The sequence below is a fragment of the Erigeron canadensis genome, chromosome 2 (genome assembly GCF_010389155.1).
Source record: "Erigeron canadensis isolate Cc75 chromosome 2, C_canadensis_v1, whole genome shotgun sequence".
Classification (NCBI taxonomy): Eukaryota; Viridiplantae; Streptophyta; class Magnoliopsida; order Asterales; family Asteraceae; genus Erigeron; species Erigeron canadensis.
In genome coordinates this window covers 9,491,218-9,635,396 of record NC_057762.1, presented here as the reverse complement: position 1 = coordinate 9,635,396, position 144,179 = coordinate 9,491,218, and the positions used below count along the sequence as shown (strand labels likewise).

At 36.0% G+C, this 144,179-nt stretch overlaps 6 protein-coding genes and 1 long non-coding RNA gene across 9 annotated transcripts; 4 read left to right on the top strand and 3 right to left on the bottom strand.

Moving 5' to 3' along the window:
• Window positions 1–44,772: 44,772 nt before the first annotated feature.
• On the top strand, window positions 44,773–45,741 carry LOC122587672 (protein FAR1-RELATED SEQUENCE 5-like). The gene has a single exon (XM_043759841.1). The coding sequence runs from the start codon at window positions 44,773–44,775 to the stop codon at window positions 45,739–45,741; it is 969 nt and encodes a 322-aa protein (XP_043615776.1).
• A 15-nt stretch (window positions 45,742–45,756) lies between these two features.
• On the top strand, window positions 45,757–47,121 carry LOC122587671 (protein FAR1-RELATED SEQUENCE 5-like). The gene is made up of 3 exons (XM_043759840.1): window positions 45,757–46,430; window positions 46,587–46,679; window positions 47,022–47,121. Exons 1-3 carry the CDS (start codon window positions 45,757–45,759, stop codon window positions 47,119–47,121), a joined length of 867 nt encoding a protein of 288 aa, XP_043615775.1.
• A 1,966-nt stretch (window positions 47,122–49,087) lies between these two features.
• LOC122587670 (chloroplastic import inner membrane translocase subunit HP30-2-like) lies at window positions 49,088–50,967 on the top strand. The gene is made up of 6 exons (XM_043759839.1): window positions 49,088–49,467; window positions 49,607–49,728; window positions 49,938–50,052; window positions 50,258–50,430; window positions 50,526–50,588; window positions 50,691–50,967. Exons 1-6 carry the CDS (start codon window positions 49,138–49,140, stop codon window positions 50,731–50,733), a joined length of 846 nt encoding a protein of 281 aa, XP_043615774.1. The 5' UTR covers window positions 49,088–49,137; the 3' UTR covers window positions 50,734–50,967.
• A 6,720-nt stretch (window positions 50,968–57,687) lies between these two features.
• Window positions 57,688–64,141, top strand: LOC122589738 (protein NLP3-like). The gene is made up of 5 exons (XM_043762064.1): window positions 57,688–57,868; window positions 58,951–59,419; window positions 62,112–62,163; window positions 62,248–63,138; window positions 63,232–64,141. Exons 1-5 carry the CDS (start codon window positions 57,693–57,695, stop codon window positions 63,996–63,998), a joined length of 2,355 nt encoding a protein of 784 aa, XP_043617999.1. The 5' UTR covers window positions 57,688–57,692; the 3' UTR covers window positions 63,999–64,141.
• Window positions 64,142–64,972: 831 nt separating this feature from the next.
• Window positions 64,973–71,041, bottom strand: LOC122588539 (protein NLP6-like). Its single transcript, XM_043760673.1, has 8 exons — window positions 71,008–71,041; window positions 69,963–70,130; window positions 68,943–69,059; window positions 68,831–68,870; window positions 68,199–68,420; window positions 67,568–68,019; window positions 66,542–66,589; window positions 64,973–66,400 (listed from the first exon to the last, which is right to left on the bottom strand). Exons 2-8 carry the CDS (start codon window positions 70,074–70,076, stop codon window positions 65,282–65,284), a joined length of 2,112 nt encoding a protein of 703 aa, XP_043616608.1. The 5' UTR covers window positions 70,077–70,130; window positions 71,008–71,041; the 3' UTR covers window positions 64,973–65,281.
• Window positions 71,042–77,584: 6,543 nt separating this feature from the next.
• On the bottom strand, window positions 77,585–90,743 carry LOC122586873 (protein NLP7-like). 3 transcript variants are annotated; one of them, XM_043758887.1, is made up of 5 exons: window positions 90,558–90,743; window positions 89,511–89,740; window positions 79,834–80,339; window positions 79,321–79,368; window positions 77,585–79,146 (listed from the first exon to the last, which is right to left on the bottom strand). In XM_043758887.1, exons 2-5 carry the CDS (start codon window positions 89,719–89,721, stop codon window positions 77,788–77,790), a joined length of 2,124 nt encoding a protein of 707 aa, XP_043614822.1. In that variant the 5' UTR covers window positions 89,722–89,740; window positions 90,558–90,743; the 3' UTR covers window positions 77,585–77,787. The 3 variants fall into 3 exon arrangements, with proteins under 3 accessions (XP_043614822.1, XP_043614821.1, XP_043614823.1); XM_043758886.1 differs by having other exon boundaries at window positions 90,577–90,743; XM_043758888.1 differs by lacking the exon at window positions 90,558–90,743 and adding an exon at window positions 89,021–89,103 and having other exon boundaries at window positions 89,511–89,598.
• Window positions 90,744–95,002: 4,259 nt separating this feature from the next.
• LOC122586468 lies at window positions 95,003–95,751 on the bottom strand. Its single transcript, XR_006322005.1, has 3 exons — window positions 95,451–95,751; window positions 95,296–95,381; window positions 95,003–95,208 (listed from the first exon to the last, which is right to left on the bottom strand). It is a non-coding gene; the product is annotated as an uncharacterized LOC122586468 (long non-coding RNA).
• Between the last annotated feature and the right edge of the window lie 48,428 nt (window positions 95,752–144,179).

Sequence of the window (144,179 nt, the reverse complement as noted above, 5' to 3'; positions counted from 1 at the left end):
GGAGAGTAGTGAAGAATCAAGCTTGGTTGCTGAAGTCAAAGCCCTCACAAAGCAGATGAACGAGAGGTTTGACAACCAAGATGTGAGATTCAAAAGCATTGAAAGGGATGTTAAGGTGATTGCTGATGGTTGTGACTACTGTGGGGACATGCATTATTCAGAAGATTGTCCGGATAAGCCAGCTCAGGAAGTTAACTATGTCTAGAATCAGCAAGGGAACTTCAGTCAGGGTACCGGTTATCAAAATCGGTCATCAGGTACTTCTTATCCTTCGTCTAATTTTAATGCTAATAATTCTGGTTTTAGTGGAAGCAGGTTTAGCAGGTTCAACAGTCAGCAAAATGCGAATTCGGAATTGAGAGACATCATGAAGGATTTGGTAGGCGCTCAGAAAGCTACCAGTGAGAAGATGGCCTCTCAATGGGATGCTATGACTACTAGGTTGGATGGATTGGCAAATAAGCTTGAGCAAAGTTTGAAGAGTACTCAAGCAACGTTTCAGGATATCGAGGCTAAGCTTGAAAGGCTAGGAACATCAAATAGGCAGCCCGGTACATTACCGAGCAATACCCAGCAGAATCCTAAGCCTCAGCAAAATAGCCAAGGATCAGGAGCCAAGTATAGCCACCCGAACGCTCGAAACGAGCAAGTCAACGCAATCACAACAAGAGCAGGTAACATTTACAATTCTGCAAACCCATGGCCTAATGATGTTACTCCTCTTGTGCAGGTTGATACCGATGGAACCGTTGATGATGAGATTGAGATAGAACCGGAACCCGCCGTGAAGACACCGGTCGTTCCATCCAAGACTGCTGAGAAGACTCCTGTTGAGAAACCACCAGTTAAACCGTATCAGCCAAAGATACCTTTTCCTCAATGATTGAGGAAAGCGAAGATAAAGGAAAATTTTAAAAAGTTTGTTGATTTAATTCAAAATGTTAACATAACTGTTCCTTTAGTTGATCTTCTTGCAGGTATGCCAAATTACGCAAAGTTTCTCAAAGATCTTGTTTCGGACAGGAAGAAGTTAGAAGAGACACAGACAACTGTACTGAGTGCCGAGGTGTCAGCTATCATCAAGAATGAGATTCCTCCTAAGCTTGAAGACCCAGGGAGTTTTCTTATCTCTTGTGCTTTTGGTGCTGTCTTGTATAAGGCATTAGCCGATTTAAGGGCTAGCATAAATCTAATGCCTTATTCTGTGTACAAAAGATTGTCTTTAGGTGATTTGACCCCTACCCGCATGAGCATTAGGCTAGCGGATCGTTCATTCCAATATCCCATGGGGATAGCGGAAAATTTGCAAATTAGGGTAGGTCATATGATATTCCTAGTAGATTTCGTTGTTCTTGAAATGGAGGCAGATATTAATGTCCCTCTAATTCTTGGTCGACCGTTCCTCATGACCGCGGATGCTATCATCCGTGTTAAAGCTAAGGAGATTTCCTTAGGGGTTGGCGATGACCGGGTTGTTTTTAATATTGATAGGGCTCTTAAGCATCCTTACTCATGTGATTAATCTTGTTTCAGGATCGATGTAGTCGAGGAAGAAGATGTTTTGGAAAAGGAGCTCATGGACTTTCTGGATATGGAGGGAGATGAAGCATTTCTAGCTTGTAGTGAAGAAGAACAAGAAATGGTTGGTGAAATGGTGCAAGAGATCATGGCGTCGAGTGTTGATGAAACGCCACCGGAAGATGACACTTTTGAAGAGATCACCGTTAATGATAGAAGACGAGTGCTAACTTCGGTGGAGAATCCTCCTACCGATTTGGAACTCAAACCACTTCCGGACCATTTAGAGTATGCTTATCTCGAAGGTACGTCTTTCTTGCCAGTTGTCATTTCCTCTTCACTTTTGGAGGATGAAAAGTCTAGACTTATGACCGTCCTAAAGGCCCATAAAAAGGCTTTTGCATGGAAAATTTTCGATATCCCGGGTATAAGTCCAGAATTTTAGATTGAACCGGAACATGAAAGATGTGGTAAAAAAGGAGATAATAAAATTACTTGATGCGGGAATCATATTCCCCATTTCGGATAGTTCATGGGTAAGTCCGGTGCATTGTGTGCCAAAAAAGGGTGGGATGACCGTAGTTTTGAATGAAAAGAACGAATTGATTCCTACTAGAACTGTCACGGGGTGGAGGGTATGCATTGATTATCGGAAATTGAATGATGCAACCCGCAAAGATCACTTTCCTTTACCCTTTATTGATCAAATGCTCGAACGGTTAGCCGGAAACGAGTATTTTTGCTTTTTGGATGGGTTCTCCGGGTACTTCCAAATACCCATTGACCCCAAGGACCAAGAAAAGACCACGTTTACTTGTCCCTATGGCACGTACGCTTATAGGAGGATGCCATTCGGTCTTTGCAATGCTCCCGGAACTTTTCAAAGATGTATGATTGCCATTTTTCAAGACATGATCGAAACCTCCATGGAAGTTTTCATGGATGATTTTTCTGTTTTTGGTAGTTCGTTTGAGAGTTGTCTAGAGAGTCTTGACAAAATGCTTGAAAGATGTGAAAAGGCACATTTGGTATTAAATTGGGAGAAATGCCATTTTATGGTAAAGGAGGGGATTGTGTTGGGACATAAGGTTTCTAAAGTAGGTCTAGAGGTTGATAAAGCAAAAATTGATGTTATCGCCAAGCTACCTCCACCCACTAATGTCAAGTCAATTAGAAGCTTTTTGGGTCATGCCGGTTTTTATCGTAGGTTCATAAAAGATTTCTCAAAAATAACCCGGCCAATGACCAAGTTGTTGGAAAAAGATGTCCCTTTTGTGTTTGATGATGATTGTCTTAACGCATTTAACTTGTTAAAGAAGGAGTTGATTAATGCACCAATTATGATTTCACCCGATTGGTCATTACCTTTTGAGTTAATGTGTGATGCTAGTGATTTTGCCTTAGGGGCCGTTTTAGGCCAAAGGGAGGATAAACATTTCCGTCCCATTTCTTATGCTAGCAAGACTTTGAATCCGGCCCAACAAAATTACACCATGACCGAGAAAGAATTGTTGGCCGTTGTGTATGCTTTTGACAAATTTCGTCCCTACTTGGTTTTGAATAAGACTATTGTTTACACCGACCATTCCGCATTGAGGTACTTGTTTTCCAAACAAGATGCCAAACCCCGTCTCATTCGTTGGGTTTTGCTTTTGCAAGAATTCGACATTGAGATCAAGGATAAAAAGGGGGCGGAAAATGTGGCGGCGGACCATTTGAGTAGGCTCGAAAACCCTCGCCTTGAGGAGTTGCAAGAGCATGAGATTAATGATTATTTTCCTGATGAGGATTTGATGCAGGTGCAAGGAGAAGAAGAACCATGGTTTGCAGACATTGCTAATTATCTTTGTGCTAACATTCTTCCCGAAGAAATGACATCTCAACAAAAGAAGAAATTCTTTTCTGAGATTAAGCATTATTTTTGGGAGGAACCGTATTTGTTTAGAATGTATGCAAATGGGATGATCAGGAGATGTGTTGTCGGTGCTGAAACCCGTGTGATTTTGGATGCATGCCACCATGGTCCTACCAGTGGTCACTACGGGCCATCTGTGACGGGTAAGAAGGTATATGATGTAGGGTTCTATTGGCCCACCATTTTCAGGGAAGCAAAAACGTTGGTGGAAGTTTGTGATGCATGTCAACGTCAAGGTAATATCACTAAGAAAGATGAAATGCCTCAACAAATGATACAGGTATGTGAGGTTTTTGATGTATGGGGGATTGACTTTATGGGTCCTTTTCCTCCGTCACATAAGTTTCTTTATATTTTGGTAGCCGTTGATTATGTGTCCAAGTGGGCCGAGGCTAAAGCCCTCCCGACTAATGATGCTAAAGTTGTAATTGAATTCTTGAAAAAGTTGTTTAGTCGTTTTGGTGTACCAAAGGCCTTAATTAGTGATCGCGGGTCCCATTTCGCGAATCACCAGCTTGCTAAGGTTTTAAAGAGGTATGGGGTCACCCATAGGTTCTCCACCTCTTATCACCCTCAAACAAGCGGCCAAGTGGAAAACACGAACAGGGCTTTGAAAAGGATCCTTGAAAAGTCCGTGCAAGATAACCCAAAAATTTGGGCCAAGAGGCTTGATGATGCCTTGTGGGCGTTTCGAACCGCCTACAAGACTCCAATTGGTACTACTCCGTATAAGCTTCTTTATGGAAAAACTTGTCATCTCCCGATTGAGATTGAACACAAAGCCTATTGGGCTTTGCAAAATTGTAATATGGATCTAATCTTGGCTGGTGAGAAAAGGTTTTTGCAGTTGCACGAGTTGGATGAAATGAGGTTGCAAGCTTATGACAACTCCATGTTATACAAAGAGCGTACAAAAGCTTGGCATGATAAGAAGATCAAGAGGAAGGAATTTAAAGCCGGTGACAAGGTACTTTTGTTTCAATCAAAGTACAAAATCAAAGCACCGAAGCTCAAGTCGAGATGGATTGGACCGTATGTGGTGAAAAGAAGTTATTCGTCCGGATATGTGGAGTTGTATGGCAATGATGAGAGCTTTATTGTAAATGGACAACGCTTGAAGCATTATCATGAAGAAGATGAAGAGAATGCGGAGGTGTTCGAAATTGGTTTTTATGCCATCAACAAGTGAAAGTATCAGGTGATCGAGTCAAGCTAAAGACTCGTTAATAAATTGAGCGCTTCTCGGGAGGCAACCCGAGTTTGTTTCATTTTATGTTTCATTTTTATCTTGTCATTTTCTTTTCCTAAAATCGAAAAATCCATAAAAATGTAAAAATTATAAAAAGCCAAAAAGATTTTGTTTATTTCCTTTAGTTTAAATCATTTTTCAGTTTTTTAATGTTTTCTGTATCAAGAATTGCAGGTCCGAAGGTCATCGGGGGCGTCGAGGTAAGTCAGGTGCTAAAGGTAAGTAGAAGTGCCGTTAGTAAGCTGTCACTTCAGGTCCTGTCGTCCGTTAAGTGTCACATGTTCATTAGATTTTGACTTTGCTGGACGCGTGTAACGCCCGTTACCCCTCTAACGGCCGTTAGAGGGGGATTTTGTTTTCCTACTGTAACGTCCAGTTAGGGCCCAAACGGCCATTAGTCTCTAGTTCATGTGTAACGCCCGTTATCCAGTTAATGGCCGTTATACTCCACGTTGTTTTGTAACGCCCGTTACTCCAGTAACAGCCGTTACACGCGAATGGATGGGTTAGATAAGGTCGTCCATTGTCAGGAAAATCTAATAGAAATCAATATCTTATCTTACACACACACGAGCAGCAGGTAGAAAAAAAAAGGGGGTATTCTTGCTTTTGAGTCTGTCTTTTTTTTCTTTCTTCACCTTAATCTCCAATCTCTTTGTTCATTCGTCAAATTCTTCAGGTATGATTCTTCAATCTTTTCTTTTAATTTTCGTTTTTATTATCGAAGATGATTAGTGTTCTTGGAGATATTATGTGTGCAAGGGTTCAAATCAATTGGGTATGGCTATTGTTATTCATGCTAGATTTCGAAACCATAGTCCTAAGCTTCATAATGCTAGTTGTTTCTTCCCCATTGTTTAGTTTAAGTGTGGGGGGGGGGGGGGGGGAAGATTAAAGTTTGTTGAACTAAAAGTCATAGATGATGTTTGAGTTTTGAACAAATATGAGTTTTGAGAATTGGAAAGGATAATGATGGTGGAATTAGTTGTATAAAAAATCACTTAAATTGATTTTGTCTAAATTAAGGTTTTTGTTCTATTATTTAGAGAAAGATTTTAATTAGATGATTTCCGTGATTTAATTTTTGGTTTAAGTTTTTGTAGACTTGGAGTCATCACATTGTTTTGTTGCCTTATATATGTGTGTGCTTGATTTTGTAGATGGCTACCAAGAGACAGCGTGACATGCAAAGGGCTGCCGCTTCAGCTAAAGCTTCCGCCTCAAGAGCTAGACAACCTGTAGCTCGAGCCCCCGTCATCCATACTCCCGAGGAGGTACCCGCAAAGTACCAACCTAAGATTACTTTAGATGCTGTGAGGCGTAAGCCTATTATTGCTAATCGTAGGTTAGATTTCGATAACCTGGGGGAGTTAGGGGTAAATGTTGAGGAGTTGAACGGATTGTTGACACCCCCTTGGAGGTCCTTGTTCTCCATTAACACCAACATCTGGAGACACTTGTGCAATGAATTCTTTTGTTCGTTTAGGTTGAATACGGACGAGGGAAGTTGTAAGAAAACAGTTATGACATTCCACCTAGGAGGTCAAATTCATTGTATGTCCTACCAAAAGTTCGAGGTTCATTTAGGTTTTTATAGTGAGGATGATGTTCAGAGGGTGTCTTTTACAAAGGGGATTGTTCAATGGCCCGCATCCATGACTGCAGCTAGGTTTTGGGAGGAGGAGAATTTGAGTGACCAAGAATTCCACTATAATGTCAAACAATCTGCTGTTCGGAACCCGGTTTACAAGCTGCTTTTAAGAATGATAGCCGAGACCATTTCCAATAGGCATAGTAGTTCAAATAATGCTACTAGCACTGATCTATTTTTCTTGTATTGCATGGTTCGGAAGGTCTCTTGCAATTTAGCTAGGGCTGTGGCTTTATATTTGTATGAAAAGAGGCATGGTAAAGCCAAGGGTCATGTAGCCGGTGGTTTCTTTGTTTGTCATTTGGCAAGGAGGATGGGTTTGGTCTAGACGGATCAATTTGGTCTTTTACCGGGTTTTCAAGCTTATTGTCGCAGTGGGGTACTTGATAGGGCGACAATGATTAGAATGGGTATGGTTAGCCAGAATGAGGACTCGGAGGATGAAGGAGACGATATGGACGCTGAGGATGATGAGGATGAGATGGATGAAAAGCCGGATACTGGTGTTGGTGTTTCTGCGCCAACTAGAGGTGCCACCTCTAGCTCACATTCTTTTGATTTTTCAGGTTTAGGGCAGCGTGTGGACGAGATCTTTCATGGGCTCACTGGGATTCACGAGCGATTGGACTGCCAGGATGATTGGTCGCGTTTTGTCGGTAGTCAGGTTAACCGAATGGCGTATCAGCAGGAGTACTTCCAGCCTTACATGCAGAGTTGGATTGCTTCAGGGTCTCCTCCACAGGTTCCTTCTGTGCCATCACAGGTACCTCCCCAGCAGTTCCCTCCTCAGCAGCCGTTTATGCCACCGTCGATTTATCCCATCAGCCAGAACGCTTTTGATCACTACTATCCCCAGTACGGTCAGGCGGCCCCATCGGATGCAGGTACCTGTAGTTCTCAACCGCCTCCCTATAGTGGTGATAGGTACATTTTTACATTTTCAGTTTATCTTTAGATGTGTATTTAATTGTGTATATCCACCTTTCAGAGGTGATGAGACTATTTTCTTTCTCTTGCATGTTGGTTTGATTGCATGGAATTTTACATTGCAGGTTGTTTTCTCTTTACATATACATTAACGTTTTATTGTGTGTTCGTGGTGATAGCACGTTGATTGTCATATGCATATGCTGGCAGTAAGTTCAGCGCTCATATTTCTTGTTGGCATCATTCACGCATGGAACACCTTTCATACCCGGCAAGTTTTTCTTATTCCTTATTTTTGCTTCTTAGTTTACTTTCCCTATTTCCCTTAGATTGGCTTAGTTTATTGGACATTGAGGACAGTGTCCAACTTAAGTGTGGGGAGGGGGTGGTAAATAGGAAAAGTCGGGTATTTTAGAGGAATTGTGAAACTTTTGCTTGCTTGTCCTTGTAGTTAATTGCTTTTGTCACCTAATTATACATATAATTGAGCAATGTAACTACACCCTTGGCAAAAATTTTAATGTATGGAATGTGTTTTGACTGATTAACGTGGCACTCCTTCTGGATTAATAACATTACTAGCATGCTTATAGCACCAAAACACCAAAATTGTGAGATATTATTGATTCATTGCTAGATATGATAGGTGTTACGGTTTTGGAACCTTTAGCCTTGTAAATTTGTCCCTCTCTTAGGCTTTTGGATTTATCTGGAAGTAAGGGTCTTTTTTGAGCTCTGAACTAAGATGTGCAAGTTTGAGGTTGATTTTCCATTTCCGAATTATTTCATTTGCTATGAGTGTGCCGGTGATTGCGTTGATTCTAGAACTTGTCCTTGTTGATCGTTCCGTTATCTTGCTAGATGATAAAGAGGCAAATTTAGGATAAAACCTTTGTTCTTTGTTCATTCACCTTTTGTTTCGTAAAAATTTGTTATGTGCATGTTGTGTAATGTGCTTAGTAGCTAACTACACTGGTTAGTGAACCACCCGTTGAAAACCCGTATGTTGCACTCACTTTTAGTGCAAGAAACAATAGAAAACTTGTTGTCACTAGCCTGTTCTTTGTTATCAAATCTACCTAAAAATAAACCTTCCTCGCCATACCGATAGTCGAAGTCCTGGTGGGTCATTGGTTGCCTTTGCTAGATTGGATGGTTTGGGTTTTGCCCTATTATGTCGGGTCGGGATATTCTCATTTTATGGGGGTAGTTTGATTTAGTCATGGTTCATGGATAAAGTCTAGATTGTTCATCTTAGCATTATATTAAATAATTTGTCACTGTTTCTTTGCTATGTAAGAGAATACCAATTAGTCAGAGTAAAAGTAGCTCACAACAAAAAAATGAATAAAAAGAATAAAAGAATTGAAAAACAGAAGAAAAAAAAAAAAAAAAAAAACCGAAAAGAATGAGCTTGATCTGTCAGTTGATATTTCTCCTTTTTGTCAAATCATTTGGTGAAAGTTGGTTCGTCATTATAACCAACAAAGTGTGCTGAAGTTTAATATATATATATATATATATATATATATATATATATATATATATATATATATTTGGTTAGAGTGTTTGGAGTTGGCAAGTTTGTTTGAAGTCAACATTGGTTAGATATGGTTGATAAGTTGTTTGATTGTCATACACCACAATGGTGTCGGTTTTTGGATCGTTCTATTGGGGGTAGAGTCGGGAGAACTTCTTGGGATGTGGACCGTTGGCAACTAATGACATGGGTTTGTATGGACTAGACTATATGTGAAAAATTTGTTAAATGTTGTGTTAGTTCTTTGTTTAACACTACTTGTTACCAACATTTCCATACCTAGTTCAAATACCTTGTTTAGCTTTAAAATGTTACAACCCTTAAAGTCCTCTTTTGATAGACGTTATAGGGCGCATGCGCCTTGGCGACTTAGGAACGATCCTTGTACAAGCCTATGGTTAAAAGATTATGCATCACGACTTGGCTATTGAGTGATTATTGGAATATTCAACCCTAAATGAATGTTAGTTGGAGTAGGATAGGCGAGATATCACTTGTTCGTTACATTTGTGCTTAGTCGTGTTATTGAGGCTTGTATATCAGTCGAATATTGTCAAACGTTCCGGTTTTCATTTAAGATTAAAACTGCATAACCATTTATTCTCATTCTTGATTGTGGTTGCGCTTCTTTTTGATTACTGAAATGTGGTTCCATGATATGCCAAGGAATTTTATGATTTTCAGTTTGGATTTGCTTGAGGACAAGCAAAGTTTAAGTGTGGGGGGATTTGATGTGTCATATTTTATACCATTTCCCACGTGACTTTAGAACCAATTATTCATCATTTTGATAGTTTTATATCCAACTTTCGATGCTTTGAAGGTGTATTGAGTGTTTTCAGGTTGAAAATTGATTAGACGAATGAATTGGTCGATTTTGATGAGTTAAGGAAGAAACGGGAGAAAGATTCGGGTGAAATAAAGCAAAGATGAAGAAAACGAAATCTGGAAGTTGTAACTGCCGTTAGCCCAGTAACGGCCGTTACATAGGTGGTTTGTGGTTTCTCCTGTAACTGGCAGTTAGAGAACTAACGGCCGTTAGAAATCAACTGAAGAGTAACGGCCGTTAACCCAGTAACTCCCGTTAGACCTCAAGTATAAGAGTAACGGCCGTTATCCCAGTAACGGCCGTTACACGCATGTTTTGTACATAGGATTAGTTAGGGTTCTGCACTTTTGGACGAATTCATAACATAATTTCATTAGTTTTTCTCATACTGAGGAATATTTTGGAGCAAACAAGTGATTAGGGTTTTCACCTATTTTCAGCTTGGGATTGTAATCATCATTGCTACCGGATTATCGTCATTCATTTGGTATAATATGATTTCCTCTCTATTTGTTTGTTCTTGTGTTTTTAATATGAATAGCTAAATCTTTAACACCCGCTTGGGTAGTAAGCATGTCATAGGGTTGAATTGAGGTTGCTTGTGAATGTTGAACAAGGTTTATATGTTTAATCGAAGATCCACATTTATTTGGATTTAAATATTGTTTTCAACTTTTATATTAATTGGTTGATAATTGTAATTAGAAGTTCGGGAGGAATCTATGTCATTGTCAATTGATTTATGAAATGGTTAATTGGTCTATAATTAGCCTGAAATTGTTGGAGTTCGGGAGAAATCAACGATAAAGATTAAAAACAATTAAATTCATTTCGAATGTGTAAACGTCTATGATAGAGGGATCTGATTAGGCGAATAAGCAGTTCGGGAGAAAGCTTTCAAAAGATTAAATCATAAAATCAACTCAGGAATTTAATGCTTAACTGTTTAGAGGAGAAATTAAGTACGGGAGCAATAATTATGTTTTGAGCAGTTGAAGTTTCAAGTATAACGGGAGTTCATCTTGTCTACTTTTTGAGTCGTTCAACAAATGCAAGTAATATTTAGACCCGATGATTGGCATGTGAGCTGATCCAAGTAGGTGTTCATTTTTAAATCTGTGTTACGATTCAACCAATCAAATACTCTTTGCGATTAATCCTACGGGATTACTGACTTTCTTCACTAACTTTGCAACGTGACAACTCGGTCACAAAACCCCCTTTTAATCTGAATCACTTTACTGTAACAATTGCTTATTAAGTCCTTGTGTTCGACCTCGGTTTACCAAGTCAACTATACTGCATACGAACGGGTTCACTGCCCGCAAGTGTGTAGTAGTCAGTAGCTAGGTATTTCGTGTTCATAAATTTAAGACTAGAAAATACACATCAAGTTAATTGACAAAGACAAACTTTGTTACATAATGTCTATACACTGTTATGAGCTCAAAGTGTAACTAATAGACAAACAAAATCTGAATATGGAAGAAAATTTTATTAAGATATTAATAATGACCAATAAGTACAACATATTGTTATAATAGGTCCTTTAATAAGCCTCATCTTCAACACGTGTCGTATGAAGATTTTAGGAGGAAGACCTTCGGTCATTGGATCCACTAGCATATTATGTGTACTTATGTACTCAATACAAAGAACATTTTCTTCAATCCATTCACGTACAACAGATACTTTGTATCGAGATAAATCTCAGCGCCAATTGAACTGTTACTGTTATAAAAAGTTACGGTAGCTGAGTTATCACAGTAAAGCTTCAATGGTCTGGTAATAAAGTTGACGATTTGAGTCCACTGACCTAGTTCTTTAACAACATCCATGGCAAGTGTCATTGTAAACAACATGTATTTAGCCATCATGGTGGACGTTGCCACTTATGTTTACGACTCCGTCAAGAGATAAGTCTACCAGCTAATCATATAAATTTAGAAGTAAATTTCTTATGGGAATTAGCTTAACCTATTACTTCTAAGTTGTCACTTCTTCTATAAGTTAATTGTAGTCTGTGGTCCTATGCAGATATCATAGAAATTTTTAGCCGCTTTCCAATATGCTAATCCGGGATTAGATAGTCAACTCCCAAGCATATCGGCAATATAAGCGATATCTGGACGAATACAGACCTGAGCGTACATAATGTTCTTAACTACTTATAAGTAAGGTATCATCCTCATTTGCTCCTTTTTAATCTCAATGTTTGGACTTCAGAAACAATTACTTACGTCTCCATTTATTACTAGATCTATAGTGGGTGTGTAGTGTTGCATGTTATGACATTCTAAGATGTGTTCAATATAAGCCTTTAGAGAAACACTCTGAACATCATTACGCTTATCTCGATGTATTTCGATACCTATGACATAAGAGGTGTCACCGAGCCAATGGGGTTGGTGGCCCATTGGTATGGTCTTTGACCTTGGGGGGGTCCACCTGGGTTCGAGTCTCATTTCTCACATTTGTGGGGGTGGATTAATAGGAATTTTTCAAGAGTCCTGGGTTTCATCCCAGGCATGCATTTAATTTAGGAGTAAGAGTAGATTAGAATATCATTCTAAAAAAAAATAAGAGGTATCACCGAGATATTTCATGTCGACATTCTGCGAAAGTAAACGCTTCGACTCATGCAACATATCCAAGTTCTTACTTGCAAGTATAATATCATCCGCATGCAAAACAAGGATTGTAAATTTACTCCCACTGATCTTGAGATAGGTGCATTAATCCACTTGATTCTTTAGGAAGTCTTGTCCTTTTATGACTTTATCAAATTTAAGGTACCTTTTTGGTGATGCTTGCTTCAACCTATATATGGACTAATTCAACTTGCAGACCATGTGCTCTTTACCTTCTGGAATAAATCCTTCAAGTTACCGCATGTATACGTCTTAATGCAAGTTTTCATTCAGGAAAGTGGTCTTGACATCCATCTGATGTAACCCAAAATCATAATGAGCTACAAATGCCATGACGATCCTTAAGGAATCTTTATGAGAGACAAGAGAAAAGGTCTCTTCATAATCGATTCCTTCCTTTTGATTAAAGCCTTTCGCCACTAGTTTTGGCCTTATAGCATTTGACGTTTCCATTCAGGTCTAATTTGGTTTTGAAGATTCATTATGCTACATGGAATTAAACTGTTAAATCATGGCAACTAGTTTTGGCCTTATAGCATTTGACGTTTCCTTACAGCCTACAGGTTTGGATGCTTCGGGAAATTCAACCAACTGCCAAATGTCATTATGCTACATGGAATTAAGTTGTTAAATCATGGCTTCATTCCACTAAGTAGCCTGATCGCTATTAATGGCTTCTCAATAGAGGTAGGATCAATAAGCTTTCCAATGTCCTCAATTTCAGTGTAATAAGTTTTGAAATCATCAAAGTTTGTAGCCCTGCATAACCTAGATGATCTCCTAAGTTGATTTTTAGGTTAATGAAAATGCTTCAGTATTAATACTATCCTAATTAGGAGAATTTTGAGTAGGCGATAGTGGATTAGTGATATTAGGAGCAGTGTTGGGTACAAAAGGAATTATTGGAAGAGTAATTATAACCGACGAGTGGTTCCCCCCGCTTCTTGTACTTCTTGAAACTCTTAAGTTATGATATGTCGTGCTCCCACTGATCTCTTAGTTCTCAAGAAACGTGACATGTTGTGCGTCAATAATGCTAGTAGTGTGGGAAGGACAGTAAAATTGATAACCGATAAAGAAACATGTAAGAGTTTTGGGATACAGTTTCTTTAAATTAGGGTTATAGACTTATGCTTTGGCAGGACAACCTCATACTTTCATATATTTTAGACTCAGTTTCCTACCTGTCCAGATTACGGACAGATTTTGATGAAACCCTATTGAGTATATGAACGGTTGTTTTTAAGGCCTCGGTCCAAAGGAAAGTAGGTAAGTTAGTGTTGGCCAGCATACTTCACACCATGTCCATTAAGGTTCTATTTCTCCTTTTAGCAACACAATTTTATTGAGGAGAACCAGGCATGGTGTATTGGATAATTATGCCATGTTCCTTTCAAATGTTATGGAAAGGACCAGGAGCTTGACCAATATCAGTATGTCTACCATAATACTTACGTCCTAAATCTGATTTCACAACTTTTATTTTACGAACGAATTGATTTTAAACCAAAGTTTTAAAGATCAGTAAAAGTTTGTAAGGATTAAGATCATATATAGATGCATATAACGAGAATAACTGTCAATGAATGTAATAAATGATGTATATCCTGTGATGGATGCGAGATATGAACCACTAAAATGAATTATTTGCAACAAGTTGGAAATTCTTGTGGCTCATTTCTTATTCCCTTTAGCCATTTTGCCTTTAAGGCATTGAATACATGTTTCAAAATCACGAAAGTCAAGAGAAGGTATAATTCCATCCTTTACAAGCAGTATCATGCACACTCGTGAGATGTAGCCAATACATTTATGCCACAACATGGAGGAATTCTCTAGTTGCTTAGATGATTTTGTCTTTGTTTTAGTTATGTCATCAATATTAGGAGACAACAAAGACTGTGAGAAATTATGACCGAGAGTCATCACACCATGTATTAATTAATTTGAACATCAATAATTCAAATATTACATTAAGCCTTTTGAACTTTATGTGCAGTCTTATTACTGTTATTACCCTTCTTCTTATTGGAATTAGCAGTGATAGTTAAGTGAACAACTTTATGGTTGGCCCAACTTGAGGCTACCCTTTTCTTCCACACACATTGCAATTCGTTCACTCATCGTCTGCTTATCCTTCATAGATTTATAGTTAATTTTGAAGGTGATGAAACAAGTAAGCAATGAGGTCATTTTAAAGTGCACAAGAAAACTGTCAGAGACTTCCATTTTTAGGACTCTTAAGCTTATGAGTCATGTCGGTCATATTCATTATGTGTTCATGAACACTGCTATTTCCTCTTAGACGTTTACTAGAAGTGATAGCTTCTCGAATACTGAGATTAATGGAGTTCATGACCATCGTTAGTGACAAGCGATTCGCCCTATCCCACATTTAAAAATTCGCTTTCTGAGCTGCAGAAGTGTTTGCAGTAATAGCAGTGGGCTCATTATGGCGAATGACATAGTCAAGGTCTAGCATCTCTATAGTTAGAGGTAATTAATCTTTTCATAAAGCAAAGTTTGCACCTGTAATGGCTCAATGCCTGAGTTAGGTACTAGAGTCGAGATAAGGAGGATATAAATTTATGATAAAGCAATAGAAAATTATTATAGTAAAGCCTAAAATAAGTAAGCCTAATAGTAGTGTTCTTATAATGACATGATTAGCTATCTAAGGCAGACTAAGTAATGTCTCTTAATAGTAATGAAACTAAAGTAATGGCTAAAATAAGTAGGCTTAATAGTAATGTTCCTTAGAATAATGAGACTATGACCATTATTATAGTAATGAAGCTAGTGATAGGTAAACTTATTGTAAACACCAAAACAATAAGCTAAAGTAAGGCTCTACTTAGATGTTACATCACATTTGGGCAGAAATAACTAATATCTAAGTATAAATGAGCATTAGGGTCATGCAACACAACGCTTATCTTTTGACCTTTGGACACAAAATTAAGAATTGTATATATTATGCATGCAAATAATCCTTTTGGCACACAAAGCATTTTAAATCACCTTTGGGCAGAATTAATATACTTAGTGTTCATTATGAAAAAGAAAAAAAGAGCGCAACATGAGAATCACATTTGACCTTTGGGCACAAATGATGAGACCATGTACATTAGTGTGAAGCCCCTAAGTTACAAGGTCCAGGGTAATGCCCTTGAAAGCAGGGTCCAAGGGGCGGCAACCCGTGGCGACTAAATCAAATTTCATTATTGAATTATTTATTTATTTATTTTAATTTCCCTTTATGTGTTATGGCAAAAATGTCATAGAAAGAAATTATTTTCGAAATTTGAGTGACAAATTTTGCCATAAAACTTTTAGGTGATATTGTTTTCGACAATTAATGAGAACTCAAAAAGTAATTGTCGATTTTGACAAGATTAGGTCTAACTTGACTTCGACTTTGAAACATTAAGGTTGAACTTGATAAGATGTTAAGTTGAATTCGACATTAGTTTAGGTCAAACTCAACTTAGAAAAAATTAAGTTGAACTCGATAGATCAGTTGACCTTTATTATATTTAGGTCGAACTCAACCTTTAGATAAGAAGTATGGTTGAGATCGACATGTAATAAAGAAAAATGTCATGGTTTATATGACATTTATATGTAATATTCACATAAGTGGTCGAGTAATTTAGTTCAACATATTTTACATAATGACATTATATGTAATGAAGTAATGTCGAATTTAATAAAAACTAAATCAAAATCTTAAAATATGGTCGAATTCAATAAAGAAATAAGATCGAATTCAATAAAATCTAAATCAAAATCAACTTAAAATAAGGTTGAATTCAATAAAGACTAAATCAAAATTGACTACTAAGGTCAGATACAATAATGAAATAAAGTCGAATTCAATAAAGACTAAATCAAAATTGACTTAAAATAATGTCGAATTCAATAAAGACTAAATCAAACTCGACTTAAAATAAGATCGAATTCAATAAAGTCTAAATCAAAATCGACTTAAAATAATGTCGAATTCAATAAAGACTAAATCAAAATCAACTTAAAATAAGGTCGAGTTTAGTAAAGACTAAATCAAAATCGACTTAAAATAAGTTCGAATTCAATAAAAACTAAATCAAAATCGACTTAAAATAATGTCAAATTCAATAAAAAATAAATCAAAATCAAGATAAATCATTAAGATCCAGATCCGATTTGAGGTCGACATATATGTTATTTCGTGAACAAGATATTGAACCAAAATTACGATTCTCTTCTTTTGCTTTTAGAGGTGTACCTTGGATAGAACACGTGGTAACCGCATAAATTAAAATTGAATTTGCCGACATTGTATTCAAAAAGAATGATTGATTTGTTAGATTAATGTTGCATTAGGATTAAAACAAATCAAGTTTTTAGTGGTTAGGCTTTACGGCGGCTAGATAAGAAAAGAACCAAAACCATTATTTATTTATTTATTTCAAGATTTATCCGCAGTAGCAACAAACAAACAAAAAACCAATTTTTTTATTTTTCTTTATTATTATTTTTTTTAATGTGAGATCTCAGTCCACACACAACTACAAATCGAATCATGTGAGACCATTTTTAAACCATATTTTTTATTTTTAATGTTCCCAATATTTATGGAACAATCAAGATACAAACACGTCGAATATGAACAATTGACTCATGTTACCACATGTTGGAAATAATTATAATTCGTATTGAAAATATAATTAAAATATGATAATAAATATGTGTACCTGACGATCTAGAAGACCTTGTAAGTGCAATAATGTTTGCCATTGATGTCGGATTCCCAAAACAAGATGATTGTTCTTAGATTGGGATTAGAATTTGGGAGAGCACACACAAAAGACTATGTGAAAGATTAGAAAGTTAAAATGTAACCCATGAGTCTCTATTTATAATAAGAGAACTTACAGTTTTAACCCCGGTGTTTATTGTGTGCTACATTAGTTCATGAAGTTCCAATCATCTAATGGGAAACCCTATAGTATGTCTTTAAGAGTAAATACGTTCATCGTATATCTACTAGACATAGGGATTTCAGTTATCGTCAATTATCATATCACGAATGATAAACGATCAGTGACGGTCACATTTAACGTGGTTCTAACATCTTAAACAGTGGCTTGACCTGGTTAAATATATTTTACTTGTATTTTCTAAGTATAAATTATAAAACATAGAAAATGACCCAAAGTTTTGCCTTGGTCATGGTACCAGCTAGATATAGTATTTTAGGGCAAATGCTGGGGTGTTGTACGTTGGAGCAGTTGAAGTATTTTTGTAACCATACTGGGAATCATCGAACCGGGGCTAAAGATCGGGTTTTGTTCTTGACATACATTGAGTTGTGCAAGCAAGTTAATTCGGGTGGATCAGTAGTTTGAGGTCTTTAATTATTTTATGCATAAGGTTGATGATTTTAATTTGATATGTAGAATTGAAGTGAACATATCAATTATGTTTGGTTATTTTTATAAACTTTTTTAAACAGTATGTATAGGTGACTAAGTTAGGATTTAAATATGTTAATTAAGTTCATGCATTATTGATCGTGGTTAACTATATATTATCTGTACGTACGTGCATTGACTTTTTTTTACAAATTAAGAACTAGTTAGGTAGGGTTTGAACCGTCAATATGCCAATATGTTTATGATAATAAGAGATTTTACATTACTTGTTATTCTCTTTTCACGGCACAAATCCGTACATACAAATGTACGTATTGATTAGATATATATTTTGAATTTCAGCTGATACTAAAATAGTTTGAAAAGTGTGTATATTTTTACTTAATTAATCACCACGATATTGATTTGAACTTGCAAATATTATCAGGTCTCATGCAAGTTGCAAGTTAATTAATTTCAAGGTAAAGTGCATTTTTGTAATACACCTTGATCGACTACATCTTTCTTTAACATTTTTCTAATATTTAAAGTGTATTTCAATTTCACTTCTCAAAAACAAATGTTAACTTGTATTTTTAGTAATATGGAATCCTATCATATATCATAGTATAATATCCAAACGAATAGTTACAATCCCATATTCTTTATCCCTTTTTATTTTTGAAGAATTTCACTTTGATGTTCAATCATATGTTAGATGTTTCTGATCTTTTTATAGAGTACTAGAATACATAGGCATATGGGCCATGGGGGAAACAAAGGAGTCCAATACAATATAAATGTTACTCTCTACTTTCTAATACATATAGTATATCACAAAAATGCAACACTAAATCATTCTTGTATTCTATAAACTAATACACATTATGATATGTTTATCGATTCATATAAAAAGTAGCTAGAAGCATGAAGTTATAAAGGTAAAGAATATGGTCGTCTAAATGCCAAAAATTAGCATGATAAGAGCCAATCAAATAATGTCATTTCACCATATAAAAAAAATTGATCCATGTCAAAAGCAAAAGAATGGTGTGTAAGTCCCAACTTAAAAGATGGTACTAACTGAAGACACCTTTATATCAATGGTGAGAGTTCTTTGTAATATAAACATTGAACTGGAGACGACCAGTTACAGTAATTGTATACCAAGTCCTTGGATAGATTACTTAGCAGGTGACAAGAGGAAAGACAATGCAATAAGTAAATATAACAAAGTAAAATGGTGAGACCAAGTTGTAATTTTCAAATGTATTTTATTTATTGATTCTAAATATAATACAAGGTTATTGCGGAACCAAGATAATACATAAATGTAAATATCCTTACAACCTATGAAATACAAACAAACTATACTCGGAAATTCTCTTTAACAATCAAAACACTTAAAGTTGTGAAGTGTTCCCTTTTACGATTGAGTGAATATTGCACAAGTACACCAAGAATATTGCAAAAGTCTGAATATGCAAAGTTACATTCTTGTTGTGCAAAGACCTCTATTTATAGACAAAGTTGGCATTTGGAATCCAACTTTGTCGTATAGATATGGTAAGTCAAGACATTACTTTATCTAACCCGCTTTATGTACTTTTGTACTTTAATCATAGACAAATGATATTGTCTGTATAAAGCTGCATAAAGCAAAAAATGTCTTCCTCGTAAACAGTGTAAAGCATTGTAAAGGCTTTAAACTGATATTCTCCAGTTTCAATCTGTGTAGAATGCCAACTGGGCTTCGTTGCCATTGTCATTCTCTATCTTCCATTTGTTGTCTTCGACGTCAATTGGAATGTCTTCAGTTCTGATCAGATTTCAATTGGAGGAAGTCTTCAGTTGTATTGACTGTTCATTGCAATTAGACTTCAATATATTTCTGGACAAATCTTCTGGTCTCCAGGTGCAACTGGAGACTGACCAGTTTGGACAAAACTGGTTCTAACAAATTCCCCCTATTTGTCCTGAAATATCGCCAAGTTTGTTCAAGTTTTTGTAACTATACAAGTATGAACTTGAAAGATTTGTATGACTAAATCTAATCTAAGTTTCCAACGCATTTTTATAGATCATCAAATGCCTTGATTTTTTTTTGTTTGTTAGATTTAATCTGTTATCTATCTTGTGGTTACAATTTGGCAACTTGTATATACATGATAAAATTACAAAAGTTACAAGACAATAAGTAAAATTACAAAATAGATAACTGAAGAAGATCTTAAACTGATGGCCCTTCACCAGTTCTTCTTCTCTTTGCAACTGAAAAGATGGGTTGTCTATCTTTTGGATCAAAGTTCAATCTTTTCTCAACATCTTCCTTGAACTTGATCAGACTTTGAATTACATAAACCCAACCCTTTTCAATCTTGTTCTTGTGCTGCCTTGCCTCCAGCAGATTTAGCATTTCAACATGCTCAGAATGTCCATACTGATGAACATTTGGATTCTCAGTTGTGAGTTGTGGTCCATTGAAGTATTGAATGGTTAACACAAATTGCCTTCCTCCAGGTTTGATTGTAACTTTGATTTCATTGATTTTTCCTGGATGATATCTTCGCTGAAGAACTTCATTTAAGTATGCACGTGCGTCAGACTCATTGACCAGTTTGATCTGGGCAGTGCTCAGTTTTTGTACAGCAGCTCAGACATCTTCAGTGGATGGCTCATTGGGTTCCACCCAAGTCCTTAAGTTTGCATCCCTTGACAAGGGTTTAGGCTTTGACTTACTCTTAGACTTGTGGGTTCAATACTTGTTTGACCTTCTTCGTTATTTGCTCAATTCTTTTATGAATCCCTTCAATTCTAGCTTCCTTGGCCTTCTCTACTGATATTTTTAAATTTCTGGCATCATGCTCAGCTTCATCATCAGGATAGTCTTTGTCCAGATGGACTTCAATCATATCATTTACGAGTCCCACTATCCTTGGGTCACTCTTGACCTTCCTGTATTGCTCCAGTGAGATGCCCAACAGATTAGCATCATTAACATCAAGTATGTCTAATCCTTGCAGTTGAACCCTTAAGACCAGTAAAGTGGCTTTCTTTTGTTTCTTTCTTTCATTTATTGCATTGCTAATTCTAGCCAATCTCTTGCTGTCAGATTCAGTCACTGGAGGAAGCTGATCAGGATTTTCAGTTTCTAATAAGGGTATATCAGTGGCCGGCTGGCCAAATTCATCAGTTGCAAGTGCCTTGCCCTTATTCTTCTTCCCCTATCACCAACATCCTAAAATTCTTCAATTACTTGCATACCAGCATCAGTACTGGCAGCGACAACCAACTCTTTCCCAACACTTGAACTTGGAGTTTCAATGTGAGTGCTAGGGATATTTACAAATCTTTCCCCCTTGGCAGCTTCTAGTCCTTTTCTAATAGCATCAAAATCTGAAGGACTGGAGGGTAAGCGATCTAGAGGCTGCCATGACCCCATATTCTTGCACTCCTTGAAAACTCCACAAATCATTCGAACTGTCCTCCAAAGATGATTGACCTCTTGTGACTGGACCAACACATTGCCATTTGTTTCAGTTTGGCCAGCCTGAATTGCTTTTAAGTATTGTCAACTCATCTGGGGAGAGCCCAGTTGTACCAACATCCTTCACCACTTCCTTATCTTTTGTTTTGCCAACTTCAGTTGTCAGATTATGTATTGCAGTGGAGTGTTCAGATACCTTGCTGGCCAGAGTATCTAGACTGCACCTCAACTGATTGATCTCAGATGTAATGGGAGTAAGATCAACCTGGGGCGTTGCAGTCTTGGTGATCTCAGATATCACCCTTTCCATAAATTGTTGTTCTCTGGCAGCCAAGGTTTCTTCTATCTTTTGACCAACTGAAGTGGCCAACTGGTTGCCAAGCTCAATCACATCCAGACCAGGTTTTTCAATAAGCAACTTAACCTGTCTTTCAAGTTCTTGCAAATCAACCTCTGAAGATCTGACAGTTGTGTCCAGCAGGTTGGTAATGGAGGATGTGACCCCAGTTTGAGTAAGTGCAAAAGCCTCCCTTAAAGATGTTGCAAGTAGATTGGAGGAATTGACCAACTCATTGAGCTTGTTGAATACCAAGTCCTCATTTGCAGAGAATTTATTGATCCCCAGGTACCTGGAGAGGGACTTGGTATTCTTGTCGAGTACCTTTTGAATATCCTCCACCCTTGTAAGAAGGTTTTGGATATCAGATTGAAAGGATACAAACTGGCTATCCAGTGACGGATGGGAAGGTGTCACTGGACCAGTTCGAAAAGCTACAGGTACAACTGGAGGAGGTGTTACAAGTGTTGATTCTCCAGATGTAGTAACACCAGTTGAGACAAAAGGAGTTGTTGAAGAAAGAAGGGGAAGAGATTCAAGTTTACATACAGGCTGAGAATGCTCAGGTATGTACGCCGGCGATGGTAGGGCTAGAATGTGTCTATTTCTAGGCACATTCATAAAAGAAAGGAGTTGTCTAGAGGCGAATTGAGGAATTTCTTGTAGTGTGGAGAAGTCAGAAGGTGAAACTGAAACTGGTAGATCTAGGGGATGACCAGAAAAGGAAGGAAGCTGATCATGTGTAGATGCATCAGCCATTTCCTGATCAGAATGTCCTTCATCTAAATCCGAGGATTCAAGCTAAAACTCACCCACACTCATGCCTAGATACAGGCTGTTCAGACTCCTAGTGACCAGTTCCAGTTGCCTAGATGGTTTCACCAGTTTGGGGATCCATTGCCGAAGCATCTTCTCCCTGGAAAGAGGTCACTGGTGCCTCAACCACAACTGCTCGATCCTCAGCTGTAGTATCATGGGTCGTAGAGTCTGGAACCTCGATCTATGGCTGTGACTGACTAGAAACTTCGTCAGTTCGTGCTTCAAGAGTGTCAGAAGTATGGCTCTGCAAGTTAAGTGCTGACACGGACTCTAAGTTGGGCTGGGCTGACCCAATAACTTCTTCACCACTTCCTCCTACAGCAGGTTCGGAAGTGGTTGCATGCGGTTCACCCCTTTGACTATCTCCAGCATCTTGTTGGGAAGAGGCTGGAGGGCTGGCAATGGTACTAACGTCAGTGGCAAGATCTGACTGTCTCCTAAGGCGCCTTTTCATTGAACGTTTTGCCTTTGGAACTACCTGGACAACTGTTGGGAGGTCTCCAGGGTGAGATGGTGGAGGAACTGACAAGCTGGAGCTGGTGGGAAAAGACTGTTGCCCAAGTTCAGCAACCGTCACAGTACCAGCAGACGAACTGGTGGGTCCCTCATTATTTTGAGGCCTACCCAGTAGTCTTTCTGACTCACCTTGGACTGGTGCATCAGTTTTTGAGAATGCCAACTGCATTCTACTTGGCATCTGGACCTCTCCAGGTGAGGAGCAAAGAGAGTCCAAATTCCTCAGCATCTTTAGGACAGTGTAAAGTGACTGAGTGTTATGATAAGCATCACTGCCTAGGATCTGAAGGAAACACAAAGACAAGAATCTGGAGAAGGGTATGCACAATCCCCTGTTAACCTTCAACTTTTGCACAAAACTTCTAAAAGTAATCTCAGCAAAATCCACTCTAAGGCCATTTCACAAGCAGTAAGCCATCTCTGCTTGGGTAGAGTTAATCTGGTCAAGGCCACCAGAACTTCCTCCCATACTCTCCACTAGATGTATGAAAAAGTATCACCATGAGGGTGTGAGTCCCTTCAATGTCATGGCACCTTTGGTTTTCAACACCCCATTCTCTAAACATTCCTTGTTTCCCATGTCAAGGAGTACCTGGCGATAGTTTATATCTTGGGAAATGACTACTGGAGTCTCACCTTCTCTCCAGTAGTTGAGATTTAGAGCATCTCTCACAGTGTCCGCTGTGATGGTACACGCAACTGTTCCATCCTTGAGAGAAAAAGAAATGGATGAACAGTCATCAGCGAGTTGTGCAGTGTACCAGAATTCACACAAGTAGTCATGGTACAACTTGTGTGGATTGAGAGAAAAAGTCACACCAATGGGAGAATCCAGAAGGAAAAGTTGGATTCTTCCGATGAGAGAATCGGTGGCTTAAACCCCTTTCAAACTAGCCATGGGATTATTAGGGTTCAATTTTATTAATTTTGCCTCAGGGGCACCATGTGCACGATTGACTTGATAAGATGGATTGTATGCAACAGTGAGCAAATTAATATCTCTGCTGCGAGAAGATTTGGGAGCCATTTGATTATAGATAAATAAAGAGATTGAAATTTTGATAATTAGGGTTTTGATAATAAGCAGAGAGAAAGGAGTAATTGTTGATGATTGGAATTAAATGAAGGAATGTGAAACGAAAGTGAATAAGTGAAAGAGATTGATTATAGATAAAGAAAGAGATTGAAATTTTGATAATTAGGGTTTTGATAATAAGCAGAGAGAAAAGAGTAATTGTTGATGATTGGAATTGAATGAAGGAATGTGAAACGAAAGTGAATAAGTGAAAGTAAATACAGGGTATTTATAAGCTGGATTCACAATCCCAAAGAATAAACAAGAGTATTTTATTATCAAAAATCAAAACTTTTAAATATTTTGTTAAAAATGAGTTTGAATTTTGAGCCAAAACATTCAACTCCTAATGTCAGCATTAAATGCTACGACAGCTTATATACTAACTCGCCCACTAACTTTTCACAATCCCAATAAAAGTGCATCTTTTTACAACATGGTCATGACACGTCATGTGACAGTTGTAAGTGGGTTAAAACACTCGAGTATTATCACGTGTCACACAATTGACCAAGTATTCTTACCATTATGAAAATCTGGTGGACAAGGAACAAGTTCCCACACATTGTTCCTTTCAAACTAGATAAGCTCTTCTTGCATTGCTTCTACCCAGCTTGGGTCTTCCAAAGCCTCCTCAATCTTCTTTGGTTCAATTAGAGATAAGAAGGTGACGTTCAAGCATTGTTCACTTGTGGCTCTTCTAGTCTGAACCCCACTACTTGGATCTCCAATTATCTGCTCAATTGGATGCGCTTGTGTCCATTTAGTGTATTGACTAGGTTGGTGTACAACAATATCAGTGCAAGTAACTTGAGGAACCTCCACAGTTGTTGAAACAGGAGGAGGATCAGTCCAGACTTCTTCAACATCATCATCAGAGTCAATGAGATCACAATTTGCATCGTGGAATTCTTCAGTTGAAGGCACATCTTGAACAACTGGAGAACTTAGAGTCTGAACTGGTTCTGATATTGGAGTGGCATGAACATCAGATCCTATCACTAGTTTTTGTGGTAAATTAAAACTGATGGGGGGATAGAATGAAGTGTCACTAAAGCTTTTCTTCTATGCAACTGGTTCCAAGTCTTGGTGACTGGAAATATCTTCTGGTGTAGAAACTGATTGATGAACTTGATCAGATACACCAAAATCAACTGGAATAACTGGAGATAAATCAAGGCTTGGTCGTTTATTGATTGTTTCATTTGATTCATCGAATGTGACATGAATTGTCTCATGTACCTTTTCGAGTCTATAATTATAAACTCTATAGGCCTTTCTGATATCTGAATAACCCACAAACACACCTTCGTCAGCCTTTGCATCAAACTTACCCAACTGACTGAAATCGTTAAGAATATAAACTGGACAACCAAATACATGGAAATAACCAATATTTGGTTTACGATTCCTTAGGACTTCATAGGCAGTCTTCCTATGTCTCTTGACATAAACTGACCGATTCTGGATGTGACAAGCAGTTGCTACTGCTTCAGCCCAAAAACTAGTTGGAAGACCTGATTCAGATAACATACTTCTTGCAGCTTCAATCAATGTGCGATTCTTTCTTTCAACCACACCATTTTGCTCTAGAGAACAAGCTGAAGAGAAGTTTTGGGAAATGCCAGTGTCATTGCAAAATGATTCCAATTCTTTATTTATAAATTTTGTACCATTATCACTTCGCAACTGACACACTTTCTTGGTATACTTGAGCTCAATTCTTTTGATGAGAGAGATGATTTCACCAAGTACATCACTTTTTGATCTAATGAACACCACCCAACAGTATCTAGTGTATTCATCAACCACCACTAAAGTGTATCTCTTACCAGCTTTAGTTTGAACATTCACTGGACCAAAGAGGTCCATATGTAACATGTGAAGAGGTTCAGTGATGCTGAAGTTTTGCCTGGTCTTGAAACTGGCTCTTTTCTTCTTGCCCATATCACACCCTGGACATGGCCTCTCCTTTTTAAAGGAGATTAAAGGTATCCCATCCACCAGTTGCTTTCTTGATAACTTATTGATGTTTTTGAAATTAAAGTGGGATAACCTCTTATGCCATAGCCAGTTGGTATGCTCATTAGCTTTTGCATAGAAGCAATGCTCTTTTGGAGCTGGTTCCATGTCCATAATGTACACATTTCCCTTTCTTGGAGCAATCATTACCACTTGCCAATCCTTGTTAAAAATGGTGCCTTGTGCAACATCGAACAAAACTCTGAAGCCATCATCACACAGTTGACTTACGCTGATCAGGTTATATTTTAAACCATTTATAAATGCAATTTTAGTGAATTTGACTTGTCCATTGTTAAGCACACCATATCCTTCAGTTTTTCCACTAACATCATTACCGAAAGTCACTGTCGGTCCATCTTGGACAGTGAACTCTTCCAGCAGGGGCTTACATCCTGTCATAGTCCGTCCAGCTGTCCATATACCAGATATGCTTCTTTCGATCGACCTGCATACCCACAAAATCATTAGTTATTTTTGTGAACCCATCTTTTCTTGATGGGTTCACTGGACTTCACTTGAGAAGTCACAATTGATTGTTGAGAGGTCGAACTAGAGGCTGAATCTGGAGCTTGTTCAATTACTTCAGATCCATGAGTAAAAACAATTGGTACTTGGTATTTGCTTCCCTTTTTATTTTCAGTTTTGGTTCCAGATGGAACCTTTTGTTTTTGTTTAGACTTAGAAAGGGTTTTGACATTCAGCTTTTCAACTGAAGGAGAAGAGGCTCCTTCCAGATTTTTTATTCTGGCAGTACAACTCTGAACCTGCCTAGACAAAAGTTGGAGTTAACTGTCCAGTTTCAGTAAAATGTCATTTTCACCAGACACCTGACCCTTGGACTTAAGTTCAGTTTGATTCTTGGTCTTAGGATTATTGGGCTCCTTTGACTTTTGAGGTTAAGGCTTTTCACAACCAACCTTTTTAACTGGAGCTTTAGCCTGATTAGCTCCAGTTTTAACCTCAACAGGGGTGATTTCAACAGATTCAGTTTTGAAAGTCTTAGGTTGATCATAAGGTATTTCAACCTGAAGAGATGAAGGCAATGCATGGAGATCTGGTATGGCAGCTGCCATTTGAAGATCTCCAGATTTCCATGCATTCTTTTGGGCATCAATTGTTCTTGAAAAAGCATCATAATTTTTCTCAGATGCATTAACCCAGGACTTGATAATCTTTTTTTCTTTCTCAAGATCAGATTTTAAACTTTGATTTTCAAGTTTTAAAGCTTCAATTCTCAGAACTGGTTCTTTTAGAGCCAACTGGACACTCTGCGAATCATTCAATTGGGGTTTCACATTGTTTAATTCAGTTAAGATTGTTTCCAGATATCTTTCACTATCAGTTCTTACAGTTTCAACAAACAATAAATCACCATTGAGTGATTCAACAATGTCCAGTTTCAATTAAGGGTCATCCTGCTTATCATAATCACATACCTTTTTCAGAATGATGTCCACCCATCTTCCTGCAATGACATCATCTTTCACCAGATGTTGTTGTTGATCTTCTACTGCCATAAAACACATATACCTAATCTCTTCTTCATCATCAGATGAATCATCAGAAAGTTTCCACTTCCCTTCAGTGTTTGCCATCATGCATTTATTCTTTTCTTTTTCTTTTTCAAGGGACAAGAGGGCAATTTGAGCCTTAAGCTTCTTATATTTAGCTTTATATTTATCATCAGGCACATTATAAGTTGGGATAAGGGGACCAGATTGTTTGTTCATATGACTAGATCTGCATTCCTTCATAAAGTGACCTTTCTTACCATACTTATAGCAGGTAAGATTGGTCTTGTCCAGAGAGTTGGAGCTGGAAGTATTGTTGGAACCATTAAATCGATTAGATTTGTGCTTAAACCTATTAAAGGTTTTGGCAATCATGGCTACCAGATCATCATCGTCAGTTTCATCACAACCAACACTGGTCTTAGTAGTTAACCCAGAGTTCAGTAAATTGCTTAACATCTCCTTCATAGAATGTAACTAGACATTCTCAGCAGAAATCAAGGCAGCACAAGGTTGTCCAGTGAAACTGGTTCCCTTGGAACTTTGGGCATGGTTTATGGCATCCTGTTCAGCCACAAGTCTTGCAGCATTGTTATCCTCTGTGAACCTAAAAGCTCCATAGAGAGATGTAAGAGTGTGACTGTGCAGGGTTTTACCTTGTCTTAGGACAAGAATCATATTTTCCCATTTGGATGGAAGAACATCACAGAATTTCTCGAGAAGAATGTCCTTGTCTTTTTCAATACCCAACCCTCTTAACTGATTAATAAGGCTAGTAAATCTGGTATAAGTACCAATTAGACTTTCATTAGGTAGAGCAAAGAAGGATTCATACTTCTTGTTTAAAGCAACCTTTCTAGTGACAATGGTGTTATCACCTCCTTTAAACTGAATGACCAATTCATCCCACATAGCCTTGGCACTGGGAAACAATTTGGAGTTAAGTCTTCAGGGACAACAGCAAGGATCATTTTTTTCAGTCTGGTATCCAAGTCTACCAGTCTGCGATCCTCATTTGACCAGTGATCTTCTGGTTTTTCTCTAGACCTTCTTCTTCCAGTTGGATCAAGAAGAGGACTTACCCCGAGAGACATGGGTATATAGGGTCCATCCATATGGATCTTCAACATATACCTTTCTATCCCACCAAAATGCAGCAGCATTCTGGCCTTCCATGTCCTAAATATTTCACCATTCCCATCAAATTTGGAAACAGGAGTATTTGAATAATGGACATGGACATGGTTTGGGGCATTAGGAGGAGGTGGAGGAGGATTGTTATTAGCAGTTTGATTAACATTTTGATTAGGTATAGTATTGTTAACATTAATGTTTTCATCATGACCATGACCATTCTCACCTTCAGTAGTAGACATCTTAGTAGATGTAGGAAATTATGTTAGCCTTCTGCTCTGATACCACTTGTAAGTCCCAACTTAAGAGATGGTACTAACTGAAGACACCTCTATGTCAACGGTGAGAGTTCTTTGCAATATAAACACTGAACTGGAGACGACCAGTTACAGTGATTGTATACCAAGTCCTTGGATAGATTACTTAGCAGGTTACAAGAGGAAAGACAATGCAATAAGTAAATCTAACAAAGTAAAATGGTGAGACCAAGTTGTAATTTTCAAATGTATTTTATTTATTGATTCTAAATATAATACAAGGTTATTGCGGAACCAAGATAATACATAAATGTAAATATCCTAACAACCTATGAAATATAAATGATCTATACTCGGAATTTCTCTTTAACAATCGAAACACTTAAAGTTGTGAAATGTTCCCTTTTACGATTGAGAGAATATTGCACAAGTACACCAAGAATATTGCAAAAGTCTGAATATGCAAACTTACATTCTTGTTGTGCAAAGACCTCTATTTATAGACAAAGTTGGCATTGGGAATCCAACTTTGTCGTATAGATATGGTTGACAGCATTTAAGGAAACTAGATGAGTTCCTTTGAAATGCTTGATAAGGTAAGTTAAGACATTACTTTATCTAACCTGCTTTATGCACTTTTGTACTTTAATCATAGACAAATGATATTGTCTGTATAAAGGTGCATAAAGCAAAAAAGGTCTTCCTCGTAAACAGTGTAAAGCATTGTAAAGGCTTTAAACTGATATTCTCCAGTTTCAATCTATGTAGAATGCTAACTGGACTTCGCTACCATTGTCATTCTCTATCTTCCATTTGTTGTCTTCGACGTCAATTGGAATGTCTTCAGTTCTGATCAGATTTCAACTGGAGGAAGTCTTCAGTTACATTAACTGTTCATTGCAACTAGACTTCAATATATTTTTGGACAAATCTTCTGGTCTCCAGGTGCAACTGGAGACTGGCCAGTTTAGACGAAACTGGTTCTAACATGGTGTTTTACCATGCCATAAGTTGTTTAACATTGTCTCAATTAGGGCATCTTCTATAATGGTTGATGAAAAAAAAATGTAAGGAAAAAATTTTTTACAATAGGTTTATACCATTGAATTAAAAGACTGATTTAGACAATGGGGTTGGTGGTCCATTGGTAAGGTCTTTTGTCACACCCCGGCTAAGGCGGAAAACTCAGGATGCGACGCATAGTACACGCGTCATGGATGTTACGTAGAGTGTCTAAATGAATGCTCAAATTAACTCACATTTCATAAATCCAAACATAAACTTGCAACATAGAATTAACATCCAACTGAACATAGATAAACTCCCGCGCAGGGGAAAGATTTACTTAGGCATAAGGCCATAGTCTAAACATAAAGCAACAAGCAGGCACATAGATATGCAGCTCCAAATCCTAGTCTGAGTCTGCTAAAGGCCACCATGCTATCCTCCTTAGCCACTTCTAACTTGATTAACTTGCACACCTGAAAGGATACTAAAAAGCGTCAACACAAAGGTTGGTGAGTTCATAAGTTTGTATGCTTGTTTACTTGAAAACGTTTGTTTGAACTAGTTTGTGCCGTTAAGTATGAACACAAGAGTGACGATGTATGAATACGTATAAGCGTGCCCTTACAGTCATAAACATGACATGGCTAGTATGTATCAATCGTGCACTTACAGTCATAAACATGACATGGCTAGTATGTATCAATCATGCACTTACAGTCATAAACATGTCATGGCTAGTATGTATCAATCGTGCACTTACAGTCATAAACATGACATGGCTAGTATGTATCAATCGTGCATTTATAGTCATAAACATGACATGGCTAATGAATACCAATATGTAGCCGCTTAAGGTCATAGACCTGGCTGAGCACACACAGACAGTGGTAGCACACACAGGGATAGGCACAGGGCACTATCGACCACTTAAAGCACACAGAGAGAGTGGTAGAACACACAGGGATAGGCACATGGCACTATCGACCACTTTAAGCACACACGGACAGTGGTAGAACACACAGGGATAGGCACAAGGCACTATCAACCACTTAAAGCACACACAGACAGTGGTAGCACACACAGGGATAGGCACAGAGCACTATCGACCACTTTAAGCACACAGAGATAGTGGTAGAACACACAGGGATAGGCACATAGGCACATGGCACTATCGACCACTTAAAGTACACACAAATGATAGTAGCACACAGGGTATCATATAGTACAGTCTATAATCGAGAGAACACTAAAGTATCCATAGTATAAGCGAATATGTAATCAAATGTATACCAAGATATGAAATCGATTATGTATCCAAAATATGTAATAATAAGCGTTTCCAAAATATGTAATCATAAGTGTATCCAAAATATGAAATTATAGGTGTATCCAAAATATGAAATCATAAGCGTTTCCAAAATATGTAATCATAAGTGTATCCAAAATATGAGATTATAAGTGTATCCAAAATATGAAATCATAAGCGTTTCCAAAATACGTAATCATAAGTGTATCCAAAATAGTTTGTACAAAGTCATATCATATAGTACCAAAGTATATACGTTTTACTATAAAAATGATTCGTATCCTTTCAGCCCCATGAAAACATGTGAAAAGGGGATTACTAAACTCACTAGAGTGCTAGCATCAAGATTAAGTTACGCAAAATATCAGAAGAAAGTAACCGGCATGCAACAATCTGTTTCAAGTTATCATAATTAAGTATGTGTTCATTATAGGTAAACGTGTTCATAACGTGCAGCCAAGTGTTGACTAAGTTGTCCAAAAACGTACTAGTTTAACTTTGACCATATTTTACAAGTTTGATCAAAGTTGATCAAATTACAAGTTTGACTAAGTTGATCAAATCGACTAAAGTTTACCAAGGTTGACTAAACCGACCAAAGTTGACTAAACCGAGGTAGTAATCGAAATCCGAGGTCTCAGTTGAAAGTTGGGGTCTTAAATTAAATTCGAGGTCTTATCTGAGATTTGAGGTCTTATTTCACTAAAGGGCAAAATTGAAATTGAGAGGCTAAAATAAAAGGCTAAATTGAGAGGCTAAAATAAGAGGCTAGTAATCTGGGGTAGTATTTTGAAATACGAGGTCACAAATGAAATACGAGGTCACATTTGAAATACGAGGTCGCAAATCGAAATACGAGGTCACATTTGAAATACGAGGTCGCAAATCGAAATACGAGGTCACATTTGAAATAAGAGGTCGCAAATCGAAATACGAGGTCACATTTGAAATACAAGGTCACAATTGAAATACGAGGTCGTAAATGGAAATACGAGGTCACATTTGAAATACGAGGTCGTAAATGGAAATACAAGGTCACAAATCGACGGGGTCGCAAACTGGGTTGTTCTTCCCCAAAATTCATTCTAGAAAACCCTAATCGTGTCTTTCGATCTGGAAGGTGTTTTTAACATCAGATAGTACTTTTGACTCCCTAATATGATGGGAAAACAATCCTAAAGTCAGAAACTCAAAAACGGGCTTAAAATCTTAAAGACCCATTTGAACAAAGTTTATAAAAAGTGTACAAAAATCCTTAAATCTCAAGATTTTGTTTATGAAGTTAAACGAAACTTTGACAAAAGTTTTAATATATGTTTCTAAGACTTCTGGACATAAAAACCTCAATACTTGGTGGGTGTAGGGTGTGAATTCAAAGAAAAAGCCGAAAAATACCAAAAGAAGAGCATAAAAATAGGTTTTGATTTTATACCTTAAATCTGTAAAATAGATGTTTGTAGAGATATTTGGAAGATAAAATTACAACTCTTGAAACTAAATCTAAACAAAATAAGGTTGGACTTCGATAATATTTGATGTTTATGAAGTAATAAAATGGGGTAGTAATATGAGGTAGTAAGAAAAAATGGGGTAGCAAGGTGTGTATGTTTTTGCTATGTGGCTAAAGTGATGAGAATGTGAGAAGAATAAGACTATTTATATGTAGGGTAAGATGAAGGTTCCATGCTTGTTCCTAAATACGATGCCAGACACGAATACGAGGCCACTACCAAAATACGATGCCGAAGTTGAATTACGAAGTCGTTTATGAAATACGAGGCTAGACCCAATTACGAGGTCAATTTTCAAACTTAAATTTCTATTTTGACTGCAAAAGTTTTCGTGGTCAACTCACGGGGGTTACATCTTTGACCGTGGATCAACCTAGGTTCGAGTCTCACTTCTCACATTTGTGACGGTGGATTAATAAGGGTTTTTCGAGAGTCTTGGTTTCCAAACATATGTGTAATTAAGGACTAGGAGTAGAAGTAGAATAGAATACCATAAGACTGATTTAAATTAATGAATAGGTTGAGGTTCATCAACCTTTGACAAAAGTTTTCTCCAAATACGTACGATTTTGATAAAATAAAATAAAAACTTCGTATAAAGCTTCTCATTCAATGTAATGATTTTTTCATAGGTTGTAGTTAATGGAATAATAAGGTGTCAAAATAAAAAGACTTTAAAAGACTTTTTTATTGCTATGAATGCTCTTATAGTCTTATATTGTACAACCTTCGAAACCTTTCTACTTTTGCCGATTTCTCTTTCCGTCCGTATCGGTTATCACCATGACAAATTTCCATGCCAAAAGTTACCAATTTCCCATGCCAAAACACCCTTCACTCATATATCTATACTTAATTACTCATAACGTATAGGGATTATGACCTGGGAATGTAACTAACTATGCCAAAATGTTTATGTTATGTAACTAACTACAAAAAAGTTTATGTAATGTAACAAACTACCTGTTTTCGTCTATAGTATGTATAGGATTACCGGTTGAACACGTAGCCAGTCACCATTATGACCTACGAATGTAACTAACTATGCCAAAATGTTTATGTTATGTAACTAACTACAAAAACGTTTATGTAATGTAACAAACTACTTGTTTTCGTCTATAGTATGTAAATTACCGGTTACCATTGAAAAGTATGAGGCTTCTCTTAGAACAACTATTAGAGATAAGGTTATAGAAAACGACCAGGTGGTGATGAAATTGGGACCAAAGCCGCAGAATATGTGGGTAATCATTTTGTTAATCTATTTATAGCTGATCTGATCTCAATGGTTACTGAGGTCCAAGATGAGTACATCCTTAAAAGGACATCGACCCGTCGTTAAGTATGTGGTAAAGCTGTTATTTTTCAAAAAAGAATCTTGTTCAGTAGTTAGGAGCTACTTATGTGTTCTTTAGTAATATTAGTTGTTACTTATGGTGTTTCTGATGAAGGAATATTTTGTTTCCTACTTATTTGGTAAGCTGAAAACCTGAATTTCAGTTTTTTGTTGTGAAAACAAATTGGTTATTATATATTTGTTGCCTAGTTTGTTTATTATTCATAACCTAACAAGTCATTAGTTTAAGATTGTTTTAAGCAAGTTTTTTAGAATGATATACGGAGCATCATTTAGAGTTTTAGACCATTTACAAAGGCTCACACCAGTCTCAAACTAGACTTAAACTACAAGTCCAATAAAGAGGCCGACTTTATTGACCTAATAAACAAACTAGGCTACAAATATATAATAACCAATATGTTTTCACAACAAAAAACTGAAATTCAAGTTTTCAAATAAGTAGGAAACAAAATATTCATTCATCAAAAACCCATAAGTAACAACTAATATTCCTAAATAAAACATAAGTAGCATTCCTAACTACTGAACAAGATTCTCTTTTAAAAAATAACAGTTTTACCACATACTTAACGACGGGTAGATGTCCTTTTAAGGATGTACTCATCATGGACCACAATAACCATTGGGATCACATCAGCTGTAAATACATTAACGAAACGATTACCCACATATTCTGCGGCTTTTGGTCCCAATTTAATCGATAACAATATCAACACGATATTAGGTGACATGGAATGTCAAATATGTCAAAAAGTTTACAAAGTTGAGTATAAATGTACAATCTTGAAGAGAAGTTTAAGGAGGTTTTCGAGTACGTGGAGAATAACAAGCATACGTTTTATGACCGAGCACCAGAACTGTGGACGCATCCAGTATTACCAAAGTGTGAATTCTGTCATCAAGAAAATAGTATGAAGCCGGTTACAAATAAAAAGAAATCGATCAATTGGTTGTTTTTGTTTTTAGGGCAAATGCTGGGGTGTTGTGCGTTGGAGTAGTTGAAGTATTTTTGTAATCATACTGAGAATCTATAACAATCGTCAAATTTCGAGGCCAAATTTTTATGTTATTACTTTTGTAAAACCACATATATTTGTAATTTAATTTAAGGCCAACTATTATTATTATTATTATTATTATTATTATTATTATTATTATTATTATTATTATTATTATTATTATTATTATTATTATTATATTTCTAAATTTAATTGCACTTAAATAATTAACTTGTTATAACCGCGGCATACATGACAAACTTGATAAATAACAATAAATACAAAAGTTAATATGATAATATCTCCCAAGTCTAACACCATCAAAAATGGAGTTCACCTAGTATAAATAATCATCTGTCAAACTTGTGGTAAGTTGGTAACCACCTTACATATACAACAAATTGAGGGACAAACATTCACCATTCTTCCTTCCTAGTCGACAATCATGAGGGACAAACTATCCAAATTGAGGAAACTTCCATATGAGCTTTCAATCCTAGTCAACTAGAACCTTACCAACTTTGTGCTAACATGTATGAGGCTAGCATATACTAATTAATGTGGGAGGACAAAAGGAAAACAACAAAGTTCTTTCAATCCTCCGGCCTATCGATTCCATAAGACATTTTGAGCTAGTTTTCATCAAGCTCCTCCACCTTTTGAAGTAAGATTCTTCTATTTTGATGTATATGTGCTACTCTCCCTAAACCTAGCATGGAAAAGAATATAGTAACTTGGTGATTATTATGGCAACAAGTTAAAGGCAAAAAGGACAAATGTTACTCTTTCATTCTTTTAAGCCATGGTGTACATACATCCACCACATGATCAGCTAGCTAGTATCCAACATAACCTTCCTTCAATAGAGCTTCTAGGTGCAAACAACCATGGAATATGTAAATAATGATTAGAGGACAAACAAGAAGTGACAAACCTTTACTTCTTGATCGATCACTATGCCCAGCCATTGCCATAGTTTTACTTCTATACATAGCTTATGCAATCTTCACCTTTCATGCACCAAAAGCACAACCTATTCTCTTACCATTTGAACACTCTTAAAAGCCCCTTATAACTCCTGCTCTCTATTGTTTTAGAACCAGCAAAAATACTACTAAATCATTATTATGATGGCCACAAAAATTAGCTAGCATAAGATTGCTTTCTTTGATCGCATAGTTACGGTTTAAGGCATAGTAAAGTTCAAGGTTGCAGGTCATTGTATAGACTTTTTCCAGGCTTAGTTAACTCTCGTAAGTTTATAGAAACTGTTCTCAATCAAATTTTCTCATGTCTTTAAGTGTATCACTAAACTCGAACCCTTTTCCCTTGATCACTAGAGGCGCAGTTCTGATCATTTCAGGAGTTCTTCAATCCTAACAAATTAACGAGTCTTTTCTCGCTCTCTGTTGCTGTAAGTACCACAAATACTTGATAACTAGACCCGCAAAATTGTGCCATGATAATGTTTCCCCAACGTTTTAAAACGAGTTATAGAAAACTAAGTGAAAAAAAAATGTCTAAGTACATATAATCGGTAACTAGACGGAGTGATACTCTTGAAAACCTTCTGATGGATTTTCTCACATATAATAATAACATAACTCTACTACCTCGATCAATTATAGTTAAGATTCTAAATGAACAAATATATGATTGTAGTATGTACATTGTAATATCTAATGTCATGGAAAACCTCTAAGCATGTGTATTTTTATACAAATATCACGTGGCAACTATATATATAAATATATAGTTTGTCGTAAACTTGTATATATAAACATCATCCAGTTTAACATAAAAGGTGTATCGAAGGTATGGTGTAGACAAAGTGGCAGTCGACCTAGAAATTCTATGAATCTTAAATGATTTTATAACTGATAATAATCTCATGATTTGTTTAGGACATTTGTAACTCAGATATCATCATAACCTCGTTGTCACTATAAGGTGAGTTTCATAGTCCTTTATTTTTAAAAATATTTCATATTTGGGGTGAGAATACATGTACATTTTTTTATTTTTTTTTACGTTTGGACACAAGTACTTTGTTACTATATATATTGTCTGAGTTGTTTATTCATTCCACTAAATCCCCTATTTCAATATCGTCAGTTATGGACTTAAGCGCGAATATTTGTGAATAGATCTATTGGGTTTGACACCCCACCCGGGTCGGTAGCGCTAACTTGATCGACATGATCAAACGGGTGCATGATATTTGATCCATAGTATTTGGGAATGAAAGTACTACGCATGGGATAAAGTAACATCGTTAAGCTTCGGTATCGGGAGCTCGGAACTATAGTATTATGTAGTATGTATTATGTATATATAAACCTTGTGATCCATAAACTATGTTGATATAATAAACCTATGAACTCACCAACTTTATGTTGACATTTTAACATGTATATCTCAGGTAATTAGTGTTATGGAATATCATGGAGCGGAGTATGGATCTCTAATGAAGTATTCAAGAGTCTTGCACTATATATTAAATAAAAACTCTCATGTACTTTATATTAACTTTCTTGTAAGGTTGTATCATAAAAACACTGGTATTTTAATGAATAAAAATGACATGTTTAGTGGTCGTTCTCTGTACAATTTGTGTTATTTATTCCGTTATAGTCATAACCCGTCAAAGTGATTTGGTGAGGTGTCACAGAATCATTGAACCGGGGCTAAAGATGGGGTTTTGTTCTTGACGTGCACTGAGTTGTGCAAGCAAGTTACTTCGGGTGGATCAGTTTGAAGTCTTCTTGTACATGCAGGTTTATGATTTGAGTTTTAATTAATTTAATGTGTACGTACGTAGAAGTGAAGCGAACATATCAATTCTGTTTGGTTAATTCTATCTGAATTTTATAAACTTTTTAAAACTGTATGTATAGGTGAATAAGTTAGGATTTAAATATGTTAATTAAGTTCATGCATTATTGATCGTGGTTAACTATAATTATCTGTACGTAAGTACATTGACTTATTTTTTTTTTACAAAGAACTGATTAATTAGCTAGGGTTTCAACCGTCAATATGACAATCCTAAACGGGTTTTTCTAACTACAGCCCTTTAATAAGAATTGGTGAGTCTGTTCTTTTCTTTTTCCTAAACAAAGTCAACAGAAGGTAATTCTTTTTTTATATTTTGTGTCTAATTTGTCTCAAAAATCAAAACTTTTCTATAACTTTTATTTATCAAAATTAAAACCCACTTACCCAGTTCCACTATCGGTTTGTTTTTTATGATCTCTGTCTTCGTATGAATTTATACAGTATCCTGAAAAGTATTTTTTATTTATTTTCCAATTACAGTATTATTTCATTATGATTGTTAACTTTGCTTGTTTGTATGTATATCCATATGATTTATTCGTAACTGCTTGTTTTTAATTGTTCGCTTATTATATATATTCATTCATATCATATAATGTGTTTAGATATATATGATGGATGTTGACTTTGACAATAACAAAAAGAAACGAACTCATCTTTAACTTAGGGGAGTAATTAACATTTATGTTAAATTACTATGTTATACCCGGGTATTGCTCTGAGCTATTTTAGTTCTCATTGATTTCTCATAAATAATATACAATAAAAACGATTATAGAATTTAGTGATAGATCTACACGGAGGACAAAAGTGGTTGTAGCAACCATATATTGTGTATAAAATTCTATATTTTCAGCACTGTTTTTTAATATTAGTGTAATTAAAAGCTAATTGACCTCCCACCAAAGCATACATTTAGAATCTCCTATGTTCATCTTGACTCAATTTAAGATTACTGGTATATTTTATACACTAAAAAGTATATTTGGCAAAGGTAGTTTTAGATTTTAGATGAAGCTGTAAGCTGTAGCATTTAAGCAAAGTGGTTACCTAAAGCTTTTATCTTCTAGATATGTTTTATATGGTTGCTGTAGCAAAGTGGCTACTTCAAATAGTGTTTCACTTTGGATTTTTTTTTCAAATAAAAGTTAAAGCTAGTTACATTTAAACAAAGTTTTAATACTATATAAGCTTTTAGTTTAAAACTAAAGTTAAAGCTCTTGAAAATATCTTAAAAGGCTTGTGACAAACATAGCTTAATTGAGCCTAAATTATGTCTTTGCAACTAATAGAACAAGAGTAAATGGAAATATAATTATTTATATATACCCAACATAATTATATATACACATATGTTGTGAACGGATTATTTATAAATAGTTGATGATGAAATCGATATATTGATCTATACTACTTTATATATTAAAAAAACATTAAATTTATTATTATAAATTGTAAGTTCAAATTACAAATAAGATTTCTATATAAAAAGATAACAAACTTTGTAATTATTAATTCGATCATTCATGTGATGGAAACCATTTGAACTATGTTTATAAATAGTTTTACCATTCGCAAGCATTCATGTGTACTTTATTACTTTGTTAAAAAGATTTCTAATAGATAGAAAATATATTATACAAAGCTATAATATATGATTATGAGAACAAAAAGGATAGGGTAGATAGCATGCATAAACTAATAATCGGATACTTTTAGTGACGAAATGCCAAATATGATAGACGACATTGAAATATATACGGCTAAATGTAAATGAGAAATATTTAGTAAAATGCAATTTGTTATTAAAAATGTCATATATTAAAATGAAATGTCATATTAAATGTAGTTGGGAAATAATATCAGAAATGAAAATCTAGTCCACTGGCAATGCGTGCATATGTTGTTCTGCATTCATAGGTTCGAAACCCATTTGTAACATTTAACATTCACTTGAATGGCCACTATGAAGGCTGACTAAGTAAAGTAGGTGTTGACGTGTATTTGATATCAATCTGGTGATGACACAAAAAAAAATGCTAACGTGGGGACCCAGAGAGTGTCATGCGAGCGTTTTCTAATAGGCTCATATATATAAAGAGAGATTGATAAATTAAAAATAAATAAAAATTAATGTGAATAATATATTAAAATGATTGTACTATTATTGTTTTTTGTAGTTTTTTTAGACACTTATAAATAAATACGGTATGTAAAAATATCGTATTTTTAGAAAACATATATAACATTGTTATATTCTAACGGGGAAAATACATAAAAAGGTAATCATTTTACTCAAAATTCCTAATTAAGGGAACCTATTTAGGTTTTGACTATTAAAAGGACTTGGTTTTAAAAAAGTTTTCAATAAAGGTAATATTGTTAGTTTTTAACGCTAAATTTCCGTTAACTATTAATGTGACATGCCACGTCGTTAAAATGTCTACATGGACTTCTGAGTTAGCGTATATAGTGTCACAAATATCAAAATATATTTTTTCATTCTTCGGGCCAAAAACCTTAAAGATCTGAATCAAAAACATTTATATCGAAACAAATAAAAATCAAGAATCTCATATGTACTTAAAGATCTATATAACTATGTCTTGTCTACCTAAAACCTATTTACATCCAAATAAAAATGGTGGTGGTCAAAGGTGGTAATGGTGGTGGTCGGTGCCGGCGGTCCTGACCGTGAGGGGATTCGTTGATGGCAAAACACAAATATAAGATGATTCAAGCTCTTTGTCCCATTTTCCCAATCTCCAATTTGATAATTACTATAAACATTTATAGAGATTGATATTTATTACTTGCTGAAGCATTATTACTTCTAGTTTGATAATTATGATTAACATTCATAGAGATCGAAAATGAAGTTTTGGTTCAGGCAGCCATGTACCTTAGGTTTCTTTATCACGATCTCATTGTTGGATGTGTTTTTCTATTGTTTAAAATTTGCAATATTCTTGTTTTTCTTGTTTAATAGTTTGGTAATTGTGGTTGAAGCAGCCATATAGGTTCGGTGTATTATGTATGTGTGTTTATCGTTAATAAGACAATGATAATTATCGACATGAAGCTCAAATATTGAAGCAATCATGTATCTAAATCAGAAATGTAGAAGACGGTTGCCGGAATTCATGCCGCAGATATATTGGTGAAGATGAAGATGGCGTGTAAAACCATGTCAGTCCACGTGGAAATTTTAACGACATGGCATGTCACGTTAACAATTAACGAAGATCTAGCCTTAAACACTAACGATATTACCTTTATTTAAAATTTTTTCAAACTAAATCCTTTTAATAGTCAAAATCTAAATAGGTTCCTTTAATTATGAATTTTAAGTAAAAATGTTACCTTTTTATTTATTTTTCCCTATTCTAATTGAAATATTTAAGATATATTTCATCTATTAATAAGAGTATATTTCTAATAGTTTAAAAAAGAATATGATACACTATGTGTAATAATAAAACAAATAAAATGATAATGATCTATTTTGATTTTTTAATATTCAAATATTGTTAACTATGTCAGAGTTTACAACTTCAATGAACATATTATGATTTTCGTATATTAAAATATCTCTAAGTGTGTCAGGGTAAAAAATATCGATGGGCATATTTTAAAAAATATTTAAATATAAAAGTCAAAGTTTTAATATATATATATTAAAATGTTACTAAAAAAACATAGTATACTAAATTTGAAACCATAATAAAATAACATCTAATACTGAAAATGACGTAACTCTCGTGTAACCACGGACCTAAATTCTAATGTTTAATCTAAAATATAAGAATTTGTCACTTTGTAATAATTTTTTTCTTTGATATTATATAAATATATGTATATTCCCTTATTTCTATTATTATAAAAATATAACATAAAAACTATTATCATTTGAGAAAATATTTTTAAAATGTAATCATTATTTGATTTATTGGGAAAGACGGATAAACAACATTGAATTTGATGTTTGTTTTTATATTAAAACTCACAATTTTACATATAGGAATTTGTAAAGTACATATAGCATTGAATAGAAAACAAAACACCAAGTTCCCGTTAGATGAGTTGGAAAAGACATGTGCCTCCTTGCTATAAGGCCTAGGTTCAATTCCTGGCACAAACATTTATTTTTAAAAAAATACATGACACTCTTAGATACCTGTGTGGAGGTCTACTAAGCAAAGTAGGCGCATACGTGGTTGTTGACGTGTCTCCTGGATCGATATGGTGACGACACGTAGGGAAATGCTGATGTGGCGGACTTAGGGACCGCCACGTGAGCACTTTGAGATAGACTTTTATATATATATATATATATATAGATATTTAGAAGGTAATTAAGTGTTAAAAACAACCTAAAGGGCTATAGTTAAAAAAAACCCATATGTTTATGATAAGAACTAAGACGGGAACAAGGCACAAATCCGTGCATACAAATGTACGGATTGGTTAGATATATATTTTGAATTCCAGCTGATACATTTTAGAAAATAATATGAAAAGTGTGTATATTTTTACTTAATTAATCATCGTGATATTGATTTGAACTTGCAAATATTATCAGGGCTCTTGCAATTTGAAGTTCAAGGTAGGTTATGTAAATTACATGTTTGTAATACACATAATTTACATCTTACTTTAGCATTTTCCTAATATTAACAGTGTATTTCTATTTCCCTTCTTAAAAACAAATGTTAACTTGTATTTTTTTTGTAATATGGAGTCCTATCACATATCATAGTATAATATCCAAACGAATAGTTACAATCCTATATTCCTATCACTTTTTACTTTTGAAGAATTTCACTAGCTTCAATCATATCGTGTCGATCTCATTATCAATTAAGTATTGTACTAGACTCTATGGGCCATTGGGCCATGGTCAATGTTTCTAATCTTTTTATAGAGTGCTAGACCAGATAGACAAATGGGCCAGTGGCCGAAACAATGGAGCCCAATGATATTGGATTTTGCATCACTTATATTAAATCTCAACTTAACAGAGGTGAAATCCTCAAATCCATACCTCTTACTTTTAATCAATGGTTTAATGACTTATTGTTAAAGTTTTTAATCTTAAGAATATTCATTTGGATTTGAGTCTTATTTTTTATACTTGTGGGGTGAATTAATAGGAATATTTTAAATATAACAATAGAACAATATGATAAAAAACATGACAAATGGTTATTTCACCTTGACTCCTTTCAATGACAATATATTCCCGTCAAAAATAGAGTGACTAAAAGACAATATGGTCCCTAAATATTTCTCTCTCTGCCTCTCCTTTCATTTTTCTCTATTTTTACAGATTTCAGTTTGTCAGAATTATAACACTCGCTAGAATTAATCAGAAATTTCAAACTTCAGAGTCAAAAACATAAATAAAAACGAGCATGATACCCGCGTAATGTGGCGGCGAGCCGACGATGACGGTGGTGGTGACATCTATTGGTGTAGGTAAAAGTATTTGATTTAAAGAGGTTAGTAGAGATATCTTCATATATATTAGAAGAAAACTGACCTAATCTCAACTAACTAATCATAATCTTTAATTTTTCAAAATTAATTAAATCAACACATTTCTAAATTAAATTACACTTTTTGGTTTTCCATCACCAGTTTACACTTTAACCCTATTTAGAAATAATCAATTTACACTTATTGGTTTTCGATTAGTAGTTTACACTTTTACCCTATTTAAAAATAATCAATTTATACTTTTTGGTTTTTCATCACGAATTTACACTTTCCAATTTAAATATAATTAATACTTTACTGCATAGTGTCTATCTAATAAAAAAAAATCTAAAGGTTAGAGAGGTTATTACATTTAAATTAATCCGAATTAATAATTATATCGTTATTTTATACTTTACTTAATAATGTCAATCTAATAAAAAAGATATATCTAAAAGTTAGAGAGGTAACAACATTTAAATTAATCCGAATTAATAGTTTTATCATTATTTTATTTTATATTATTTTTATGTAATTCAAAACTTTCATGAAATATAAATACCACAACATAACTATAAGCAATTTATTTAAATGTATTGTTAAGAAAACAAATACAACACCAAGTTTTGACATGATATTGATAAACGAATAAGTTAAACGTTTTGTCAATGTTCTTGATTATATTTTGGTACTTTGATTTTCATTACATTATTTATATTTGAATTACCGATTTGTTTTTTTTTATAATTTTAATTACACTCTTTATATTTAAATTTACTGGTTTCTTTTTTTTATATCTTATTTCGAATTACATATATTTAATTTATATTTGATATGTCTTAAACAATCCGTGTATTTGACACGAGTCTAAAATCAAGTTTTATAGTATAATGAACTAATGGTATAATTTAATATTAAGAGTTGATAATAATTTAATTTATTAAGGGTACTTTGGTCAATTCGCATGTCTTATTTTTGTAAACTTTTCTTATAATCTTTATATATATAATGGGCAATGGGAATATGAGGTTGTCCCCCACCTAACCTTAGGTGTGGAACAGCCCAAAACGACGTCGTTTGGCTTAAATACATAAAAGTCATGCCTCTTTTTCATTTTTTTAACAAAAGATCAAAATCACACTTTACCTTTTTCTTTCATCTTCCTGATCTAAACCCTCATCTAAATCAATGTGCGATCTTCCTTTTCAATCTCCAAAATCAATATTTCTATTTTTCTTATAATCCTAATCAAAAGATTGTTACAGGTATGCTTTTTATTAATTTATTCTTTTAGTTTTATTCTTTTAACTTCTTGATTTTAATTCTACATATTGTAAAGACATAATTATATTCGTAGTGTCAATAAGATAATAACTTTACATTTTAATGCTCATTTTAGTTTCTTTAATATAAGCATATCTCATTTTATACAGAACATGGATAAATCAATGGATTTGGGAATTACTGTTGTAGAGGATGAACCTTGCAAAACACTTTTAATAAATGATATTAATGCAAATGGGTATTTAGTTGGTTCTGACTTTGAAAGTGAAGTAAGGGATGATGTCGATGATAATGGTGTAATGGGAATGGTTTTTGATTCACCTGAAGATGCATATGCATTCTATAATCAGTATGCCCTGTTACATGGATTTGGTATACGCATTTATGATTCTTATAAAAATAGGGTTACAAACGAGATGTATCGAAGGATTTATGTGTGCAACAAAGAAGGCTTTAAAAAGACAAAAGGTGAAACTTCTAAAGGGAATTTTAAGTCTCGTAGGGATACAAGAACCGGTTGTGATACAAAATTTCGGATATCAAAGCGCAAAGATGGAAAATGGTTTGTAGATATTTTTAGTGATGAACACAATCACGAACTCACCATGTCCTCGAACAAAGTAATGCAACACCGCTCTCATGGGAAGCTTCATCGCACCTTGGCTTGTAAAACTCTTATGACAGAACTTAGCCAATCTGGATTGAGACCTTGCAATATCAGAAGGGTCATAAATACCATGAAAAGTCCACATGAAAATGAGGTTACTTCAAAACAGTGTATTGATGTCTTAGCCGAGAGTCGAAAACAATACATAGGTAAGGAGTTTTATGGGGTTATAAAATTTTTTCAAGAAAAAAGTGCAAAAGATCCGAATCTACATTTTATTGTTGACTTATGTGAGGACGGGTCTCCTAGAAATCTTTTCTCGTTTGATGGAAGGTCTAGGGATTCATATATAAACTTTCGAGATGTTGTCGTGTTTGATGTGACATACATGACTAACAGATTTAAGTTGCCGTTTGCTCCATTTATCGGAGTGAATCATCATGGTCAATCTATTATTTTTGGCGGTGCATTATTGGAGAATGAAAAACAAGAAACTTTTGAATGGTTATTTTAGCAGTTCTCAAAATGCATGTTTGACAAGCATCCGTTTGCAATAATTACGGATCAAGATAAAGCTATTGTGAATGCCATCAAAAAAGAATTTCCAAACACTCGACATCGTTATTGTTCATGGCACATCAACAAACATGAGCTTGAACATCTTCCATCCCTTAAAGCCCGTTATCCCGGTATTGAAGAATTTTATAGAGAATGGGTAAAGAATGACACTGTTGAAGAGTTTGAAACTAGGTGGAAAGTTATGAGTTGTCAATATAAGTTTGAAAGTAGAAGTTGGATAATGGATATGTATACACAACGTCATCATTGGGCCGAAGTCTTTTTAAAAGATTGTTTTTTTGCTGGTATGACAACTAGTGGGAGAAGCGACAGTATTCATTCTTTTTTTGATGGATATGTTACTTCAAATACCATGTTGAATGAGTTTGTAGTCCAGTATGACAACGCTGTTAAGAGTCGAAGAAAGGCCGAAGAAGATGAAGATTTCAGGACCATAAACTCTAGGCCAGTTCTGTCATCTCTAAATCCAATAGAAGCAAAAGCAGGCACACGCTATACTAGTAATATATTTGAAGATTTTCAAAAAGAATGGATACAAGCGACTAACAATTTAACTCATGAAACTTTGACTAAAAATGTTGAAGAGATCATATATAAGGTTGGCCAACTGGATATTGAGAAAAGGTATTAGAGGACGGTTACTTTTCGTCTTTCAAGTAAAGTAGATGTCACATGTTTATGTGCCAAGTTTGAAACTTATGGAATGTTGTGTAAGCATATCTTATATGTGTTAAAGAAGAAACATATTGAAACACTTCCGGATCATTATATTTTGCCTAGGTGGACACTTGATACCAGGTACAAGGAGGATAGTTGTAGCATCAGAATGGAAGATATAGATGGGGAAAGTGCAGTTAGCGCCTTAACGTTATGGTGTGTTAAATCAAACTCTATGTGAAAGCAACTGAACAAGCAAAAGACTCTCTATCTGAGATAAAGAAACTAAATACTTTGTTGCTGAATTTTCTGGAAGCACAAACAAAGCGAAAAGTGTCCAAAGAGACTGATAACCGACCCCAAGATTCTAATGTGGAGATTTCAGTAGTAGACATGATGCCTCAAATATCTATTCAGGATACCTCTCTTCCGGCTGTTACTAAAGGCCGTCCTAGAAAAGCATGTAGAATCAAATCATCTTTGGAAGCACCTAAAAAGAAAACTTGTTACTTTTGTGTTGATGATATTTGTATTCTAACACTATTTTATTTGTATCAGGCGGATGATGCATTGCTACAAAAAAAGGGAAGGATGGCATGCTAATGAGCTTGGAGCAGTTTTTAAAGATCACACTTTATGGCGCTTCAGTAGTTTTTAATGATCACATTCAATCGTAATTGCAAATTATATGTGTATCTGCTACATTTAACTAGATCAGAAGGCCATATGTGAATCTGTCATATTTTTGTATTGCTATTGTAATTATATGTGTTAATGCTATCTTTCAAGCCTTTATATTAATCATTTATAGAGTTGTTAACCCATCTATGATTTCAAACGCCGTAACTATATTGCCCTGAACACCAACATACAATAGAAAATGCAATTGGAAATGACTGATTTTATGTCCATGTAACAAAGAGAAATAAACAACATAAAAGGATACTATACAACATAAATGATAAAAGCATTTCATCACAAATTCAGTATCAATAGCAAGAATCTTTATTTCATTTAAACAAAGTGATCAAAGTCACCTATTATACAAAGAATCAATGACCCTTGTGTGTATGTTCATTGTGACATTTAATTAAACACTTGGTAGATATCTAATGAAATACTCAAGACATAAACACCCAATGACATCTCAAATCTTCCATATATCAACCTTCTATTGAGCCAATTTCATCAAACACACGCCTTGTTTTATCTTCAAACACTCCATATATCTTGATAGTTAATTCACCCCAGCTTCAAATTCATTGATATCAGTTTACTTTTGCTCAACAACAATGAATACAAGCTTCTAATCAAGATACAAATAATAACTTTCACAAACCTGAGTTATTTCAAGAGTTTGAGTGAGAACCAAAATCAAGAAGAAAAAAATACATTAAATGAATTTAAAAAAAAAACATATCCTTAGATCAAAAGAGAAATTAAAAGAATAAATTAATAAAAAACATACCTGTAGCAATCTTTTGATTAGGATTATAAGATTGATTTTGGAGATTGAAAAGGAAGATCGCACATTGATTTAATTTAGGGTTTAGATCAAGAAGATGAAAGAAAAAGGTAAAGTGTGATTTTGATCTTTTGTTAAAAATGAAAAAGAGGCATGACTTTTATGTATTTAAGCCAAACGACGTCGTTTTGAGCTGTTCCACACCTAAGGTAAGGTGGGGGACAGCCTCATCTTCCCATTGCCCATATATAATAATAAAAATAAAAATAGGAACCATTGTCTTGGCCTCTATACGTTGCAATTGTCTAGTAATTAAAAATTAGAAAAGAGGGGGAAAAAAGTGATTGATTGATTTGATTTTAATGTGAGTTTTTGTGTACATCTTTAGTTCATCTGGGCTTATGCTCTTCTATTGTGTGTGTGTATGTTTCTTTTTAAAATATTTATTTTTCTATTGTTATTCTAGTATGTTTTTTTTTTTGAACCTTTTTGGTCAGAAGTATCCTTTGTGTTAAAGAAACATACCAAAAATTATAAGGATTTTTTTTGTTCTTTTAGATAAACGGGTAAAAGAATGAGGAGAGGTTAAAAAGTGAGTCTTTGACTCAGATGTGTATGGTCTAACCGGGGAATCCCTGTAACTGTTTCTGAATCTTTTTCTCTGGCCATCCTAAGATGTTTATCTGTTGAGGTTGGAACCTGACAATGTGAGGAGATTCTGACATCTAAGCTAATTAATGTAATGTTTTACATAAGTGAATAGGATTATTTAACTACAGTAGAATCTTAAAAAGTTCAATGGTTTAACTACAGTACCCAAACCCGAATTCTTGACCCGTTTTTTTAAATGACCCGCTTTGACCCTACCCGTTCTGACCCGTTAACGAAACCCGCCCGACCCTCCCGTTGTGTGGGGCCTAGTTATATATGAAAAAAAGGCAAGTTCGTAAAACACAAAATGATGAGTAGGCTGTTGTTTTAATTAAAATCGCTTAAAGAAAATAAAAATCAGGAGCTATATTGTTAATAAGTATTGTTTCCAATGCTTGCTTGACTTTTAATAATGTTCATTGTGGGAGTTGATAATAAGTGAAGTTCATGAAACATGTTAGCTTTCTGTATGTTTATTACAGAAATTGATTGATGTTATTAAGTTTGTACTTATGAGATGTTTCGATAAAAATATTTCTATGGCAGGGAAAAACATTCATGGGGAAAGATAAGAGAAGTGTTTCAAAGCCTAACCTAATCACTATGCTAAAAACTAATTACAAACAATTTGATATCCGTTACAAGAATTGGCTTGTCAAACTGCCATTGCCCGTTGAGGTTGCTATTGTAACGGTCACTACCGGGGCCACTAGTGGCATCGTCAGTCTCATTTGGGGAACTCTTCCCTTTTATCTCCGCTCCAAGTTTTCTATCTTCCCTTTGCGACTCACCCCTCTTAATTTAGATACTATTTCCAAGTGTGTCCTCTCTACTTTTGCCCCTCCACTAACAATCACCCCTGTTAACCTTTCTCTCCAAAAAGCAAAGGTGACTTAATATCTTACCTTCTATGATTGTTTAACTTAGAATGTTCTTATTTTCATGAATATCTGCATCATGTAAGTACAGGTACCAGCTTGTTGGTTATGGCTACATAAACTGTTCTTGTTGTTGTATGTATTTACAGCCATTTTCTATCCCAGTAAGGCGCTTGACAGAGGCTCGTAATTTGGCTGTTTTAGCGGGTGTGCGTGCAGGAGTAGCTTGTGCAATGAAAAGATTCAAAGGAAAGGAGGATGCAGAGACAAAGTTAGCACGTTCTTACCGCTGTTTATGGGATTTTAATGACTAATATCACATTAGTTTCTTGAAACAGATTTTGTGTCCATACTGTTTGACTGTTTACATGCATCAGAGAGATTTGCATTGACTTGAGTCTTGAGATGGATGTTTAGAAGATAGGGAATTAAATCTGTTTTTGGTTTGATTTTGACTCATCTATATATACATTATTTCAGTATGGTGGCCGGGTTTGCTGCTGGGGTCATGTTGTCATTGGTTTGTGGCAATCAGCCTGTGAGAGTAATCTCTTATGGTGTTTTAGGTGCTCTCACAAATTGGGGAATTTTTAAGGTGATTATGGGCTTCTTCCTTCATCTTTCTTAGAAAATATGTTCAATGTGACAGTTTTGATCGATTTACCAATGACTTAGTTGATATTTGTTATAGTTTATATCCAACTATTTATCATTCTTGTAACAAAAGAAAAGCAGAAACAGCTGGATTTGTTTCAGCCCGTACTAAAAGTTTACTCTTATTGACTCGACTCTGTGTGCAGGCTGCGGAGAATGTATCACAGGCACTAGCTGATAAAGTTTTGCAGTCACAAGCTGAAGATTTGTCGTACAAGAATGTTAGAGGCATGCTTTCTAGTCTTGGCCTTGATCATTACGAAAAGAACTTCAAACATGGCCTGTTCACAGACAAAACTCTCCCATTGCTTACTGATAGGTAATTAGTAAATAATACTCATTAGTTTCTTTTATTTGTTTCTGTTATTATATGATTGTCTTTGATTATTGTGATAAATATATACTATCAAGCAGCCATTTGCAAGAGGTTAAAATCCCACCCGGGCCAAGAGTGCTTATACTTGATTACATCAAGAGGTGAGAATCTTGCATAGCCGTTCAAATATCTATTAGTGTTTAGGTTAATTTGTACCTTGATATCGGTCTTACTCTTTTCATTTTTGCTTATGAATGGAGAAGAAGGTGTAGCAAGATGTTTCGAGGTGGCCATATAGCTGATTGAGATCTTATTCAGCTTCTCTTCGGGCCAGTTCGTTTTTGGGGGTATAAAGTAGAATGGTATAGATTGCAGATACAACATATGCCAAAGTGAATTACATCTTTTTGAGTATCGTATCACTTAGCATGTAACCAATTTCATATGAGATTTGAGAAGTAGGAACCTGTTTACTTTTGTTTGACAACAAAAGAAGCTTTTGAGAAGTATGACGTACTCCTTACCAGTTCATCCAAGTAATGAGAATGCATATATCTGTTGTCATTTCAGTTCATTAACGTGCTTAATCTACTTTGTCTTTTTTGAAAAAAATTAGTCAATTACTTTAGCTAAATCACAAATATTGTTATACAAATTAGAAACTGTTAGCGGTGAGTTATTAAGCAGTTCTGTACTTGTATAAACGTATAATTGTCTAGATCTCACTTCTTTTTAGTCTCACCTCCGGCAGGATTGGGTAATGTTGCATTTAGTACCTAGAACTGATATTACGTCCAAGGTTTATTTTCTTTCATAACTTTGCCATTTATTCTTCTTGTTATTTAAAATTATGTATAATTGGATTAATTCTTCCAGCCGTGTCCACTTCATCTGTTGTGTTATCGCTATATTGCTCACTTTGCATCATGTAAAGCTGATCTTTTGCGCCTTGTCAAATTTTCATGTGAAACTTTGGCTTTGAAGGTGAAAAATGTACCTTAGCTGTTTTGATGGCATGTTTGTGAACTTATGCTACTTGTTCAGTTCCAAGATTGCTTCAGTTAAGTATGATATTTCATGCTTGATGAAATCAACAGAAATAATCTGCGAATTACTCGCAAGTTTTATTCTGGGAACATAGAAACTCGAATGGCTTTTTAATTGTATTGGGAATCCTCACAAATGTTCATGCATCTTCCTTGAATGTTTATAAGCATTTTCAAACACTCCTTAAAATGTACAATCTATTTCCATTTGGGATTAAAATTAATACTCGTCATTGATGATGGTTTTCAACAGTTTGTTGCTATTTTGCCATAGAAATTTCTAAAGGTGGTGTGCCATATAATGATTTTTACAGTGACTTAACTTTTAAGTACTGGCCATGGGTCTAGTAAGCATGGCTTTTAAAACCCGGACAACTTGAAAGATTCATAAGCGAAAAGTTGTATCAATTATCATATAAACTTTGTATATATATGATCAATATAATATAGTTGGGTAACTTTAATATTCATGTTTAATTGAATATAAACTATGTGATTTAAAAATGTAAACTTGAATATTGCACATTTTCCTTTAGGCAAAGAAGGGGAGTCAATATATCCAATGGTCAGTTTGGCAGAAATCTGAATCTTGTTTCCAAAAGAAGTGACACTTTCCACGATTTTTTAACAAAGTATGTATGGTTACATATTTTTTTGTTAGTAGCTAGGTACTCGAGTGTTATCTTGATGTTTCATCCTGTCACTTTTGTTAGACCTGTTGATAAAGATTTTCTCATTTTAATCATTATATTATATTATATTTTTATATTATTATTTTTTAACAACAATGGTGATTGGACTCAAATCTCACAACCATTATGGAGAAAACCAGCTAAATGTTAGATAAAACTCACATGTCTCACATCATTGAAAAAGACTTCTCAATAAGCATTTCATAGGTGTTGAACCCGTGACCATGAAAGATCTAAGAGACATTAAATGTCCATTTGGGCTTTTATTATTTATAAATCATTATATTTTAATCTTTGAAAATAAAAAAAATAAAAAATTACCAAATATATTGATCTACGTGATTAGTACGTATTAGAAAAAAAGGCAGCAACCACAAAAGTCTCATATGTAGGGTTTTAGGGCATAATACTTCACTGTACCCGTACGTTGCCGCAGGGTACAATTTTTATACGATAAAGTTTTGGACCCAAATTTATGTCAAATGTTCGAGCTCAAAATTTTAAAAAGATAATTAAATATGTAGCAATAACAATAAAAAATGTAAAAAGAGTAATAAGATGTATAAAAACGTAAACAATAACTATATTAATGATCTCATCTATACTACTTTATTAATAGAAGAGTTAATTTCATTGTATACCCCTAGGATATGTCAAATTTTCTAGTTTCATCCCTTTTGTTTTTTTGTAATATTACATATCCATGTAGTGATTTTTTGTAGCGTTACATATCTCTCATCTCAATAGACATTAATGTATCTTTGTTAACGTTTACATGTGCATCACACATGAGAATATTTTAATCTTTTAAACCTCTTATCTTATTCTCCTAATACATATATACATCTAGATCATATATATCTATGGGAAAAGTTATTTTAGGGACCATTAGGGACTCGTATTTTTTGTAACATATATACCACCATGATCATCTCGACCACCACCATGATCATCTCCAACCACTACCATGATTTTTTTGCGACGGGCCCACCGGAAAATCATGTGTAAGTTTACACATGATTTTCCGGCGGACCCGTTACTTACACATGATTTTCCGGCGGGCCCGTCGCCGGAAAGTTTTAGTGTTTTTACAAAAAAGTCTTGTATATCGTAGTAGATGATGATGGTGATGTGTAAGTTACAAAAAACACGAGTCCCTAATGGTCCATAAACTAAGGAGTCCCTAAAATAAATTTCGGTTACATTAACGTCTGTTAGGACGAGGGATATGTAATAATACAAAAAATCATCACAGGGTATGTAATGATATAGAAAAAATAAAAAAGGTGAAACTTGAAAATTTGGCATACCCCAAGGGTATATAATAAAATTAACTCTTAGTAAAAAAACATTAGCCCCATAATATTAGAACTAATTGAAAAAAAAATTAGTTGCAAATGGATGAGTGTACCCATATTGAATCACATTAGGAAAAAAATTATAAGAAATTACCACAATTGCCACAATAAAATAATTAATATTCTAAACACTTATCATTCTAATTTATATATATTACATTTATATTAAGGGAAAAATCCATAAAAAGGTAATTTATTTACACAAATTTCCTATTAAAGGTAACCTATTTTGTTTTCGTCTATTTAAAGGACCTTATTTCCAAAAGTTTCCTAACAAAGGGTATCTCGTTAGTTTTTGACAGACGACGCCCGTTAAGTGTCACGTCACCGATGTCACATCATCAATTTTGCTGACGTGATAGTTGACTTTGACTGACTTTTATAGCAAAAATGATGATGTGGCATCAGTGACGTGGCAAAACTGATGACGTGGTGACGTGGCATTTAATGGGCGTTATCTGTCAAAAACTAACGAGATACACTTTATTAGGAAAACTTTAAAAATAGGGTCCTTTAAATAGACGAAAACAAAATAGGTTACCTTTAATAAGAAAATTGTGTAAATAGTAGTGGTGGAGCCACTTTAGGAAGAGAGCGGGCCATGGCCCATCCCAAACACGCTAGTGACTTTGATATATTATACATGTGCTTGTGTAATTTTACTCTATCCGTTCTTTTGGTCCATCCCATTTAAAATTTCCAAAAACTGAAAGTCTGAAACTATCAAAATGTTTAAACAAGTCAAAATGTTTACACTGTATTTTGGCTTTTTTTTTATTTTTTTATATGCAATGAGCTACTATTAACTTGTTTAGAGATTCCGATAAAACTTGTATTATATCTCATTAGATATTTATCTAAAAGTAGACTCTACTATATGCATTGTAGCGCGTTTGATATGTTTAACAAATTACAGAATTGAATGAGAATTTAGGGAAATGACTAACTAATCTATATCTATACTCCTTATTAAAAAGAATAGACCCCCTGTTAAAAGTTACAAGGGGTAAAATGTCAGAATTACCCTCCATTTAAACAATACCTCTTAAATACGATACAACCCCACTCTAAATGAAACAAAAACATCATTAGTCCCCCAACCTTTAAAATAACTATACTAACTATTATATTAATTAGATTTACATAATAGCCTACACTACTCGTCGTCACCACCGTCAGTCCCCACCGCCGCCGCATTTGCGCGGGTACCATGCCAGTGTCTCTAAAGTTTCTCATTTTTATCTATACTCCTTATTAAAAAGAATAGACCCCCTGTTGAAAGTTACAGGGGAGAAAATGTCAGAATTGCCCTCCATTAAAACAATACCTCCTAAATACGATACAACCCCACTCTAAATGAAACAAAAGCACCATTAGTCCCCCAACCTTTAAAATAACTATACTAACCATTATATTAATTAGATTTACATAATAGCCCACACTACTCGTCGTCACCACCGTCAGTCGCCACTGCCGCCCGTCACCATCGCATTGTGGCCACCGCCGCCGCATTTGCGCAGGTACCATGCTAGTGTCTTTAAAGTTTATCTCATTTTTTAAAAAATTTTTAATTAATGTAATTTATAAGTTCTCATTATTTTCAATACTTTCTATAATTTATCTATCGTAAATATGTCATTGTTCTATAATATTTTATGTTTAGAGCATCATAATAAACTATGTGCTTCAGGTTTTTTAGATTGTTTTTTTTTTTTTGTTTCCTAGTGCTAATTACAAGTTTATCTCTTGCAATCATATGGTTGACTTGTTAACGTGTTTCAATTCTTTCTAGGTGTTGTAGCTAAATTGTTGTAATGATGTTTTCTTAGCTTCTGTAATGTTGTTGTTTTGATAATTGTTTTGCAATATGTTATATTATTGTTATCTGTAACTCTGTAAGCTATATGTACATTACTTATAAACTAAATTGATGTTTTGTCATCGTCATTGTTTGGTTGGGGCTCGGGTTAAAGTAACTTGGCCCTTCCTACGTTAAATTTCTGGCTTCGCCACTGGTAAATAGATTACTTTTTATGAAATTTTCCCTTATATTAACTTACACTATTTAACATCCGCCACAACTACTAATAGTCATCGTCATCAATTGCGGCCACTACCTTACCGTTGTACATGCGGCCGTCACTACTATACCGTCATCTTTGCTGTATTGTGCATGTTAGGGGGTGTTTGGTTCAAAGAATTCATAGGAATTCAATGGAATTGGAATCTAAATTCCATTCTTAACTATGTTTGGTTGGGAAAATGATGGAATTGGAATTCAAAATTTTCCTCCAAATTCCATGAAATACAGAACTCAACATTCCTTCAACAAATCCATGGAAAGTTCTCAATTCAATTGGAATTGAAACATTTTGACAAAAAAAACCCCACAAATTATATACAAACCTATTTCCTCTTGAGCTTTGTATATCTGTTAATTGTCACTCTTGTGCCACCACCAACCACCCGACCCATTGACAAGCTACCTCCCTACCACCATGGTAGCCACCGCCAGTGTTTAGAACACCACCACCAACCATCGCCAAAAACCGCCATGGTAGCCACTGGCAACAACCGCCATAGTACCTCCGTCACAACCACTACTAACTAACCGAACCAGTATCTCCGTCAACTGCCGGCAATTTAGAACACCGCCAACAACTGTCATGATAGCCACCGCCGACGTTTAGAACTCCACCACCAATAAAGGACACGAATTTTATGTATAGAAATGAGATTCTTTTGATTAAGAAATGGAAGATTTATGGTTTGGTAGATTTGAGATTTTTTTTTTTTCATATGCTTGTGATTTGTGAGTTGTGACAGTGATTATGCATAGAAGATAGAAATGTGATTTCTTTTTCAATATGAATTATTGGTATTGGTAAAAGTGTGTGATTTATGACCGATAGAGTGATGGGATTGATATTTGAGGGTAATTTTGTCATTTAATGTAATTTACATTTAAAATATTATAACAAATATAATTTAGATTCCATTGAATTCCGTCAACCAAACACAATACAGATTTTAAAATTTTCAGATTCCAATTCCTTTGAATTTCAATTTCTTTAACAGATTCCAAACTGCCCCTTACTTTCTATTTGAAGATAAGGCGTAGCATGCCGTTTTCATTTTAAAATTCAAACACTCACCCACTACTCCCGTGCTCATTTATTCAAAGGGAAGTGATATTCGTACCATTTTTTCTGATTGATATACCACTATATACAAGTTTTACAGCTGATTGTATAAACCAGTATTACACAAGTATGGTACATCAATTAAAACAAATGGTATGAATATCACTTCCCTTATTCAAAGCGTAGTGATTCCACCTACTCTCCTCAAAAAAATATTCAAAAAATAATGCGCCATAGTCTAAATTCAAACTCTTTGGGAGAAAATACGCAGAGATTATCGTGAACTTTCAATACATACAAACATTCAACTCCTTTCTCAAATAACTTTAATATTGCAACTTCAAAATATCACCTGTACCTTCTTGTGCAATTTCTATTATCCACCGGCCAGTAACTATTTTGGATTCTCTGTTATCTACAGGTATATGCGCATAGTTTTCTTTACGGCTAAAACTTTTTTTTTTTTTCTTTTGCAAACTGAGGTGGTTTCATTATTCAGATTCGTTACTTGAGAAGAAAGAGTCTTTTTTAATTTAATATATGCAGCCATTTCAAACCCTTTAGTTTAAATCAAAGATTAACATAATTTTACTTTGCTGCTCATTCAAATATTCGCTGCAGCTGGATGTTCATTTTGAAGTAGAATAATATATAATTCAATGCTTGATTGAAACTTCATATCTACTCTGCTTCACACAGTATAAATCCTTCAATAAAAATCTCCGTATTTCACGTGGTCAGAGGTCCTTATGGAAGAAGTTTTTTACCTTTGGTTATAGGCAAAACTGTCTGAATCTCACTTTGATGTTGTTGAAATTACATTTGTTTAATTAGGTAAGTTGGTGTTGACTTTTGTAAACTACTTTGCAAATCTCTGGTTAGGCACAGAACATTGATTTTCATTTTAAATCAATTCCATACACCATATCTAAATAATTTGGGCCTCCTATTTATTTGATTCTTGTTCAATTTTATGAATTAGGAAAATGTGAAAGCAGTTTATATAGAATCGAATAAAAGATATCTATGGAATTGTGTGAGCAGCAGTCAACTGTTGATATTGAAGATGGTGAAAAATCATCAGAATTGCTCTGGAACAAGGTCTCTTTAGTACAGCCAACTGTTCCAACTGCTGGCGATGCGAGATACCTCACACGGCTTTGGGTTTCTGAAATTGAAGAGCCACTGGAGCAGCTTCACCGACCAAATCAATCTCTATCTATACGCACCGGTATTGCCTGTTTTCATTTACAATTAACCCGGATTACCAATAAATAGAAGCCCGTCATGATTAAAAGAGTTAACTATCTCGGGATGTATGTAACTTGTACACTTTTCATATTGCGTGAAAAAAACTTCCATTTGGTTCATTGTATGTAATTAACTTGTAAAATTGAACAAATTGTGTAAAAAGTCGGCTGCTGACATGGCACCATCCGGCATTTGAGATGTGGCACAATGAGTGACCCCACATCAGCATTCAGCCTGTTGCTTACATGATTTGTTCAATTCTACATTTTTACAAGTTAGTTACATACAATGAACCGAATGAAAGTTTTTTTTTCCCACACAATAAGAAAAGTTTACAAGTTATATACATTCCCAAATACTTAACCCTCATTAAAATGGGTCAAGACACAAAGGTTATAAATATAAATATTACCGTCATAGCTATAAATGTAGAGAAAACAACGGCTATAGTTTCGTATAGGTCTAATTACTCAAATTTCTCATAATCCGAAGCTGATTAAAAAAAGTTAGACTATCTTACATGTGGAAAAAATTTATCAATTTAATCTTCCTTGAATAACGTCACACTCCTGGCATTCTTTGAAGCAAAATCATTGTATATAAATCTGTTAAGTATCTCTTGTGATATGCTATAGAATAATACATTCTCAGTTGCTAATTTGCTATCATTGTAAATCGGTTAAGTATCTCTTGGCAATGTTGTTGACTTCAAGTATAACTTTTACAAGTTAAAAAAACTTATTTCTGACACGGTTACAAAAATAGTTGACAACACTGTAAATTTATTAGTAAAATAGTCTTTGTGTTTTATTCCTAACTTGTTGAAATTTTAACAATATAAAAACTTGGTTTGTTGAATCATGCCCTATTTTTTGTTGTGTTTTCCTTTTAAATACCTACCAGAAGTATTAGTTTTTTTTACAACTAGTTTGGTTGTTTGGTAGGTAGTAGACTGTATGACTTTTGTAGCGTTCCTGATGTGGTTTGTCTGATATTTAGGTTTTGAACCAAGGCCTGAGAAATTTTTCTCTTATCGGGAAATAACTTATAAGATAAGATCTGCATTAAAGCAGTTAACATTCCGTGAGAAGCATGTTCTCATTCAGTTCTGGTCAGCGCGTTCTGTTGGGAAGCACCAACTACTTACAACTGTAGATCAACCATTTGGTCTTGGTATAGTCGTTCAAGAACTTTGTTTATATAGAAGAGAGTCGGAGCATAGTGCATATCTTGTGGACAAAGATCATGAAGAACAAGACAATAATCCTCCTGCTCGAGTATTTAGGCGAGGATTGCCAGAGTGGACTTTTGATATAACTAATTACAACCCAAAAGATTTTCCACAACAAGATTATTTGATTCGTAGAAATCTTTATGGATATATGGCTTTACCAGTGTTTGATTCTACCACAGGGTTATGTGTTGGTGTGCTTGAACTCTTGATGTCTTCCAAGTATATGAGTTACGCTTTTGAGGTTCAACAAATTCACAATGCGCTCAAGGTTTTCTTCTTACCTCTCTAATATGATTAGCTATGTTATCATTATCAGATGTAGTAATTTTATTGAGATAAAAACTCATAAATTTTCTTGACCCAAGTAGATATTTTACAAGACTAGGATAATGCTTTGGTGTATGAAATCTTACACATGTGACATATGTGTAATTTTTGAATAACTAGCTAGGTTTTAAAGTTTTTTTAATGGAAGTAGATTCAGTTTGATATAAAAAGGTACAACTGAATATTTTATAAGAATATAATGACCCCTTCGTGCATTAACCCAAGAAGAATAACATAAAATAGATATTGGAATATAGAAATGTGTGATTCCCATGATTTCACTTTCCGTATCTTAAGGTAGATATCTTACAATGTTTGGTTGATTTATCCTGGGCAAACGCTGGCTACAAAAGTTACCTTACGGAGTGCAAGTGTTAGTGATACATTGGCCACGGTCAAAAAGTGGCGTTGCATTAACTCTACTTTGTCACAAAAAGGTAAATATTTTGATAACTGCCCGTGCATCATGATAGAACTATGATGGTTATCTATATTCTATACTCTATAGGTGTCGCTAAACTCACAGATATAGCCATAACCGTTCACATTTTACTGCTGCCCAGGATTCATGGAATTATATAAAGCACTCTTTCTTACAGCACCCCCCAGCTCATCCAAGAGTTCCTCAATAAAAGATATTGGATTAACATCCTTCACAATAGTTTCATTCAATCTTCTGTAGTCTACACACATCCTCCAAGTACCATCTTTTTTTCTTGACCAACACCACTGGCACCGCAAAGGGACTATGACTGTGCCTAATCACCCTTGAATCTAATAATTCTTTAGTCATATGCTCAATCACATCTTAGGTTTGAGGTCTAAATCAAGCTTCTCATTCTTTAATCTTATTCTATGGTTAGAGTCTCTACTTGAAGATAAACCCTTAGGAACTTAAAAAACATCACCATACATAGCCAATAACCTTTCCAAAGCCTCATTATCCTTACAATCTTTCAATAATGGTTGATACATACTGATACTGTTATCAGTTGATCCCTAAATGTGTAAACAACTCGGCTTGCTTGCACTATATCATTTGGGGAGTACACTAGAAAACTTCTCCATAGTGCAGAATTTGACACCTTGTTGATTCATCCCTTTCAATTCAAAATGTTGTCCCTCAACAGTAAGCTTTATGGTAAGATGCTTGAAATTCCAAATAATGTCATTCAATGTCTCCAACAATTGAACACCAAATACAATGTCATAGCTGGGCAAATTCAAGAGTAACATATATGTTATGAACCAATTTCCTTGCATAACGTGAGTGAAATTTTTGCTTAGTTTGACACAAGCAATATTATTGCCATTTGCCAGCTTGACTTTGACTTCTGGTATATGGAGAATAAGACATCTCAGTTTGATGTCCAATAACTGGTTTGAAATTGTTTGTTGAACGTTGATCGACTATCTACCAAATGAGTAACCCTCTAGTTCACATAAGGCATTAGTAGGTGTAGGTTTAGCAGCATTGATAGTGTACTAGTCATTGATCCCCTCCTTTATACCCATTGCCACTACCAAATACATTAGTTCTACACTTCTACTTGAGAGTTTATTGGACTGATTCTGCAGTTTAGCCAAGGAAAAGGTTTCCCTAAGTGTTTTTGGTATTAACAATTTGATCGGGCACTTAATCTCATGTCTAAGGGCTTTAATGAACAGTCTTATAATATAATCTTAACATAGACTGACCTTGGTTAAAAGCGCATCAAATTCATCAGTGTCCTGTTCACCTTTTCTGAGTTTGAGGTTTTAAGGCTTATTGATCCTCCACCATTGTTGAAGCAAATCTGGCTGTAATAGACCTGAAATAGTCATCTCAATTAATCTCCTCCATTGTTGAAGAGCTCGTCTCTCCATACCTCTGCTTGTTGCCAGAGTCTCATCAGTTGTATAGAAATGTTCACATTTATATAGCAATGAATCCACATTGTCACCACCAAACCTTGGAAACTGCATTTTAGTTAACCTATTATGACTAATTCTCTCACCATCACCTTCACCACTAATTGGCTATGCTATTGCAATTCTCAACTTCTTTGGACATCCTTGGCTGCTTTCAATGAAACTACTGTTTGAGTCGCCAATTGAACCTCCTGTTGGAACGAGAAATCCTTCTTTAAACGCTCCATCAGCAGCCATTGATTAATTGGAAATTTGTGATAGAAATTGTGGCCGGAAACGGAAGCTCGCTGGAGATCGGTGGCTCTGATACCCATATTAGGGAAGAAATGATTTATAATTTAAGAAATTATTTGTGATCCAAATTGTGTATTAGCTTATGCATATTACTCTTTATATAGTAGACTTTGCTACAACAGACGTAACAACCTTCTAACAACTCCAACGACTAGTCGTTAAATGATTTGCACACAATTACACTTACCACCCTTGAAGTGTTGCAGCTTGCTATAACTGGCTATAACTAGTAAAATATGTAACAACAGTATGTATAGGCCACCTTAAATGTTCTTGTTTTATCTATATTTAGTATAATATCTTAGTATCCTATTGGCTTTTCGTAGATGTCACTCTTTTTTTGTGCACAATATATGCAAGCCTTTTTATGGGATCGGATATAGTTGCTTGTGCTTATGAGGTCCCATTTCCAACCTGTCACTTTGCAGACAAAAAATCTGGCGACTCCAGAAGCATTTGATTCTCCTGTGTCAACGGTGAGTTTTACTCTATCACTCTTGTTCAATGATTTGATTATACATTTTCAAGTTATATTTCTTTTTTGCTTTGGTAATCTTATACTAGGACATGGCTTTTATACACAGGTTCTTGATGAACGCAAGCAAAGTGAGTTGTATGTAATTTCCAGTATTCTTCAAACAGTGAGTGACATCCATAGTTTGCCTCTTGCTCAGACATGGGCTATGTCCCCAACTGGTAGTTTTGTTTCCCGTGAAAATGTAATAGAAAAGACTTGTAGTAGTTATGATAGTAGATGCATTGGGAAAGCCTGCATGTCCACAACTGCTCTACCATTTTATGTTCGAGATGTGGGCATGTGGCAGTTTAGGGAAGCATGTAGAGTCCAACACTTGCATAAGTCTCGTGGCATTGTTGGGAGGGCAATGTTAGCCCATGCTTCATGTTATTGTCAAGATGTAACTGCATTAGGTGAAGAGGAATATCCTTTGGTCCACAATGCACGCATGAGTAGGTTAGCAAGTTGCTTAACAGTTTTCTTGCATAGTCTTGTAGGAAATGATGATGGCTATGTGTTGGAGTTTTTCTTGTCAGACAACAAAGATAGTAATCATGTATTAAACTTGGTGCAAACGTTGAAGCAGAAAGTTGAAGCTGTTTCTGGATTGAAATTGGGTGAAACATCAACTATAGAAGGTATTGGAAAGGAGGGCAGTAATCTGTCTTCAAGTATAAATCCTGATACTATCCATATATCCTCATCCACATGGGCTAATACCTCCATATTTGAGAACTCATCAAATTCAGAGTCATTTTTGGCAACTACATCCTATTCTAATGTGAGTACAATGAAAAAGAACGATATCTTCACTGATGCTGGAAAAAATAGTTTTCGGTTGAAACAGGGCAGAAAGAGTAAAATAAACTCACTGACAATGAAGTCACTTGAGCAACAGCTTGGAAAACCAATAGGTCAAGCTGCAAAGAGCCTTGGTGGCAAGTCCTCTTACTATCTATGGATGTTTGAAGTCTTCCATTACTTGAATTTATTATGCATTATCATATTTTTGGTCAATTTTTCTTTTTCAGTTAGTAGGTCCACATTGAAGCGATTTTGTAGGGTGCATGGTATATCCAGTTGGCCAACGCAAACGAGTAGTACCAAGATAGGTTATCTTACAAATTCATACATTTCACAAGAATCATGGCCGGAGAAGCATTTGCAAAGATCTTCAAGCCCGTCTTTTGCTTTATCCGTTGCTGTTTTCGTGGTGCTAGGGGTTAAGCGGTGGAGTTGTTCAAGTAAAAGACATGGTTTTGCAGGCAAGTGGTGGAGTTGTGGCAAACATAGCTATCTACCTTCAAGATCATATTCTATTTACCAAATAACACGACTTGTAGTGGGCTTGATGCGCTGGAGACGTAAAAGTTCAAAAAGGCATGCAATGCCATACAATCCATCTTTGTATCTGAGCATAGGAAATTTAAAACACGAGACAAGTCTGGTAAACAAATATATAAATGTTGATCAGCCACTCTTAGATTCTGGTTTAATTTGTGCATCTTCAAAGCAGAGTGTTGGCACTGGTTTGGATATGGGGCTCGTGTTAACGGTAAAGGCAAGTTTTAATGATGATATGATAAAGTTCCGATTTCCTATTACATCGGGCTTGTTGGAACTTGAGAACGAAGTTGCTCAAAGAGTAAATGTCAAGGGTAAAAAGCTTAGTCTAAAATATAAGGATGAAGACAATGATTTGGTAAGCATTACTTGTGATGCTGACTTGTATACTCTTCCAGAACTTTTGGCTACTAACAGCACCATCAAATTACACGTCCAGGTGGCAGATGATTAATCTCAAGTCTGGACAAGTTGGTTGTTTTGTTTTCTTTCAGGAATTTTAATTCAAGTTTTGAACTTCATGAAAATACTGTTCATTAATCTGTCATTTGGTAAACTAAAAAGGTAATAGTTATATACATATTCTTAAACTTTAAATAGGGTCATCTAATTATAAAGTTGCTCTTAAAATGAGAATCCTCCTAACCTAAAAATCATTTTAAAACCATATGAATATGACACATAAATTTACTTAATCTCTTTCTTAATCTTACCTTTTAATTTTCTACTTGTATGAATTAGGAGGACAACTTAATCTGGACAAAAACATTACTAATAAAATATTTGAATTTGTGATTTCAAAAACATTCAAAAATAATATTTGAATTTTAACTTTTACTTTCAATTTAAAGGTCAAGATCTCTAACCTTACTAATAAAATTAAAGATAACTTTAAAGGAACTTAATCAATATAAATTTTTGTTATTGTGACTTTTAGCAACTTTACTAGCTAACCCACCTGTAGAAAACCACTCGGCTATATTTTCCCAAAAAGATCTAAGGTATTTGATATATCTTCCGTATACGTAATACGAGTCGTATCATGTGTTGAAAAGATTGTACCATATGAGAAAGGAATAAAAAGACATGGTACATGTATCATTTCCCATAACACAAAACCACCAGCTATATACTAAAGAGCCAAAGGGCGAGTAGCAGAATATGAATTGATTAGAGGTTTGCAGACCTCTTTGAGATATAATTACATATCTATCCAAACATGCTTTAGAAGCATTGTTTTTATGCATTAAAAACTTGCACTTTGCATAAATATGTAATTATGCCTCTTAAATAGGATATATATAAATTTTCCAAAAAAAAAAAAGAGGTGGAAAAATATGCGACTGGAAATGAGGTTTTTAAGAGCTTATAAATCTGAAAACATCTAGATCCCAGAGTCTGGAGGTTTTTCTAGATTTTTCACAAAAATACAAACAAAACCTTATATATAGCATGTACATAAAAGCCTGCCTTGAGTAGTATACAACTATATATCATTTACGTAAAAGCCTATCTGAGTCATATTGATATTGCAACGAACTGATTAAGCTAATGAATTGTGCAGATAAATCTTCTATTCATGTTACTGCCTAAAGTAACAAAAGCATATCCAAATCGTCATCGTCAGCAACGAGTAACAAATCATCATTTTCATCCCAGTATTTAAGAGCAAAATCCTACAGTTTAACTTGAACCCTTGATCCACCTCGCTTTTGATATTGCAACGAACTGATTAAGCTAATGAATTGTGCAGATAAATGTTCTACTCATGTTACTGCCTAGAGTAGCAAAAGCATACTCCAAATCGTCATCGATAGCAACGAGTATCAAATCATCATCTTCATCCTTATATTTAAGAGCAAAATCCATACCATTTAACTTGAACCTTTGATCCACTTCGCTTTTTAGAATTGAAAGTCCCAATGACGTATCAAACTGAAACTTCTGTGTATCAGTTTTAAAAGTTACCTTGAATGCCCTGATACTAATAGCTGATGGCAATGGATCTGACTCTATTTTACGTTTTATTCCTTGTTTGAGAGTGTTGCTCTTTTCTTGAGCATCAATATTCACCACACTCCTGTTAGTGGCGGACCATTGGTCTGGGAACTTGGCAGAGTCAGTTGTAGCGGTATCTGTCGTAGATGACTCTGAAGTTGATGAATCAGAATGAAAGATTGAATTTGATGAATCAGAATGAAAGAGTGAATTTTCAGTCATACAGTTTGAAGATGTTTGGATAATGTCATGTTTATTGTATACAGAGAGATCTGTAGATGGTCTAACTTCTTGTATAGAGGATGTGTCACCAAGTTTAAATCTTGAAGTTACCTCAAATTTTTGCTTCAATGTCTTCGTTAACGACACATATCCACCATCTATCAAGTCTAGCGGTAAAACAAACTCTAACACATAGTCATCATTTCCTTCAAGACTATGCAAAAAAATTGCCAAGCACCCCGATATCTTATACATGCGTGCATTGTGGACCAAGGGATACTCCTCTTCACTGAGTTTAGTTAAATCTTTACAAAAACATGAACCACGGGATGAAAATGCTTTTCCAACAACCCCTAGAGACTTCTCTAAGTGTTGCTCTTGGCTTGCTTTCATGTAAGGCCACATGCATTTATCTGGAACATAAAAAGGTAGATGAGTTGAGGACATGCAGACTTTCCCAATGCATCTAGTGTCGAAACTACTACAGCTCTTCTCAAGAACTTTGTCAAATGGAACAAAACTACTGAATGGGGTCACAACCCATGTCTGGGCAAGAGGTAACTCATGGATGTCACACACATCTTTCAGAATGCTACGGATTTCAGACAATTTTGATTGTAAGTGTTCATTCAGGACCTATATATACGAGACATCTTCCACGTAAGAATCTCAAAGCCACTAAAAATATTAAAAAAAGATTCAAAGAAAAAACACTTGGCTGAAATATTAGACTAGAGTAGCAGAACTTGAGAATATAAATCAGGAGAGCCAACTCACATTTGAAGCAGGACAATTAGATGCTTGCGGAGTTGTCAGATTTTCCGTCTGTAAGTTGCATTAAAACATATTCAAAATGAGCAGGACTTAAAAGGAGCGAAAACTAGAATACAACAGACAACATAATTTAATCTTTCCCCTCCTTGTGAAAGAAATGTAATGAGTTTTAGCAGGTTCTTAATTTTTTAGGTTCTGCATATGTCCATATATAAACCCAGGCGACCTGACAACCATTGTAGCCATAGTTTTTGCCCAAGAATAGTATTAATTAGTTTTTGGACTTTTGACTACACTGCCTAAATATTATAAAATGGCTAGACACAATGGACAAGTACGACAGACCAAACCAACAGATAAACCATGCAAAAGTCTTAATGAATCATCAAAACATATATTCTAATAATTTGAAGAAAGAAATGAGAAAAACAAAAGGAAGAAAATACATCTGTAAAAGAATTACGAAAACAAGAATGGGATGCTTTGGGTTGACGCTTTGTTTTTTTTTTTTTTGAAAAATGGCTAACACCCCCAACTTTGATGCACCCACACTGGGTTCGAATCTTGGCGATGCCCAAAAGGGTTTGCACTCCCATGTGTAGATGGGTATAACATTGCTAAGGCCCCCTCACCACATTTGCATGTGGCAAGATTTGAACCCATGACCCCCTAGGAAGAAACCACAAAATGGAAAACTCCATCACCCTAATGGCTTTAACAAATTCTTCAATGCATCATCATCTCCATCTTCACTTTGTCCTTTAATCATTTGATCTATAACTTTGACCCTACTTTTTAAAAAAAAATAATATTCTCATATATATACATTAGATTTTACGAAAATCATGCAGCAGATCTGCACGAAAACATATTTAAGCCATAATACTTGTTTAGTGCTCAGCCAAGAATCAAATTAAAAACCACAATGTTGCAACAACCAAAAAAAAGATATTACAGGTGTTGCACATTCCCACAAACAAATCCAGAAGCGTAAGGAATGATGTGCATTAATCAAATTTGGAAATATACCTTGAGTGCCTTGTGAATCTCTTGAACCTCATAAGCCATACTCGTATATCCGGAAGATGTCAAGAATTCAAGCACACCAACACAGCCAGTTGAATCAAACACAGGTAGAGCCAAATATCCTCTTAGATTGCAACGAATAGCAAAATCTTGTGCTGGAAAATCTCCCCGGCTATAATTAGTTAGATCACAAGTCCACTCTGGTAATCCTTGCCTAAATACTCGAGCAGGAGGACCAAAATCCTTTTCTTGTTTATCCTCATCCAAAAGAATAGGATGGTTCTCAGAGTGCTGCCTATACCTAAAAAGCCCATTATCACTTGTACCAAGACCATATGGTCGATCTACAGTCGTGAGTTCCCATGACTTCCCAACAAGGCGAGGCGACCAGAACTGAACAAGGACATGTTCCTTACGGAAAGCTAATAGCTTTAGTGGGGCTCTTATCTTTTCGTCTATTTGATGATAAAAGTCAAAAAGATCAGAATCAAACACAGAGCAACATTATTAATGGTTCTCAGAAAGGAAAGTTACAACTTTCATGGATAACATTTTATCAATGATATAGGTAAAGATTAAAATTTAACTTAGATAACATTTCACTAGTTTAGTTTCATAGCTGGACAAGATGTACCTATGATTCCAGATTGAGATGAATTAGATTGATGGAGTTCCTCTGGTGGCCCTTTTTTTTTGGAAACCCGAAGTGGGCAAAGGTATCTCTGATCACCAAAAAATGTAGTTGTTGTCTGTTCTAAATCCATGCTCCACTTTCCCACTGCCAATTCCCTGCTGATCAACCAAGAATCTTTGCATATATCCGCAGATTTATGTGACTGAGGCAGCTGATTCGTCTCTATACAAAACAGGAGCCTGTTTAATTTAACTAAAAACATACATTTGGTATAAAAAAGAGGCGTTCAGAGGCATTGATTTTTTGAAGTGACATTGAATAAAGGTGATCGGCTAAAGTGTTCCCTATAAACAATTTGAAAAAGAAGAGCATCTGATGAAACTGACTGATAAATATGGTGGTCTTGTGAAGACATCAGTTAATAAATCCACATAAAGTACATAAAGTTACAACACAAATGTACAGAAATAAAATGATGCAAAAGAATACACAAGAGGCTTAGTGTTGAGGAGCCATATTAACACATCAAGCAAATAAGAGAAGGAACACGTATCATCAGGTCATTGAAAGGGTAGCTCCAATAATATCGTCGAAAAGGTAAACTACAATATATGTAAAATAACGAAAATTACCATCAGGTTTTTGTCCAGCCACTTGGAAACGGTAGGCTGCCTGAAAAGAAGTGCCGAATTAAAGAAATATTTAAGTTACATTAGATTATGTATAATGATGAGATACACTTACTCGTATGGCTTGTATGTGAGCTCTGATCTTTGCTATAGTTTGTTTCTTCTCTTCCTCCTTCTTCAAATCCAAGGTGTATCGAAAACGACGAGAAGCATTCAACACAAGCGCCGCTTGCTTTATAATTATTAATGAAATGAATACAAGAATTTATTTAACATAAATAGAAGTAAAATATATAAATAAGACACAACAAAAATATATATGTATTAATCAAGAAAACAATGAATTAGCCTTATTTGTTTGTTTGATGCCTACAAAAATCCATTCTGTTCATTTACTTAGTATGTATTGAAACAGCAAACCAATTCTCTCCACACGACTCAAAGCCACAAACGCATCATTAACAAGATAAAGAAACCTATCATGTATTCATGCATTCTACAGAATTGTATCATACACAGTATATGTTACAACAAACCATTTATTTACATAACCAACATTAATTGCCATCAAGCATAAATAGATATACTTTAATGCTTCATTGGCAGTATCTCTAATCACCTCAATACATCATGCTTCCTAAAGACACAAATGTAAAGTTGAAAAAACGGCAATTGGATTTTGGTTATATAAGAAACACTATGTTTAAAGCTCTTCAGCATACACTTTAATCGTTCATATAACAAGACTTGATAATAGGTAACGTAGCAGAAATACTTTTAGTTTAATTTAAAAAACAGAGAGGCAATAAGCCATAAACACGATCTACAGAGAAGCCACATACGGTTCAGGTAACCAGGTGAGTTTATAGCCTTCAAAACTTGTTAACATATTTAAATTATTCATATAATAAGACTTGAGAAGAATGGGTACTTTAGCTTCAGAATGGCAACAATCACGACCTAAAGACAAACCGAAACAAGATTTATCGGCGCTAATCAACATATCAGTACAATTGAACACGATATTTGCTTAACTGAAATTCAGTAGGCTAAACACACACACATATATTGTTTACTGTTTAATCGAAAACTTGGAAAAAAAACAAAGTGAAAAAATATAGAGATAGATATTTACCCTCCATCTTTTAAGTCTATCAACAGATGCACTTTTCGTTGAAACTATATCAAAAGGATCATTATTATTCGGACCATCATGAAAATCGCCAGTATTTCCATCACCGGAGTTCATTTCCGTCCAAGTAAAGACGACACTTCACCGCCTCAATTTTCGGTATCTCACACACTGTAATATGCACACAATTTTAAATATAAGTGATGTCGATCCTTTTATAAAGTAAAAAACAGAGTACACACACACACACACATATATATATGAGATATTTATATGTATATATTGATATATAATCATATGTACGTATGTATATGTCGGATTCCAGTGGAATTAAATGAAGAAATCACCGATCAAGCACCGGAAAGCAAGGAATAAGGAGTGTATATTATCTGTAGCTATAATTATGTATATTTTCTAGGGAAAATGATTAATCAACCAAACTCATATGCCTAAAAATCAACCTAAAACCTTAAGAATTTGACATGTGGATTTCACTAATTCTCTTTCCTAATCTTGCCCCCTGATTTTTCCATATGTCATCATCTTATGATTAAGCATATCTTTAGACACACCAATTAGGTTGATTTATCATTATCCATTTTCTAGTGACATAAAATATCAACACGATTAACTACACTAATGATTAGCTTTTAATTATCAATTATTACCACAAAATTAGAAAGAAAACAAACAAACAAAAAAAAAAAAAAACGTGCATACTTTCTAGTTCTTGAAAATATATAAAAAGAAATGTATAACAAACACACACTCCGATCCGCCTGATTCATAATCTAGCATAAAGCAAATAAAGTATTCAAAAATATCAGCGCGTGGGTTCCACGTGGACACAGATATATATATAAACCCCGATCTTTCAAACGACCAGATTATTTAAAAAAAGGTTTTGGCAATCTGCGGAGTTTAATAATGAATATAATTGTATAATATAATGATATAAATAAACCGTACAATAAAAAAAAAAAAGGAATTATTATAATTGAGCTGAAAAAAAAAAGTTAATGACATCCGATAGATTCATAAATGATACCGATGAGGATTCAGTTCAGCAGCAGCAGCAGCAGCAGCAGCAGTGTGTGTTTTTATCAAATTAAAAAATAATAAAAATGCAAATACCTTTTCGTTTGTACTTTTTTTAACTCGGTTAAAGGGCCCCAATAATTAATTAATAATTATAATATAATATTAAGATAACTAAAGGGATATTGTGGGGTCCAGCGGATTGGAGCATTCATCCGTTTTCTTTTGTTTGACTTTTGGTAAGCATCCATAATACTCGTATATTCATTGTTGTGAACTAAAGAAAGTATCCGCGCGTTGAGATGATTAGATAATGTAATGGAAGTGATAGGTAATGAAGTGTGATAATCAAATACTTTAGTTGTATGAGTTTTGTCCTCGGTTTTAAAATGTAACATCCTAAATTTTTATGACCAATGAAAATTAACCTTGATTATAGTTTTGACATTAAAATAGTTTTCTATCATTTTATTTTTGAATACGGGATTAAACAAGTTGAAAACTTTAACGGATAGCGGGTAAAATACTCTTCTTTTTTGTCAAGGGGTGGCACTCATAGGAGTTGCCAGCCATTTATTATTTTCTTTTTATTCCTTTCTTCACTTCCATTGATCTTAATTTCTAGTTCAAATTCAAGTATTTTCATCTTCTATTCAGTTTATTAATTCTGTTAAATTACAATATCAATAATAACCATATGTTAGAGAAGAATAATTTTGAAAGAAATGGTGTATGTGTGTTGTGTGGGTTGAATTTCAAGAGCAAAGAGGGTGGAGAATAGTTTGTGATCTTAATCCTTAACTTTATTCTTGAATCCTTGAGGTGATGATTTTTCATTAACCTAATTTTGATTTCTTTTAGAAATTAGGGTTCTTACTATAAATTGAATTGGGGAAACTTGGGGCTTTCTTTATAATAAATTAATTGCTTCAATAAAAGTTATGGTTCTTGAAATTTAATCACTTTGGGAGTTTCTAGTTGGGTGCATGTGTTAGGTCGAAAATCAACTAAGTATGACTTAATCGTTAGATTCACTGCTATGCATTAAGACCTGAGTTTTGTAACTATGACTTAATCTTTTATATAAGTCAAGATTGTTTTAGGTTTCTTAAAAAGTCACTTGACACTGATTACCATAGTCACCCGGATCCGGTTTCCGTTCGCCAGATCAACTAGATTAACCTAATAAAACATATGTTCAATTGAGCCAAATTATTAATTAACCATCCCCCGCTCGGTTACAATTCAAGAGACCACATTAATTATAGACCGATTATGTTTCACAAACCATATTAAATGACCCTAAGGCCTTAGCGCCAGGTCGACCTAACCAAGTCAATAAAACAGGTTTGTATATGAAAACTAATAACATTTTTCTGACTCAATAACCATGGATCTGCGACAAGCATAGAAACAGTTCAACAATCTAATATAAAAACTATCATGGCATGAACACATTATCCAAACAGATGCAAAACTACTTAGCTACTCATGACAAGACAAATAAACCTAACAATCATAAATAAATCCATAAAGATAATTGTCAAACAAATAGTCTTGTAATAGTAACCTAATAACAATAATAAAAGTACTGAACAATAAAGAGAGAGATCAAACTAAAGAGGTGAATAACGGATGATGCCGGATTACTGCTGGTCAAGGTTGCCGCGGTGACTTCCGCATGTGCCACCACCAAACACACTCATAGTTGATGAACTCTCCAAATTATTGAATGCGGCTGTGTTAAATTGATTGTTGTTTGAATAATTGATGCTTGATCTTCCGGATGATATGGAGGTGTTACGAGGGTTTAACCCTGATGAAAATACCCTATAACGGCCTCCAAAGTCGGCTGGAAGACGTGAGCTACGAATCTTAGGGTTTAGGGGGAGTATTTATAGGTTTTAGGCAAAACCCTAAATCTGGCCAACCTAGCCTAGCGGCGCTGGTCTTCAGGGAGCGGCGCTGGTGGCTTGCCAACGGCGCTAGTCTTCAGGGAGCGGCGCTGGTGGCTTGTGAGCAGCGCTGGCCGGCTGCTGTTCGTGCTTTTGTGTCTTCATTTGGCTCCCGAATCACTTCTTGTGTCTCGTAACTTCATAGGCTTCTTTCTTAAGTCACTTGATGTCATTTATCCTCTCTCGCATCTCCCGTGAACCTGCACAAACACATCATTCATTAAGTACCGATAGTTCCGGAATAATAACTCATTTAAGTATTGTAACACCCGACTTTATAAAAATATGGATTTCAAAAACTTTTAATAAAACAATCATTTAATGCAAAAAGGTCCCTTTTTAACATCATCATTTCCTAACGGAAATGCCAGTCACAGTTTTGGTGTTATTTATTGCATCATAACGGTAATATAAGAAATCCATAAATAAATCAACAACCAAACCGAAATACAATCTCAAGGACATAAGCTACAAATGTCTAAATAAATGAGGCAAAACTATGACAACATAAAGTCTTCATCAAAGCTACCATCTACCCATGCCTCACTCTATGTAATCTTTAATGAATCAACCTGAGGAAACACAACATTTTCAACAAAACAAGTGTCAGCTTAAAAAGCTGAGTAAGATAACCAAAGGTTGCCAATTAAATCAATCTTATAATTATCATACGCATGTCAAGCATATAGCAATCGTCATCACATGTCAAGCATATATCAATCATTATCACAAATCAATCGAATAACACAATAGAATGATATCATTCCTACATGTGCCTAGCAACCTCAATCATCTCATCAATCATCATTATCAATCTCAATTTCAATTTCAATCTCAATCATCAATTATAGGTTATGCCATTTTCAATCGTTAAGTAGTGACTTATATCACAAGTAAATCAATCGCGGTTGTGCAGAGGCGGTCATTCGACCTTTCAAGGAACCTTGCACCTGACATGATGGGTAGTCCTTTCGGGGTCCATCGGCGTCGTTAAGGATATACATAACCAAATCCAGAAGAAAGCCGTTTAGCAAAGCATGGTGATCGGTCCTAACCACCCGGTAAACTCAATCAATCGTGACCATGTCGTAAGAGGTATCATGACTACCCCGTCCGACCAACCGTAGCATACCAGCCCCTCACGGGACTAGCATGGGTTAAGCTTAACACTTTTCAACTGTAAGTTTATACTCGAGTTTATCAATCATTTCAATCGTATGTTTTATCAATCGTTTCAATCTCATCGTTTTAGGGCCACTATCGTGCAACCGTGAATCATGGCAATCCTACACAAGTCTAGTGTACTACATGTATAGGCCAATCTAACATCAAGCATACAGTTACAATCTAAATCAACCATGTCAACCATAACAATATATCAACCGTAAGCAACCAGGTTAAACATATAAATCATCACAAGCTAAAGCATGCATTACATTAAGAACTAAAGTAACTAAGGCATAGCATGCATAAAACCAACCATGAGTCTTCTCGAGTTTCCCATAACTTAACAAGCGTATGAAAGGGGGCTTTAACCATCGTTAATTATGAAAACTAAGTTTTCGTTGTGTTTCTTGTGTCAAAAGGTAGTTATCTTACCTTAGCCAAATAAAGATCCGTCGTTGACTTTGCTTTAGTCTAACACCTATAATTATAATTACCCATAATAATATAAGTAATTTAACTATAATAATAATCAATATATGATCATCTTTACTATATATAATTCCTATTTCTTGACTTGTTATTATATTTAGGGGTAGGAGTGAATCAAAGAGAATGAAAATGTAGTAGAGAATGAATATAGTGGGAACTCGACCAACCCAGCCCTTCGCATCGATAACGTTAACGATCATGATACGATATCTAATTTGAATCTAAGAGTGATCTCTACCTTGTCATGAACCGAGCTTGAACCCATAAACCATACAACGATAACTTCTATGCTCGCCATCGCTAGCAGCCACATAACGATACTCACGTATAGACTACCTTTAGTATCTAAATTTAATTCTTCATGTAATTAAACACAATTGCAAGACCCAATAGTGACAAACAAAAAGGCTCTATCAACGATCTGTTCCTTTTAGCTTTCTCGCCATCTCGCGTTGGCTTTCTGCGATGTATATCCCCAGATTCATTAACGTCTCCATTGTTCGATAAGAACGTAACCCAACCTCGTCCTAGTTAGAGACTACCAGCAAGTAGTTGTTAATACCTGCTACTATAAATCACGAGCGTTTGGATTGTACCTTGCCATTTATCATACACGTTGTATCTTGCGCCGGCCTACAATGGAAATCAACTCAATACCCTTGGACCCTCACAACTTTATCATGGACCTCAACACGTTATGATAGATCGTACAGAATATTTGACGATTGACTACTCATAATGGACGAGATCACCAAGACAACCATTGAACACCGTATCTACTCATCACCTCTTTCTTTAGGTATAGTATGATCGAGTAGCGGCGTAACCTAACGAAACCCTACTCTAAATTCTATGCATAATATATCGTTCATGTTAATATCCTCGTCAAACTCAAACCGACCTTGAAATACTAGTTTAACATTTTTACAAGTCAAGCCCCTCTATTTCTAGGTTAAGTCATAATAGACTATACATAATTTATTTAGTTAAGTTTTGTATCAACAATTTATTTATTACTTATAAACAATTTAATAGCTCTTATTTCTGTGAATGAACCGCCCACACAAATATTAATATATACACAATTAACACTTAATGGCGCTAGTACATAGTCTAAATTTGATGTCCAAACTAGTCGTTACTCTTGTTAAAGTGTTCAAAGCAATAAAAGTTAGGATGTTACAATTATAGAAATGAAAGCCTTTTACTAAGGGTTTTTATTACAAAATGGACGCTAATCAGTGATTATGAGGCCTAAAAACCTCTTTAGATATGATGTATGAGGCCTAAGAACTTCTTGTGAATGGGGCCTAAGAATCCCTAGATTATTGATATTGATTGTGTTGATATAGCTTATATAGATCCACGTAATGCGTTAAAGTACAAAGATGAGCATGTAGATATGGTACGACGGTACCATAGACTACATGTAATAGTCCTTTGTGCGTTGCCCTCCTTCGTGTGTAGAAACGTATGCAAAATTATTCACTAAGCTTTGCTTACCTTGTAGTTGTTTACCCTTTATATAAGTTGTCCTAGATGTGGAAACAAAGCTAAGTAACATAAAGATTGAAGTTGAATTGTAAAGCTTGAAGCATATCATATTCGCGGTAAAATGGAATGATGCTAGAACATGTAGTAGCCCTCTTGATGTTGACTCTTGATATGTCATTTTGGTAAAATTGTTGTTATGTCAACTTTTAGGTTCAAGGAGTTTTTGGTTATTTATAATGAGTCATTTTGTAATAGTAATGTAGTGATTATAGTTAAATGTATATTGAAAACTTATTATCCGTAACATGTTTTTGATGTAGATTTTACAAAAAGGTCATGCCGAAATTTCTAATTTTTGTGCGTTGTCTTTTATAACGAGTTTTGGTAAATGTATTTGTCGAGATTTATAATTGAGTGCATTCTTAGTTAAAAAGAAAAAAAAAATTCTTATAAAATGGGCGAGTCTAGTTTGGGACTTTCATAAAAATTTGTCGAAAGTATATCAAATGACATCTCTTATGAAAGAACAAGAAATTTTAAGAACGGTCATATAATTTTTATAATTTATCGATGTACGATTTTTGAAATAAAAGATTGTGAATAAAAGGATTGTCAAAATAAGGAAGATGTTAATTTATAGGTCTATATATAAAACGGGGGTAAATTAAAACACAAAACTGTAAAATGTTTGCATTAGATTATCTTTTCCATACATATTTAAGAACCATCGTTAATTTATACTCTCTACAATTTATCCATAGAATCAAAGCCCTAAAAAAATTATTAACAAGACTGGGTTGAGGGTAAGACGGTGGCCATCCTCATTATACATAAAATCTACCACTGCTTATGCTGTTTCGTGTGACCCGTTTCAGGAACGATAACAATTATTTTCGACAAATGGTGAAAGAAAAATGATAAGTTAACCTAACAAATCAGCTTAAAGCCTTTATCATATGACAAGTTAATCCAATCATTATTTTTTACAATCTTTTTCTTTGCTTATGTCAAGTGTCATTATCATGTCGTAGGATGATTATTAAGTTAATTTATTAGGTTGACTAATCATTTTCCTTGATGAAAACTAACGATAATTTTAAAAAAACTTTTTGAAATTAAATCCTTTTAATAGTCAAATAAATTCCTAATTAGTAATTTTGGGTTAAACTTTTTCCTTTTCATGGACTTAACCAAGTTCTTATTAAGATATACAATTATTATAAAATTGGTGGTACAACCGAGCCCATAAAAACATAAAGGAAAAAACCAGTAAAAATGACATTACCAAGCAAACATTGGACTTGTCTGAATGAAAGAAATCCTCAAAGGGTTTAAGACAGAATGTATCTTTGTTTGTATCTTCGGTTTGGGTTTAAGACATCCGAAGGTATCTCTTATACGTCGACTTTTACATGTAAAATTTTAAGAGTCCCTGGTTCCCAATTTAGCAAGTAATTCTCACCAATGTATATACTTGAACAATAGTTGAGTAATTGAGTTGTAATGCCTTAAAGAGTGATACAATGGATATACAATACATCGATCCATGGGTATTTCCCAACTTATTTAAGCAGTGTTATGATATAACAACCTTTTACACTTCATATGCACAGACTGCTACCATATTGACATATTGTTCAACATAATATGGTGTTATGATACATTGCGGAAATGAAGTACAGAGATTAATCATGAGCCAGCTGTACAAGTAATTTTACTATGGTATTACCAGACAAAATTTCTGGAAGAGTTTGCAACTCCGCGTCACAAGTAATGGGTACCAAATCATTGCCTTCACCTTTGTAATTTAGACACAGCCTTCTACCCTTTACATTCAACCTTCGTGCCACTTCGTTTTCCAGTTCCGACAATCCTGATGAAATAGGAAAGTGGAACTTTATCATATCATCTTTAAACATTGCCTTTACCGTCAACCCCATATTCAAAACATTGTTCACACTCGGCTTTGGGTTAGCATCGACAAAACCAGAACATGAGAGTCTCTGATCATCTAAATATGTGCTTACAATATTTGTATTATGTTCTGGTTTCCCTGTGTGATACAAACCAGGTTGTGATAACTTGGAAGGAAGATATCTATGCTTGCCACAACTCCACCACCTACCATAAAACTTATGTTTTTTGCTTGAACAACTCCACCGCTTAGCTTTTAACACCACAAAAACAGCGACACGTATAGCAAGGCACGAGCTTGAAGAATGTTGCAAGTGCTTCTGTTGTGGCATTGGCAAGCTAGAAAAGCCACCCTCCAAACAAAACCGCTTCGATGTCACCGAGTCTATTTTACCCTTGTACTGTTTCAATGGGTGATTCTTGCTGGTCGTAGCAAAGTTATCAAAAGATGACTCTGAATCGCATGAATACATCTCATATGTAGCTGAGGAGATTTGGATAGTGTGAGGTTTTATACTCAAAGACAGATAACTGACATCACTAGGTGGTCCAAAAACGTCTATAGGTGATACTCCACCCAATTCAAACGCTGAAGCGACTTCAACTTCATGCTTCAATGTTTCCACCAAGTTCAGTACAAGTCTTCCATCTTCGTTGTCCAACAGTAGAAAAAACTCCAGCACAAACTCATCATAATCGCCTTCAACACTATGTAAGAAGATTGTAAAGCTGCTGCTTAACCTGCTGATGCGTGCATTGTGGACCAAAGGATACTCTTCTTCACTTAGTTCAGTTACGTCTTGACAATAACATGAACCATGGGATAACAACGCCCTCCCAACAAAGCCACGGAATTTGTCCAAGTGTTGTTGTTTACAAGCTTCCCTGAAATGCCACTTGTCCAAGTCTCGAACATGATACGGTAAAGAAGTCGTGGACATACATACTTTCCCAATGCATCTAGAGTCGAAACTACTACAGGTCTTCTCTATAACTTTGTTATGGGAGACAAAAGTACTGGTAGGGGACACAGCCCACGTTTGAGCAAGAGGTAAGCTATGGGTGTCACAAACAGTTTTCAAAATACCTGAGATTTTATCCAACTTGTTTTGTCGGCGTTCATTGGGAACCTATGCAAAAAAAGATCTTCACAAAAGAATCTAAAAATATTCAATGGAAAGCTTTGCTAAGTAAATGAACATTAGATTATGTATCAGTGTAACCTACCTTAGAATAAACTTAAAACTTTGCCAAAATATGGTACTGAAAAAAAATTGTAAATTTTATATTACTGAGACGCTCACCTTTGAAGTAGGACTATCATATGCTTGCGGGCTTGTCAGATTTTCCGTCTGCAAAATGACAAAAAGGGAATGAGGAATCATAAAAGAAAGAGTAAATGAATAATATCTAGGTAGTGCACTAATGCCTTGTTAAGGATAACAGTGATTTATAGCATTAGTTATGTGAATTCTATTCAGTAAAAGAGGGCATTGGATCTGTCTATGTGAATTCGACGCTGCAAAAGAACCATTGAAGGTCTGACTTTTTCTTTTTCTTTTCAAAAAGTATAGTATTATAGTTGCTCAAGTAGTCAGATTGGCTAGAGAAAAAGGACTACAGAGTTCAAATAGATCAACCATAACTAGGACACAAACATACACAAAACACCAAAAATCATATTACATGATTAACCTCAAAAGCATTAATCAAAGTATAGTCATGCCCAAAACACGCGCGCGCACACATGCACACACACAATAGAATATGAGTGAATTAGTTTGTCATTTTTATTTTTTAAAAGTTAAGATATAGACCTTTAGTGCCCTGTGAACTTGTTGAACCTCAAAAGCATAACCCACATACGTGAAGGAAGTCAATAGCTCAATCACACCAACACATAACCCTGTAGTAGAATCGAACACCGGTAAAGCCAAATATCCATGAAGATTGCAACGGAGTGCAGACTCTTGTAGTGGAAAATCTTTTGGATTGTAATGAATTAGATCCAAACTCCACTCTGGCAATTCTCGACTAAATACTCGAGCAGGAGGACTAAGGTTATATTCTTCATGACCCTTGTTCACAAGAAATGTATTGTTCTCAGAGTCCCTCCTATAAAAGCAGAGTTCTTCACTGACTACACCAATACCATATGGTTGATGTAGACTTTTAAGAAGTTGTTTGTTCCCAACAATACAAGGTGACCAAAACTGAACAAGAACGTGTTGCTCACGGAATGCTAAAAGCTTTAGTACTGTTCTGATCTTATACTCTATTTTCTGACGATATGAGAAAGATACCTTAGTCCTTAGCTCAAAACCTACAATTTTAACACGCCACATCATGTTAGTTATTTAGTATAATCTCGGGAATTTTTAATTAGAAATGGGAAGTGTGCAGTTAGTAATCAGGTTCAAGAGTCAACACTCATGTGACCTCAATGGAAAGTGCGTAAGTCATACTGACCCGTAATAATTCACCAGTGACACATCAGAAAACAAGTCATGTTGATGGGCAAGATGCTCATCAAGGATACATATTGATCAACAAGTACATTGATCATGGAGAGGACGATTGGTGACTTTTATTAATCAGCAAAGCAAAGACTTAATGGTCTATGACTCTATGATGTCTAGGATTATGAGAGTAAATTATGGAGCAGTTGATTCCAATAAATTCTGTCATAACTATCGGTGTTCTCTATATACATATAGAAGAATTATGAATGAAAAATTACACACGGAAAATACATTCCATAGCAACAAAGGTTCTTGATTTGGGATTAATTCAAGAGCAGTACTTTTGGAATCATTCCAAAGCAAATATTCATGTTACCCAACCATGATGATATATATGTATAGAGTTTTACCTTAGGGGGTGTTTGGTAGGAGGGAATCATAGAGAATGGAAATGTAATAGAGAATGAAAATAGTGAGAAAGAGAATGAGTATTTTATTACATATAACATCTTAAAAACAAAAAAAAAAAACTTTTTTTTCCATTCTCACCCATTCTCTACAATTTGTAGAGAATGGAGCAGAAATGAAATTGATTCCCCTTTCTCCTTTCTCATTCCCTTTTTTCGTCGCAAACAAACAAGGGAAGTCTTTCCCATTTCCTTTCTCCCCTTTCCATTCCATCATACCAAACACCCCCTTAGAAGATCTTTCATGTGATCTATGATGCACGGGGACGCCTGATTGGTCAGGGTACCCGTCCCGGGGACGTTTGGGGGACGGGGACGGCTAGGATTCGGCATGGGGACGTTTCAGATTTGGGGGACGGCTGGGAAAGGGTTCTGGGGACGTTTCGGGGGAATTTGGGGACGTTTCCTAGCCCATTTAAGGTTTAGTGTTTGTATACCCTTTAAATTAGAACTGGCCCATGCAAAAACTATAGCCGACATGTGGATTTGGACGTATATATGTATGTAGACAGCTAAAAAATCTCAATTAATATCATACACATCGAGCTTTTAGAACATGTAGTATGTTTTGAGTTTACACTTTACATCAATATCTATCTATTTTGAGTTTTCTTTAATATATTTTTTATTTTTTTATATATTTTATTGTCGTATCCTTGCCGTCCCCGTATCCTTTTTTTTATTTTTATTTTTGCCGTTTCCGTACCCGTATTGTCCCCGTACCCCTTTGCCGTACCCGTCTCGGTGCAACCTAGCATGTGATTAGTGAAAAATTACAAAGGAAGTATTTATTAGTGAAAAATAGTTTATGCACTTAAGGTATTTGTTAAAATGCCTGAATGAAAAGATTGTATCAATTTAACAAGTTAAAATCTTCCTTTGTTTTGGAAAAGTCTAAGCGACTAAATTTTCATACAAGTGTAAAGAATATGGGTGTAGGTTTATAACCATACTATCTATATCTATTAGTGAAATTAGGTTCATAGAATTGATACAAATATATGTGATCTGAATAGGTGTTAATGCTAACATCATTCAAGTAGTATAGCTTTCGGTTAAGGTGAGTAAGACATCCGATAAATGGCGTACAGTTAGTATACGGAAGTGCACTTTAGTTTACTTGATCAGTTCGTTTTAGTTACATAGTTATTGTCATCTATAATTATGTGTTTCGTAGTTCAGTGATAAACATGTAGGGTTATATGCATAGAATGGAAACAAACTTTGGTTACAATGACATTCATAGAAACGATCTACCAAAATGACCATCAATAGATATCAACTCCCACCTTTTTTGGAAAGGCAGTAAATTTATACACAATTAATCTGAATGGAAAAAACCCCGCAAAGACCTGGCAGGATTTGAACCAAACCCTGGTCAAACCCCCCCTTGCCTCCACACTAGTCCCAAGGCTAGTGCCAGTTGATCTAAGTTTCATTGGCAGACATAGCCGATTACATGTATAACATGACTGTTTCTATCATTATAACCTCTTTCAAAAAAATTTCATTTTAGGACAATAAATGAGAATTTTCTATCATTAGTAATTTTGGTAGATCATTTGTATCAACGATAATCTGACAAAAGTTCGTTCTATTTTATTCATTTATCTCTAAACATGTATGGCTTAATTGGTGTACCGTCATATTATTGAATAGGGGTTAGTTATTGATTAGGAACTAACCCTCTTCAGATACTAGTACAGTTACAAGTTCAGGGTCAAAGTAATGACTATTCGTTTGTTTCACATATGGTTATAAGTATTTGTCTTGGTGTAGAACATCTTTACAGGTATCGCTAGTGGGTTAATATCAAGCTTACGTAAAAAAAAAAGGGTAATTAGATGGGAAGTCCCTAATCCCATGTACCATTTGGTACCCACGAATCCCCCAATCAGGCTAATGTCCAGGTGATTTTTAACCACTAAATAATCACCTGATAGGATCCCCCTGGAAAGTGGCTGGTAGTCACTGGGCTATTACCCAGTCGTTACTGTGATAACACTACAGTCCTCCACTCTACCAACCAAGCTAAGGTCGGTTTTTAAATATCAAGCTTACGTATTGACTTGGTATATACTTGATCTCTCTTTTAATCATGTGGATAGCATGTTGCAACGCCCCGTGTTAATTTGTTTGGAATGTAATATAGTATTGCATTTATAGTGTCGACACAGTTTATGTTGTTGTATGTATGTTCGAATGGCGTGTTTCTAAATACGTTTTGGTTGTGCTTGTCAATAGACTTTGCTAGATAAACCATTTTGTACTTAGTATTGGGTTATGCGGGAGTAACTGAAGTTATCCAATCTCTTATATTAAAGAGCATGAACACGAAATATGCTCTTTAAATACATGGGCAATCGTTCAATCGCACTCACATATATTTATTTTGCAGATTTCCAAATGTCAGATACTCGCTATAAAAGATTCACATTGAAAAAAAGTGTGTTCCATGATGTCATATCCGCTGGGCAGGACATGTAGATTTATGCCTGGTTCATACTCTCAAAAGAGTAGACTTCCTCTTTGTCCATGCCATGATTTTCGTTTGAAGAAATCCAGAATGATTACTGCAATTAGGTTATTAAGTTCCCAAAAAAATTTACAATTATACTTGCATTAATGTATCCTTATCATATGATTTTCACTCTTCTTTCTAGAATACTAATCGAGTTGACCCCTGTTGTTATTATTTTCAACCATATTACTGGCACACTTCAGATTTGGAAAGCCTGTATCATTTATTATTCCTCAAACTAAAAGACTGTGGACTAATGTTGACCAAGTTTTAAGGTTAAACGTGGGTTAAATATTTACCAAGTATGAAGGTAAAACGTGCAGGGGAAATAGTAACACGTGTGTCCCATGATGCCAGACTGATTTTTCGAAGTAATTAGTTGTTTTACGTTTAGTATATAATAGACTAGAGGGTGTTACTTTTTATGTAAGTCTCTTTTGTTGTTATCCAATATGATACGACCCATATCACAGTCAACCCAATCCAACAAAACCCACTACTGACCCAGGATCCGACCCAACAAAGGACCCAGTCAACAAACCCACAACTTGAAGAACACGATCTCTTCATGGAGTTAATTAGTTTTTCCAGTTTTTCCATTATGCATGCAGGTAGTTATGTGGTTAAGATAGTGGTTCCACTATCATTTGCAAATTCAGTTTTCTGCATTATTTTAGGAACCCACGTTTACTTCTTGTTTTCCCTTTAAATTGTAATGTTTTCATATCAAATGTTAAGAAGAAATTTGGCAAAGTCTCTGTCTCTCTTTATTCTATATTTCTTGGAGCTTAACCCCCTCTAAGGGTTACTATCACAATATTACCTGGTTTACTTGATTTCCGCCTTATGATATGAAAAAGCTTTGTTCTGTAGCAAATCTGTAGGCTCTTATATTTACATTCCACCAGTAAAAACCAAGTTTATCCAACAAAGACTAGACTAATAGAGTACATTATAAACCATGACACAGTTGGTGCAACCAACTCGACCAATCTGTTGTTTTAGAGCATTTGAATTTGTCACTTAAATTTGGGTCTCTGAGTGGCGTGATTCAGAAACTAGCTTCAAAACATTTGACTTAAAATTTAATTAAGTAAAAGTTGAATTAAGGCAGTTATACATAGATTCATCATTTGCTGCAAATGTGATTTATGCATTTATTCATTAGCATTTTGTTGGGTTGCTTTGCTCTTTTAGTCTTTTATAACCTTTTTTTTTATATTAGCTAAGATATGTGTTAAAGTATAGTTTTCTAAGGAGATTCTTGTGATTAATACATATATATTAGCCAAGTAATTTTTGCTTTAAGTGGAAAAATGAGTTTTATTGAATGGCAATGTAGCTACAAAACGGCAGATATATGTTTGTAGGTTACTCAATGCTCTTCACGATGTTTAAGCATACTGGTTATATTAACCAAATTGTAAACGCTTTTTTTAAATTGTATATTTATTTTCTTTTTGAAAGGTTTGAATTAGTTGCTAATTATGAAAGGTCTAATATACGTTATTTTAACCGGATCTGCGTCAGAGAAATAGATACCCAATTTAAACTTTCCGATAAGAAAATTCATATAATCAAGAGAATCTAGAGAAAAACTTACCTAGACATACCATAAGTTAGGATATAAATACTTATGGTCATCCCAAATTGTATATTCAATTAATACCTTGTTTAAGTCGAATATTTTAATGTAATTGGATTAACTAGTTTGACCAGTATTATCAAAATAAGACATTATATAGATTTGGAGGTGCGGAGTGCACGCCTACCTGAATTTATTAAGACCTTATGGGCTTTGGGAGCGGGGTCCAAGGGGCAGAGCCTCTGGCTAGGGTCGAGCTTTGGTAAAAATCTCTTCGGAAAATACATTTTCGGAACTTAAGGGACTAATTTTGGCAATCTCAAAACCAAGTGAAATAACTGTTACTCGTATTTGACAGTTAGTGGGCCACAAAACACAGTTTTGCTCCTAATTTCTTATTGCGGTCGAAATATTTTCTTCTTTTGGTTTTACTTTCTCTCAAACATAAAACACACAAAACATTATCAATTTATAATTGTATCTAAAAATAGTTTAGTTAACCGCCAAATTTGTTCAATCTCAAAATAATTACGTGCCTCACAAATTTCATTATATCCGGTTTATGTAACTTTCTAACAATTCTTATAACCATACAAAACATCGATCGCTCATCCTAAAATATCGTATAGTTTTCTTAAGGTTAACCACATACTTATAGATGCAATAATGTTGTTTTGCGTGAAAATTATTATTTGAAAGTCTGAAGCAAAATTACGAGAAGGGTTGTAAGATTATGAAATGGAAAATAATTAATTTTACTAATAAAATGACTTAAAAATCCTCCTAATTATTAGATGGAGACGTGTGATAAAATAAGTGGACAAAATTAGGAAAAATAATTGATGGATATCATATATCACAATTTTATAATTTTAGAAAGATTTTTAGGCTAATTTTTGAGAAAATTTATCAATTTCTTTTATGAAAACTATGTAAATGGTTCTATTAACTACAACAAACAATTTATAATGAATGGTGCATATAAGAAATGCGGTCTCTGTCAGCGGTCCCTTTCTCAATAGTGAATTGACTTGGTCATATCTGTTTATCTCCATTCATCGAGTACACGTTTTAAAGGTCCAACATTTAAATTTAATTTCTTCATCCCATGCGTGAGACTTGAATCTAGAGGTAAATATGGATCAGTTTAAGTCAATTTTAGCATAAAAGAGAAATACTAAGTCTACAAATTAATTACTAACAAACATTTATAAATTGACGTGGCAAATTAAGCGGACCAATCACATATAAAATCATCTTTTCTTTTTTCATTCTTTTCCTTTATTTCATTAGTCATACATGAGTTTGTATAGATTTGGTTGTAAATGATTTTTCATTATAGCATTGCTCAATTTTACATTCAAATCTTGGGCGGAGCCATTTGACCGATGTTAAACTGTCCCAATTTCATTGTTATTTTAATCTGCATTCGTGGTATGTTATGTTATTAGATATTAGATTCGTGTTAAATACACGGATTTATAATATTATTAATATAAAAAATAATATATGGAACAAAAAAATATTTATACGTTAAATGTAAAAACTATACTTAAAAAGAAATTGAGATATTTAAATGTTAATACTTAAAAAAAACTTTTTTACTTGTTTACTTTTATATATATACATATTATATTATGCCATCTTCCACATATATTTTCACACTCAATAATTTTACCATTCACCCTCATTTTTCATCTAAATCATCAATCTTTTTAACAAAAATGCACCGTCGTCATCCACGGCCACTCAACATCAATCCGCTCGACGCCCCCGATCCAAACGATCCTGCCTTTATTACCTTCGTGAGTAATATGTCGGTTCCGTCGCCGGGTTATGCGCCATGGCCTCAAGATTTCGGCGGGTACGGGGGTGCTCCAATGATTCCGACTTCGATGTTTGGTACGTATTACATAAAAAGGCTGGATGTTATAGCAGAGTTTGTTTTATACAAACTCTTTCATTGTATCACTATTTTAACTTTAATTACAAAATTAACGGAGTTTTCATTCATGTCTTGCAAAAAGGTTATTTTATTTTCGTTAGTCATTGTTGTTAAAAACAATAAAAGTAGGAGATGGTTCGTGGGGTTTTCAAAGATTTCGTGTGTTGTGATGTTATTTGTGGGGTTCAATTTATATAAGAAGTCTGATAACAATAACTAATAACAACAATATTACAATTAGTTTTATTATAATCCATAATATAATTTGAAATATTGATATAGATATTAATTCGTATTAATTCAAATATCGTAACCTTTCTAACTTTTAGTTATATTTTGATATTAGATAGATATTATGTAATAAAGTATTAATTATTTTTAAAGTTGAGTTAAAGTGTAAACTGGTGATGGAAAACTAAAAAGTATAAATAAATTTACAAATGTATTGATTTAATTAATTTTGAGAAATTAAAGGCTGTAATTCTTCAATTAAGTTTGAGTCACTTCTATTTTAGTACTCCCTCCGTCTCAATTTAAATGTCATAGTTTGAGATTTTCGGTCTTTTATGGTTAACTTTGACCGTCTATAATTCTATTTTTGTTATGTAATACTTGATGTAATATATATGAACCGATTAAGTTTTCAATGCATTTTATAATGATATAACTTTCGTCAAGTATTATAAAACACAAAGAATAATATTAATGGTCAAAGTTGTGAAAAAAAGACTTTGACAGTCAAACTTGGACATTTAAATTGGGACGGAAGGAGTATATATTAAGACTTTTTACTTATATAACCCGTTTATGTGTATTACTCTCTCAAAATAAATAAAATTATAGAAGTGTAAAAATAATTTAACTTTAATCACATTACTATTAAAATTAATAAAAATATCTATCAAAATTACCATTATTAAAAATCTCTATTATCAACGTAAAATAAAATAATACTTTGGTCATATAAACGTTATTAGATACAAGACTTAGATTTCTACTAATAGCTATTTTGGTAAGGTTTTTTTTAAACAGTTAGTCGGTATTTGACATCGGTATTCGACATCAGGGAACAGGAACAACACTTTATCATATAATGGTGAAGCTCTGCACGTACTCTAGACTACGAGATGTATATCATAAGCCGTTACAGGTGATTCATAAAAAAAAAAACCACAGACTTGTCACTTCTAAGAGTCGAACCCAAGACCTATCGGAAAACCAGGGATGCATCTGCCAAGCTGTTTGTATTTGATAAATAGGACTTAGTTTTTGATGGTCATTTTAATAGATGGTTTCTATAGCTAGGCGAATGAGATTTTATTTTTTAAAAGGTATAGATCATTTGCTAACAAAAAAAATCTAGTCGGGTTCGCGTTCACCTTCAATACCTTGTAGGAGAAAAATCTCACAACAAGACTCAAACCTGGATCTTGCATCACTGAGAGACTTGTGTGAAATATTATATCCATTAAACTATTTGCTCATGTAAATGAGACTTGATTTTTATTAATAACTATTTTGGTAGATTTTTTTATTGTTAGGCAAATGAGACATAATATCTGTTAATAATAATTTTAGTAGTTCATTTTTATTAATAGTAATAATGTTTTATATCCAAAACTAAAAACGTTAATAAAATCATATCATTACCCTATAAAACAAATAATGTGTTTCTTAGTTTTGGATTTGAAAAGCAGAAAAAACACAAAAATATGACAAGTTATTAACGGATAGAGATTCTCTAAGTTGTTTTCGAATCGATAGATAAACTTGAAAAGATATTGAATTTTGAATTAATATCAAAGGTCAAGATTTAAGAAAGTTTTTTTAATCTTAAACTCCTTATTTTAATACAAGGGTCAAGATTTTCCTAAAAGGTTATGTTGGATAACTTGAGATAACTCTTATCCGTTATTAATATGCATTAAAATCAATATTAATTGTTTTATCAACATAAAAGAAATATAAATTTCTATTCTCAAAATTTAAGGTTAAAGACTTCTTTACATCATCATTGTACGTACGTCGAAGCCCGAAGGTCATGGATCCAGAGGCCGTCAACCTAAGTGTTGTGTTTACGTTGAAACTATGCAACTCCACGCATTCCCTAGTTACATTTATAGTTTTTAATAAAAATATAAATATTGAGAGGATTAGTTATTGTAAAACAAATAAGATAAGATTTTAATCATCAGATCATAAAAAAACTGATGCACGAAGATTATAAAATACAATTATAAACTCATGCACACAGATTTTCATGATGCAAAATAAATTTTAGTTAAGGGAAATAGATTGTTTTATTTGTTTTACTTTAATACTTTTTTTATTTTACCCGTAACCGATATAATTATACAAGAAAAAGTACAATCTTAGATGATTTTACTTATTAGAACAAGGCCATTTGATACACAAAGAAATAGGTAATTTAACTAATGTACTACAACTAGGATCTTGTTGAAACAAGCTCACAAAAGAAGTAAGCTAGTAACTAAGGAAGAACAAAAGATATACCTGTGTTCATTGGTTGATCACATGAATCAGATTTATTGACCTCTTCCCTTTGGTCTTTATTCCCAGAAACCCAAAGTGGTGTCAGGTATCTTGACTCACCCAAAACCGGATGTATCGGTGGTTCTAAAGATATATCGGTCCATTGCAATTCGGTAGATAATGAAGCAGTTGGTTCGTCTCCATTAGGCTGAAGCCTCCCAAGGGACCCCATGGATACAGTATCAAATGGCCTAATCGAATAGAATAGAATGAATATATACAGATCAATATAATGAAAAAATCCACAACGACCCAATTCAGTAGAGATGAAAATAATTACACATTTTTGTTTGGGATCACAATGAATTAAAGATTCAAGCATACTGAAATGGTCATGTCAATGTGTTGCTTTACATAGAGGATGACTTTAAGGATACTTCACTATCTAAATTGTTATTATCTATGGATAATAAATAAATAATTAGCTAATAAACAATTAGCTAATCAATGGTAAAACACAGAGAAAAAACAATCATGCATCAATCAACATAACATTATATTTTTTAAAAATTTTTGTCTTACTATTGAACTTTATGATCGGCTTAATTACACTTCCGACTTAAAAATAAAAAGAAAAATCAATCATCAATCAATAGTTATCCAGTCCCGTCTTCCACGACATGAGATGAGAAGACTCTTTTACCGCTGCCCAAAAGTAAAGAGACAGAAAAACCAGCTATTTTGAAAGGATCAAGGGTCGGATCTTAACGTCTATTTTTACAGGCAAAAACTATTTAATTGATTCGACTTTGCTTGTTAATAATAAAAGGAAAAAAAAAAAAAAAGGAAAGTAAAAAATCATAGAGCAGAGGTCCCAACTACTTTCATTGGACTGTCGGTGTTAATCAAAAATAAATAAAAAAAAGTAGACCAGAGGTCTAACATATCATAATAAGTCCTAACATGGAGTAAATTAGAACACAAAAACATAGTATTTTCGTGGTCTTTTCAAGCAAAGATCTTTACAAATTTAGAGTAAAGTATTAACACAGTATGCCAAATATTTACCGGTGAAAAGGATACTCACTCTAGAAGACGCTGCGTAGAAGAGAATCGACACTTCCAAAGACTATTATGTATATGTGAATATAAGCTCAGTGTGATGTTAGAGTGCTCAACATAGATGTTGCAGGAAGAATATAGAGAAAAAAAACACGCGACAAGATAATTGGATTGAGTATGAAAAGTATATTTGTGCGGGCGCCTATAGTTTCAACTTTGTAATTATCTAGATATATTTATATGCTGAGTGCGTCCCAATGCAGTATACTGATCCTAAAAAGTTATTGTATGTACGAACTCTAGGTTTGTTTTGTTGTATTTAGGAAACTTAAAAAGATGGTTATAATAAACATGAAACCGGTTTCCTACTTATGATTAGTGGGTATGTGTTTTGATGCATATTTACCAAAGAAAAATGATCGAGACGATGGTGGGTTTAGACATGGACGATGATGATGAATTGATGATGTTGTTCGTCTAGGGTTGGGGTGGCTGGAAGTGGTGGTGGTGATGAGAAGTGACGGCGGCGGAGGAGCGATGACAGGGACAAACAATTAGCATCGCCATCTGCTGCTATTGCGATTAATTAGGAACCAACTACTCTCGATCATCATAAATCAAAATACAACTACCATCGCTAATGAGGTGTGGTCCAATTTACACCCACACTCGAACTAAGCTAACCAAATTTTATATTTCGGATATAATAAAAATAAATAAATATATACAAATAAATATATATTTATGAAAAACCTTGGAAAAGGCTGAGATAAGGACAAAGAAGTCTTGGGAAGGTTAGACAAGTAGGAAGGAAAGGCTTCCTACCTGGGAAGGCTAGACAAGTAAGGAAGGTAAGGCTTCCTACCTGGGAAGGCTAGACAAGTAAGGAAGGTTAGACTTCCTACATGGGAAGGCTAGACAAGGAAGGTAAGGCTCCCTACCTGGGAAGGCTAGACAAGTAAGGAAGGTAAGGCTTCTTACCTGGGAAGGCTAGACAAGTAAAGAAGGTAATGCTTCCTACCTGGGAAGGCTAGACAAGTAAAGAAGGTAAGGCTTCCTACCTAGGAAGGCTAGACAAGTAAGGAAGGTAAGGCTTCCTACCTGGGAAGGCTAGACAAGTAAGGAAGGTAAGACTTCCTATCGTGGGAAAGCTAGAAAGTAAGGAAGGTAAGGCTTCTAGAGTGGAACCCGGGAAAGCCTAAGTCTCTCATTAAGCAAGGCTCTCCCAGACTCTCCTCAGGAAGGCTCTCCAGTAAGGCTCTCCTCAGGAAGGTTCTCCCAGCAAGGCTTTCCTTAGGGAGGCTAACCTTCACTAAAGATTGGGAGGGAGTGATCCTTTCTTAAACCTCGTATTGTCGTATCAAGTATTGGGCCAGGGCCCATATCTGCACGGCCCAAAATACGAGAAAAATCTAATATGATGCCTATATATAGTCCTCATCATGGGATGTCAGATTCATTCCATTCACAATCAATATATCATACACACATATTTTATAACATTCTCTGCAATAGCAGCAGTACATTCAACAATCATCAAAATATTCATATACAAACATCATCAACAATCATTATACAGAAATACATATATCGTTAATATCCTCCATAGATCGATACATCTCTATGGGAAAATCATCATACACCTTAGATTCGTCAAGAATTTATTAGGTTTGCACTCTTATTTGAGGAGATCTTGATGATTTTCATGGTTAAACCCACTTTTTGATTGAGCTCTACTTTTCATGCTCAAACATTGGTGCCATCCGTGAATTTACTTATCACTGGACGGTTGTTTGTTACAAAGAAAAAATCATCTTTTTTCTTGTTTATTTCTTGTTTGTTTCTTATATGGCTGAAGAATTCACCCCTATTTCTCAGATTATATCTTCTGGGTTGGGGAAGAGTGCTGACGGAGATGAATCTCCAGTAATCTATCTGGAAACCTTCAAGATCTCTGATGTTCAAAGTATCTCTGGTGAAAAATATCCAGATTATGGTTCTAGATCTAGTGAGATGGTGACAAATGCAACTAATGTTGTTTCTGGTGGTGGATCTAAGCCCTAGCTAGTTAAGTTCTCACATGACTAGCATGGCTAGCCCTCCCATGACTAGAGGTCAGACATCCTTGCAATCAATGGCTAGCTCCTCTCAATTTGTATCTTTTCATCCAGGAGGGTCATTTGTTGGAATTGATAAGGTTAGCTGCCAAGGGCACTCAACAAGTGGAAACACCACCCCCTCCAAGAGCTAAAGTGGGAGATCAAGAGGGCATTGGATGAAGGGAAGCTTGAACACTTAGTCCCAGGGGGCTAAGCAGGCAAAGAAGACCTTTGCATGGAAAAAAAGGTGGTGGAGGAGAATGATGATCCAGGAGAGCCTGAGGGCCATGTATACATGGTCCATGAATAAGACAAAACTCTAAGTTAGTGTGTGTCTCAACTCCCCCCTTAGAATACCATCTCTCCCTTTATCTCAAGCATCTTGATGTAAGCTATTTTGTCAAGAATTATCACTTTATTTTAAATATTTTCATGTCACTTTACTTCAAATATTATTATGTTGGTTGGTCTAATCGTGTATCCCAACCTTATTATTAATGAAATATTATTTTCTTTTCGAAAATATTTGGTTATATAAGAATATTTTGACTAAGGGTAATCCGAATGAAAATTCTAGAAGTCAAGTGCTAAGATGGAAAAAAGAATTTTTAGCCAGCTTCTGACACGGATTATAAAAACCCTTGTGAAGGCAAGACAGACAAACCAGGTGCCTAAAGGCTAAGACATACCTCATGTGTATGAATGAAAACTTCAAAAAGAATAAAAGCTACAAAGCAATCCCTAGCTAACACGTAAAACGATTTTCATCTTCCTCACCCATGATGATAGATACTTCTCACAGGAAAAAGATAGATAAATAAATAGATGAACGTCTAGGCTAAGCTTGGCTAACACTTAGAAAACTCTCTTTATTCTCCCCTACTAGATGGGAATAGAGTGCTTCTCACTAGAAGCAAGACACAAATTAAACAAAGTCTCACCAAGTGTGAGTCCAAGTGTAACAAGCCAAAACCAGGCCCACCGGACTACCCCAAGAGGAAGCTTAATGGAAACACCATTTAGTCTTGTCTATGGAACGGAGGCAGTCATCCCACCCAAACTAAGCATTCCAAGCCATCGTATTGTAAACTGTAACCCAACCCAGAATGAGGAGGCATTGAGGGAAAACTTGAATCTCATTGAAGAGAAGGGAGAAATCTCTCACATCAAGCTGGCTGAAAACAAGCAAAAAATGGCCAAGTATTACAACAAGAGAGTCCACCATGTGTCCTTCAAATCGGGGGACTACGTGTAGCGGAAGAATGAAGCAAGTAGGGTGGAGAACTTGGGAAAGCTTGGACCTAACTGGGAAGGACCATACATAGTTAGCCAAGCAAATGGAGATGGTTCATACATCCTTACTGAGCTTGATGGGTACCCAGTGTCTAGAACATGGAATTGAACAAACTTGAAAAAATGTTATGTTTAATCAAAGCAACTTAATGGAAGTTTAATTTGATGGTCTGATCTATAGATCCCATTTATCTGTACTTTGATCAATGAATCATATGTCTTTATATTTCAATAAGAAGAATCTTTCTGTCTTGTACTAATTTGGTTTATCAATGAAGAGATTCTCATTTATGGTCTGATCTAAGTATCCCATATATTCTTATATCTTTGATGTTATTTACATTGCTTGAAACAAGTTACCTTCTTTTGAGAAAAATCATAAAGTTCTGCATGAGTCTTTGCAATTTGCACTCACAAGTTGAGAACAAAGTCTTGAACATGGAGTCGAGCATGGGAAATGAAAAATGCTAGCTAAATAATTCCCAAATTCCCAAGGTATACCCTTGGATGTAATTATCTTGTAAGATGTAAAAAGCCCAAGAACAACATAATTTTTAAAGGCTGAACACTTAGATAATGTTTCGTCTTTTTATCTATTGGATGATAAGATAAGCGTTTCCTATTGGGAAGCGGCGCGCGCATAAAATTTGTTGATACTGAAAAGTAACAATTCTCGCAAACAATAAAGTTTTTATGATCCAGACGTGGACAGAAAATAGAATTCAACAAATAAATAAAAAAAAACATGCAAATTTCAAGTCAAGAAACCTTTTGCAGTTGAATTTGGGGGACCTGATATAGGCAAAGCCATATATAAAGGAGACATTAAAGAGATACAAATAGTTGTCTTTAGAGGTGTACAAGGAAAGTAACTCCTTGTCAGGAAGAAATAACAAGTGGAAGGGAGAGTCTCCCTCTAGCAATACTTCTCTCAAAATAATAATAATAATAATAATAATAATAATAATGATAATAATAATAATAATAATAACTTGTCGAAATAATATAGAATCTTATATATATATATATAATAACTTGTATATATACATCGAGGTTTTCTTAAAAGCCAAATTAATGAGGCTATCAAAGCCAATGAAAAGAAAACTTGTCGAAGCTTGGACAAGGTCAAAGCTTGGTCGACTCTTCACCCCAATGGGCCTTCAAGGTAAGAAAGGGAAAATGGCGAAAGGCCCACTCAAGCTTTCCTTAAAGGTAGATCGGGGTCAACTAACTTTCACTGGAAACCTCTCTCTTCTTGTGCCCCTCTGTTTGAACAAAAGTAAACAAAAAAGTAAATGCTTTTGTTTCTTGGAAGTATAAGGGTTAATAAAAAAATCAAAGAGATCTCATACCTTTTAGTTCCCCCTCCTTTGTTTGGCCCGATCCAAATACAGAGATTTAAGGATGTCCCTCTTATTTTTTATTATCTCAGGTAGTCCTGTTCAAGAGATTAAAAGATAAAATAAAAGTTGGATCTTACAAGTGAAGCAAAATAAAAGAGGCATACCTTTCTTTTTGATGCCCTCCAGTGATTCAAAAAGGGAATAAATATGTACCCCTGGTACCCTTGTTTTTACTTCTTGTCAATATAGATTCAAGAAAGGAAAAAAAGGTTGGAGATTTTCTTTCTTTTTTCTAAGAGCACATATAAGAGAAAAATGCAAAGGGACACATCAAATTAAAGAGGAAAGGAATCTGTACCTATTTCCCCTTTTGTTTTCTACTTGTTGATGCAAGAAAATAAATGTACTCCTTCCCTATTTCTTATCTATACCCGACTGTCAAGAAAAAAATAAGAAAGCCAAGAGTTGTAGAGAAAAGTTTGAAGTCAAGAATTAGAAAAATCTTACCTCCAAACTTGGGGGACTTGGATGTAGGGTAAACCCTAGTCAAATATATATGAAGATCAAGCCAAATTAAAAGAAAGAGTGAATTTAAGGGGAAGGAAAGAATTGCGAAGCTAAGGAAAGATATATAAGGAACTATCGAAGCTCTCCCTCTCTTTATCTGGCGAGGTTTACATCTAAGGAAGGATGTCGAGGTCCACCTTGGATCGATGCTTAGAGAATAAAGGAGCGATAGGCAATTAGCTCATATATATATATATATTTATATGTATATATATAATCAGACTAAGTAAAAAGAGAGTGTGGCAAAACTCTTTCTTTTACAAAGTCTTAATTATCTTGCTTTTTGAGCGATCCTTAAGGAAAGACAGAAAGATGTCGAACCTTAAGAAAAGACAAGAAGTAAGGAATCTAAGATAAAGATCAAGTGAGATTGAAAATTAACTAATATATATATATATATATATTAGTTAATATATATATATATATATATATATATATATATATATATATATATATATATATATATATATATGAGAGTTCGAGCCCTAGAAAAAGGGAAAAGAGTCGAAGCCTAGCTAAGAATTAAAGGCAGCGAAGTGTAAGGAGTGTAACTCTTCAAGAAACAAAGTTGAGCTGGGAGCTTAAAGAAAGATAAGATGAGTCGATCCTTCAACAAGGAGTGGCCGAAGTTAAATAAAAAGAGAGTAGGCTGAAGGTAAAGTCTTGGAAGCAAGGAGTGGGGGCCCAACCGAGGCTTCCAAGGGAGAGAAGAGAGAGTGGTGAAGCCTAAACAAGGAAGAAAAGGGTGGGGGCCCAAGCAAACCCTCGATCGAATCCTTCTAAAAGAGACAAAAGGCATTTGAGTCTCCATTTCTGTTATAATTTAAATAAAAGTTAAACTAATTGTGGGTGCAAGTTTGGATGATGACATTGTTAGACAAGTTCAAGATACGGTGGACTTTGCTGGTATGATTCATATTGACTTAGAGGAACATCGTAATCAGATGAAAGACTTGATTATAGGAGAAAGAGAATTAAGACAAGTCCAATGAATTTTTTGTCCTTAAATATCAAAGGGGTAGTGGATGGACGTAAGCGCCAGTGGGTTAGGAATATTAAAAAGGATCACAACATAAATTTCATTTGCTTACTGGAGTCTTTGGTGGCTGATGGTTCCAAGATTATAGTTGAGAAATTTTGGGGCAAAGGTAGATGTGAGGTGGAGTGGGTAAATGCGAATGGAAGATCCGCTTTCCACCCCGGACGGTTTGTTAGGATATCGGAGGTCAAATATCAGAATTTTTTGCTGGTCTCCGGGAAGGTTAGTGGAATGTCTTTACCATTATGTGTTGTAAATGTATACGGTCCGCAAGACTTAATGGCAAAGAGGTTACTTTTGACTAAATTGTTGACTTTGAAGAGATCTATTAATGGTCATTGGCTCTTTATTGGTGACTTTAACGAAGTGCGTTTCCATGAAGATCGATTTAATTCGATCTTTAATCATCTTGGGGATCAAAGATTTAATGAATTTATCTTTGAGGCGGACTTGATGGAATAATGGGTGGAAAGCGGTTCACATTTCGTGTTGGGAACTCTCATAAACTAAAACTGGCCAGTCTCCAGTTGCATCTGGAAACCAGAAGATTTGTCCAGAAATATATTGAAGTCTAGTTGCAACGTACAGTTAATGTAACTGAAGACTTCCTCTAGTTGAGATCTGATCAGAACTAAAGACATTCCAATTGACGTCGAAGACAACAAATGGAAGATAGAGAATGACAATGGCAGCGAAGCCCAGTTGGCATTCTACACAGATTGAAACTGGAGAATAACAGTCTGAACCCTTTACAATGCTTTACACTGTTTACGAGGAAGACCTTTTGCTTTTTGCAGCTTTATACAGACAATATCATTTGTCTATGATTAAAGTACAAAAGTGCATAAAGCAGGTTGGATAAAGTAACATCTTGACTTACCTTATCAAGCATTTCAAAGGAACTCACCTAGTTTCCTTAAATGCTGTCAACCATATCTATACGACAAAGTTGGAATCCCAATGCCAACTTTGTCTATAAATAGAGGTCTTTGCACAACAAGAATATAACTTTACATATTCAGACTTTTGCAATATTCTTGGTGTACTTGTGAATTATTCTCTCAATCGTAAAAGGGAACACTTCACAACTTTAAGTGTTTCGATTGTTAAAGAGAATTTCTAAGTATAGATCGTTTGTATTTCATAGGTTGTTAGGATATTTACACTTATGTATTATCTTGGTTCCGCAAAAATCTTGTATTTTATTTAGCATCAATAAATAAAATACATTTGAAAATTAAAACTTGGTCTCACCATTTTTACTTTGTTATATTTACTTATCGTATTGTCTTTTCCTTATTGTCACCTGCTAAGTAATCTATCTAAGGACTTGGTATACAATCACTGTAACTGGTCGTCTCCAGTTCAGTGTTTATATTGCAAAGAACTCTCACCATTGACATAGAGGTGTCTTCAGTTAGTACCATCTCTTGAGTTGGGACTTATAAGTGGTATCAGAGCAGAAGGCTAACATAATTGCCTAGATCTGCTAAGATGTCTACTACTGAAGGTGAGAATGGTCCTGGTCATGATGAAAACATTAATGTTAACAATACTGTACCTAATTAAAATGTTAATCAAACTGCTAATATCAATCCTTCTCCACCTCCTCCTAATACCCCCAACCACGTCCATGTCCATTACTCAAATACTCCTGTTCCCAAATTTGATGGGAATGGTGAAACATTTGGGACATGGAAGGCCAGAATGCTGCTGCATTTTGGTGGGATAGAGAGGTATATGTTAAAAATCCTTAAGGATGGACCCTATATACCCATGTCTCTCGGGGTAAGTCCTCTTCTTGATCCAACTGGAAGAAGAGGCTCTAGAGAAAAACCAGAAGACCACTGGTCAGATGAGGATCGTAGACTGGTAGACTTGGATACCAGACTGAAAAACATGATCCTTGCTGTTGTCCCTGAAGACTTAATTCCAACACTTGTGTTATTTCCCAATGCCAAGGCGATGTGGGATGAATTGGTCATTCAGTTTGAAGGAAGTGATGACACCATTGTCACTAGGAAAGTTGCCTTAAACAAGAAGTATGAATCATTCTTTGCTCTACCTAATGAAAGTCTAACTGGTACTTATACCAGATTTACTAGCCTTATTAATCAGTTGAGAGGGTTGGGTATTGAAAAAGACAAGGACATCCTTCTAGAGAAATTCTGTGATATTCCTCCATCTAAATGGGAAAATATGATCCTTGTCCTAAGACAAGGTAAGACTCTGCACAGTCACACTCTTGTATCTCTCTATGGAGCTTTTAGATTCACTGAGGATAACAATGCAGCAAGACTGGTGGCTGAACAGGATACCATAAACCATGCCCAAAGTTCCAAGGTAACCAGTTTCACTAGACAACCTTGTGTTGCTTTAATTTCTGCTGAGAATGTCCAGTTACATTCTATGAAGGAGATGTTAAGCAATTTACTGAACTCTGGTTTGACCACTGGACCAGTGTTGGTTGTGATGAAACTGACGATGATGATCTGGTAGCCATGATTGCCAAAACCTTTAATAGGTTTAAGCATAAATCTAAGCGATTTAATGGTTCCAACAATGCTTCCAGCTCCAACTCTCTGGACAAGGCCAATCTTACCTGCTATAAGTGTGGTAAGAAAGGTCACTTTATGAAGGAATGCAGATCTAGTCAAATGAACAATCAATCTGGTCCCCTCATCCCAATTTATAATGTGCCTGATGATAAATATAAAGCTAAATATAAGAAGCTTAAGGCACAAATTGCCCTTTTGTCCCTTGAAAAAGAAAAAGAAAAGAATAAATGCATGATGGCAAACACTGAAGGGAAGTGGGAACTCTCTGATGATTCATCTGATGATGAGGAAGAGATTAGGGATATGTGTTTTATGGCACTAGAAGATCAACAACAACATCTGGTGAAAGAAGATGTCATTGCAGAAAGATGGGTGGACATCATTCTGAAAAAGGTATGTGATTATGATAAGCAGGATGACCCTGAATTGAAACTGGACATTGCTGAATCACTCAATGGTGATTTATTGTTTGTTGAAACTGTAGAACTGATAGTGAAAGGTATCTGGAAACAATTTTAACTGCATTAAACAATCTGAAACCCTAGTTGAATGACCTGCAGAGTGTCCAGTTGGCTCTAAAAGAGTCAGTTTTGAAAATTGAAGCTTTAAAACTTGAAAATCAAAGTTTAAAATCTGATCTTGAGAAAGAAAAAAAAGATTATCAAGTCCTGGGTTAAAGCATCTGAGAAAAACTATGATGCTTTTTCAAGAACAATTGATGCCCAAAAGAATGCATGGAAATTAGGAGATCTTCAAATGGCAGCTGCCATACCAGATCTCCATGCATTACCTTCATCTCTTCAAGTTGAAACTCCTTATGATCAACCTAAGAATTTCAAAACTAAATCTGTTGAAATCACCCCTGCTGAGGTTAAAACTGGAGCCAATCAGGCAAAAGCTCCAGTTAAAAAGGTTGATTGTGAAAAGCCTTTACCTCATAAGTCAAAGGAGCCCAAGAATCCTAAGACCAAGAATCAAACTGAACCTAAGTCCAAGGTTCAGGTGTCTGTTGAAAATGATATTTTGCTAAAACTGGACAGTCAACTCCAACTTTTGTCTAGGCAGGTTCAGAGTTGTACTGCCAGAATCAAAAATCTGGAAGGAGCCTCTTCTCCTTCAGTTGAAAAGCTAAGTGTCAAAACCCTTTCTAAGTCTAAACAAAAACAAAAGGTTCCATCTGGAACCAAAACTGAAAATAAAAAGGGAAGCAAAGACCAAGTACCAATTGTTTTTACTCATGGATCTGAAGTAACTGAACAAGCTCCAAATTCAGCCTCCAGTTCCACCCTTCAACAATCAACTGTGACTTCTCAGGTGAAGTCCAGTGAACCCATCAAGAAAAGATGGGTTCACAAAAACAACTAATGATTTTGTGGGTGTGCAGGGCGATCGAAAGAAGCATATCTGGTATCTGGACAGCGCAGCTGGACGGACTATGACAGGATGTAAGCCCCTGCTGGAAGAGTTCACTATCCAAGATGGACCGACAATGACTTTTGGTAATGATGGTAGTGGAAAAACTGAAGGATATGGTGTGCTTAACAATGGACAAGTCAAATTCACTAAAGTTGCATTTGTAAATATTTTGAAATATAACCTGATCAGTGTAAGTAAACTGTATGATGATGGCTTCAGAGTTCTGTTTGATATTGCACAAGGCACCATTTTTAACAAGGATTGGCAAGTGGTAATGATCGCTCCAAGAAAGGGAAATGTGTACATTATAGATATGGAACCAGCTCCAAAAGAGCATTGTTTCTATGCAAAAGCCGATGAGAACACCAACTGGTTATGGCATAAAAGGTTATCCCACCTCAATTTCAAAAATACTAATAAGTTATCAAGAAAGCAACTGGTGGATGGGATACCTTTAATTTCTTTTAAAAAGGAAAAGCCATGTCCAGGGTGTGAGATGGGTAAGAAGAAAAGAGCCAGTTTCAAGACCAGGCAAAACTTCAGTATCACTGAACCTCTTCACATGTTACATATGGACCTTTTTAGTCCAGTGAATGTTCAAATTAAAACTGGTAAGAGATACACTTTAGTTGTGGTTGATGAATACACCAGATACTATTGGGTGGTATTTATCAGATCAAAAAGTGATGCACCTGGTGAAGTCATCTCTCATTAAAAGAATTGAGCTAAAGTATACCAAGAAAGTGTGTCAGTTGTGAAGTGATAATGGTACAGAATTTATTAATAAAGAATTGGAATCATTTTTCAATGACACTGGCATTTCTCAAAATTTCTCTTTAGCTCGTTCTCCAGAGCAAAATGGTGTGGTTGAAAGAAAGAATCGCACATTGATTGAAGCTGCAAGAAGTATGTAGCAACTACTTTTGGGCTGAAGCTGTAGCAACTGCTTGCCATACCCAGAATCGGTCAGTTTATGTCAAGAGACATAGGAAGACTTCCTATGAAGTCCTCAGGAATCGTAAACCAAATATTGGTTATTTCCATGTATTTGGTTGTCCAGTTTATATTCTTAACGATTCCAGGTAGTTGGGAAAGTTTGATGCAAAGGCTGATGAAGGTGTTTTTGTGGGTTATTCAGATATCAGAAAGGCCTATAGAGTTTATAATTATAGACTCCAAAAGGTACATGAGACAATTCATGTCACATTCGATGAATCAAATGAAGCAATCAATAAACGACCAAGCCTTAATTTATCTCCAGTTATTCTAGTTGATTTTGGTGTATCTGATCAAGTTCATCAATCAGTTTCTACACCAGAAGATGTTTCCAGTCACCAAGACTTGGAACCAGTTGCACAGAAGAAAAGCTCCAGTGACACTTCATTCTATCCCTCCATCAGTTTTAATTTACCACAAAGACTGGTGATTGGATCTGCCACTCCAGTATCAGAACCAGTTCAAACTCAAAATTCTCCAGTTGTTCAAGACATGCCTTCAACTGAAGAATTCCACGATGCAAATTGTCATCTCATTGACTCTGATGATGATGTTGAATAAGTCTGGACTGATCCTCCTCCAGTTTCAACAACTGTGGAGGTTCCTTAGGTTACTTGCACTGATATTGTTGTACACCAATCTAGTCAATACACTAAATGGATACAAGCGCATCCAATGGAGCAGATAATTGGAGACCAAGTAGTGGGGTTCAGACTAGAAGAGCCACAAGTGAATAATGCTTGAACGTCACCTTCTTATCACTAATTGAACCAAAGAAGATTGACGAGGCTATGGAGGACCCAAGCTGGGTTGAAGCAATGCAAGAAGAGCTTATCCAGTTTGAGAGGAACAATGTGTGGGAACTTGTTCCTTGTCCACCGGGGTTGAAGAAGGAACCTATTGGAACAAGATGGGTTTACCGAAACAAGATGGATAAAGATGGCAATGTGGTTAGAAACAAATCCACATTGGTTGCCAAGGGTTATTGTCAAGCAGAAGGTGTTGATTTTGATGAGACTTTTGCTCCAGTTGCTAGACTTGAAGCCATACGAATTTTCTTGGCTTATGCAGCCCATCTGCAATTCAAAGTCTACCAGATGGATGTAAAAAGTGCGTTTCTAAATGGAACATTGGAAGAAGAAGTGTATGTTAAACAGACTCCAGGCTTCATTGATGACAAGCATCCTTACTGGGTATATAGACTGAACAAAGCATTGTATGGTTTTAGACAAGCCCCATGAGCCTGGTATGACACTTTAACCAAACATCTTCTTAAACATGGTTTTCTAAGAGGTGCAATAGATAATACCTTGTTTATCTTGAAAGAAAAAGGTAATATCTTACTGGTACAAATTTATGTTGACGACATTATATTTGGGTCAACTGATGATGCAATGTGTAAAAATTTTTCAAAAATCATGTCTACTGAGTGTGAAATGAGTTTAATGGCAGAATTAACGTTTTTCTTAGGTCTACAAATTAAACAAACCATGGATGGTATCTTTATTAACCAAGAAAAATATGTCAAAGATTTGTTAAGAAAATACAAATTTGATTCAATCCCATCAAAAAACACACCCATTGCAGCACCTTTGAATTTGGATTCTGACCCAAATGGAAAACCAGTGGACCAAAAAGAATATCGTGGAATGGTTGGTTCACTGATGTATTTAACTGCAAGTCAACCAGATATAATGTTTGCAACATGTTTATGTGTTAGATTTCAGGCTAACCCAAAAGAATCACATTTGCATGCTGTCAAGCGCATTTTTAGGTACCTAAAAGGGTGCCCTAGCCTTGGTCTTTGGTATCCCAAAGGCTCAGGGTTAGATCTAATGGGTTATTCAGATTCAGATCATGCAGGGTGTAAGATAGATAGAAAGTCTACAACTGGTGGTTGTCACTTCCTAGGAGGAAAGCTGGTGAGTTGGACCAGCAAGAAGCAAACCTCAGTGTCTATGTCCACTGCTGAAGCAGAGTACATTTCTGCGGCCAGTTGCTGTGCCCAGATTCTCTGGATCAAAAACCAGTTACTAGATTATGGTCAAAAATACACAAGGACCCCAATCTTTTGTGATAACACCAGTGCAATTGCTATTTCTCACAACCCAGTGATGCACTCCTAAACAAAACACATTGACATCAGGTATCATTTCATTCGTGACCATGTTATGAAAAGAGATATTGAAATTCATTTCATTCCCACTGACAAATAGTTAGCTGATGTTTTTACAAAACCTCTCGATGAGAAAACTTTTAAACATCTCATCAGTGAACTGGGCATGTTAAATCCTTATTAAACTGGTGAGGCCCTCCAGTTGAGGATGGTTCAGGTAATCCTTGATTGGTTGGAGATTGAATGCCTTTATGTACTCAAAAACCAGTCCTTGATCAAATGGATCTCATGTTTAGAAAAGACTCAAAACATTTCTCTTATTAAAAAATTGCTTTTGCAACTGGAGAGTTCTCCAGTTGAAACTGTCACTGGACTGTTCCTCCAGTGTAAATGTTTGGTCTCGTCTTCAAACTGGAGGTTAACCAGATTTTCATAACGGTAAGAATACTCAAGTGTTTTAACCCACTTACAACTGTCATATGACGTGTCATTACCATGTTGAAAAAAGATGCACTTTTATTGGGATTGTGAAAAGTTAGTGGGCGAGTGGGTACACAAGCCGTCATAGCATTTAATGCTGACACTAAGAATTGAATGTTTTGGCTCAAAATTCAAACTCATTTTCAACAAAATATCTAAAAGTTTTGATTTTTGTTAATAAAATATTCTTGGTTATTCTTTGGGATTGTGAATCCAGCTTATAAATACCCTGTATTTACTTTCACATATTTACTTTCGTTTCACATTCCTTCATTCAATTCCAATCATCAACAAATACTTTATCTTCTCTCTGCTTATTATCAAAAACCCTAATTACCAAATTTTCAATTTCTTTCTTTATCTATAATCAAATGGCTCCCAAATCTTTTCGCAGCAGAGATATAAATCTGCTCACCGTTGCATACAATCCATCTTCTCAAATCAAACGTGCACATGGTGCCCTGAGGCAAAATTAATTAAATTAAACCCTAATAACCCCATGGCTAGTTTAAAAGGGGTTGAAGCCGCCGATTCTCTCATCGGAAGAATCCAACATTTCCTTCTGGATTCTCCTATTGGTGTGACTTTTTCTCTCTATGCACACAAGTTGTACCATGACTACTTGTGTGAATTCTGGTACACTGCATAACTCTTTGATGATTGTTCATCCATCTCCTTCTCTCTCAAGGATGGAACAGTTGAGTGTACCATCACAGCAGACACTGTGAGAGATGCCCTGGATGTTAACTACTGGAGAGAAGGTGAGACTCCAGTAGTCATTTCTCAGAATATAAACTATCGCCAGGTGCTCCTCGACATGGGAAACAGGGAATGTTTGGAGAATGGGGTGTTAAAAACAAAAGGTGCCATGACATTGAAGGGACTCACACCCTCATGGAGATACTTTTTCATTCCTCTTATGGAGAGCATGGGAGGAAGCTCAGGTGGACTCGACCAGATTAACTCTACACAAGCAGAGATGGCTTACTGCTTGTGGAATGGCCTTAGAGTGGACTTTGCGGAGATTATTTTTTGAAGTTTTGTGCAAAAACTGAAGGGTAACAGGGGATTATGTATACCCTTATCCAGATTCTTGTCATTATGTTTCCTTCAGATCCTGGGCAATGATGCTTATCATAACACTCAGTCTCTTTACACTGTCCCAGAGATGCTGAGGAATTTGGACTCTCTTAACTCATCACCTGGAGAGGTCCAGATTCCAAGTCGAATGGAGCTGGCATTCTCTAAAACTGACGCACCAACCCAAGGTGAGGCAGAAAGACTACTGGGCGGGCCTTAAAATAATGAGGGACCCACTAGTTCGTCTGCTGGTACTGTAACGGTTGCTGAACCTGGGCAGCGGTCTTTTCCCACCAGCTCCAGCTTGTCAGTTCTTCCACCATCTCACCCTGGAGACCTCCCAATAGGTGTCCAGGTAGTTCCAAAGGCAAAACGTACAATGAAGAAGCGCCTTAGGAAACAGTCAGATCTTGCCACTGACGTTAGAACCATAGCCAACCCTCCAATTTCTTCCCAACAAGATGCTGGAGATGGTCAAAGGGATGAACAACAAGCAACCACTTCCGAATTTGCTGTAGGAGGAAGTGGTGAAGATATTATTGGGTTAGCGCAGCCCAACTTAGAGTCCGTGTCAGCACCTTACTTGCAAAGCCATACTTCTGACACTTTTGAAGCACGAACTGACGAAGTTTCTTGTCAGTCACAGCCAGAGATCGAAGTTCCAGACTCTACAGCCCATGATTCTGCAGCTGAGGATCGAGAAGTTGTGGTTGAGGCACCAGTGACCTCTTTTCCAGGGAGAAGATGCTTCGGCAATGGATCCCCGAACTGGGGAAACCATCCAGGCAACTGGAACTTGTCACCAGGAGTCTGAATAGCTTGTTCAACCACCCCTATCATTCATGGATCTAGGCATGAGTGTGGGTGAGTTTTAGATTGAATCCTCGGATTCAGATGAGACACATTCTGATCAAGAAATAGCTGATGCATCTTCACATGATCAGCTCCCTTCCTTTTCTTATCAACCCCTAGTTCCACCAGTTTCAGTTTCATCTTCTGACTTCTCCACACTTCATGAAATTCCACAATTCGCCTCCAGATAACTCCTCTCTTCTATGAATGTGCCTAGAAATACATATTCTAACACCACCGTCGCCGGCGTACATACCTGAGCATTCCCAGCCTGTACGTCAACTTGAATCTCTTCCCCTTCTTTCTTCAACAACTCCTTTTGTCTCAACTGGTGGTACTACATCTGGAGAACCAACACTCGCAACACCTCCTCCAGTTGTACCTGTAGCTTTTTGAACTGGTCTAGTGACACCTTCCCTTCCGTCACTGGATAGCTGATGTGCAAAAATGAGCTTTAAATTTATAAAACTAAAACTACCTAAAAACTCACTACTACGCACTCACAGGCAGTGGACCCGATCATTTGTAATATAGTTAAGAGATAAGTCTGAGTTCGTTCCCAGGGATTGGAAATGATTTGTTGCTTATGAAATGGTTTGGAGAACGGATGTTGCCTTGAAAATCCTCTTGACAATGAAAGTGAATTGGTTAGCAAAATAATTGCATAAATTTAAAAAAAAAACTTCAGACAATATAATTAAAAGTCATCCACCTTGACTTCCCTCGACTTCAGATGTGATTGCATTTGATTGAAGAACAAATTCTCTGGAGTTTAAAGATAATCGTGACAAGATTAAGATACTCACGTGATACCACCAACCGTGAACAAAATACCGAATCACCTAACTGCTAGTTAAATTGCCCAAGCCGGTACCACCAAAACTAAGACAATTCTTCTAACAATCAGTTTTATTGACTATCAAACTATCAATTGAACCTATGTGACAATAACGTGGTACCACCAACCGATATCAATCACGTTGACAAAATTAATCTTTTCTTAAAATGATATTCACTATCATACCATGAACTAGTGATAATTACTTATAGACAAGTAACCGTTTTAAAATCACATACACATTCAACTGGTACCACCAACGAAGAATTATATGCAACCAATATCAAAATTAATTAATAAAAAGAATTAACATCATCAAGATCATAGAACAATGATAATTAAATAAACCCTTTTGAATTAAAAATATTGCAATCACATTATCCGTCTCGTTTCATCAAGGTGGATGATTAAACGTTTAGCTACTCATGATCAATCCACAATAATTAATAAAATAGAAGAGAAACATGATGTACCAATCGTTTGATGAAAAATAAATTGCAAGACAATGAGTAGATATGATCTAGATGGGTGCCCGTGAATCTTCAACGAATCTGCCTAAGAAATAATCTTGATTGGAGGAAGAAGAACCCTTGTAGAACAGCTCCTAGAAAGATTTTTGATGCCTTATTTTCGACCTAGGGTTTGCTATATATACTCCTCCAAAATCCGATGCAAAAACAAGGAAGGAAAGTCTTGTTCTCCCGTGTACCCACTGCGGTGCAGTGAGGTGCATTTGACCTTTGACCTTAAGTGACTGCGGCGCAGTGGCTCGTGTATCCACCACTGCGGCGCAACCAGTTTCCACGGCCTCTTTTCTTCTTAACCAGACTCCAGCGCAGTCATTCACATACGACCCCCACTGCGGCGCAGGACTGCGGATCAAGACTGCGGCGCAGTAGGCTAGTGCATCCCCACTGCGGCGCAGTCACAAGCTTGTACAGAGCCAACTTATTTTGATCTTGAGTACTTGCCAATAATCATCCGAAAATGTACCAAATGAACGCGTATCCTGTTTAGAGCCTGAAAACACTAACAAACACCATAAACGCGCCAAATACATACAAAAACGACTTAAAACATATAGTAAAATGGCCAATAACGATGTGGGTAATGGTTATAAATTAGTCACTTCAAATCCCCCCACACTTGAGCATTGCTTGTCCTCAAGCAAATCCGGAATTTAAGAAAAAGTAATCCTTGACAATCAAACTATCAAACAAGTGACAAGTATAAAAAAGAAGCAACATCAAGCATGTCAAATGACAAAGAGCGGGTGAAGCAGTTTTAATCTTAAATGAAAACTCGAAATGTTTGACAATACCTGAACAATCCGCAAGCCACGATAATCAACTAAGCATAAAAGAAAACAAACGATCCTATCAATATCATTCTACTCCAACAAACTTAGTTTCGGGGTTGAATATATGAAGAATCACTCATAGCTCAGTCGTGATGTATACTCTTTTACCATAGGCTTAAACCAGGATCGTCACTCTACCATTAAGGCGCAAGGATCAAGTACATCGTCAAAATAGGTATTAAGGGTGGTTGTTTAGTTAAACTAAAGCTATGTATAAGGGATATGTACAGTAGGATATGGAAACTATATAGGTTAAAAGTGAAAGGAAATAGTACAAGGTATAAGGTAGATATGAAAAGTGTACAAAATAGTCTAATCAAACCCATACCATTGATTGCCAACAAACCACTATCCAATAAGATGCTATTCCGCAAATACCTCCAAAGTACCAAGCAAGTCCGACACCATTGTGGTGTATCAACTTCAAACAACTTACAATCAACCAAATCTTCCAAAATTAATGATACAACAACTTACTAGACATTTTAAAAATGAAAAATACCTACTAGTAGCCCAAGTTCTTTCTTACTTCTTTTTTTTATTTTTTCTGTTTTTCAATTCTTCTTATTCTTTTTGAACCATTTTTACTCTACTAGTAGATACCCTCTTACAATGATAAACATGCCTATAAAACTTCACTTCCTCTGTTTGAACAATCTAAGACAATCTTCAATAACTTAACCCACTGAAACTCTCCCAAACCATCCAAACAAACCAATGACAATCAATGGCCCCCCAGATTAGACTATCAATATAATTAGGTGAAGTTTACATGAATAGGTGGATTTATACAATGAAAAGTAAGTTATAGTGATGTATATGTGTATATATTGCTAAGGTATAAAAGAAAAGAAAATTGTGTGAATATAGACAAGTATATGTATAAGGTTGTATACTAGGGATATGGATATACAAAAGAAAAATGAAAAGAAGGAAATAAAAAGTATGGTCAAACCTAAATGCCAATTCGTCATCCAATGTACTCGTCACGATCACCAGGCCAAGTTCTAGAATCAACACATCACCGGTATACTCTTATCAAGAAAAGAACCCGGAAATGGCCTAGAAATACCTCAAACACGCACATCTTAGTGCAGGGCATCAAAATGAAAACCCTTATTCCTGAATAAATCCAAGAGCCTAAGAAAGGGACGTATTTACGAGGCAAACAAACCAAAACCGTCACCTGACACACTATATATGAAATGATGAAATCTCACAATTGGGTGTTTTGGATATATATGAGTATGCAAGTAATGTTATCAATCCCGAAGGACTAGCCAAATAACCGTTCAGGACACACTTCGCCAATTAAAATTTTTGTCAAGGAAAGATTTTGTAGTAAAATTGCTTAATAAGTAATCAATTAAGTGTCAAAAGCAATTTACCACAATGACAAGTTCAACTCAAGTTTAAAAAATCATATCAATTTCTATTATTCCGTCAAATTAATATCACTAGTTTTAAACATGCACATCACAGTTAAGAGTTCAAAATAGAAACTCATACCCCTAGATAGAATCCAAAGGCCTACGAGAGTGACACATCAATAAATTTGATAAAAATCTCAATGGCAAAACAACAAAAATGATAAACCCGGTAGCTTAAACCTATTTGCCACCCCCCCCACACACACACTTAAGATGGACAATGCCCTCAATGTCCATATTCGGTCAAACAAAAGTAAATTGGGGTAAGCGACATAGAAAAATAAAAGCACATACCAGAATAAGGACACATTCCGTTCTGAAACAAATTATCGAACTTGTGTCACAAATGGCACTTCCGAAAAAGGAAGGACACTTTGGTTGGCGGGATAAACAACTTGTACCAAAACGAAAGGTGCGAGAGTTGTGTGTGCATCAAACATAGCAATAACAAATATGGCGCTGAACTTACTGCCAGCATACGCACACCATCACACAATCAACACACTGATGCCATAGAATAGATGAGAAGAGAATCCAAGGGGTTCCCCCCACACTTAAGTTGCGCTATTACCATCAAATGTAATAACCTGCTCAAATTGCATCAACGCAAACCATAATAGATCGAAGCAATACTTATACCTACTATTCATGCAACAAACTAAAAGAAAAAGAAAATGAAAAAAATACAATGTTTCATCACCCCGTAGGGTGGATACCAACTAAAATAAAGAAAGAAGATAAGAAATAATGTATCGAATACAGTATTCCATCAACCAGAATGAATGAATATCAATCAACATATGACCCCATCCCACGGTACCGGATGGAGGTCATCATCATCATCATTGCTGCTGCCCATGATAGCCGTAAGGAGCACCGGGTGGGCCAAAGAGATCATCCACCCAGCTAGTGGCCTGCTCTGGCGTGCCTCCTGAACCGCTGATAGTCATCAAAAGCCTGGTGGCTGGCCTGCTGCCCCTCATATATCTGCTGGAGCTGGGTGCTCAAAGGGGTCAAGTCTATACCTGTAGGAGCCCGCCTCCTAGGTTGCTCCTGTGGAGCATCACTCATGTCCACGTCCTCAGCTTCCTCCACAACGGCAGGCGGTGCAATAAACCCAATGTCATCCAGCAGTCTGGAGTTCTCCGTCTGCGTCATCTTCTTAACAATCTTGGCCCTAACCAACTCGGCCTCAGTCAATGTCTCCTGAAAAATAGAGGGAGAAAGATCGGTCTGGCACTCGTTTGTATCAAAGATGCCCATACGCCGATAAATCATCGTAACAAAATGCCCCAATACCAACTCCGAGTCGGAGTGGTTCCACATCCGGTCAAGAACAACAATGAGGGCCAAAGCAGACCTCCTAGGAGCCCCCTTCGAAAACAACTTCATCAACCAAAGATCAGTCTGGTACGCTTTGTCCCAGTGAGTGGACCGCTGCACCAGAAATGTGACAATCATACGATGGAGCATCCTCAACCGAACACTCCTGATCTTAGAAATACTACCCGACCCCCCAGACGGCCAAGCTTCACCACCAGTAATACAATTCCAATATTGCGGAATGGACTCACCATCAAAAGCCTGCTTAAAATATATCCCCTGCCTCAACAAACTCCTAAACTCACTACTCTTCAACTGATCCAGAGTGTGCATACCAGTATAATAGTCGAACTAGGCTATAGAAATTTTCCTAGCAACCCCTCCACAGTAGAAGGTAACACATCGCTCCTCAAAAATATCCTTCACTTTATTCAACTCTTTTGTAGCCTTCAGAGTTGAATAAAACTCTAGACATAGCTCCCTATACACAGGCTCCCGGTTATTGAACACATTATGCCACATGTCACTAACAACCAACCTATCACCAACTTGAGCCTCTATTCTGAACCATCCATTAATATCGTCTTGAATGCCGAAATGCTGAGCTGCAGTAGGAGCAAGATACCTGGGAGGGCAAACCACCTCCTTATGGATGGAGTACAACTCGTTGAGGAAGTTGTTCTTGTGGGGTTGTTTCACCCTGCTGAACTCCAGCCACGTGTGTTTCTCGTTTAATTGTCTGGGCCAGAACTTAAGCATAGGCGCCTCAACCGCCTCCCTTGTTGCTTTGGCCTGCTTTTGAGCCGACCCGCTTCCTTGGCCCTTTTCAACCCGCTTCCTCTTATCATTTCCTGAAGCATCCTATAATCACAAACCATAAGACAAACAAACATGTTAAACGCGGAATACAAACCAAGAACCGTATTGAGAACGAATAAAATCTGGGCAGAAAGGTGCCCCACTGCGGCGCAGTGGGCATCAACACCCCTCACTGCGGCGCAGTGAGGCAAAATCAATGTGGGTCGAGGAATACCACTACAGCGCAGTGGTCTGAGGCGACCCTCACTGCGGCGTAGTGGGGTTCTAAACACGTGCGGGTCACAAGCCATTGACTGCGGCGTAGTGGATCAAACCCACCACCACTGCGGCGCAGTCTCATGAAATCTGGGCAAGTTCTTGATGTTCATCATGAATTTCCAGATAAAGGGGGTGCATTAAACTAACTAAATAGCAATCTTTCAACAATTTAACACTACAAATTCTTCCATTAACCTCCTCTACACTTGTTCATCAAAAAGCCCCAATTTTTTTCAAAACCCTAGGTTTGATTTAGACTCAAATTCGGATGAACAAGTGTTAGATTCGTGAGATTAAACACTACATTATCATCTATACCCCTTAATTGACAAAACCCACCAAACATTCAACAATTAAATCTTAAAAATCAAGAAATCAAAATTAAAAGATTAAAAGGAAAATAAACAATAAAATTTACATTCTTTCCCATGGTAGTGATTTAAAGATGAATAATCTAAGAAGACAAAGAAAAAGAATGCAATATTTTGGTGAATAAGGGGGTGAATTTCGGAGTCCTTGGAGGTTTTTGAAGAAAATTCGGTTTTTTCTATTTTAGAGAAAGAGATAAGAGTTTGAATATGTGTATGTGGTGAAAACACTTCTTTCCTTTTTTATTTTAAACAACCGCTCCCCCTTTGACCAGTCAATATGCCCACTGCGGCGCAGTAGGCTTCGGTCTCCCCCACTGCGGCGCAGTGGGGCTTAATGCAATTGGATGCCGAGCTTTTGGACTGCGGCGCAGTGAGCTCCTCACACCCCCACTGCGGCGTAGTGGGGTAAATGTCAAAAGTGGACGAGGAATTGGACTGCGGCGCAGTCAAGGTGTCCACCCCCACTGCGTCGCAGTGGGGGACTTTTCCAGAATAATTTTTGTTTTTTTTCGTTTTTAAACACAAACTTACCTCACTCCGCTTCACACCACAATTGAACTTGCACATTCCTGACAAAACAAAGTAAAACTATCTAACAAATCAAATTTGTCATAACAAAATTAAACACGGGTTGCCTCCCGAGAAGCATTTAATTTATTTACGAGTCATGAGCTAGACTCGATCATCATATTCAAGTTTCAGAATCAAAAATGGGGATTTCTTCAACCATCCCCTCCTCCTGCTCTTTTTCCAAATACAACTTTAGCCTATGACCACTGACAATGAAAGACCCATTTCCATCCCTTTTAAAAAGTTCAACATAATCGGACGGATACACATGTTTAATCACAAAAGGACCTATCCACCTAGAAGTTAACTTTCGTTGTTTAATTTAAATTTTGATAAAATTAACAAAACTTTTGCTCCAACCTTAAACTCCTTTCTACGAATCCTTTTGTCATGGTAAACTTTGGTTTTCTCCTTATAAAGTCTTGAATTTTCATATGCACCTAACCTAAGCTCATCGAGCTCATGAAATTGCAACAACCTAAGTTCACCGGCCTCCATCATGTCTAGGTTTAAATTTCTCAACGCCCAATACGCCTTATGCTCTAATTCAATCGGTAAATGACAAGTCTTACCACAAAGCAACTTGTATGGCGTAGTGCCAATCGACGTCTTAAACGCGGTTCTAAATGCCCACAAGGCGTCATCTAGCTTTTTCAACCAAACCTTGGGTTATCCCCGACCGTTTTCTCTAAAATTCTTTTCAATGCCCTGTTGGTGTTCTCCACTTGACCACTGGTCTGTGGGTGATAAGCGGTTGAAAAATAATGACAAACACCATACTTCTTAAGAACCTTATCTAGTTGATGATTAGCAAAATGTGTTCGACGATCACTAATTAAGGCTCTAGGGCAACCAAATCTACTAAACAGCTGCTTCAAAAACTCAATGACTACCCTCGTGTCGTTTGTAGGCAAAGCCTTGGCTTCGGCCCACTTAGACACGTAGTCAACAACAACTAGAATACACTGAAACTTGTTAGACGGTGGGAATGGTCCCATGAAGTCTATGCCCCAAATATCAAAAACTTCACATACCTGAATTCCTTTTTGTGGCATTTCATCCTGTCTTGTGATGCTTCCTTGTCGTTGGCAAATGTCACAGGTTTCGACCAACGTTTGAGCCTCTTTGAAAATTGTAGGCCAATAGAAACCTGCATCAAAAACCTTTTTACTTGTAACCGACGGACCATAGTAACCTCCGGTTGGTCCATAATGACATGCATCCAAAATCTCCCTAGTTTCAGCTCCTGCGACACATTTTCTCACCATACCATCTGCACAAGTACGAAATAGATACGGGTTATCCCAGAAATAGTGCTTAGCATCCGATATGAGATTCTTCTTCTGTTGACCCGAGAAATCATTTGGTATTTCACCTGCAACCAAATAATTAGCAATATCAGCAAACCAAGGACCTTCATCAGAGTTAGAAATGAAATTTAAATATTCATCGGGGAAGTTATCCTTAATCTCGCCATCTTGAAGCTCCCCCCGGTTTGGGTCCTCCAACCGGCTCAAGTGATCGGCTGCTAAGTTCTCGGCACCTTTCTTATCTTTGATTTCGATATCAAACTCTTGCAACAACAAAATCCATCGAATAAGTCTAGGCTTTGCATCTTGCTTAGAAAACAAATACTTCAAAGCAGAATGGTCAGTGAAAAGAACAGTTTTACTCAATACTAGATATGACCTAAACTTATCAAATGCAAAGACTACCGCAAGCAACTCCTTTTCTGTAGTAGTGTAATTTTGCTGGGCGGAATTCAAGGTTTTACTAGCATAGTAAATTGGCTTGAAATGCTTATCATCCCTTTGCCCAAGCACGGCTCCAACGGCAAGTCACTTGCATCGCACATCAACTCAAAAGGCAAATTCCAATCCGGTCCAACCATAATGGGAGAATTAGTCAACTTCTCCTTCAACACCTGAAAAGCACTTAAACAAGATTCATCAAAAACAAAAGGAACGTCCTTCTCCAACAAGTGGGTCATCGGAAGAGTAATCTTAGAGAAGTCCTTAATGAATCTACGGTAGAAACCGGCATGGCCAAGGAAACTACGTACCCCTTTCACATTGGAAGGAGGGGTTAACTTAGCTATTACATCAATTTTGGCCCTATCAACTTCTATCCCGGCTCTAGACACTTTATGACCTAGAACAATCCCCTCGGTCACCATGAAGTGACACTTCTCCCAATTCAAAACAAGACGAGCTCTTTCACACCTAGTCAACATCTTATTTAAATTATGCAAGCAAGACCTAAAAGAATCCCAAAACACCGAGAAATCATCCATGAAAACCTCCATTGAGGTTTCAAACATGTCCAGGAAAATAGCTATCATGCACCTTTGGAAGGTGCCCGGGGCATTACACAAGCCAAAAGGCATTCGCCGGTAGGCAAAAGTACCAAAGGGGCATGTGAAAGTGGTCTTCTCCTGGTCTTTTGGATCAATGGGTATTTGAAAGTACCCTGAAAATCCATCTAAGAAACAAAAATACTCATTGCCTGCTAATCTTTCTAACATTTGATCAATGAATGGGAGGGGAAAATGATCCTTACGGGTGGCATCATTAAGTTTACGGTAATCAATACAAACCCGCCAACCCGTAACTGTTCTAGTAGCCAAAAGTTCATTGTTTTCATTTTCAATTACCGTCATGCCCCCCTTTTTGGGAACATAGTGGACGAGACTTACCCAAGAACTATCGGCAATCGGAAAAATGATCCCTGCATCTAACAGTTTAATTACTTCTTTCTTAACTACCTCTTTCATGTTCGGATTAAGCCTTCTTTGTCGCTGGTCAACGGGCTTAACATCATCAACAAAATCTATCTTATGCATGCAAAAATTAGGATTAATACCTAGAATGTCGGTAGTTTTCCAAGCAAAAGCTCGCTTATGAGCTTTGAGCATGGCCAAAAGAAGATTTTTCTCGTCACTCGAGAGTGAAGACGAGATAACAACTGGTAGAGAGGATTTACCTGCCAAGTAAGCATACTCTAAGTGGGCAGGCAATGGCTTAAGCTCCAGGTCAGTAGGGGGTACATCAACGGAATTTGGTACCCTTGAGCTTCCATCAGCAACTACTTTTTCAAAGCTCTCATCTTCTGGAGGTGTCTCATCCAAACTCAATGCCATAACCTCTGCAAACAGCTCATCATAATCAATATCACTAGCTCCTAAACAAGTGAGCTCTTCATCAACCTCAGTCTCCATCAATTCTTCAAATTCCTGATCCAAAGCATCATCAATGACATCAATCCTGAAACAAGACTCATCATTAGAATAAGAATGCATAATAGATCTTTCAACATTAAACACAATTCTATCAGTACCCACACCCAAAGAGATTTCCTTATCTTTCACCCGGATGATAGCATCCGCGGTGTTAAGGAATGGTCTACCTAAAATCAAGGGTACCTTAGTATCTTCCTTCATTTCGAGGATCACAAAATCAACAAGAAAAACTATATGACCTACTTAGACAGTCATGTTTTCAGCAATCCCAATGGGATACTGAAAAGAATGGTCAGCTAAACGAATACTCATACGAGTAGGTCTCAAAATTCCGGAAGCCAAGTTACTCCATACCGAGTAAGGCATCAATTTTATACTAGCACCTAAATCGGCAAGTGCCTTACAAGTCAAAGAACGAATAGAACAAGTGATAAGGAAACTCCCTGAATCCTGAAGCTTGGGTGGAATCTGTTGATTCTGCAAGATAGCAGAACACTCGGCATTCAAATAAGCTGCATTCACCCCATCCATCTTTCCTTTATCTGTCACAAGTTCTTTGATAAACTTGGCATAGTTTGGCATTCCCTATATCAAATCAATTAACGGAACATTAATATGAACATTTTTAATCATGTTAACAAACTTATCATACTGTTCCTTGAGCTTAGCTTTCCTGAACTGCTGTGGAAATGGAACCTTAGGCTTATATGGCTTAGCCTCGGGTGTCACGGCCGGTTTCGGTGGAGTAACCGGAGTCTTCACAGTCGGTTGATCTTCCATCTTAATCTCCTTATCAACATCTTCAGCTTCTTCATTTCATGTATCCCGCACATCTGAAACAATATCATTAGGATTAGGAGGAGGGGCATAGGATCTACCTGTACGAGTAGTAATGGCCTTCGCTTGCTCCTGACGAACAGGCGGTGCAGTGTACTTCTGACCATTGTTAGACCCTTGATTCTGCTTCGGATTCTGCTGAGTGTTACTAGGCAAAGCACCCTGGGGCCTAGTGATAGCAGCCATCCTACTTTCAAGATACTTAAAATTAATATCCTGATTTTTGGCATTCATCTCCACCTTACCATTAATCCTATCTAGCCTCTCACTCAACGGCCTAGTATCCTCCCTTATATTCTGGATATTTGTGTTTGTCTCCATCAGATTGCTCATCATCTGCTTCATCATTTCTCTCAACTCGGCATTAGGATCGGTAATGGAAGAGGAAGAACCGACCCTTGGCTTTGTTGAGTTTCCTGCTGCTGTGGCTGACTTTGATAATTGCTCCTTTGCCACCTGTTACCAGAAAAACGAGAAGTATTAGCAGGAAAAGAAAAGTTATAAGAATTGTTACCTGATGACCGGTTCTGAAAATCGGTGTTTCTCTGAAAAACCTCCTTGCTGATTCTGCACAAAACTAACATCTTCAAGTCCCCGGTTGGGACACTCTTCATAATAGTGTGTCTCTCCACAGTGATCACACCCATCAGCAAGCACCTTCACATCACGTTCAAGATATCCAAACCGAGATTCTTGGTTAGCAAAGCCTTTATCCGTTCTTGCAGACAAAGCTTGAATCTCATCAATGACATTAGAACTGTTGCTTCCATCTGCTCTAGCAACCTTAATTTGCTTAAATCGGCTCTCATTCTTCAAAAACCTTTTATCATCCATGGCCGCATTATCACCATACGCTCCAAAATGTCATACCGTTCATTTGGAGTGATCTTGCTATAACTTCCACCGAAAGCATACCCCATCTCTCTTTTAGAACTCTTATTCAAACCATCAAAGAATAGTTCAACATACTTCTCCTTAGTCAACTCATGTCCCGGACAATTTCTCAACATTTCCTTGAATCGGATCCATGCATCAACAACAACTTCCCCATCTTCTTGCACAAAGGACCTTATCAAGTTCTCCAATTGTCTTTGAGTTCTAACCGAATAAAACTCTCCAATAAAATCTTCCTTGAGTTGATCCCAAGTAGTGATTGAATTCTCGGGAAAATCATTGAACCAATCTTCGGCATCTCCGGTGAGAGTAATAGGAAATGTTTCAAGTTTGACGACACTCATTTGGTTTTGGCCATATTGATAAAGCCTAGCTAACTTCTCAAACCTCTCTAAGTGCTTATAAGGATCCCATTTCTTCTTACCATCAAATTTTTGCTCTTGAATGCTTTTGAGATGGTTCGGCTTTAAGTTGAAATTTTGATCAACACCCGGTGGTCTAGTGGCGGAACCACGAGCCGTAAGAATAGTTCGGGTTCGGTCACCATACCGGATGTCGTTTGGGTCTCTTGGTGGATTGTCACCCATTTCTTCTTTCACAAGTGCAAGATCAAAGAATTCCTCTAGATATAAGCCTTCTTCGTCTGAATCAGGTGGTGCTGTAAAGTTGATCCTGCGTCTTGGTGGAGTTTTCAATGGACTAAATAGAGGTCGCCCCGAAGAACGCAAAATCATCAACTATGAAAGAATCCTGCAAAACACAACTAAAACCACACGTCAAATGCACCTATGATAATACAAGAAATCAAATCTAAACTAATAAAGCAAATAACTTCCTCGCGCGTGAGGAAGGATCAAACCACTAAATTCACAACTAAATCGGCACACAACCCCCGGCAGTGGCGCCAAAAACTTGATGCGCAAAATCGAGCTTTAAATTTATAAAACTCAAACTACCTAAAAACTCACTACTACGCACTCACGGGCAGTGGACCCGATCGTTTCTAATATAGTTAAGAGATAAGTCTGAGTTTGTTCTCAGGGATTGGAAATGATTAGTTGCTTATGAAATGGTTTGGAAAATGGGTGTTGCCTTGAAAATCCTCTTGACAATTAAAGTGAATTGGTTATCAAAATAATTGCATAAATTTAAAAAAACAAACTTTAGACAATATAATTAAAAGTCATCCACCTTGACTTTCCTCAACTTCAAATGTGATTGCATTTGATTGAAGAATAAATTCTCTAGAGTTTAAAGATAATCGTGACAAGATTAAGATACTCACGTGGTACCACCAACCGTGAACAAAATACCGAATCACCTAACTGCTAGTTAAATTGCCCAAGCCGGTACCACCAAAACTAAGACAATTCTTCTAACAATCAGTTTTATTGACTATCAAACTATCAATTGAACCTATGTGACAATAACGTGGTACCACCAACCGATATCAATCACGTTGACAAAATTAATCTTTTCTTAAAATGATATTCACTATCATACCATGAACTAGTGATAATTACTTATAGACAAGTAACCATTTTAAAATCACATACACATTCAACTGGTACCACCAACGAAAAATTATATGCAACCAATATCAAAATTATTTAATAAAAAGAATTAACATCATCAAGATCACAGAAAAACGATAATTAAATAAACCCTTTTGAATTAAAAATATTGCAATCACATTATCCGTTTCGTTTCATCAAGGTGGATGATTAAACGTTTAGCCACTCATGATCAATCCACAATAATAAATAAAATAGAAGAGAAACATGATGTACCAATCGTTTGATGAAAAATAAATTGCAAGACAATAAGTAGATACGATCTAGATGGGTGCCCGTGAATCTTCAACGAATCCGCCTAAGAAATAATCTTGATTGGAGGAAGAAGAACCCTTGTAGAACAGCTCCTAGAAAGATTTTTGATGCCTTATTTTCGACCTAGGGTTTGCTATATATACTCCTCCAAAATCTGATGCAAAAACAAGGAAAGTCTTGTTCTCCCGTGCACCCACTGCGGCGCAGTGGGGTTGAGCCTTCACTCACTGCGGCGCAGTGAGGTGCATTTGACCTTTGACCTTAAGTGACTGCGGCGCAGTGGCTCGTGTATCCACCACTGTGGCGCAGCCAGTTTCCACGGCCTCCTTTCTTCTTAACCAGACTGCGGCGCAGTCATTCACATACGACCCCCACTGCGGCGCAGTAGGGTGTTTTCCATTTTTTCCGTGGATCAGGACTGCGGTGCAGTGGGCTAGTGCATCCCTACTGCGGCGCAGTCACAAGCTTGTACAGAGCCAACTTATTTCGATCTCGATTACTTGTCAAACTTTGCCGTCTCTTCCACTCAAATCAACTCTCATCATGATAACGTACTTCCGGGCCAATAATCATCCGAAAATGTATCAAATGAACGCGTATCCTGTTTAGAGCCTGTAAACACTAACAAACACCATAAACGCGCCAAATGCATACAAAAACGACTTAAAACATATAGTAAAATGGCCAATAACGATGTGGGTAATGGGTATAAATTAGTCACATCAATAGCCAGTTTGTATCTTTTCAATCCGATATCCAAAACCTTCTTACAAGGGTGGAGGATATTCAAAAGATACTTGATAAGATTACCAAGTCCCTCTCCAGGTACCAAAAAGAACACATTACAAACGTCAAATTGGTTGACCTGGGATCAATAAGTTCTCTACAAATGAGGACTTGGTAGTTCACAAGGTCAATGAGTTGGTCAATTCCTCCAAACTACTGGCAACATTTTTACGGGAGGCTTTTGCACTTACTCCAACTAGGGTCACATCCTCAATTACCATCCTGCTGAACACAACTATCCGATCTTCAGAGGTTGATTTAAAGGAGCTTGAAAGACAGGTTAAGTTACTTATTCAAAGACCTGGTCTGGATGTGATCGAGCTTGGTAACCAGTTGGCCACTTCAGTTGGTCAAAAAGATAGAAGAAACCTTGGCTGCTATAGAACAACAGTTTCTGGAAAGGGTGATGTCTGAAATCACCAAGACTGCAGCACCCTAGGTTGATCTCACTCCCAATACATCTGAGATCAATCAGTTGAGGTATAGTCTAGATACTCTGGCCAGCAAGGTATCTAAAAACTCCACTGCTATACATAATCTGACAACTGAAGTTGGCAAAGCAAAGGATAAGGAAGTTGTGAAGGACGTTGGTGCAACTTGGCTCTCCCCAGATGAGTTGACAATACTTAAAGCAATTAAGGCTGGCCAAACTGAAACAAATGGCATTGTTTTGGTCTAGTCACAAGAAGTCAATCATCTTTGGAGGACAGTTCGCATGATTTGTGGAGTTTTCAAGGAGTGTAAGAACATAGGGTCATGGTAGCCTCTAGATCACTTACCCTCCAGTCATTCAGATTTTGAAGCAATTAGAAAAGGACTAGATGCTGCCAAGGCACTTGCAACTGATGAATCTGCCCAGCCAGCCACTAATGTACCTTTATTGGAAACTGGAAATCCATATCAGCTTCCTCCAGTGACTGAATTCTACAGCAAGAGATTGGCTAGAATTGGGAATGCAATAAATGAAAGAAAGAAACAAAAGAAAGCCACTTTGCTGGTCTCAAGGTTTCAACTGCAAGGATTGGGCATACTAGATGTAAATGATGCCAATCTGTTGGGCATCTCACTGGAGCAATACAGGAAGGTCAAGAGTGACCCAAGGATAGTGGGACTGGTAAATGATATGATTGAAGTCCATCTGGACAAAGACTATCCTGATGATGAAGCTAAGCATGATGCCAGAAACTTAAACATATCAGTGGAGAAGGCCAAGGAAGTTAGAGCTGAAGGGATTCTGAATAGGACTGAGCAGATAACGAAAAGAGTCAAACAGGTGTTGAACCCACCCAAGTCTAAGAGTAAATCAAAGCCTAAACCCTTGCCAAGGGATGTAAACTTAAGGACTTGGGTGGAACCCAATGAGCCATCCACTGAAGATATCCGGGTTGCTGTACAGAAACTAAGCACTGCCCAGATCAAACTGGTCAATGAGTCTGATGCGCGTGCATACTTAAATGAAGTTCTTCAGCGAAGATATCATCCAGGAAAAATCAATGAAATTAAAGTTACAATCAAACCTGGAGGAAGGCAATTTGTAGTAACCATTCAATACTTCAATGGACCACAACTCACCACTAAGAATCCTGATGTTCATCAAGTATGGACATTCTGAGCAGGTTGAAATGTTGAATCTACTGGAGGCAAGGCAACATAAGATTGAACCTTTTGAAGACTTCTTTTTTGCAAAAAGTGCCAGTGGATCAGAATGAACAATTTCTTCTTTCATCTTTTGTGCCTTTAGAACTTGATCATTGTTCAATGTGAGTTTCTCAAACAAAGTATGAATTGTCAAGTTTACAAAGTCTGCTTGTTGGTTCAGTTGAGTTCCATACCCTTGCCACTCTTCTACAAGATTCTTGATGAACTTGATATTCAACTCCATGTTTGTTCTTTTTACATCATTTTTCCTCAGTTCATTGATGATATTGCAAAACCTAATGTAGACATCATTAAGAGGTTCTCCTTTTTGTTGTTTGAAGGTTTCATACATGTTCAGAACAGTTGACAGCCTTATTGTGTTAGACACAATAGAACCATCCATTTGTTTCTCAACCTCATCCCAAATCTCCTTTCCAGTCTCATATGAGTCTACATTGCAGTATATATCATCAGGGAGTGCTTGATATAGATAAGCAATAGACATTTGATCAGCTTCAACATGATTTTTCTGCTCAGCATTCCAGCTTTTGTTTGGAAGTGGTTCATTGTTCACAGGGTTCTTTGGAATTTCAGGACCTTCTTTCAATGACTTTCTGATGTTCTTGGCATTCTTTTGGCCATCAATCCAATTCAAGAATCTTTTCTTCCATAGAGGATAAGATCCTCTAAACAAAACTGGAGGTCTTCCATCCGAACCAAGAGCTAAAGCCTCTCTTGCAGCCATACTTAAAGATTTGAGAACAAAACAAAAGATTTATGTTTTTGAAATTGAATTTCTTAAGAATACCGAGCTTATACTTCGACAACTAGAAGAAGTTGATTCTGACTAAAATCAAGTTGTGAAGGATGCCGAGCAAATATCTCGGTATTTAAGCAAAGTGTTTTGATAGTACTTCGGTAACTAGTACAATTACCAACAAATTACCAACACTTAACTAAGTTTCTTAACTTCACGTGTTTGCCGAGATAAGATCTCTGCAAACAGAACACTTCTTCCAACACTTAACCAAGAAATCCAAGAGGAATTATCTTTATTATTTGCCGAGTTAATAACTCTGCAAATAAAGCAAAATCTCCACACTTTGTTTTATTCTTGAATTTTCCGAACAAGAAGCTCTGCAAAGAGAACAAATCAAAATCAATAACCTCTGCAAACACAAGATTTCACAAAACGACAAAATAGTCGAGTTTCAGTCGTCTTCTTCATCTAGCAACCCTACAAATGCTGAGCTAACTGGAAATCTCCATTTTCTTCTTCAATACTGAGAAGTAGAACATCAAATTTGTACCAGAATGTTCAGAATCTGAATGCGCACAAATCCTTAAACAAATTAAACTCTAAAATCAACCAAAATTCAAACCCACTGTTCTATGCTTTTGCCAAGCTTAGATCAAATGTCACTTTCTGATTGAATTAAACTCTAAATTTGATACAAAAATGATGCTAATCAAAATCCTAGTTGATCGGTGAACAAACTTGGAAAGAATTACACACTAATTTTGCTGGAATTGATCAAACAGTGATCTCGGCAAAACAGTAAGTTCTTGAACAGCTTAAAAACACTAGAATTAAGAACAAATTCAGCTTGTTTTTCGATTCTGAATCGTTCAGTTCAACTGATTATGCTCTGATACCAAATGTAAAGTATATAATTGAGCTTTACTTTGTGTTTTAGTGTGTGTTAATGGAGGTTATGTGTGTGTTAGTGTGTGTGTGTGTTCCGAGAGAGAAATGTGTGAAAGTGGAATGATTGGATTGCATGAAATGTGATCAAAGTTACAATAAAAAGCTATGGAGGGGGCTTTATATACTTATTATACAATTTACACTATACCCCCTTCCATACCTAAGAGAAATACAAATGAATACAAAACATTATAAACATACAAATCACCTACTACAAATTATATTTCTAACATTCAAGATGTTAGAATAGATCTAATCACATGTTATCTAATTACATTGGATTATCACCTGACAAATTTCGAATTCACATAAAAAAAAGTCATATATTCATATTCAAAAGATCTTCCATTGTTCATTAATATCTTCAAGATCAATTGATAATGACTGATGGAGATGACAACGATGACAAAAACAACGATGACTGTGCCATTTCGATTGAAACGTGTGGTGGTGGTAATGGTGTTTTTGTTGGTATTGATCAGTTTCAAGAGGGGGAAGAGAAAGAGATTTTTGTGTGTTTGGAGCCAAGAAAAGCGGTGATTGGAATAACATGCCAAATGACGAAAATACCCCTTCGTGTTTTTTTCTTTTTTTAAGCTGACCGTTGATCTTTTTTGATCCAAGGGCTAAGATTTAGCCCTTGGATCTCACCAAATTATTAGGATTTGCCTGATCACAACTCTAGTATTTTATTGGTTTATCCAATTAGTTAGTAACTGGTGTAGTCTTTGGAGTGTGTTTAGTTATTATTTTACCCAATCACTTATTCCCATCATTTAATGATTAGTTACACAACAAAAAAAATGTACTCAATTCCCGAGAACGAGAGACGTAACAATCTGGGCACTGAGAGGCTCGGTGAAATAGACATAATTGTGAAGATACTAACTACATCAACTAGGCCAAAAAGACCGATTGAAGCTCATCCAAATGTTAGGCTTTTTTCTGCTTTGGTAGAGGGCAAGGAAGGCAGGGACCTAGTGAGATAGCGCTCTCGAAGTAAAAACATTGTACCATGGACAACTGAAAGTAGACTCTTTTTATGGTCCTGTTAAAAGGATTTGGATACCGTCCCTTAGGGCATCCCTTTCTTCTTTCATCAGTTTATGTATGGCAATCAGTCATTTCTTTCTATCTTGCTTCATTATTGGTCTTTTTGTCTTTAAAGAGATCGATTTTTGTCCTTTTTCGGTAATGCTCTAATAGGTCTAAGTTGTCTTGTTCAAGCATTGGCAATACGTCCACAAATATGGATTCCCTCCTTTAAAGAGTTGCCTAGTAGTTTCATTGTAGCTCAATACCCTTTCACCGCCTTCTCTAACCCATTCCCTGTAAGGCTATTTAGTTCCCTTTTTCTACTTTATCCAGCTCTTAAACTAGGCTTTGTCAATTCGTCGAATGAAATAACTCGATGCCTTCATTGAAGTACTTCCTTAGCTTAGGTGAGGATGTCCTATTGCGATAGGAAGTAAGAAAAAAGGTATTCAGCAAGAAGTGTACTACGAAAGAGAAGTTCGACTAAAGACTGATCTTAAGTCGATTAGGTACAAGTCCGAGGCTAGTCAGGATAAATCAATGCAATTGAAACAAGTATTGGAAGCCCTTACAAAACAACTAATGTGAGAGCCTTTACTTCCTATTACTTCTTATATAAATAGAGAGTTCCACTATCGACTTTGGGTTAGGTCGCATCGGTTGTTAGCCTCGGATGAGAATCAAGAAGGAGGTGTAATGGGTTACCCTGGAACTAGAAGGTCAGATAAATCAGTCTAATGGTTGCCTCTCTCATCTTCGATATACAATATGTTGAAACTATTGACTCTGAAATGTGAGTCTTCAATTAGCTGCTTTCACAAAATGTCTCGGAATGAAAAAAGAAAAAAAAACTTCAACATCGAAAAGCGAACAAGTTGAAACAAAAGTCACGACAATAATAAAAATAGTTCTATATTTCTTTTCTTGAGTTTACCAAGACCTTAAATAGGATTCTATTCGTAATTAGCTGGTGCCAATGCCGATGCTTTCTTTGTGGGTTTAGCAAAAGCCTTCCTAGAGTAGCAAGTAGGACATCATCTTTATTTTTACTTTTTCTTTTTCAATTTAATTGTGGGTGTTTGTGAGGCAGCATTACCCCGACGGACCATCCATCATTTATTTATGGGAGGTTACTTTTGTTATGACTATTTTGCCTTTTATGTAATATTTTTAACTCTTATATTTGTGAAATTTTATACACTTTTTTACCTTCCACCCATACCAAAATAAATCTAAATAATCTTGATTCAGTGTATATTAAAGCTTCCATATCATGAGTATTTAGTGATTCTGATCAACGTAAAAAACATGATATTATGGTGAGATACCTGAGTGAAAAATGACATAAATATCAATTTAAACATCTCACTGGTATCATTAAAAAGTAGCAACAATTCTGTGCAAAGTTTTTAGGAAACCTGGTAAAACATGTTGTTTGCTTATTGCATTGAAAAACTCATATTGAGGTTGACTTTAGATCGAATAAAAATGGTCTTCGATTTAGTATCACACATATATACGCAGCATTGATGATTCGAGAAAGCACAACATATACATATACTTTGGACTTTGGAGTTGTTATTGTTAGAATATGATCACATTATAATAAACGCATGTTCGGAAATTATTTAAGCCTACGAGGATACACAAAATGACACATGAACTCTATGTTATTAATTAGTATATTAAAGTAATATATTAATTAAAACGATCGCTTAAATAATTAATTAAACTAATTAAAAGTATTAATAGTGTTTAATTAATTAAAAAGGAGGTGTTGGAGTGAAATTAAGAATTAAGAGTTGTTTCCTAATTCCACTATAGGGGGCCGAAAATCTCAAGGCTTCTAGGCCTTGAGATTATTTGGTTTCCAAGTCAAAAACCCTTTAATCTTAGCCTATAAATATAATGCAAGGTTAAGGGCTTTTACATACATTCACAATAAACCTAATTGTGAAAAACACTCTCCTCTCTCTCTCTCTCTCTCTATCTATCTATCTCTCTCTCTCTCTCTCTCTCGTTTCGATCGGCCGAAAATCCCAAGAGGGTTTTCGGTTTTAGGTTTCGACATTTAAGGATTATACACAACGGATTTGTGAATTCGTGATCGGGTACTAGCATACAGTATAGAGGTGTCAAGTGTTCGATCGTAGAGGGGTTTTAGTTTAGACCCTATAATAATAATAATTATTATTATCAACATTATTGGAACCTTTGCGCAAAGGTACACATATTCTATTAATTACTTTGTTAATTAATATGATTGCATATATGTTTCTATTCCGTTACGTACTCGTGATTTGTTATGTGTTTATGTTCCTATATTTTAAACAGTTATTAGGTTGCACCAATGAGCAGCTAATATATTCCCATATATATATATTTTCTAACCCGGTCAACGACTAGGTATAGATCTAGTTAGTATAGTTTTTGGAGTGTGTTTAGTTATTATATATTTTACCTAATCACTCAGTGATTCCAATCGTTTAATGATTAATTACACGATTAAAAAATATACCCTATCATGAGCAATGCTTTCAATTCAATAATTATTTAGACAAACGGTCTACGAATAACACATGATTCAATGGTCAACATTTAGCAAATATTGAAATGAACAAAAATCACAATTAGATAAACCATATTGATATAAACTTAACAATAGTAAATCAAAGAGACCAAACTTACCTTACGCATAAGGCTAACTCTATGAGGCTATGACTTCTAAGCCTAAACTCATACCGTATGATGACATCCTAAACTCATACCGTATGTTTTGAAATAGATGATGATCTACTTTCTTGAGTTACTTGAGCAAGAGTGTTTCTGACAGCAGACGCTCCCTTGGTTTGCCTCTAACAAAAAGTTGACCTCCCGTTGCTCCATATAGGCCTATATTACCTACAATCGCAGCTTCCTCGGGGATAAACATGGTGTTCTCAACCGTGGTGTCAAAACCAATTCACAACCAGGTAAACGCTAACAAGACAACCAACGACATAAGAATCTAAGAAAAGTTTTGGAGTATAATAGACAGGTAATTCTAGCCATTAAAAATCGAATGGTCGAATGTTCATTCCAGGAGTAAGGAAACATCCAAATGATTGTCCAACGCTTCCTTCGGATCTAGAAAAGATAGAAAAATATATAAATTTTTATAAGGACAATAAACGATATGATTTGCTTATCATAAGATAAAAATTTAGCTTGTTTAATTAACTGCCCAGCAAAGCGAGTATCTCCATAATTCTTTGCAACAGCCCCCACTAAACGCCCACAAACAACACGATCTGCATTGTCTATCTTGAAGGTTTTTTTTACCACCATTCCATTTAAAATCGTGTCTGATATCTGGAGAGTAAAGCGGAACATCCAAAAAATGTCACTACCTCAGTATCCATTATCAAAAGTCTAGTGAAAGAAAATTTGGCAACAAGATGTGTTGTAAAAAAAAGGTATGTTTTTGTATCCATCAGGTTGGAATGCCCTGAGCCAGTTATGTCCAAACACTTGAATATATTTTTATAAGAAATTAGCATCTCAAATATGGAATGAAAAATTAAAAAATCCCTATACCGTGGATAAATCAGTTTCCTCTAGAGCTACTTTTTTTATCTGCTAGAAAATCATAAATCTGCGTTGACCCATTGAGAAGTAAATGGGTCAAAATTGTCACCTCTGGCTTGTGTCTCCAATAATGTCATCAATGTTGGGGATACGTATACAATAACGAACAAAACAGGATATATATTCAAACTCTGAAAGCGTGTGGAACAGTATCAGATTGAATCAATTCGGTGGTTCACCCCAAATTACTCAATCGGATACAATCAGATATTCGAGAACGTTCTGTATATTTGTGTTTGAGAGAAAAATTATAAAACGGGAGAGAATTCAATAGAATCCGTATTTCCAAAATCTATGTTGCCAGGCCCGTAACTGCTTTTATGCAGTTAAATTCGACTTTGCCAAATTGGCAAAATAAGTCCCTCAATTACCGAAAATTAATTTTCTCAGCTCGACCCCAGCCATGGGCTCTGCGACCCTGCCAGGGGCTGCTGCCCCTTGGACCCCGCTCCCGGGGGCGCTGCCCCGGACCCCCGTCCCTTAGGGGTTTCGCCCCTAAAATCATAATAAATTCATATAAGCGTGCACTCCGCACCACCATACTTATTTGATGTATTATTATGACTTAAATAAACAATTAACCCAATTACACTAAAATACCAACAATCCTCCCCTATTTTAGTGTAATCCATGATTAACTAAAAGTATCTCAAACATTCAAACTTTTGCATAAATGAAATGTCGTGACGATTGAATTTCACATTAGTACATTACACATTCCATATATTCGAATACCAGGGTGTCGCTAAGGATTGAACCCTGGGAACTCATTTTGAATACACGAAGATAATGTACACAAAAGTTTACATACATAGTAATTCTATCTTGACATATGTTTTACTAGCCTATGTCCCTATCCTTCATAAGCATGTCAAAGACAAGTCCCAGCTTTTTGAAGCGGCTAAACTTCATGCTTACATAGGTAGCTCCTTTAATCTTGCACCTGCATATGCAATTTGTCAAAAGAACTATTAAGAATATAAACATTCAACCTCCTTAACTTGCAAGTCTGAACACATACCTTGGGATGTATTCTTTAATGTGTTCCAATCTCTAAATATTGAGCCTTCCACATTGAATTCAGCATCTAGCGTCATACTAGATGGGAATTGGGTATCTCAATCTCAGAGATTTCTAGCGGACTTTAATCCCATCCCCATAGCCGATTCACGCATGAGATCTCTACTTAACCCTTTGGTTAAATGATCGGCTAAGTTCTGTTGTGTTTTCACAAACACTACTGCTATCACTCCTTCTGTGATTAATTCACGTACCATGTTGTGTCTAACACCCAAGTGTCTAGACTTACCATTTTATACTTGACTATATGTCCTAGCCAACGTGGCTTGACTATCACATCTTATAGATATGGATGATATCGGTTTAGACCACAATGGAATTTCATAAATTAAATTCCTTAGCCATTCAGCTTCTTTTACCAGCTGCTGCTAATGCCACAAACTCAGATTCCATTGTTGAGTTAGTGATGCAAGTTTGTTTCTTCGATGCCCAGCAAATGGCACCACCTCCAAGTAAGAATACCCAGCCACTAGTAGAAGAGTGATCTTCCACATTGGTAATCCAACTTGCATCTGTATAACCCTCAAGCACAGAAGGAAACCCAGAATAAGTCAAACCATAATGCATGGTTCCTTTCAAGTACTTAAATACTCGATGAATCGCTTGCCAATGAATCAAACTTGGATTATGAGTATATCTACTCAATTTTCCAACAGCAAAGGCTATATCAGGCCTAGTACTAGTCATGGCATACATGAGAGATCCAATAGCCTTTGAATATTCAAGTTGATTCACTGCAACACCCTTATTAGGCAATAGTTTGATGTTAGGGTCCATTGGAGTACCTATTGAAGAACAATCTTTGACATTGAATTTCTCCAACATCTTCTCAATATAATGAGATTGAGAAATAGAGATACCATGTTCCCCACGTATGATCTTAATCCCAAGAATCACATCAGCCTCCCCCATGTCTTTCATATCAAACTTTGATGACAAAAATTCTTTAGTTTTATCAACTTGATTTTGGTCAGTACCAAAGATCAACATGTCATCAACATACAAGCAAATTATCACTCCTTTACTAGAAGAATCAAATCTGCTATAGACACATTTGTCTGCTTGGTTTAATGCAAAACCATTAGACAACACAACCTCATCAAACTTTTGATGCCACTGCTTAGGGGCTTACTTCAGACCATAAAGAGTTTTTACCAACTTACAAACCTTCTTCTCATTACCAGGCATGACAAAACCTTCAGGTTGTTTCATGTAAATCTCTTCATTCAATTCACCATTCAGAAAAGCAGTTTTCACATCCATTTGATGAATCACAAGATTATGTATAGGAGCAAGTGCTAACAATAATCTAATGGTGGTAATCCTAGCAACAGGAGCATAGGTGTCAAAGAAATCAATATCTTTTTTTTTTGCCTAAAGTCTTGGATAACCAATCTAGCTTTATAATTGTCTATGCTTCCATCTACCTTCATCTTCTTTTTGAAGATCCATTTACTACCCAATGGTTCACATCCAGGTGGTAAATCAGCCAATTTCCAAGTCTTATTGTGCATTATAGAGTCAATTTCATCCTGAATTGCCTTTTTCCAAAATGCAGCGTCCCTTGAAGCCATAGTTTCACTAAAGGTCTTTGGATCATCATCAACATTAAAGCAATATTGATATTGAAGTTGAATTTCATCCCTTGATCCTTCAACCAAATATAGTTGGAAATCATCACCATAAGACTTAGGTTTTCTTGCCCTTTCACTCCTCCTTGGCTCAGGAGATGTCTCAGTCACTTGGTCAGATGTACCAGAATTACTAGAACTTGCAATCATGTCTGCAGGTTTTGGCAAAGAATTAAATCTATACTCATTGCCAAAATCAGCATCCCTTGACTCTATAATAGAGTGCACAGACACATAGTCATTAGGTTCTATGACGTAGAACCTATAGCAGACAGAATTCTCAAGATAGCCAATGAAAACATAGTCTATACCTCTTTGACCAATGTTATTGATCTTAGGGTCAGTCAGTCTCACCACGGCTCTACAACCCCAAACTCTGAGATAACTCAGTGTTGGAATCTTTTTATGCCAAAGCTCATAAGGGGTCTTTTTACTCTTTTTATTAGGAACTCTATTCAAAAGATAACAGGCTGTCAACATAGCCTCACCCCAAAATCCTTCGCTTAGGCCAGAATAGCATAACATGGAATTAACCATTTCTTTTAGCGTCCTATTCTTTTTCTCAGATACACCATTTTGTTGTGGTGTATATAGAGCAGTGGTTTGATGTACTATTCCAGTGGATTGGAAGTACACTAGATCATAATACTCACCTCCCCTATCAGTGCGAAGAGTTTTAATCTTCACACCATGATAAAGCTCTACCTCTTCCTTATAAATCTTAAATTTATCAAGAGCTTCATCTTTTGTATGACAAGAATAAATATAGCAATATCTAGTAGCATCATCAATAAAAGTAACCACATACTTTTTATTGCCAAGTGATGGAGTTGAATGAAAATCACATAAGTCACTGTGCACAAGTTCTAATACCTTTGTATCTCTAATGACGTTTTTAGTGAAAGGTTGTCTAGTGATCTTAGTCAACATGCAAGTTTTACACTTTTCATTACCAACATCAAAAGAAGGTATTAGACTCATTTTTGACATGTCTATTAATGTACATGTTCTAGTCTAGCATGCCATAATTCTGATTTACTAAAATTATTGCTAGAACTAGTAGAAGCCATGCAAACAGAATTATAAACAAATGAAACATCCAAATTCAACTTAAACATGCCATTCAAATATCTAAAGCCAATAAAGGTTCCATGTCTTGACAAGATATACTTGTCACTTTCAATGACCTGCTTGTATCCATAAATATTTAATACAATACCAGACACTAAATTCTTACGAATTCCAGGTACATACAAGACATTATTTAACAGTAAGGAGTTTCCAGAAGTAAATACTAAACGAACAGATCCTATTCCTTTAATAGGTTCAGTAGCAACATTGCCCATCTTCAATAAAGATCCATCTTCAATTGGTTTAAAGTCCTTGAACCATCGAAGATCTTTGCAAACATGACATGTTGCTCCTGAATCTGTCCACCATTAAGTGTCATCATCATGCATATAAAATGCTTCAGAGATTATTGATACATAATAAGTCTCGATAGAATGATCACATGGTACCAAAAACAAACCTGCTTGGTTTTTTGGATCCTTGGATCCACTTGTACCAGCCTCGTTTTTGCCTTTTCCTTTATCCTTACCTGACCTGCATTCTCGCTTCAAGTGTCTGGGTTTCCCACACTTCCAACAGGCCAGTTTTGGTTTCTTATCAGAACCTTTGTTGTTATTGCCTTGAGATTTTTGTTTCCCTTTACCAGCCTTGGAGGTTTCACCCTCCTCCATCATGTTCACAGAAGAACCAGCCATGGTTTTAGTACCACCAACGGATGCCTTTTCTATATCACGTATGGACTGTTCAATTTGGAAGGAACTTCCAAGTTGAACCATATTCATATCCTCTTTCTTATGTTTCAGATTATTCTTAAAATCTTTCCAAGAGGGGGGCAGTTTGTCAATCACACTACAAACAAAAATAGATTCATCCATTTTCATACCATATAGTGCCAACTGTCCTAGCATCCTTTGCAATTCATGATATTGTTCCATGACAGGCCTAGTATCTACCATCTTATAATTAATAAAATTACTGACAATAAATTTCTTACTAGACACATCTTCTGCTATGTATTTGGCTTCAAGGGCATCCCATAATTCTTTTGCAGACTCTACGTTTTGATAAACATCAAACAAGGAATCAGACACACCGTTAGGAATATGACCATGACAAATATAGTCAGAATTTTCCCACTATGAATGAGCGCGGGTTTGTTCCAGGGTTTCATTCTCAACGGCCTCAGGGCATGGGGTACTCAGAACATAGACCACTTTCAAATTCGTAAGATAAAAGTGCATCTTTTTCTGCCAACGACTAAATTCCTGCCCAGTAAACTTGTTCAATTTCTCAAATGGTTTCATCATATCCTTTCCAGATTCGTTGTTCGTCATCTTCGAAATTTGATTCAATCTTTGTTGGGGATACGTATACAATAACGAACAAAACAAGATATATATTCAATCTCCGAAAGCGTGTGGAACACTATCAGATTGAATTAATTCGGTGGTTCACCCCAAATTACTCAATCGGATACAATCATAGATTCGAGAACGTTCTCTATGTTTGTGTTTCAGAGAAAAATTGTAAGACGGGAGAGAATTCAATAGAATTCGTATTTCCAAAATCTATGTTGCCAGGCCCGTAACTGCTTTTATGCAGTTAAATTCGACTTTGCCAAATTGGCAAAATAAGTCCCTCAATTACCGAAAATTAATTTTCTCAGCTCGACCCCAGCCAGAGGCTCTGCCCCTTGGACCCCCGTCCCTTAGGGGCTTCGCCCCTAAAATCATAATAAATTCATATAAGTGTGCACTCCGCACCACCATACTTATATGATGTATTATTATGACTTAAATAAACAATTAACCCAATTACACTAAAATACCAACAATCAAGTTTTTCAAACCCTAGTTGCGCCAATGTGCTTCTAACCTGCACATAAAATGATTCTTATTTAGCAACAAATACGATTTACTTGATGGTTTTTTAAGAAACCACGTCAATAAAATTCCAGGGGTGTATAACTTGGCATTTTAAAATGATCCTTTAATTTCTGAATATTCGATCATTTAAGGCTTACATAATTAGTTTTACATCATTGTAACAAAACTGATTACTACTTTGGAAATAACTCGAAGCAACTTGATACATTGATCATTTCATTTAGTAGTCACTACCTGACAGGAAACTCCGGCTGGACAGTTATTTGTATGACAAATACAAGCCATGACACATCCTGTAGCAATCATGGCAAATGTTGAGTAAAGCATATGACGTTTAACTTAAATAACTAGTTTAGGAGTCACCTGTACAAAAGCCGCCATTGTGGTAACTCCATCGTATGTTCTTTGAATCACATCCCATGACAATTTTCCACTCATGTCCTTCCAAAGCTGGCAATCTTCAGCAACATCTCACCAATCAAATCTTCCCTGTTTGTGCCTCTACGGCAAAAGAACTTAATATGGCTATACAGTTGCCAACTAAGAACCACCTGAAATCCATGCGAGGTGGGCTCACATTCCCGATGAAATACCCTCCTTTCAAGGGCATGAAATCAAACACTCAATATGGTATCGATTCAGGAATAATGTTGAACTTGGTAACAACTGTGTGGGAATACTCCTCTATTTTGTCACGATAACCAGACTTAGACTGGTCAAAATGGAGCTCTTTTACTTGTTAGCATCTTCATATTTGTAATTTGAATACTCCTGTACTCCCAGTTCTATATTGTTAATTGTTTTGCTAGCCACTTGCTAGTGGTTTTGAGGTTAATGACTTGGAAACGAGCACTCTGGTCACCGGAGAGAATTATTATCTGGTGATGGCTTAAGAGTCGGGTAACTAAAAGATGAATTAGTAACATAAACTTTAGTTCATTAATGCTTAAACAATGAATCTAACGAGAATTTGTTTATAGAGTAGTGTGAGTCTATGGACAGCACTAGTTACTTAGGCAAAGTGAATGATATTTCCAACAGTCGTGAGCCATCACCAGATAATAGGTAGAATGATAAACAAATTACTGTTATTTGGTCGAATGATATTTGGTCGTATCATTAGATCAGAGATGTCAAACAAGTATTTTAATTTAATTACTGTTATTTTCTTTTTCATACTATTTTCAGACTAAGCCTCTCGCTAAATAAGCGGTTGCGGCTTCTATTTACTTTTCAGTATTTTAGTTAGTTTAATAGGAACTCATCCCTGCGAACGATCCTGTTCTTACACATATTACTAGATTAGATAAAGTAACGCATCCCTGCGAACGATCCATTTCTTACACATATTACTAGACAACCCCACAACCGCTAGAATTACACATATTACTAGATTAGGTAAAGTAACGCATCCCTGCGAACGATCATGTTCTTATCAATAACCTATACTAGATCTGATTGGGTCCCCCTATCCGTTAAGGTGTGTGTGTTTTGAGATAATAACTTGTACAACATTTTTATAAATTTGAACATTAAAATGAAACCACCCATCAGTGTGTCAACCACGTCATCAATGCAACAAAAGAATATGCTTGTGTGTGTACCGCTCAAATAGAGTATGCTTGCGAGTATACCGCACAAATAGAGTATGCTTGCGTGTGTACCGCATAAATATCAGGTACTCGAAAGTACAATGCTCCCCAACGGGGTGATAGTGTGTATGTGTGTGTCCACCAACCGACTCCCACAGATCAGTCTCCCCAAACCAAACCACAAGTCATCATATCCAATATCCATCAACTCATCCAAAACCCCATGCTTATATATAGGGCCACCCGCAGCCTTCCCACCACATCTACAACTCTTTAAAGGCATCATCGTCTTCCATGCATGTACAACTATCCTAATCACAATATATAATCATAAACGAATGCATAATAAATCAAACAATCTAATCAAACCATCAATAAATCAATCAAACACGTATGTGTGTACTTTCCAGCCCGAATCTCAATCGATTAGCGAGCTACGGAACTCACCTTGGTCGGCAATATAATTGATTTATAAGCGTTCAACGATCGTCAAAGTCCACACCTATAATATATGTACATATACATATAATTAATAATTAAGTCGAAACCCTAATTCGTGTTTTTATTGTGACTCAAGTCATTTGAATGATTCTCGGAACTCCATAAAGTCATTAAAGAAATTGAGAATTAGTTTGTAACGATCTAAAGTCTTCCACAAGTCATTTCGCGACCAAAAGTTATTATAATACAATTATATAGTTTTATGTTAAAACCCTAATTAGGTTTTAATATCACTTGTGACCTTATAAGAATCCCGAGACTCGTATATATATCATTTGAGAAGTCAAGAGATAGTTTGGGTCGAATTAAGGTCGTCAAACGCTCGTCACACGACTTCAACCTATCAACATAATTAATATATATATATATATATATATATATATATATGGGAAAAGGGAATATGTGAGTGTTCCACACCTAAGCTTAGGTGTGGAACCCCTCACATACTAATCATTTATTATTTCTTGTTTAATGTATAAATGCATGGGCCCCTATGATTTTTATGGATTAAAAAAACAATATGTGAGGGTTACACACCTAAGCTTAGATACCCGACAGCCTTATATTTCCATCCCCCTATATATATATATATATGCTACATTTTTCCTTTTCATGGTTGTATGGACTTTTAGTTGGGAACCCTTACTTTAGATACCTCATATGGCCCAAATAAGACACCAATGAAACTGAGAAACGACCCGCAAGAAAGCCTGACTGAGTCCTAGGAGAGTGGGAGTGAGCCGGGCCAAAACAGAAAACCCATAATGGGTGGCAACGTCTCATACACCCACACGTGGCTTCCCAAATGGTGGTATGTTTTCTGGGTGAGCGTAAAAGATGGTGAAGCAGGCGTACTGGACGGTGGTTGGGGGTGGCACAACGTACGAGACGGTCTGGGTTGGCGTTCTAGACGGTGGCAGAGGGTGGGTGAGCGTCTCAGACGGTGTGAGCCACCGTAAGAGACAGTGGCTGGCATTTTGAGTTTTCCGCGTCTGGTTTGGTCCAATCCGGCATAACACAAGGGCTTCTTGGTGTAAATACTTTCTAGGCCACCGTCTAGGACGGTGGCTGGGGCGTATCAGACGGTGGATCGGACCTGGGTTCATCACAGTTGACTAATAAAAGTCAAACTCGACCATGAATGCTCCAAACCCTAATTAAGAACCCCAATTCATTTTGTGTTGATTTAAGAGTTAATTTTTGCCTTCCTATACCAAATTAAGCATAGACAAACATAACCCATGCCACTAATTCGTTTCATAACACCAAATTTGTGTTTAATTGACTTTTTGACAAACCCTAATTTGACATCAAGATCGGTTTTTGAAACTTGGTTTCCTTTTGGGGAGCTTCTTTAAGTGAAATTAGACACAACTCACTTGAAAACCCATTCCATAACAACAATTTCATGCCTAAATCCGAATTTGACCTAATTTTCCCACTTTGTAACCCTAATTTTGACCCATTTCGGTTTTGACCTCCAATTTGACTCAAGAACACTTAAGTTTGACAAGAAACATGATAAGAAACATATAATGATAATATTGAGGCAAGTTTTACTTACCAAATCTTGTACCAAATGCCCCAATCCGAAAAGTTGTCCATTTGAATGATTCTTGCAACTTTGACTAACCAAATTTTGATATGATGTGGAAATGATGATAGTGATGATTATTCTAACATAAATTTTTCTTGGAGGATGAATTAAATGCAAAAATTTTTAGAGAGAAAGATAGAGAGATATGTGTTTGTCTATGTTCTTGGGAGAGAAATAGAAAGAAAGGGAAGATAGAATGAAATGGGTGGAGGAGGAGGATGGAAGAGTTAGGAGTGGATGGGGTTGGGTCTTGGGTATGCGTTTGTCTCATGGGTTGACCCATTTAAGTTTCTAGTCGAATCCTCATATCGTCTAGTATCGTTTCACATAATAATTCGATAAATCAATCCGCCAAGTCCATCACTAGTTATTTAGTCTCAAAATAATGAAATTACATTAATAGTTCATTTTGTTAGTCAACTTACGTATAAGGTCAAACGCTCAAAATTTGCGGATGTTACATTACAGCCAAAGGTAAACTATCTATGTATACTTCTATACTATTATATAAAAAAATCATTTCATATTAAAAGTTACATAGAGAAAAATGTCTAAAATACCCTTAATAATTAAATTACATTATCAGTCGTTTATCTCTTAAAATATCCATATTAACTCTTTACATAAATTACTTTTACGTCAATTATCTCCAACACTCGTTGTCACCTCCACCACAAATAGTCATCCCTCACCACCACACCATCACCTCCACGAACACCGTCACATTACGCGGGTACCGTGCTAGTGTTATCTTATGAAAAAAATTACAATCTTATTTTTGGAAATGTTGAAAATGTGTTATATTTTCACCTAGCACCCCTTAAAATAATTATACTTCCACTATTCCCCTATCATTATTGATTAAATTACACTATTAATCATTTATCTTTTAAAATACCTCCATTAACTCTTTACATTATATATTGACACCACTCGAAGCCTCCTCCACCACCACATCGACGACGTCACGACCACCGTCACATTGCACGGATAAATTGCTTAGTTACTTAATCGGTTTTATGTTCTAGAAAGGATAACATGTTCATAATAAACTGTTAGGTCCAGTTTTGCTGAAAACTGGATCTCTCAAGTTACATCTGGAGAACATAAAGAATTGTCCGAAATATTTGAAGTCCAGTTGCAATGTATAGTTTATGTAACTGATGACTTCCTCCAGTTGAGATCTGAAGACGTATACCTGAAGACATTCCAACTGAAGTCGAAGACAACAAGTGGAAGAAAGAGAATGGCAATGGCAGTGAAGCCCAGTTGACATTCTACCAGATCAGTCAACTGGAGAATCCTCCAGTAAGTGCAAAGATGTAGAGTGGTTGAATAAAGTAACCTTTTGTCTTACTTTATTTAGCACACACAAAGGAATATTTCCTAATACTTTTGTGTGCTATCAACTCCAAAATTTATCAAGGCAAGTACAAAGTTACTCCCAGGATCAAAAATTTGGAAGGAGCTTCGTCTTCTTCAGTTGCAAAACAAGTTGTTAAAACTCCTCCTTTAAAATAAAAACAAAAACAATCAGCTCGGAAAGGAGCAAAATCTGAAAAGAAAAAGGAGGTTGGTGTTCCCATCAAACCAATTGTTTTTACTCCTGAAGCTGGAAATAATCCTCCACTTTCAGCCTCCAGTTCGAACCCAAGTAAATCTGCTGAGACTTCTCAAGAGAAGTCTAGTGGACCCATCAAGAAAAGATGGGTTCACAAAAATAACTAATCATTTACTTGGGTGTGCAGGGCGATCGAAAGAAGAATATCTGGTATCTGGACAACGCTGTTGGACGAACAATGACCGGATGTAAGCCCCTGCTGGAAGAGTTCACTGTCCAAGATGGACCGGCAGTGACGTTAGGTAATGATGAGAGTAGGAAAACTGAAGGATATGGTGTCATTGACAATGGACAGGTCCAGTTCACAAAAGTTGCATTTGTTAATGGTTTGATAGATAACCTGATAAGTGTCAGTCAACTTTGTGATGATGGATATAAGGTGTTGTTCGATATTGCTCAAGGTACCATATTTAACAAGGATTAGAAGGTGGTGATGATTGCACCAAGGAAAGGGAATATGTACATAATGAACATGGAACCTGCTCCAAAAGAGCATTGTTTCTATGCCAAGGCTGATGAGGACACCAACTGGTTGTGGCATAAAAGGTTGTCCCATCTTAATTTCAAAAATATCAATAAGTTGTCAAGAAAACAACTGGTGGATGGGATACCTTTAATTTCCTTTAAAAAGGAAAAGCCATGTTCAGGGTACGAGATGGGTAAGCAGAAAAAAGCCAGTTTCAATACCAGGCAAAACTTCAGTATCACTGAACCTCTTCACATGCTTCATATGGATCTCTTTGGTCCAGTGAATGTTCAAACTAAACCTGGTAAACGATACACTTTAAAGAATTGAACTCAAGTATACCAAGAAAGTGTGTCAGTTGCGAAGTGATAATGGTACTGATATCATCAATAAAGAATTAGAGTCATTTTGCACTGACACTGGCATTTCTCAGAACTTTTCTTCAGCTCATTCTCCAGAGCAAAATGGTGTGGTTGAAAGAAAGAATCACACATTAATTGAAGCTGCAAGAAGTATGTTATCTGAATCAGGTCTTCCCACCAGTTTTTAGGCAGAAGCAGTGTCTACAGCTTGTCATACCGAAAATCGGTCAGTTTATGTCAAGAGACATAGGAAGACTGCCTACGAAGTCCTCAGGAATCGTAAACCAAATATTGGATATTTTCATGTATTTTGTTGTCCAGTTTATATTTTAAATGATTCTAGTCAGCTGGGAAAATTTGATGCAAAAGCTGACGAAGGTGTTTTCGTAGGGTATTCAGATATAAGAAAGGCCTATAGAGTTTATAATTATAGACTCCAAAAGGTACATGAGACAATTCATGTCACATTCGATGAATCAAACGAAGCTATCAATAAAAGACCAAGCCTTGATTTATCTCAAGTTGTCCCAGTTGATTTTGGTGTATCTGATCAAGTTCATCAATCAGTTTCTACACCAGAAGATGTTTCCAGTCATCAAGACTTGGAACCGGTTGCAAAGAAGAAAATCTCCAGTGACACTCCATTTTATCCCTCCATTAGTTTCAATTTACCACAGAAACTGGTGATTGGATCAGATGTTCGTGCCACGACAACATCAGAACCAGTTCAGACTTCTCCAGTTCTTCAAGATATGCCTTTATTTGAAGATAATCATGTCAACACGCCAGTTGACACTGATGATGAAGTTGAGGTAGTTTGGGCTGATCCTTCTCTAGTTGCCACAACTGTTGAAGATCGTCAAGTGTCTTCCACTGATGTTGTGCTATATCAACCTAGTCAATACACTAAATGGACAGCTACTCATCCCATTAAGCAAATTATTGGAAATCCAGATAGTGGGGTTCAGACTAGAAGAGCCACAAGTGAACAATGCTTGAACGTCACCTTCTTATCACTGATTGAACCGAAGAAGATTGACGAGGCTATGGCAGATCCAAGCTGGGTTGAGGCTATGCAAGAAGAGCTTAACCAGTTCGAAAGGAACAATGTTTGGGAACTTGTTCCTTGTCCTCCAGGGTTAAAGAAAGAACCCATTGGTACGAGGTGGGTCTACCGAAATAAGTCAGAAATTAGCAAGGGTTGGGTATCTGGTCAAGGAAAGGAAGAAACAATTGAAGGCCAATCAGTTTGAATCAAGAAAAAATCTTCCAACCACTCTTGTTGATGTAACTGACGCCCAACTCCTTGGCTTGCAACTGTTGGAATATAAGAAAATAAAAGAAGATCCAAGGATTGTCAATGCCTTGAAGGAAATGCTGGAAGTTGAACTGGACAAGCACTATCCGGATGATGAAGCTGGTCTTGATGCCAAGTGTTTAAATGTATCAGTGGAGAAGGCTAAGGAAATGAGATCTGATGGGATTCTCAAAAGGATTGAGCAGGTAAAACAAATTGTAAAGCAAGTATTGAATCTACCTAAGTCCAAGGGTAGAAAACAAAAGGCTTTGCCTAGAGATGCAAACCTGAGGACTTGGGTAGAACCAACTGAGCCTTCACTGAAGATGTCCGAATTGCTGTACAGAAAATGAGTACTACTCAGATTAAACTGGAAAACGAATCTGATGCACGTGCATACTTGGCTGCAGTACTTCAACGAAGATATCAACCAGGTAATATCACTGAGGTAAATGTTTCACTCAAACCTGGTGCAAGGCATTTTGTGGTAGCCATTCAATACTGGCAAGGTGCCAAGCTTATCACTGAGAATCCTGATATCCATCAGTATGGCCATTCTAAACTGGTGGAAATGCTGAGCTTGTTGGAAGCCAGGCAACAGAAGAACAAAGTTGAAAAGGGTTGTATCTCTGTACTGCAAAGACTAATCAAGTTCAAGGAAGATGTTGAGGAAAGATTGGGCTTGGATCCTGAAGATCAACAACCTATATCAACTGTTGCCAAAAGAAGGAAAACTGGCAAAGGGCCATCTGCATAAGTTTTTCTTCTATTCTATCTACTTGTAATTTTTGTTTTACTTTCTTGTAACTGATGTAAAATTATTGTATATACAAGTTGCCAAATTGTAACTCACAAGTTAGATAGTGATAAGATCTACAATCAACTAAAATTGAACCTAAGGCATTTGATGATCTATAAAAATGTCTTGGAAAATTAATAGGTTTTATCAAACACAAGTTTTTCAAACTTATACTTGTATAGAAATAAGTTTGAAAATACTTGGCAAAATTTCAGGACAATTAGGAGGAATTTGTTAGGTCTAGTTTGCTGAAAACTGGATCTCTCCAGTTACATCTGTAGAGCATGAAGAATTGTCCAAAATATTTGAAGTCAAGTTGCAATGTATAATATATGCAACTGATGACTTCCTCCAGTTGAGATCTGAAGACGTATACCTGAAGACATTCTAATTGAAGTCGAAGACAACAAGTGGAAGAAAGAGAATGGCAATGGCAGCAAAGCCCAGTTGACATTCTACCTGATCAATCAACTGTAGAATCCTCCAGTGTAAATGCCTTTATAAAGCTTTACACTGATTACGAGGAGGACCTTTTACACTACATCCTTTTACCCGGACAATAATCTTGTTTGTGGATAAAAGTGCAAAGATGTAGAGTGGTTGAATAAAGTAACCTTTTGTCTTACTTTATTTAGCACACACAAAGAATTATTTACTAATACTTTTGTGTGCTGTCAACCATATTTGTATGTCAAAGTTGAGATCCCCATGCTCATACTTTGACTATAAATAGAGGTCATTGCCCAAGCATTTCAACAACTTTGCAAATACATACATTCTGCAATATTGGTGAACTTGTGCAATATTCTCTCAATCGTAAAAAGGAACATTTCACAACTTTAAGTGTTTCGATTGTTAGGAGAATTTCCAAGTATAGATCAATTGTATTTCATAGGTTGTTAGGATATTTACATCTTTGTATTATCTTAGTTCCGCAACAACCTTGTATTTTATTCAACAATCAATAAATAAAATACACTTGAAAATACATATTGTCTCACCATATTTACTTGTTATTTACATTATTGCATTGTATTTACTTATTCAAACTTGTCACCTTAATAAGTAACATTCCAGTTAACCTGGTACACTACTCACTCTAAACTGGTCACGTCCAGATTAAGTAATAGTATTGTAAAGTACACTCACCATTGACATAGAGGTATCTTCAACACCCATCTAGTAATAATTGAGACTTACATAAACCTCATAGCCATGTCACCGTTGAGGGTTGAAAGTATAACTTGTAGCAAAAACCCCAAATACATTCACGACTGACTTAATTTGGATCCTCTCGGATTGGATTATACGTAAATTATATATTG

What these genes read in the sequence shown, in the direction of transcription:
- LOC122587671 (XM_043759840.1), top strand. Translation starts at nt 45,757, where the DNA reads ATGTTTGACAAGCATCCGTTTGCAATAATTACGGATCAAGATAAAGCT. An exon ending in CAACTGGATATTGAGAAAAG is followed by an intron (nt 46,431 to 46,586) that starts GTATTAGAGGAC and finishes TATTTTGCCTAG; the next exon opens with GTGGACACTTGATACCAGGT. An exon ending in GTTAGCGCCTTAACGTTATG is followed by an intron (nt 46,680 to 47,021) that starts GTGTGTTAAATC and finishes TATTTGTATCAG; the next exon opens with GCGGATGATGCATTGCTACA.
- LOC122587670 (XM_043759839.1), top strand. Translation starts at nt 49,138, where the DNA reads ATGGGGAAAGATAAGAGAAGTGTTTCAAAGCCTAACCTAATCACTATG. An exon ending in CAAATTGGGGAATTTTTAAG is followed by an intron (nt 50,053 to 50,257) that starts GTGATTATGGGC and finishes CTCTGTGTGCAG; the next exon opens with GCTGCGGAGAATGTATCACA. An exon ending in ATACTTGATTACATCAAGAG is followed by an intron (nt 50,589 to 50,690) that starts GTGAGAATCTTG and finishes TGAATGGAGAAG; the next exon opens with AAGGTGTAGCAAGATGTTTC.
- LOC122588539 (XM_043760673.1), bottom strand. Translation starts at nt 70,076, where the DNA reads ATGAACTCCGGTGATGGAAATACTGGCGATTTTCATGATGGTCCGAAT. An exon ending in ATAGACTTAAAAGATGGAGG is followed by an intron (nt 69,060 to 69,962) that starts GTAAATATCTAT and finishes ATAATTATAAAG; the next exon opens with CAAGCGGCGCTTGTGTTGAA. An exon ending in GGCTGGACAAAAACCTGATG is followed by an intron (nt 68,421 to 68,830) that starts GTAATTTTCGTT and finishes TGTTTTGTATAG; the next exon opens with AGACGAATCAGCTGCCTCAG.
- LOC122589738 (XM_043762064.1), top strand. Translation starts at nt 57,693, where the DNA reads ATGGAATTGTGTGAGCAGCAGTCAACTGTTGATATTGAAGATGGTGAA. An exon ending in CCACTGGAGCAGCTTCACCG is followed by an intron (nt 57,869 to 58,950) that starts ACCAAATCAATC and finishes ATTTTTCTCTTA; the next exon opens with TCGGGAAATAACTTATAAGA. An exon ending in AGCTGCAAAGAGCCTTGGTG is followed by an intron (nt 63,139 to 63,231) that starts GCAAGTCCTCTT and finishes TTTCTTTTTCAG; the next exon opens with TTAGTAGGTCCACATTGAAG.
- LOC122586873 (XM_043758887.1), bottom strand. Translation starts at nt 89,721, where the DNA reads ATGGGGTCCCTTGGGAGGCTTCAGCCTAATGGAGACGAACCAACTGCT. An exon ending in AAGTTCACAGGGCACTAAAG is followed by an intron (nt 79,369 to 79,833) that starts GTCTATATCTTA and finishes GTCATTTTGCAG; the next exon opens with ACGGAAAATCTGACAAGCCC. An exon ending in ATGATAGTCCTACTTCAAAG is followed by an intron (nt 79,147 to 79,320) that starts GTGAGCGTCTCA and finishes TTTTTTGCATAG; the next exon opens with GTTCCCAATGAACGCCGACA.
- LOC122587672 (XM_043759841.1), top strand. Translation starts at nt 44,773, where the DNA reads ATGGATAAATCAATGGATTTGGGAATTACTGTTGTAGAGGATGAACCT.